This window comes from Dermacentor variabilis, chromosome 1 (genome assembly GCF_050947875.1).
Source record: "Dermacentor variabilis isolate Ectoservices chromosome 1, ASM5094787v1, whole genome shotgun sequence".
Classification (NCBI taxonomy): Eukaryota; Metazoa; Arthropoda; class Arachnida; order Ixodida; family Ixodidae; genus Dermacentor; species Dermacentor variabilis.
In genome coordinates, this window is record NC_134568.1 from 37,629,316 (window position 1) to 37,773,494 (window position 144,179).

General features: G+C 45.7%; 2 protein-coding genes across 2 annotated transcripts; both read right to left on the reverse strand.

Annotated features, from left to right (window-relative positions):
• Positions 1-7,320: 7,320 nt before the first annotated feature.
• On the reverse strand, positions 7,321-69,048 carry LOC142570897 (uncharacterized). The gene is made up of 5 exons (XM_075679202.1): positions 68,716-69,048; positions 54,438-54,499; positions 35,352-35,465; positions 13,919-14,026; positions 7,321-7,619 (listed from the first exon to the last, which is right to left on the reverse strand). The coding sequence occupies exons 1-5, from the start codon at positions 68,799-68,801 to the stop codon at positions 7,513-7,515; spliced, it is 477 nt and encodes a 158-aa protein (XP_075535317.1). The 5' UTR covers positions 68,802-69,048; the 3' UTR covers positions 7,321-7,512.
• Positions 69,049-113,828: 44,780 nt separating this feature from the next.
• Positions 113,829-138,038, reverse strand: LOC142570907 (uncharacterized). The gene is made up of 5 exons (XM_075679210.1): positions 137,695-138,038; positions 136,840-136,901; positions 122,594-122,701; positions 118,171-118,284; positions 113,829-114,078 (listed from the first exon to the last, which is right to left on the reverse strand). Exons 1-5 carry the CDS (start codon positions 137,778-137,780, stop codon positions 113,939-113,941), a joined length of 510 nt encoding a protein of 169 aa, XP_075535325.1. The 5' UTR covers positions 137,781-138,038; the 3' UTR covers positions 113,829-113,938.
• Between the last annotated feature and the right edge of the window lie 6,141 nt (positions 138,039-144,179).

Below are 144,179 nucleotides of genomic sequence, written 5' to 3' on the forward strand. Positions count from 1 at the left end.
TTGTAATGAAGAACAGATTATTATACTACGTAAAAATATAACAATTTGGGTTTCACGCATACCAATGAAATATAACTCGATCGCCTGCTCTCATTGGGAGTGGTGTACAAATTAAACACGGCCTTCTTTGATTATTCATAAAATAATGCTCTTTTTTAGTGGCCCGAGCCACAAGATCCATTCACGTGCTTCGGGCTGTTGTCGACAGCAATGGGATGTAGTTCTTGCGCTTTGGGGGGAATGCGCGCTCTTAAGGTTGGTTCTGCGACGACACGCGCCTTCCCATCTTTTGGCACTTGGCGCCCCCATATATCCTCCGACTCTTGGTAATGCGAAGTGTTGCGCTCTTTCTGGATGGGCTAAGGCCGGTTTCATCATAGGCCTACGTGTTAAGGGCAGGCGGCGGACGAAGGGCTTGTCGTCCCACAGAACGATGCGACCAGCGCTGCACATCGAATACTCCACCTCAGCGCGCATTATACTGGGCTTTGGAGCGTCAAATACGACCATGAGCAGACTCTGTCATGGCCAGTACCTTGTAGAAAGCGGACTTGCATTGAATGCACAAGCCGGCCGCAAACATATGTAGCGCAAATACCGTCGAAAAGAACGGAACTCCTTTTTTTTGAATAGATATGACATCACTGACGCTCAATTTTGGTTCCCCCGGAAGTGTCTCCTCGACGCACAAATAGCACTAAGCCCCATGAAGCGTTGATAGACCGATACGCATAGAACGTAGAAGTTTCTATGAAAGCTTCACTACACCGTATACCACTTATACTGGGACAATCATTATACTTGGTCCGTGAATCACAATTGGACATCGCGCATGCTTGTTTTTTCTATATCGGACACATGATAAGATTGTAACGCGGAAGACGGAAATTCTAAACGAATTATAAGCAATAAAACGAAAACGCCAACGACTACGCTCGAATGTAATCTGAACTGGTTGTTAAGAACCTGAAAACGGCAAAACATTGGGCTACAAGAATTATTTGGCCGCACGCTAAAAAAATTGTAAGCCGCTCAATAAACATTCTAGTTTTTATGTGTTGGTAAACACAGGATTATTGATACAACGCAAGCACAACTAGCAACCGCAAGGCAGCCGAAGTGTGCCTCGAAGCCTGCGTAACTTCCTGAACTAGTCATAGCCCCGTTTCTACTTTGATTGATTGACTGATCTTTTTTTACCACACACAAATTACAAAAGAAAATTGCACCTGAAATGTGGCTGGGAAAGTGGGAAAAAGGCTACATATATGTAGCTTGACTGGCCCCACCTCCCATACCCAGCAGCAGACACTTGAGCAGAAGTAAATAATACAAGTACACAGGAACTGCTAGGGTTTCGACACTTCTTTCTTAAAGAACAGCCGACATTTTAGCAGAACTAAATAAAACAGGCTAACAAATACTAACAGCAGCAATATTTGTTAAATAATACGTCTAGGATGGAAACTACTGCATTATGTAACCAAATGAACTAAAATACCAAATGATAACAAGCGTTATGCAAAAAGCGCGTACAAGTCACTTCTAGAAAGTACACGCAAGTTCTCTAACGTCAGATGGAATTTCTTTAAAACCTGTGGCACGCTAAACTGCATCATTCGAAAACCATAGATGTTGCGAGATCATGGTACATCCCAAAGTTCTCTGCGTCTCAAGGAGCGTAAAGAAGCCTTATATTGCAAGTTTGAAAGTGTTCTCAGATTGTGTATACTCTAACGTATTTCGCAGTTAAAGGCAGACAGTAGTTTAAATTTATAAAACTTGTCTAATTTACAAATTTTGAGTTCAGTAAACAACGGAGATGTATGCGCATCATATGGCTGCTTCGCAATCGTTCGTAAAGCATTCTGCTGCATTATAATAGGCTTATACAGAGCTTTCTCAGTGTTATTTCCCCATACGAGATGACAATAACGCAAATGCGATTCAAACAAGGCAGTGTATACTAATTGTTCCTGGCAGACTGGGAGAAAATACATACACATCCTTAGCCTGCCTAAAGCTTAAGAAACTCAAGTCCGACGGTAGTCAGTGTGGTGCTACCAAAGCATAAGTTCGTTCAAGATTACTCTCAGGGATTTAGCTACAGGAGAGATTTGAATGACAAAGCGATTTAAGTGTAGGACGTCAGTGAGTTTACACACTACGGAATTTTGACGGAATAAAACAGCTTTTGTATTAGAAGAGTTTATTAATAGTGAGTTTTCTACAAACAAAGCCTTTAGTTCATGCAGAACTTGATTACCACGTTCGACTAGGTCGTTAGCATCTGTTCCTGCTAGAAAGGTACTTGTGTCGTCTGCATACATTATATAATTAGATGAGGTTTCAATGTTTATCAGATCATTTATATAAATAACGAACCACAGTGGCCCCAGGATACTGCCTTGTGGAAGGCCAGATTTAATTTCATGGGCTGTTGATAATTCTAAGTTATAATTTACGTACTCACGCTCAGTTCTTAAGCTTCTGTTTCAGTGACTGAGTTGTGGTGGGCGTTAAGTGAATGGGAGCCTGAGTGGACGCGAGTGTAACGAAGCATACGTAGGTGTAATTGGATGGCGATGTGTGGCAGTTACAGGTGGAAGTGAATGTGATTGAAGAGAGAAGACTGGGAGTGGCGGCATATGCGATAAATCGTTATCGAGGAAAAGCTTTAGGATATAATAGCGCTTTCAATGCTTTCATCTTAATTATGTGAGGTGTAAGTTTGCTGTCTTTCTTAGTTGGCTTGTCATTTTTGGCCCGTGGAAACTTGGCAGCGGGGTTTGCTAGTGTGGTCCCGCACATCTAGACGTCTGCATAATCATCTCAGTTTCCAACGCATCTTCGGTCACACCAATGCATTCAACTGCTCAGCTTTGCCACGGGCGATTGCACAGCGGAATGGTCTTCATGATAACGTCGCTGACATTAACGACCCATTAACCTTCAGACAAAAAATCAGTGCATATTTGGCTAGTACTTAGCTAAAAACAAGTATCTGTTTAGTTTTGTTACTTTTAACTTCATTGTTATTTATTTATGTAAGCATTTGTTCTAAGGATGTTTGCTTTACTGTATACTGGAAAGCTAACTACTCTTCGTTTACCTTCCTTTCTTTTTACCTTTGTTTATTTCGCGTTCTTTGTTTATTATTTGGTTCTCGTTCTGTTCATATTTATGTAAGAAAAGCTATGTTTTTGCTTCAAAATTTTTATCTGTACCACCCCCCTCATGCAATACTCCTTCTGGAGCCAGTGAAGTATATGAAATAAATAAATAAACACAGCATTGAATCCTTTTATGCTGTCGAACCGTTCTCGAAATGAACACCATCCTAAAGTTCTTATGTAGCCCTGCAGGCTGAGCATTCAGCCATGCATTCACGACCTGCGAAGTGTAGCTTGGACACTGCCTTTCGCTAAACACACACACAAAAAAAGGGCTCGTCGTTGCCTTATGATCTTGGCCACACACATCCACGCATGGATACTAAAATGTAAGCAGTCACACGCACACACATGTACCTCTCGTTATCGGGACCTACCGAAGCATTTCTGGTCTTTTTTGCACCGCAGTATGGCTGTAGAAGTAGACATCTTGACAACTGTTTTTCGCGAACAGACGCTGCGGCTGGGCTGCGATTGATGTCCCGTGATTGTAGTTTGCCCCTGTGGGACTCGAACCTTTTCACCATGCGTCGTTTACGTTCGTTATCTCCGGACATACGGATGCACCCCCCGCCTGGGTTACCACGACTTGGACAGACCATGCTGTACCGTCTGTGGCTAGGTGTTGCCATTACGAACTCATATGCTTTCCTTATTGGAATGGCCAAGAGCCCCACGTGCGACACATGCAACAGCGAAGAGACGCTCACACACATTATCTGTGTCTGCCCGCGATATAGTGCCAAGAGACAATTGATGTGTAGACTACTGGACCAGTTGGACAATCGTCCACTATCAGAACTCAAAGCTTTAGGTCAGTACTCCCAAAGAACAACTGCGCTGAAGCCCTTACTCGCCTTATTAAGGTTTCTGTGGTCCACGGGCTTCACGATAGTCTTTAAGAATGGCGCCCCCTACCTCTCTGTAGCGTACGTGGTTTCTTCGTACTCGTCTCTCTTTCTCTCTATGTCCCTTCCACTCTCTTTCTCTTTTTATCCCCCTTAACCCTTCCCCCATACAGGGTAACCAACCAGAAGTATCTCTGGCTAACTACCCTGCCTTTCTATGCACCCTTCTCTTTGTCTTGACAACAGCGCGTGAATTCGGTTAGGCACTGGTGAAAATTGAAGAATGAGCTGTTGCCGGCTCAAGCAGGTCTAGCACCCACTTATTTCTACACCAAGAGAGATCAGCTTGTGGACAAAATTTGTTTCTGTCACCACTTTCAATAGCTAATTATTAATGGGAAAATGAGGTCCCTTCAGCAGCCATGCCTCGATAAAAAAATTTCGGAGTCTTCTGAATAGAGAAAAATGTTCGTTCTCGTGATAATGGCATGTCGAAGTGAAATTTGGAATCAATATATATGAAATATATATTTTTAAGAGATGAATTCGATCTTTCGACCCGCGTTTCCTTTTGAAAGTGCTATTAGTTCACGGCAGGCCTGAAAGAGTTGCGATTGCGTAGGCGGGCGTATAGCACTGCTTGTTTTGTGTTTCATTGTGTTTATTTTTATTTTTCTTGTTCTTGCATATTTCAGATTTTTTATTTCTAGCGTAAACGACCTAGTGACTAAAAAAAAATTTTGTGGTTTTGTGTGCCGAAACCACCGTGTGATTATGGGGCATGCCGTATGGGGGACTCCGTATCAACTTTGACCACCTGGGATTCTTTAACGGGCGGCCAATGCACGTTACACGCATGTTTCTGCATTTAATCGACATTGAAATATCACCGCAGTGCCCTGGACTTGATCCCGCGCTCTCGGGCTTTGCACCGAGTATGTCGGAAGATTAAAATGGCTGAATCAGGTCGCTACCTGGAACGCTGCTCAGTTTTCCGATTGCTGCAAGCTTGCCTTGATTTTAATACCCACGAAGTCGAATAATGAAGTGTGCTTGACTAAGTGGGCAGTAAGGTACAATACGAGAGGCGTTATGAGTTGTTCTACCGAGTTCCTGACCAACAATAAACTTTCAGTCGTACCTTCCCATTGCGCACCATCATATATCTTAAAACCAGGAATCAGGCTAGCTGAGGCAGCCTATAGAATATCTTCCTTGGGTAAATCACGGTGCTTTCGCCGCGAAGTTGGCGACGCGGGATGCTGTAGTGGACGGGTCCTAATTAATTTTCACAACCTAGAATTCTTTAGCAGGCTTCCCGCCCACCTGCCGCTGCTGCTCAACGACTGCGGAGTTCTTCTGCTGGGAATGACGTCGTGGGTTCGACTCCTGGCTGTGGCTACCACTTGGCGGACGCAAAGACTCTCGTGTACTTATAGTCTGGCTCGAAAGAAGCGGAAAAGCTAGACAAGCGTGTGAATGAGTGCACCAGACCAGGCTCATGAAGAGAAATGTTTAAGAGGAGTACGCGACAACGCTATTTACATTAAAGGGTTCCAATTTATCCAGTGCGGCTGAAATACCTTTACCGAGGGTATAGGCGGTGTCAATAATCTGACAAATTTGTTGTCAGCCTTTTTCTCGTTGCTATTATTATTACTAACACTCTTATTATTACTCGGGGACCCGTTAACCATGCATAACTTCAATGGAGTCACGGCTATGTCAGGGCAGCATTCTGAGGGCAGCGCATACGCTACATTTTAAATCTGCTTCGCTTGAACGACGAAATCAGCAGCTGTGCTGGTAGTTGAGGTCGAACCGTCGGTGCATACATGTGTATGTGGTCAGAATGTGCCTGGTGCAGTAATAGCAGTGTCATTCGCTTCAGAGCCGGGGACGAATGATTGACCTCATTTGTAATTCTGGCAATGGCAATGTTCACTTGAGGATGTAGCGGGTACTACATGAGAGATTAAGGCTCCGCCGCAAGTGTATAAGCTGACGGTATCCACTCTTGATGAGCGCTAATCACTCGTGAAAAGGCTGCTTGAGGTCGCTATGCTGGTAGGGAAACAGGGAACAAGGAGGATGTGCCTGCTGCGGCAAAGCTAGGGAAACGATGGAGCATGTTTTATTAGAATGTGAAGATATCTGCTCAGTGGTCGATTTAGGCACCTCTGGCCTCCTTCAAGCCCTTGGGTTCAACGAAAGCAGAGGGAAGTAAAAATGTCCGCTATAGAGATTAGTAAGAGGCGATTGGAAGATTGGTGGAATAAAAGTAGGGAAACGGCAAACAACGGATGCGTACAAAAACAAAGTTCACAATAGGGGTTCCGAAAGTTTTGCTGAAGGAATTCATCATGATTTTCTTTCTTTTTTTTTCCCTTTTCTTTTTTCTTTTTTAATATAGGTAGGACGTTAGGCAATATAATAACAATATTTTGGTGGCGTCACCCACCACCCGGTTCCAAAGGAGACGCTCATAGCATCAATCCATTCATTCAGCTAAGTGGTGGTCAGGAATCCTCCACAGATGGAGAATGTGCATTCTGAGAGAGTCGACAGCTACGTTTGTCTGGATCGTACGGTCTCTCGCTATGGCAGTTGTGCTCGTGTTTAAATGCGCCGAGGCAGCCTTAAACACGTGCCTAAGGCTTTACCTTCTATGTCCTCCAGAGCACTCAGCGCACGTGCACTCAGTGCCCACTGTCTTCCCCTTTTTCTCTTTCTATTCCCCCTTTCCGTTGCCCTCAGTGTCGGGTAGCAAACCACACACTCGCCTGATTGACTGCCCTGCCTCTCCTCTCCTTGCCTTTACCTCTCTCTCTCTGTTTCTCGCTCTACATTTTGAAGAAATGTTCATGTTGCACACGCACACTCTTTGCTAAACAATTTATCCAGCACTTCTATTAGGGCACAGGAAGGGTATTTATAAAGCAGTCTGTCCGTAGAAACATTGCTATCACGTTATTCATTATTACGATACCGTGATTCGTATCCCTAGGCGTCTTAATATCAGCTGCTTTGCTTAACAATTATTTCCTAACACCTAGAAGCAGCTTGCTTTCTTTTCTTCTTCATAGGTTTTAGTTAGGGTGCTCGGGGGTTGGGCAACAGAGTACGATATCAAAAATGTACTCGTGAAGGTTCCTTGTTGTGCTTTCTTTTTCTTTTTTAAGTACGCCGATATTTCATGACATTATAGAGCTGTGACACAGATAGCCTCATCATTTGTCATATTTAAATATGTATAACACGTGTCCGCTTGCTGCACTATCGTATTTCACCGCCACGGCAATGATTCCCGTCTGCGACGTTGTAGGGGGCCCTAACGATGCCGAAGTTTTATTGACGATGAAAGAGATTTGTTGTGATAAGCGTTCAAAGAAAAAGTATTTTCTTTTTTTTAACATTTTATGCACGCGGAAGCACTTTAACCCGCGCTGCCGCGAGCGTTGTGTACTTGGCTGCCAAGCCCCCGTGTGCTTTCAGGCCCATTTGCAGCTGCACCCGCTTCCGATGCAGACACCCTTGACACCATCGTCCTGCCGGCGCCTCCCTGGGCAACCTTCGACGCAGCTGCGCTTCTCGCATCCTGCGCAATACAAACAGCAGTACGTTTACTTGGGGTTGGTCTCAAGGTATCCTTGTTTCTTTGTACGATTCGATATCTTCAAACCTTTACTTTTACTCCGGGAAACAATATGGCATAAAGGAGAGCGAGACGGAGGCACGTACGCGTGCCCAATCTCCTGATCGCCGCCCCCTCCTCCATTTCACTACCAACTCCTTCATTTCAACACAATTTTACGCTCTATTCGGGTCTTGCACAAACTACCACTGAAAGTCAAAAGCCGCATGGAACTTATTCAAGTGTTCAGGGCAATCATGCAATGCGTGTAGAGCACGTGCCCGCAATTGTACAGCGAGCTACAGAAAAAGAAAATCAAAGTTTCCGCCTGCCCTCGATCCGCTCCGATTCCGCGCGTACCTTTTTAATGTCGTCTGCCCGCGGTACACTCGTCTACTTCTTCTTAACTCCAGAGTGTTTCTGTGACATAAGCAGTGCGACAATAGCGTAATTGAAATATACCACGCGAATATGAGCGATTCTTGGCAAGAGGGAGGCTTCGAGCTGAGTTACAGTAGGCGGTGGCACCCAGTGTAACCGTGCAAGCAAGAGAGGAAAATATCGAATTTTAAAACATGCAAGCACTTGAAGGTGATGATGATTTGTAGCGTTTAATGGCGCAAGGACTCCTTAAGGACTTCACTAGAGGGTTTCAGAAACAAAGGGCCCAAGGTTAGCGGACGCTATTGGCCAGGCGTACAAAAGAACACAAAGAGAGTATAGAAGTATGCAAAAGGCGTACAAAGGAGTTCTTTCTCTCTTTTTTTTGGGGGGGGGGGGCGCTAAAGCTGCTTATGGAAACGCTTGCTGAAACGTCATACGCTACCTCAGGCAAACCAGTAAAAGCGCTGGGCAACACAATAGGTGGCATAATTTAGTTAGTTACTTGACTAGATGGTTCAGTCATGCCTTTCTATACACGCTAAGCGGCATATACTGACTTCGATCAAGCCACTCATGTATACCTCAAGATCTTCAGTATAGCTTATCTGTAAAGCTTCATACATAGCATAGCATTCCTTACGTGGCGCAATCTTTTTCTGACCGCCTCATATAGAATAACGCCTTGTTATTATAATCCTCCTTAACTTGGACGACTCGAATTACGTAAAAATTTGGGCGGCGCCGATATTTTTCAATTAATTGCTACTTCGTCAATACAATAAACCTCGCTGCCTCGGCAACATACCTGCTCGAAAATCGCAAAGCCTGCAGTAGTCCATGTATTATTGCCTCTTTAATACGTACAGTGATGGTATTCACTCTCTGAATGAAATGCAGCCGAAGGCCTCATGAACACGGGCGGTCAAGCACGCATGTCGCGCCGGCGGTGGCAGTACCAACTAAAGACTCAAAACTACGTGCACTGGGCAGCGTACCCTCCACCGCGCCCATCGCGTGATGCCTTCCGTACTGACTTGCTTTCTGAACAGTGTTCGCGCTTTCTGGGACAAAGAGCAAACCTTCCAAGTCTTTACTTTCCTACTCACACCTTGCGCGCGCGGAAGTCAGTGGACATGGAGCAGCCGCGGTTTTCCCCTTCTTGTTTACTTCGGAGCAAGATGTAGCTCTCCGTGCTGCACTCCTCTTTTCCGTTAGATTCGCTTTCTCTGCGTGAAAGCTCCGTCATTGGGCAAATCATAACCTGCTTCAACGACACTGAGATAAATCATGACGTACAAAGTGGTGGGAGTGAGCGCCACCTCCATTCTCCGTGACAAACAATACATCGCGACCTACAACCTTGACATAAAATGCCGGCTCAGAGGCATCCCTAAAGCGCACATACCTCTTTATGGAATAGGGCATGGTGTTCAGCGGCTCTGAGATTTCGTTAGGTTTCTTATATTTGACCTACCACTTTCGCCTTCAACTATCTGTGTGCCCATTATTTACCAATAAGCCTGAAAGCGTGTGTTCTACTGTACGTATGCGCGTCTCCTCACCATTCATCCCTCAACATGGACCAAACGTGGCCATGGTCCTCGTCACATCGCTTCATCGACGTGTTACAGTGCGCGTTCGCATGAACTGCCGTTTGTGGCTGGGCATAGCTTGTGAACGGTGTGGCGCATAAACAAATACATTGCATGGTATTACGTGATGCATAGGAGGGCAACAAAAACAATTTTATGCATCGCATTTAGTTGTTTAGCACGTAATTGTTCGCTTCACATAGATTCGAACAAGTGGTGGGTTAGCTTTGTTGAGAACCGATTAGCGACAACGAGTCCCATTATTTCCCCTCTCATACCAAGAAAAGAAAAAAGAGAAAAGAATAAGCTATCGCCTGGACGCTCGCGATGCTAGACACCGGAAAAGCTGGAAAGGACTGACAAAAAAAAAGCTGTGTTCATATACATCGTTGCGGTAAACGTTAAACGTTAAGCAAAGTAACGAAGTCACCGCATTACGGCTTGAAATGCAGTTTTACGTTAACAACGTGCAATACATGTGTGCCGTTGTCAATGCAAAAGTGACAACATTGGTATAAGTGAATGGTGCAGCTACACTCTAAAAACAGTTGCACCCTCTCGGGTGCATATTTGCCACACAATAATCGTCACCTGCCTTGCTTGCGTTTCCTTTCTTGAAAACTCGGCGCTCGCAACTTTCCTGTCGAGAATGCTCAGTCATGCTGATAACGCACATGCCGTTCGTTCCTGGGAAGTACCGGGCTCGCAGCGTTAAAAAAATGAAATGCGGGCAATACCGACGACGTTTATCGTTGTGTGGCAAGATACAACCCAATTACAACCCAAAGGGCGTAATTTTGTTTTAGAGTGCACTCTACACTATAAAAAGAGTTGCACCCTTTGGGGTGTACAGGCCCCGACAAAAGGGGTATACTCCACGCAGCGGGAGCCGGAGCAGCGGCACACTGCATCGCGACGCCATCTACAGGCGGCATCTGGGATCGAGACAGCCCATGGGTGCCCTTTATTATCGGCAGACATGATCCCAGATGCTGCCTGTAGATGGCGATGCGATGCAGTTTGCCGTTGGTCCGGCTCCCACTGCGTGGAGTATATCACTTTTGACGGCGCCTGTACATTTGCCACACAACGATAATCGTCATCTGTCTTGTCCGCATCTCCTTTCTTTAACGCGGAGAGCCCGGTACTTTCCAGTAACGAACGGCCTGCGCGTTATCAGCATAACATAGCATTCCCGACAGGAAAGTAACGAGCGCAGCGTTTTCAAGAAAAGAAATGCGGGCAAGACAGATGACGATTATCGTTGTGTGGCAAATATACACTTCAAAGGGTGTAAACTTTTCTTAGAATGTACACTCTTAGAAAAATTTACACCCTTTGGGCCTTATCTTGTGCCACAACGATAATCATCATCTGTCTTGCCCGCATTTCCTTTATTTAACGCTGCGAGCCCGGTACTTCCCAGTCACGAAGAGCATGCGCGTTATCAGGGTAACGCGGCATTCTCGGAAGGAAATTATCGAGCGCCAAGTTTTCAGGAAAGGAAACGCAAGCAAGGCAGATGACGATTATTGTTGGGGGACAAATATACACCCAAAAGGGTGCAACCGTTTTAAGAGTGTAAGAAAAGTTTACACCCCTTGAGTCGTATCTTGCAGTAACGAACGGCATGCGCGTTATCAGCATGGCAGAGCATTGCCGACAGGAAAGTAGCACACTCTAAAAAAAGTTTGCACCCTTCGGAGTTTATATCTTTAATTATATCAACGATAATCATCATCTTCCTTGAAACGCCGCGCCCGCTACTTTCCCGTCAGGAATGCCATGTCATGCTGATAACGCGCATGCCGTTCGTTACTGGGGAGTACCGGGCTCGCAGCGTTAAAGAAAGGAAACGCAGCAATGCATATGACGATTGTCGTTGTGTGGCAGATATACACTCCAAAGAGTGCAAACTTTTCTTGGCGTGCGGGCGCGGCGTTTTCAAGAAAGGAAACGCAAGCAAGGCAGGTGACGTTTATTGCTGCGTGGCAGATATACACACTAAAGGGTGTAAAATATTTTAGAGTGTATTGTTGTGAGGCAAATATACACCTTAAAGGATGCAACTGTTTTTAGAGTGTATTTTATCATTGGCGGATATAGTTATGGGAGGTGTCCTGCGCAGTGAGGCTGCTATCGTGTAATAGAAGTATGTGCAAGAAGTTGGACGGTGTCAAGAGCCGCAGCTTCGAATATCGGTGTTTAAGCATGCTCGTTTCCCACTGATGATATCACGTTGTACCCTGACGTTCAACGAGCAGTCTGTTCCGAAGCTGTGAGTCAGGAGTCTAGCTCTTTATTGGGCGAACTTGTGGCGAGAAGTACAAGTAACACTCGGTGCGCAATAATTTCCCTGACCGACGACTGCGACGACCGACAACACTGACAACATTGTACGCCGTTATTATTTATTTATTTATTTTTATTATTTCACAATACTGCCGCTCTCAGCCGAGAGCCTAGCAGACGGGCGTGAACACTTTCTTTTCCCGACATAAATACACGTGTGATCTATACAAAGAATGAAAAAGCAACAATATTCAACAAAATACAAAGGATAAGGTAGATAAGCTATACAACAGAACACTAAACAAAGCAGAATAAAATGAACAACAACCGGGGCATATCATAGTCAAATAAAAAACGCGAAGTATTTGGAAACAAACGAGTGTATACATTGTTTTTCTAAGCACTGTTAGTTTAACATAAAGAGAACACGGAACAAACATGAGAAATCGTTAATAATCTCTTGTCATGAGCTCCAGTTGTGAAACGAACAGGGATAAAGAATTTGTCGCTGTTAATGACGAGTTAAGTTCATTCCATTCTCTGATTACTCGAGGAAAGAATGAGTACCTGAATGCGTCATTAGAAAAGGAATACTCGGTTAGCGTATGTTCGTGTTGATGCCGTGTTATTCTAGATTGCGAATATGAAATGTACCGGGTGATATCAATTTTATACTGACGGTGCAGCATTTGAAACAGAAATTTTAGTCGACCTTGTTTCGCTCTCATCGATAATGTGTTGAGGCCTGAGGAAGCTAAGAGACGTGAAGGTGATCTGTAATAGCACATGCAGTTTTCTAGAGAAGAAAACGTCTCCAACGCAAACAAATTGTTGCCGTAGCTAAGGAAGCGGCCGTCGTTAGTTGTCAGGCTGGAAACAAGACGAATCTTCCATCTTGGAAGAACTTGTACAGAGCTTCAAAACGCACTTCTCACTCGCCCGGTTTCTCGGTGCGCCGGCTTCTAGCTTATAAGAGACAGTGAACAGCAGCGATAAAAAAAATGATTTAGGCATTAATGCTCGCTCTAGCGAGGTTCCACAGACATGTTCCGAAAGAGAGCTGACACGGAGAAAACAGGTGCGTGTGACAAACACAGCGCACCTGCGTGCCCATGGTAAATGAAGGCGTGGCCTTTATTTATTATTTTTTAAGGACATCGCAACAATTGAGCGCGGCGCCGGCATGGGCTGCCACCGTGTTCGTCCCTTCTCGAACAAGTGTAGGCATGCACTTAATGGTGGCGTCATGCTGCATTTTATCGTCCCCGATAACATATTACCATCAGGCACATGCATCACTTCACCTGTATACGTCCCTTCAGTGTGCCTGGATGTTGCATCCTTGATGTAGTCGACAATATGCCACCTGAGTTCTGAGTTTGAATTCCGGCATGCTGTCTACATTTTTAACACGTTTCAGCTGAGTGCTTTGCAGAACATGAGATCGCACGTCATTACTTGCTTCATCGCGGGAATTGCATGTATTAAAGCTTAAGGAACGCCGCCTCATCACATTCGCCGCTCTTAAATATATCACGTTTGCATGAGCGCAAGTACTGGCGCTTCTTTGCTTCTTCCGTGAACAAGTAAATATCTGTACAGGGCTACATTTTCTCGCCATGCTCGGAAACTGTAAACTTAGGGGCAAACTTTGGCCGCTAGGAAACCAGCTGTGTCAATAAATGGGCCTGACCCACACACCGTAGATAGACATTTCTACTTGTCATCGATGCATTCTTGCATTTGGAGATCATTTCTTTTCCTTCTTTTTTTCTTGTTCTTCTGACCGCACGAAATTCCACGATGAAATTCCATGATTCCACGGTGTGGTGGTCATTTTCTTGGCTCTGCGACATAATTACCTACAACGGCTCTGAATGGTGGCTGTCATTAAGTCACTCCGAGTACTTAACGCCGCGACTGCTTTATAAAATTGTCCGACAAGTCTACATACATTCCCAATCGCAACTATAGTGCCAACATTTCTTAACTTACGGTCTTCGAAGAGGCAGAAGCATTCTCTCGTGAAGCAGGCGTTTTTCGTGGACAGTGTCACAAATTTCTCGCGCGCGCATTTTTGGTAGCAGTCCGACACATTGCACGCTGGAAGAAAGAATACGAAAAAAAAATTGTGATAGTCACGAAAAGAAGTCATTGCACTCTCGGTGCGCATGTAAACTACGCCATAAACAGTTTAACCCATGTTCGTTTGTTCAAAAATGTTGGTAATGCAGGTTTCTCTCGGTTGTAAATGCCATTTATACTTGTGCAATGGCCGCAAGTCTTTTTCTGAGATTTGGGGTGAAATTTGCGGTTGCGGCTATTACAGGAAGAGAAAGACATGAACATTTTCTTTCGCAATTATTTTCACTGGCACTTGCCTTTGTTGAACTAGAGTAATCGTTTGTACTTGCTCTCGTTATCCTTTGCTATTCCCGCAGTGCGGCATCTGCCAGCTGGAATAAATGGTGACTCTCCACAGACCAGCGACGGCAGCCTCTCGGAGGCAGCCGCTAAATCTCGGAGGCTGTACTTTTGCTACCTGGAGGCTCAGAAAACTCGGCACGGCTGCCACCGTGCCGAGTTTGCCACCGATAAAAAAAAAAGGAAAACAAACTTCGGCACTCTCGCAACACTCAACAGATAACACTGCCAACCTTCTCAAGAATCAAGGGTGCGGTCTATAAATATGGGTCATTTATAAATATAAATGTTCAAGGTTTCTTCCTGCAAAGTTCTGGTTGCGGCATTTACATGAGTGCCGCTATTACACGCGTATATACGGTGAATGATGTTTTTTTTTTACTTACGCCTGTCGTTCTCGAAACCTTCAGCAGCAACATAACACTTTGACGGCGAAGTATGACCGTGGACAGTGACACTGACGGCGAAGTATGACGTCATTGCAAGACGCTGACAATGTACGTATCAGTGCCTTTTACGGAGCATACATACTTGATCGCTGCGCAGCTACAAGAAAAAGTCACGTGTGTGGAAGGTACGTGAGAGATATCATAACCATAAAATTTCAAAACGTGATGTAGACCTCATCGTACAAATCACTATACTGCAGTATTTTAGCACTCAACGGAAGCATGAATTATGCATAAAATGAGACGGCACCCCATAGGTGCCTTCGTAGACTGTTACGCTAATTGGATTAAATAACAGGCGTTTAGATTGTTTGTAGCTTTATTCCATTGAAAATGACAAAATCGTTGCAGTATACTGCTGCATTGAATTTCGACAGAGGAACCACTTTGACGTTATACTCTAGTATGTGTTAGGCTTCGTAAGAGAGACAGCTTTATTCCATTGAATATGACAACATCCTTGCAGTATACTGCTGTATTTCATTTCTGCAGGGGAACCACTCTGTCGCTACGCTAATGTATGCGTTAGGCTTCGTAAAAGAAAGGCAACTCGTGGCACTAGCCATTTAGTAGTTTCGGATACCCCCTCTTTCTTTTGGACGGTTTTCATTTCGTGCGTGTTTTTAATGTTCAGCGGGAACGCGATCTTATGCTATGTCTATAACATTGATAAAATGATAGCACGATAATATCATATGTCGATAACATCACTAACCCCACCTCGTCTTTTAGGTACTTTTTCAAATGCGCATCTCTCGGTTCCATCTTGTCTCCTTACTGATTTATTTTGCGTGTGTTTGTCACGTCGAGTCGTAGCACTCCGGTCTTCATCAGTAAGGTGTTCCTGTTTGCTCACTAGAGGCATTGACGTACCTGGCTTCTGTGATGCAGTCAGCTACAGAAACATTCGCGGAAGGCTCTACATTTGCGACGAATCTGAGGACGTCTCTGTCCGTCATATATATAAAAGCCCGAGCCGGCGTACGCTCAGCATAGCTCGACGCTGTCACGGCAATTGATGTGCCTTACAGGTCTCCTCACGTGCGACAGTTTTCTGAGAGCGTTTCAGCTTTCTTAAACTACTTTGTGTCTTCTTGTGTCATGCCCCTTATGCCCGCCCACCAAAGGTCTCTTTGAATTTCTTCTCCTTTCGTTAGCACCTTCGTGAACTTCCCGCACCTGTTTTTTTTCTCTTCTATTATAGTTGCGCGGCCAGCGGCGGCTGCATACATGCACTGTGTGAATTAAATTGTCACACTCGACAATTTTCTTCGTGCAAGCTCTATGTCTCGCAACGGTTTAGCCAAGAACTGTCCTTGCTTTCATGTTACGTATGTACGAGAGAATTGTCGCTATGGGCATTTCTGTCAGTATTTTTTTTTTCCTTTATCGCCTATTATAGCGGCGCTCGTTTGAGCGCATAATCTTGTGCGCATGTGTTCGCCCTGAGCAGTGCTTTGTTTGGATCCGGCTCGCTGGTACGATCTGTTGGGAACTCGGCGCTGACGCCCGTGGTTGTACCTGGGTCGCAAGCCCCAAGGGTAGCGTTGGCCTGGCGGCCTGGGGTACAACTGGAAGCATCCGAAGGTCCCGGCAAAGCATGAGTCGACTGGTAACAACGAAACAACTTGTTTATTTTAACATCGCAAAGAGTTGGCGGTCAGGTTTGACCGAAGTAGAGAGACGGGAGAGCACTTCACTCAACTGAAGAAATCGGAGCCCTCCCTTTTGGCGTCCGGGGGCAGCTGTTTTTATACTCTCGCAGTTGAGGGCAAGAAGGAACCCCTCAAAAGACGAGCACGTGAATGTACAATGGGCTAATGGTGACGCACACTGTCGTGGCGCTGCGCACGATCTCGTAGCACCCTGTCGTGGCGCTGCGCACGATCTCGTAGCACCCCGTCGTGGCGCTGCGCACGATCTCGTAGCACCCTGTCGTGGCGCTGCCGGTCGGACACAATGACTGTAACGAGATCCCTGCTTTGGCATCGCCTGTTTCGGGCCCAATAACTGGAATGAGATCCCTGCTTTGGCATCGCCTGTTTCGGGCACAATGACTGGAACGAGATCCCTGCTTTGGCATCGCCTGTTTCGGGCCCAATAACTGGAATGAGATCCCTGCTTTGGCATCGCCTGTTTCGGGCACAATGACTGGAATGCGAGGAGGATCCCTAGGCGGTCGCATCGCCGCAGACGCGCCTGGAAACACCTGGCGATGAGTGTTGCGGCGACGACGATCGGGCCAAAATGTCTGCCGCCCCGCCGCAGTCGCGCCGGCAAAACCACGTGTCGCAGGCGAAGCGCAACAGACCGCCCCGCCGGGGGAAGGAGATCCCGATGGACAGGGGACTGCATCCGCTGTCCGGAGGGATGTCGCTCGATGATGCTCATAACCGAAGTCGGGCGTCCCTTGACGTTTCTTGAGCGCAGCGCACAGAGAAGGCCTCGTTCTCTCGTTCAGGTTCGCACGGGACACTGCAAAGTGACTTCGGGAGAGTTCACATTTTTGTTCTCGTTCCCGGCAAGCGTTAGAACTACGCTGAAAACTCAACCGCTCAGTCAGCAAGCACGGCACAACCCTCACTAAGCCCTGCCAGGCTCTTTCCCCTTTTTATACCACTGCCTAGTTCCTTACAGTAGTCTAGCATCACTCAGAACGCGTCCACAAATTGAAAAATTGCACTAGAAAGCATATCATCACTTTGAAACACTAAACAAAAGCAATATGTTAAAAAAAATCCTGCCTCAGGAAGAAAAACATCAGTAACAAACAATTTTGAGGCTGATTCCTACGTTAGGGGCTTCGACTTAAGCCATCGGCGTTACCGTTGAGACTCCCCTTTTTGTAACGCACCTCAAAGGAATATTGTTGTAAAGCGAGGCTCCAGCGCAGGAGGCGGCCATTTTTGGGAGAGATGGTCTGCAGCCATTGGAGAGGGCAGTGATCCGTCTCAATGATAAACCTCGAGCCGGCTAGATAGCATGACAATTTCTGAACGGCCCACACGAGACACGCACACTCTTTCTCGGTGGCGCTATACGCCTGCTCACGACTGGTCAGCTTACGACTAGCATACAGGACGGGGTGTTCTACTTCTCCATTTTCCCGTTGGCACAGTACAACGCCCATGCCTCGCTCACTAGCATCGCACTGAACAATGAACCCTTTTGTATAGTCTGGCGATCGTAGCACAGGCTGGCTTGTTAGGGCACTCTTTAGGGCGCTAAAAGCTCTTTCCTTTGTCTCGTCCCAGACGACTGTTTGAGGCTCTGTCTTTCTTAGAGCATCCGTCAGGGGAGCCGCGATATCAGAGTACCTAGGGATGTACCTCTGATAGTAGCCGGCGACACCCAAGAACGACCGAATATCGGTCTTGGTGCGCGGTTGCGGAAAGTCTCGCACAGCGGCCACTTTTATTTCAGAGGGGCGGCGACGACCCTGACCAATCATGTGACCGAGGTAGACAACCTCGGCCTGTGCTAACTGGCACTTAGGAGCCTTGACTGTCAAACCCGCTTCGCGCAGGCGGGTTAGCACTGCCCGCAAGTGTGTCATATGCTCAGACCAGGATGCGGAGAATATCGCTACGTCGTCTAGATACGGTAAAGCGAATTCTTGCTGTCCCCGCAACACTTTATCCATGAGGCTTGAAAAACAGTATGGCGCGTTCTTCAAACCAAAACTCAACACTTTAGGACGGAATGTTCCCATTGGTGAAATGAACGCCGCATACCTACTAGCCTCTTCTGTAAGTGGAACCTGCCAATAACCCCTGACAAGATCTAGGGTGGAAATAAACTGAGCGCCACTAACTTTCTCAAGGCGCTCCTCGATGTTAGGGATCGGATAAATTTGATCCTTAGTGATGGAATTAAGCCTGCGGTAGTCGACGCAAGGACGAGGTTCCTTGCCCGGTACCTCAACTAAAATCAAAGGGGAGGTATAATCACTCTCACCTGCCTCAATAACACCGAGCTGTAGCATTTTCTTTACCTCAGCCTCCATAATATCGCTCTGGCGGGGTGACACCCGATACGCCTTGGATCGTACTGGCCCTGTGGAGGTAAGTTCTATATCATGAGTAAGTACAGAAGTCCTACCAGGCCTCTCAGAGAACAGACCTTGAAACTCTCGTAATAGCTGGTGTAGTTCGGTTTTCTGCTCAGGCGACAGCGGTGTTTTACTGATAAGGTCACTAATGACTTGACCGGTGTCTTCCCTGTTCGTCACTGAGCCTAGTCCCGGAAGCTCGACTGGAAGCTCTTCAGGAACGTTTACCATCATGCACACCACTGCTTCCCTTTGTCTATAAGGTTTGAGCAGATTACAGTGGTAAACTTGCTGTGCTTTCCGCTTTCCTGGCAGACTTACCACGTAGCTAACGTCCGACAGTTTCTGAACAATTCGTGCTGGGCCCTCCCACTGCACGTCTAGTTTGTTGTTTAGCGATGTGCGCAATATCATGACCTCATCGCCAACCTCAAAACGACGGGCCCTGGCTGTCCGATCATAATAAACCTTGGCCCTCTGCTGGGCCGTTGTCATTGCTTCACCTGACAACTCCTGTGCCCTTCTTAAGCGTTCGAGGAGCTTAAGCACGTACTCCACCACGACTGGGTCGTCGCCCCTACCTTCCCATGATTCTCGAAGCATGCGAAGCGGAGATCGAAGCGAGCGACCGTACACCAGTTCAGCTGGCGAAAACCCCGTAGCCGCATGCGGCGCGGTCCTTAAAGCAAACATCACCCCAGGCAGACACCGCTCCCAGTCAGTTTGATGTTCAAAACACAAGGCTCTCAACACGCGCTTCATGACGGAGTGGAGCTTCTCAACGGAATTCGACTGTGGGTGGTACACTGAGCTGTGTAGCAGCTTTACCCCACACCTTTCGAGAAAAGTTGTCGTCAAAGCGCTAGTAAACACTGTGCCCTGATCTGATTGGATTTCCGCAGGAAAACCAACTCGCGCAAATATGGACAGTAGTGCATTGACTATCTCAACTGAGCTGAGTTCTTTAAGCGGCACTGCTTCAGGGAACTTTGTCGCTGGGCAGATCACAGTCAAAATGTGTCTGTACCCCGTGGCTGTTACCGGCAGAGGTCCCACAGTATCAATAACGAGCCGTCTAAAAGGCTCCGTAATGATAGGTACCAATTTCAACGGCGCCCTTGATTTGTCCCCTGGTTTGCCCACCCGCTGACAAGTGTCACATGTCCTCACGAAATGGTCTGCGTCCCGAAAACACCCTGGCCAATAGTACTCTTGCAAGAGACGGTCCTTAGTTTTCTTAACTCCTAGGTGTCCGGACCACGAACCCCCATGTGACAAGCGCAACAGATCCTGACGATAGCATTGAGGCACGACCAGCTGATCGAACTCCACTCCTCGGCGGTCTAGATACTTCCGGTACAGGACTCCACCTCTTTCCACAAAACGCGCAGTTTTCCTGGCGATACCTTCTTTGACATTGCAGCGCACGTTTTCCAGGCTGCCATCCTTCTTTTGCTCGGCTATCAAAGCCGACCGGCTGACTTTTAGCAACCTATCAAGTCCGTCTGACGTAGGCGCGATGAGCAAATCAGTAGATAGCTCTTCTAACTTTCCCGTGTCGGGCATTTCCTCTCCAGTATCTGGCGCCTTTAACGTTACAGACTCAAGTTTATTCAGTTCGGGCGTGCTCGGAATATCAGCTTGCTGCGCCTCTGACCCTTTTTCGTTGTTTGATAACGTCGGCCCCGCAACTACCGCCTTTGCAGCGAGCTCCCGAACCTTCGATCTGGTTAAGGCCTGAACACTAGCTTCACCAAACAAAAGCCCCTTCTCGCGCAGGAGGTGATCGGACCTGTTTGAAAATAAGTACGGGTACTGGGGTGGCAGCATAGATGACACTGCCGCCTCCGTCTCAAGCGCTCCGAAAGGTCCTTCAATAAGCACTTTTGCTACCGGCAGACACACGCTATGAGCTTCCACGGCTTGCTTGATCCACGCGCACTCGCCCGTGAACATATGGGGTTCTACGTAGGAGGGGTGAACTACATCCATCGTAGCTGCGGAATCGCGAAGCACTCGGCACTCTTTCCCGTTCACGAGGAGGTCTCGCATGTAAGGCTCGAGAAGCTTCATGTTCTCGTCAGTGCTGCCTAATGAAAAAAACACAACTTTTGGTGTTGTTTCCGGACACTGCGCCGAAAAGTGACCCGGCTTCTGGCACGTATAACAAACGCCCGCTCGCCTCATCTCGAACCGCTTTCTGCGTTCGGCTTCGGCTGCCGTCTCTTTACGTTTGGTCGGATTGCTTTCACTCGCATCCTCACTACGCGTGTCCCCCTTAAATCTCATGGGCGTGAACCTTGGCCTCTCAGACTTGGAGCCAAATTCACCCTTTTGACCGTCCTTAGCTCCGCGAGCTCGACGCGTCACAAACTCCTCGGCTAGCTCAGCGGCTCTAGCCACCGTACTCACGTCTGGCCTATCCAAGACCCAGTATCGCACGTTCTCCGGTAACCGACTATAAAACTGTTCTAGCCCGAAACACTGCAGAACTTTATCGTGGTCACCAAACGCTTTCTCTTCTTTGAGCCACTCCTGCATGTTCGACATAAGCCTATACGCAAACTCTGTATATGACTCACTTCTGCCTTTCTCATTTTCCCGAAACTTCCGACGGAACGCCTCCGCAGACAGCCGGTACTTTTTTAGCAGACTCGATTTTACTTTGTCGAAATCCTCTGCCTCCTCTCTATCCAAGCGAGCGACTACGTCGGCCGCCTCGCCGGGTAACAAAGTGAGCAAGCGCTGTGGCCATGTTTCCCGAGAGAACCCCTGCTTCTCGCACGTTCGCTCAAAGTTAACCAGGAACAAACCAATGTCCTCTCCAAGCTTAAACGGCCGCATCAGGTCAGTCATTTTGAACAATAGTCGTTCTCCTGCACCGTGTGCCTGACTTCCATTACGAGCGCGTTCCATCTCTATCTCGAGACGCTTCATTTCCAAAGCGTGTTCGTGCTCTTCTTTTTCTTTCTGCTCTTTAAGTTCGCGCTCCTGTTTCTCTTTTTGCTCTTTAAGTTCGCGCTCATATTTCTCTTTTTGCTCTTTAAGTTCGCGCTCATGTTTCTCTTTTTGCTCTTTAAGTTCGCGCTCCTGTCTTTTTGACCTCTCCTCAATAGTCTCAAGGCATTCCGACAGCTCGTCATCCTCAGCCTCTAACTCAAGAATAGCCTTTAGCAGTTCAGGTTTTCTTAGTTTGTCTGAGACATCCAGACCCAACTCTCTTGCAAGCTCCAACAATTTCGGTTTGCGCAACGACTTCAAATCCATGGCTGCTCTGAATGCTGCTTTCTCTACTGCTTACTATTGTCTTGCCGCAAACTAACCCGGCAGCAACGACAACCACAATTACCAGCTCTGTTTCTGACACTAACAAAAGCCTGGCAAAGCTCAGAAGAAGAAAGTCCCGCACTCACCTAACCTCGCAGGCAGGAATTCCGCGCAGTCGTTCCGCTGCAGGCAACCAGTCGTCACACAGGGCTCGTTGCACTGCTCCCGGATCGTCGTTGAGCTGCTCAGCATACTGTCAACTGCATCTCTTTGCTGCTGGCCTCCGTTGTCGCGATCTCGCCGCTGGCAGACAGTTGTTTGAAGTCGTAGGCGATCTCACCGCTGCCAACCAGATGTTTGGATCCGGCTCGCTGGTACGATCTGTTGGGAACTCGGCGCTGACGCCCGTGGTTGTACCTGGGTCGCAAGCCCCAAGGGTAGCGTTGGCCTGGCGGCCTGGGGTACAACTGGAAGCATCCGAAGGTCCCGGCAAAGCATGAGTCGACTGGTAACAACGAAACAACTTGTTTATTTTAACATCGCAAAGAGTTGGCGGTCAGGTTTGACCGAAGTAGAGAGACGGGAGAGCACTTCACTCAACTGAAGAAATCGGAGCCCTCCCTTTTGGCGTCCGGGGGCAGCTGTTTTTATACTCTCGCAGTTGAGGGCAAGAAGGAACCCCTCAAAAGACGAGCACGTGAATGTACAATGGGCTAATGGTGACGCACACTGTCGTGGCGCTGCGCACGATCTCGTAGCACCCTGTCGTGGCGCTGCGCACGATCTCGTAGCACCCCGTCGTGGCGCTGCGCACGATCTCGTAGCACCCTGTCGTGGCGCTGCCGGTCGGACACAATGACTGTAACGAGATCCCTGCTTTGGCATCGCCTGTTTCGGGCCCAATAACTGGAATGAGATCCCTGCTTTGGCATCGCCTGTTTCGGGCACAATGACTGGAACGAGATCCCTGCTTTGGCATCGCCTGTTTCGGGCCCAATAACTGGAATGAGATCCCTGCTTTGGCATCGCCTGTTTCGGGCACAATGACTGGAATGCGAGGAGGATCCCTAGGCGGTCGCATCGCCGCAGACGCGCCTGGAAACACCTGGCGATGAGTGTTGCGGCGACGACGATCGGGCCAAAATGTCTGCCGCCCCGCCGCAGTCGCGCCGGCAAAACCACGTGTCGCAGGCGAAGCGCAACAGCTTGCTGCGTGGTAGACAAAAAGAAGGCATGACATATGCCGAGGCAGATGTGCATGTATATATATATATATATATATATAAAGAACTTGAGTGGTGCTACAAGGTAAGCAGACCAAGTATTTAATTTCAACAGTTTCGATCGGTGGACCGATCTTCATCAGGGTTTACAAAAGAATGGCAGTTTAGCCCTGGTTGTGAAGACACCAGACCGGGTGCCCGGTTGTTCTCAAGTCCATCAAACCGAGAGGGATAGTTGTGACAGTGATTGACTTTCGGCGCCTTGGCAGATTTGCAGCTGCCTTTGGCAACTATGCAGGGCAAGAGGAAGGCGGAGTCCCACGTATGTAGAGCAAGGAGGTCAGTAAGAAGAAAAAGAAAGAAAACAAAAGAAAAGGAAAAGAAAAAAGCACACAGGAGCAGGGAGACGTAAGTCGGAGAGTGAAGGGGGAGGGAAGTAGCGGCAGCTAGGTTCCCGTTGGCCCGAGGCAAGGAGGGAGAAAACGGTCGCTGCGCAGCGCCAGCGTGCGTGCTGCCGTTATAACGGGCACGCCACAAATACTTGGACATGTTTCTTTGTGCGGTTCAAAAAGACGTTTTGAAAGAGTACGAGTGGCATCGTCCCATCCGCAGTAATCTCTCAAAAGAGGAAGAGCAGGCGCTGCGAACGCTACGTGATGTTCAAATAATTGTCATTAAGACAGCGGACAAGGGTGGTGCAGTGGTGGTACTTGACCGGAGTGTTTACATAGCCGAAGGTTTCCGTCAACTGGGCAACTCTAACTTTTACACAGAATTCCCAAGCAATCCTACCGAGAAATTTGAAAGCGAAATAAAGGACGCCCTAACCACTCTGCGCAAGGCAGGGCAGGTAACCGATAGGACGTTCATAGCCTTGATACCAAGAAACTCTGGCCCCGGTCGTTTCTACCTACTACCCAAAATTCACAATGTAAACAATCCCGGTCGGTCTATCGTTTCCAGTAATGGAACAGTGACTGAGAAAATATCCAGCTTTATTGACAGTCTCATTAAGGACATCCCATCTTCATTCCCCTCGTACATTAAAGACGCAAATCACTTCCTTCGGGAGGTGTCAAACCTGACGGTACCGGCGGGGGGTTACCTGGTTACTATGGATGACGCATCTTTTTACACCAAGATACCTGACGCCGAGGGCATAGCTTCCGCAGTTTCAGCTTACGCTGGCTCCAGCGAACCTAGGCAATTGGATAAAGATACAGTTGAGACCCTTCTAAACCTAGTACTGAAATATAATCACTTTGAGTTCGAGGACACGCATTATCTGCCAATCAGCGGAACCACCATGGGAACGAAGATGGCGCCAAATTATGCAAATATCTTTATGGCATCTTTAGAAATACCCTTCCTCGCAAACTTGGCCCTAAAGCCAATATTTTATAAGCGATTCCTGGATGACATTTTCTTTGTGTGAGCCGACAATGAACAAATCCTCTTGGACTTCATTTCCAATTTCAATTCTCTGCACCCGTCAATCTGCTTTTTGCACAACTTCTCCCAAGATAGTATTCACTTCCTCGACGTCACTCTGTCACTGAGTGGCGGTCGCATTTCCATGTCCCTGTACAAAAAGCCGACAGATCGTCAGCAATATCTCCATTTCTATAGTAGCCACCCTCATCACTGCAAAACAGGTATTCCCTACTCCCAGGCCCACAGATACAGAAGAATCTGTTCCGAATCTGCGTATGTTTGAGCGACACGCGGAGGAACTGAAATCTGCTCTCATACGCCAAAAATATCCTCCAAAAATAGTAGACGATGCCATTGAACGCGCCCGCAGCTTAGATCAAGCGCATATAATGGGAGAAAGAGTAAGCAATACCAATACACAATCAGATCTGAACTTGGTCCTCACATACACTACCAGTGCTCCGCGGGTCAATGCCATTCTCAACCGCCATTTCAATATCATGAAACAGAGCATCCGACTCGCTACTATCTTCAAGCTGCCGCCTCGTATTGTGTATAGAAGAAACAAAAATTTAAGGGATTTGTTAGTTAGGGCGAGGACACAGAAGTCAAACACGCCCATGGGCTGTCGACCGTGTGGGAAACCTCGTTGGAAGGTGTGCCGTCATATGACAACAACAGACGCAGCTGAGGCATCGAACTCGTCCTTCGTATATAAAATTAACGCAAATCTTGACTATGATTCCAGTAACGTCGTGTACAAAATTCGATGCGAGGTGTGTAAGCAGGAATATATCGGACAAACAGAGACCCCTTTGCGCCTGCGGTTCAACAATCACCACGCGCATGTGAAAAGTCTCCCGAATTTACCGTTCTCCAGGCACTTTCGGCTGCCAGATCACTCCTTTGAACGCGTGAGCGTTGTGCTCTTGCATTCTGGTTTCCAACACACCCGCGCACGCGAGCAGAGAGAATCTTTTTTCATCCATAGATTTGGAACGTACGCTAAAGGAATTAATGAGAGTGCGGGGCGGCTGACGTGCCTCCGGGATATGCCGTGAGAGTGCATGGGAAGCGCGAATACATGTTCTGTACTATAAAATTGAGACGCTGGTCACTGCTTGCGCATCCCTCCGCATGCGCCTCAAGGGGGCGAGCGGAAAACCAATAAATTCAGTTTCCTGCACCCTGCCCCTCAAGTAGTCATTCTGAGTGACCTATTACCCCTTCTTGGAATCCGCACGAGCTGACTTGGTGTCAGTTGCCGGTTAAACGTTCAAAAACTGGACCACCAGGAGGCTATTTAACTCGGCTCCCTAAACCTAAGCCCAGGGGCGCAATTGCTTTGCGAATCCCACGCATATATTCTTTTTGGAACTATATATTTTTTTCGCACCGTAGCTGGACCACAGAGGTGCCAGAACGGGCCGTGCCTTGTATATGTGTACTGTGACACTGTGTTTCTTTCCACAAGTTGCCGCTCCTCCGTCTTCCTTCTGGGCCCCTTCTCTATTGTGCCCCGCGCCGCCCGATTAAACTTGCCCTCTCTCCAGCTACAACGGCAGCACGCGCACTGGTGCTGCGCAGCGGCCGTTTCTCCCTCCTTGCCTCGGGCCATCGGGAACCTAGCTGCCGCTACTTCCCGCCCCCTTCACTCTCAGACTTACGTCTCCCTCCTCCTGTGTGCTTTTTTCTTTTTCTTTTCTTTTTTTCTTTTTTTTTCTTCTTACTGACCTACTTGCTCTACATACATGGGACTCCACCTTCCTCCTGCCCTGCACATTTCCCAAAGGCAGCTGTAAATCTGCCAAAGTGCCGAAAGTCAATCACTGTCACAACTGTCCCTCTCGGTTTGATGTATTTGAGAACGACCGGGCACCCGGTCTGGTGTCTTCAGAACCAGGGCTGAACTGCCATTTTTTTGTAAACCATGATGAAGATCGGTCCACCGATCGAAACTGTTGAAATTAAATACCTGTTCTGTTTACCTTGTAGCACCACTCAAGTTATTTACGTTTGAAAGGTAGCCTGAAGAATTCCTCTTTGCCTACTAGCCTACTATAATTATATATATATATATATATCCTATCCACTTATATTTCCCATTAAAGGCTCTTACAAATATTTTATTTAGTGAATTCGATTACCCTTATTGTCTTCGTCAGTGCTGTTCCTACAGCTTTAATGGTTGCTATAAATCAACCAATGAAGCCGCTCATTATCCTGTATTCTGCCAGCAAACCCACTTATTCACAGTTGCTAGCCTACAATACACTCGACGGTCCCAACATCACATCCCTTCAATTAAAGACCCCTTGACAGCGGTATTAGATAAGGGGTGGTAATGCATCAGTGCGTAATTTGCAGAATACATAGCTGAACAAAATTGCTAAACACATGCACACACCTTGATAATTCAAGTCTAATATTCGAACCTTACCACTAAAATTTAAAAAAAAACAGCCAAATGAGTACAGAACCGAACTGCTAGACTCGAATATGTCCCACCTGATTATTGTTGTATCCCTGCACTCTCGTATCCCGGCACTAAACTATCAACTTGATCGTCCCACTCTAGCGATCGTCGCAGTATATCTCGACTACATCTTTATCACAGGGTTTTCTTTTCTTTCTTTCTTAATTTATTTTTATGTCTTCATTCGCTACCACCTAATGACTCGTGTCCAGTGATACCACCACCGAATACCACGATCGAAAGATACCTCCTGATAGATCATGTCCTTCCATCGCGTGTCCCGCACCACCCACCCGAATGCCGTCGTCTCTGCACCATGCTCATACCGCGACGTTCCAGCTGCCCTTTTATTGAGTGTACTGCCTAAAATTGCCTTCCCAACTATGATGCCGTAATGAGTGATATTTCTGGTTTGAAATTCGCCGTCAGAAATTGTGCCTACATGCGATAACGTACTGTGCTCATCGTCAAGTAATGTCCGCGTTTTGATTTCACCCGCCCCTTATGTAATTTGCGCACGGGACCCCTTCAGGCATTATAAGTAAAAAAGTTAATAATTAACCTAAATAATTACTTAATTAATTATCCATTCGCTACTAAGGTGTTATCGTGTTATTTTATCGCAGTTATACGCACTCTACATGATGTCGCACAAATTGAGCGACACTGCTGCTTTTAAGCGAGAGAGCACTTAATTGATACCCGCGTAGCAACATTTCATGCTCGCCTTTTGGCGAGGATCGTTAACGGTTCTGCATTGAAACAGCAACAGATGACGCCACCGGTACTGCGAAAACGTACAGGGTTTCTTTAAAAGTTCAGCAGTGTTAAAATTTCGAACCGGATATAGAAGTCAACCTGATCAAGTCAGGGAAGGTTATGGCTTGTTTGACTAACATAATCTATGCCGTACTAGCGTATACTCCTAGAAAAGACCCATTATTTGGGCATGTTTTTAAAGGAAAATGCTTCTATACTGCTAGAATGACGGAGACTTTTGCATGGCTTCTAAACATCCATATTATAAAGATAGGTTATGAAGATGCTATTATTTTACGCTTGCTTACATTTACACTTTCCAACCCAACGTAGAAAAAACAGAAAGGCTATGAAAACGCTTTCATTTTACACTTGCAGAACTTAGTTCGTGAACACCACCAGTAGCAAGTAGCGCGCTTCTCTTACGGTAATTCTTTTATAGGGACAGGTGGACATAATTCACACAAGAATCTCGATCCCACACGTTCGAAGCCTGACGTCCTCTGAGGCTGTTCACGTCTGGAAAAGAAGTCTACTGGACGGAATATTGTAACCGATAGACATCTGCTGCCACAATTACAATTCAAATCGACCATTTAATCCACGTGAACGGTAGAAACGCGTTCGAATGCTCCTTGTGCATTTTATTAAGGTCTGCACCAGCCACGATTTTGTTCGTGGCCAGCCAGCTCTGTCCAAGCTCTGACGCGCGTCACTACATAGGAAAAGCGCGAAGGTATTAGTGTATCGTGTACCTCACGCCTTGGAAAAGAACGTGTGACACGTCATTTTTAGATGTGTGGCAGACGAACTATACTTTTTTGAACAACCATGTAAGAAAAGGTCGCACGAAATTAATTTTGAAAAAAATTGAGTGGAGTTGAAGGATGGCGGACTTCTGCGAAATGAATACACCCTTTAAACATAAACGACAAGTTTTTTTGCCAATAGTTTCTTTAATGCGGGACTCATTAACCTGGACTGTCTGCATGTTATCCCCACCCACACATTTAACCACGTAAAGATGATGATGATGATGATGATTAGAATTTATTGGCGCAAGGGCCAGATGCAGATAAAAAGCAACCCGTAACGTTGCTGGGCTAGATAAAATACGCCATTTTTTTAAAAGCTTTCGTTACAGGCTAACGAGATACACTGAATTTATGAATTGTTCCCAGATGGTCTTAGGATCACTGAGATTAGGAGCCAATAATCTAATTGTTTTGAGAGGGCCTTCTGCCAGTACATTCCTGTAGGTTTTGAACTTTGAGGCCAGCAAACAATCTTGAAGCATAGCCAGGCAGTACGCAACTATAGCGAAAAAAGAATGAAAATGGTATGTGCAACATTTAAAATAAAAAAGAAATGCGGATCCCACGCCCTGTCGCAATCAATGTAAACGAAGCTTCCTGAGCTATTTGCGTGAAATGACGATACCTGTTGGTGATATACACCGGAGAATGCTTAATATCTTCGCCATTTAGTCCAATACGTTACCTTTGCGGGCAGCACTTGCGTTTGTCTACATAGTACACAGATCACACAGCGAGATCTCTTATCTTTAGCCGTTGTTGTGCGCCATTGCGCATAGCTTGCGTGAAGATTAGCACTGTCATTGCCTCACACGGCGGATCGCATCGTGGCAGAAGTGTTAAACTCTAACTAAACAGTGGGGACTTACACGCCAAACCCATGGTCTGATTATGAGGCACGTGGTAGGGGGGGGGGGGGACTCCGGAATAATTTGACCACGTTGTATTCTTTATCGTGCGCCTAAATCGATGTGCACGAGTGTATTTGAAATTAGCCCCCGTCTAAATGCAGCTGACGGGATCGGGATCGGACACGCGACCTCTAGCATTGCCATAGCCACGAAGCTGCTGCGGCGGGTGCAGAAGTGTTGATTTAATGGGGCGACCCCTTCCGTAATGTCGTCTAGACGCCGCGGTGCTTTAATGTGTAGCAGAGCCGTACCATACCGTACCTTGGGCTTAAATTTTTCCAGTTTGTCCACAGTTGTGGCCGTGTCGAGTAGTAGTGTTTCGTCGCTTTCTTACATCACCTTATCTACCTCCTCTCTGGACTGCTGAGCGTTAGTACAAAGGTAGGTGCGGCAGCTTCTGCGGTGCTTTTGCGGTGAGCTCGCGGATAATTGCAGCAATCGAGATGGCATTATGGCGACGCCCGTGCAGGGAGCTCCAGGGGGCATAGCGGCGGTGCAGTGGAAAAGTACGAACGAGTTTCTCGTAGCACAAACGGTTTCCAGCAGAACGTGCCGCTGGAAATCATTGCTGGCGTTTCCTTGGACACCTTCCACGAACTTCAATCCGCCTATCTCAATAAAACTCTGATTAGTGTTGGAGAACAACCCTACATTCAGGGAAGCGGAGTGTGCATCAGCTCACGAGTCGTCGCACCGTACTTGTGTGGCCTTTTCCTCGCAGCAGTTGGCATAAGAATTGAGGATACCTTAAAAGACAACCGCGTTCTGGCAATATTTCGCTCCGTGCATCATTTTCTCGCGTTATGCAATACAGCAGATGAGCTAAAGCTAACCAAATGCCGGCAAGGTGTCCTGACCACTTTCCGTGATATGCATGCCATGATTAAACTTCCCCTTTAAATGCCAAAAAAAAAAAGTTAGGTGTCTTGTTTTGACCATCAGCTTCAAAAAGCAGCACATGTGCTGGAAGTACGAAACCCGCTCTTGCAGCTGGTTCCTGCCATACGTTTCCGACCTTTCCAGCAAAGTAAAAGGAGCCATCATGACCACGGGGCAACAGGCCGCCGTAATGAAGTCGCGTCATCCCGCAATGGAAGAGAGCTTCATGCACCAGGTAACCAGGCTCAACAACGCTGGCTATCCCAAAGGTATGCTTACAGCAGGTCGCCGAAGATTTGCTAAAGGACACGAGACTCCTGGGCAGCAAGGTTCGACCAGAAGAAAACATTCTACAGAAAAGGAAGGAGGTCGCCATTGTGCCTTGCTTACATGGCCTAACCAACAAGCTAAGGAAGATAGCCGGAAAGGAAGGCATCACGGTTGTAATTTCAGCACCAAACAAGGTACATTCATTGAGTGCACGAGCCAATAATGGCCAGAAAACTAAGCAATGCACAATAAAACACAAGAAGAAGCACACTACCTGCCAGACAGGGATGATAAATGATATATCCTAATCATGTAGCCGACGATACATAGGACAAACAGGCAGGTGTATAAATGACAAGCCAAGAGACCATGCAGTATCTTTGGAAGGAATCTTTGCTGGGCACCTCACTTTTTATCATCTCCAGCACCAGTGCACCGCTCAATTTCACGACATCAAGGTTTGAAAAAACAGAAAATACAAGCTGGTGCGCGAAGTTTTAGAAGTCATGGCCATTGCCAGAAGCAGGCAATGATGCATCAGTACACAATCGATACTACTAACAGAAAAAGAAAATGAACAGTTGCGCAAAGACGATATTTTATCCTAAGAGACGGACAATCGGCAAAAAAAAAAGAAAAAAGATGCATTGGCTATCTTCGGCTGTGAAATTGTGGGAAATCAATAATAAACATACAGTTGCTAGTCCGGCGTGTGTCGTCGTCCCTTTCTGTCCGTGTCTGTACCTTCTGGTGGAAACCAATTGTGATATCTGCAACGAACGAGCTCAGGCAAAGACTATTCTGGGTTTCTCGTGTTGACTTTCCTCTCTGCCGCGCTCCAGCCATGTATATACACGCTCTGGACCAACCCTGACGCGGTATGCCAGACACAGCAGCAGTAGTGTACTAACTTTTCCTAAACATATGATAAAGTTCTCCTTTTGATTGATTGATCGATCAATTGATTGATTGATTGATTGATTGATTGATTGATTGATTGATTGATTGATTGATTGATTGATTGATTGATTGATTGAGAAGTCAAGTGAAGAGGCAAAGAAAGCTTTGCTAGAAAATATTGTCAAGCCTTTAAGCACGTGCATGGAATATTCTATGTTTGCGATTACGATGAATAAATCTAGCTTGATAGGACATGAATCCATTGAATAAGTAACCAGTTGTCCGTATTACAGGACAGAATTACTGTCAAGGGGAGAGGAATGCAGGTGGTGCTGACATGAAAGAAAAGTAAAATGATGAGACGGGGAAATCTGTGGGCGTAGGTTGGGCATCATTGACACAGTGCGGAGGTTAAAGGGTAGCTGAAAGCTTTTCCAGAAAAAATGAGTGAAGAGCAGTATGGGGGGGGGGGGGTCATGGTTTTCAACCCTCTGAATTTGAATATCGCATCGAAGTTGAGCGAAAGACAGCGCAAACAGACTTCATTTCGACTAAAAGTGCAGCAGCAGAGTCAGGGCAGCTCGCGCGCCTCGTTTCCACCTGTGATTGGTCGGGCGCCTCATGACGTCAACAATGGCGTTCGTCCGGACCGACTGCTGCCGCTACGCATGAAACACGGTGCAAGGTAGTTTGGGGCTATTTTGCTAAGACGGTCATGGAAAATTTCGAGAGCTTGCGTTTCTCTGAGGACTTCGGCGTTAAGTCGAAACCCCACGAGAGCGATTTTGCGCGCGACGGGCGACGGCTTCGAGCGACAAAACAGGCCGTCGCTTGAACAGATCGCTCAGTGTTGTCGCTCGATCGCTCGTTTCTAAATATCTAGAACTCGTCGCTCGTCGCCCGGAAGTGCTATGAGCGACTAGCCAATAGTGCGAAGCCGGAACTCGATGTACATAACTCAAATACTACTGTTTGTCGCACGGAACGAGCAAACCATTGAATTTTACACGTGCAAGAATAAGAACCTAGTGCAAGACCTTGAGAAATATTTTATGCCCCTTTTTGCAGTAACGTACATCAACTTAAATTGATAAAGCACGCGTCACGCTAGTTTCGGCGCGTATATTGCTGCCCTCATACCGGGAAGTCGTCGCTCAAAGCCGTCGCTCGCGTGGAGTTCGGCTCGCAGACGACGAGTGAACGCGACAGCCATCGCCTCGCTTGTCGCTGTCACTTGCAAGATCACTTGTATGGGGTTTTTACTTTAGTCCCTACATGTACGTGTCGATTGCGATGAGCCGGCCTCTCCAAGATGCAAAAAATACTGGTACAAGCAGTGCTTTCCACGCGAACGAAGGCGAAGTGTTAGCATCTCCTTGTGTTGGAAATGTTCTTTGGCGAGTATGTTTTTTGCTAAGCTGCACTCAGCGATCCAGTGAGTACGTTTCCGGGCAAACAACTGTAGTGTTATGTTCCTGCAGGCCTCCTAGTAGAACGTAAGCGGTGATGCGATCTTAGGCGTTTGTGCGCTGTCCCAAAGCTGTCGGCAATCTGCACAGACGGTTTACACGCGGGAAACGTTTACCGGCTGTTGTAGCACGTATAGTATAGAACCTTCATCAGCGCTCCATCCGCACGCTACTCGTAACCGGCGAATTCCGCCGGCTATGTGAGATTGTCGGTTTCTCTATGTACGCGAGAGAAGGGGGAGTGCAGCGTCCTGTCGTGAGCCGGCTTTCCAACACATGCAAACTTTACACTTGTACTGCGTTATGGTAGCTGCATGCAGGCTGTTTCACAATATACGTGCGAACAGAAAATTCGCGGCGCTTGGCGATGAAATCTGCGTCAAGGGTGGGACATAAACACACCTTCCGTTCAGCGTGCTAACACGAAGGAGAACCCAAAACACGCATTATTGATAAACTCTGGTTCTAATTGTCGTCACGGAAGTGGTTAGAGCACAGCACTATTGTTCTTGAATGCTTGAAGTTCTTTCGCTTCACAGCAGCCTCCCACTTAGCTGAAAGCTTCTTGTCTTGCGGGAACTAATGGAACATCGGAACATCATCGTGGCCGCTGGTGTTCGTGCAACCGTAGGCTGCACAGAACGCCGGCATGATCGGCCTACAAGTTCAATTGATGCTGCGCACGTCAACTACCACTCCTATATACACACAAACAAGGGAATGTAGGGTTGAGCCAAGCAGATTAGGACGGCACGCACGCAGAAATAAGCACGGTCAGGCGCGGTCGCGGAGACTGCGAAGGAACGGAACACCAGTGCTGACGTCACTACGCCGCTGTTTCCGGTCTCCGCTCGCATCGTCAGCGTCAGCAGCAGCGCGCGGCGCTCGAAGGGGGGCGGGGCGGAGCTACAGCGCAATTTTAAGCGACGATTACGTCGCAAAAATCCCCTCCCCCAAAATTTTACCTGCATGGTTTATAAGGTTCCCGCTTCCGTATATGAGCGTCTTATTGAATTTGACAGACTCTTCAGCTTCCCTTTAATGGAGATTTCAGGGAAATACATTTACCCTGCAAATACCACAAGCCTGACGATGATGAGCACCGCAGTGTTACATCCTAGTATAGCAATGCTATATGTATTCGTTAAAAAAAGGTCAGCTGTTCATGCACTGGTAAGAAGAATAAAAAGAAATAAGGTGAGACATGATATGCTATACAGAACCACACGTTACCCAGGCTTTTATCATGGAAAGTCGCCTAATCATTGCCCAACAGAAGCAAGCTTTCATCTATATTTAAAGAATTTAGAAATACGAAGAACACTCTATGAAACCTTTAACCGGCCAGTTTCATCATAAAGTGGTTATTAAATATGCGCTAGAAAGCTTTGCTGGCACCCAGCAATGCGCTCCTAATACCCAAGTAGAATCAAGACGGCAGACACTCCTTTAGAAAAAATGCCTTTGTTTCTGCTTAGTACGAGCTCACTAAAAGCCTGACATGTTCTTCTGATTTGTAGAGAAATCACCCTTGCAACATAGGCCAGATCGCCACAACCATTCATGCACGAGTGTTCATTTCTTTCTTCGCCAGTCCCACTAAATAATTCTTTGAGCCATAATATCTATTAGCCTCTGAGTGGCATAAACCAGATAGCCACTGAGGCCCATTGTTTGATGTCGCCGCCTTTCCTTGACAAAACCTGTGCCGGTCAAGGAACGACACATCGCTATTAATATCTCTTTGCTGTTGTGCCGCTACATTCTTGGTACACTGGTCGAATGCATCCAGAAACTTCCGCGCTTTCTGTATGCCAGGGAAATTATATTTAGCTCGCTCTGCTAAGTACACACTTGTTACTTAGAATCCATTCTTATCCACCTCCTAACTCATGCTACAGCTCCTGCTTATAAAATTTCGAATGGAACTGCCAGATTGTGCATGAGGAACGCCAAGCTCTTATTTCTTCTGTTTTTTGTTGTTGTTATTAATATGACTTTGAAACACTGACGCATATATTTCCCGACGCAACGGCCATTTGCAAAGCTTAAGTCTGCTTATTTTTTATTGTCTTCTCGAACAAAAAGATGACAGTCTTACCTTTTTTGTACTGGCAAAGACACTGGGTACCTTTGCAGTGCGCATCTTTAACGCCTTCCTCATCGAAATTTTTGATCTTGGCGCAGATGTATCGGCAGCGTTCAGGATTGCAGGCTGCAGAGGAAAGAAAAAAATAGTTGCACATAAGGTTCACAGCTGCCTGTGAACGTGAAGTGAAACTAAGAACCAGGAAAAACACAAATCAAGAGGATTTTAGACCCCGCCATAGCAATGGCTTTCAACAAACTCGCGTCTAGTGATCACCTGAATGGTAAGCCTTCTGAGTCACTGACACCAGTAATGAATCTGTCATCTTGGAGAAACGTATAAGATGAAATGTGCAAATTGAGGCACTAGTTTTGCCTTTACACTCGACATTCAGAAATATACGCGATTTATTTTTCTGCGAGGCAGTTAAATTAACATTTTATTCCATTTCACGCACACACACCCACCCACCCACCCACCCACCCACCCACCCACCCACACACACACACACACACACACACACACACACACACACACACACACACACACACACACACACACACACACACACACACACACACACACACACACACACACACACACACACACACAAAAACACATAAACAAACAAAATCTGCGTTCTACAGTGGTTTTGTCTACACGGGAAACATTCCACTTTCTCCTCTATTTACATGGAACCTTCCGGCTGCTTCTGCGAGACCTTGTTCTGTTCCCATAAAACGCAGTTGTGATTTTCGCTGGTCCAGTTGACAGCCGGCTCCTACCATTTTTTTTTCTTGCTTTCAGATCTGGAAAGCGAAATGGGAACACTGTGGTCTGCTTGATGTGATACTCGTGCATCTTTGTCTGTGTAATCATTTCCACTGATGCCGAAATGATCAGATAGCCACTGGAAAGAGACGCTGCCAGGTAGCTTCGCCACCGGGCACGACCACACTCGTTAGCAGAGTAAAACACTGCAAACATAAGGCGCACCAGACTGCAAGAACTTAGCCCTTCGTTCCAGCTCCGACCTCTACCCGAACTTCATCGACGTGAGGCATCGCTTCTTTGCCGGCTGTTGTTAAGAGTAGCTTTCACGAAGGCTTACACCGAACTGATGGGAATGACTGACAGTGCTGCGTGCGATGTCAGTGACGGCGAAGAGAACGTGGAGCATTTATTGTTCTACTGTCCCCGATTTCAACCACAAACACCGCCCAATGCATTGTGACAATTGGATGATCGGCCCCTATCCGCGCAGGCGCCGTTTGAGCATCCTTCCCATCGCTCGTCACCCCCCAAGGCTGTAAAGTCACTAATGTGTTTCCTGAGGTGCGAATGGCATGTGCGATTGCCTTTTACTCAGTGGTGCTCTCTGCGCGCGTGCGAGATTTCACGAGGTCTTTCTTGCTTCTTTCTCTCTCTCTCTGTCATCTTTCTATTCCTCCTGACTCCTTCCCCAGCTCAGGGTAGCCAACCAGACGCTTTTCTGGTTAACATCCCTGCTTTCTTCCTTTCCTTTCTCCTCTCTCTCAATTTGAACGTTCTTGATTCTTCTTCTTCTCGTAATAATAATAATAATAATAATAATAATAATAATAATAATAACGTACGGTGCATAGGCGAACCCAAGGCATATGCCTTTTTGTCTCACCCCTTGAAAATTATTTTGAATATTTATGCGTCCACTGGCAACTGTGACACGATCCATTAACTAATCAGCCAGAAATTTGCAGAAATAAGAACTCGGGTTGTGCGAATACCACGTAGGACGAATGATGGCAAAACGTGCGTTTTTGTAAGCGCCGCCTCTTCGTCATTGCGTCATTGCCAGTATTGAAAGTACAGTTTGTGCGGCACAGCTGGGAGGCATGTAGTTTTGCCGTTCTAGTTCTCTTCCTGTGGCGCTTTTTGTACACCTCTTAGTTGAGGGCTGCACCTGCAGAACAACGAGACACCGGCGCTGCGCATTAAAGCAGCGCTGCTACTAGCGCTGGAGTAGGTCGCATAAGTAGGTCTTAACTTTAGGGCACCGCTCTAGCTAAGGGTATCTTCCAATTCTAGCCACCACTGGAGGCAATCAGCGTTGAAAGGTTAGCAACCTTGGAGCCCAAGTAAAGGAAAGCATCTGAAACACCGTGTCTGTGACTAGACGCCACCTCGAACCGAGTAAAAATAGCTAGGAAAAGCAAATATTACCACGCCATTTTAACTTTTATCGTGTGCGAACCTATTAAAAACACAACATAGCGTGCATTTAGCGCATAAGAATGAGTTCGTACGTTTTCTTGCGTGCAAATGACCTTCTGGTCAAGTTCCCAAGTAGGCTGAACAGAAGCTAAGTAGCCATCTTGTTTGGACTGCGCCGTAGCCTGCATTGTTTAATACTTCGGTGATGTCTTCGTGAAGCCCTCTTTTTGCCGGATTTGTCAGAATTTCAACGATACTTAAGACGGCCGCTGTACGCTTAGCAGTCTATTTAGCCATCTACGGCGAGTACTGGAACGTTACCTAAAAGGCGCCATTGATAACATCGTCGTAGAGATTGTACTAACTTATCGGCGGGTGCCTCTACTCATTGTAATATCAGGGTGAGAGCAGATTCGGTGCAACCTGTGCGTGTGTGTGATATGACCGAATCATTTGTCAGTCGCAAAAAGAATTTTATTTTGCCACTCATTTGCACGCCGTAATCGATAAATCACGCGCAGGTGCACTCTGCACTCGCTCGGTTCCGCGGATCAACTCTGAGTGACACCGCCAGTGTCATGATGTAAGGGCTGTTTTGTTTCGCTCGTAAATGCTCTTTGCCATAGGTCATCCACCTTTCCTAATCACATGTCCAGTATCAGGATTGGCTAGAAATTTATCTTAAGAACATTAAGAACCAGTGGGCTTCTGTGAGCGCCACCCCGATACATGCGTGCGACTCCCGTGGAACTGAAGAAACTACTGAACAGGTTCTGCGCTTTTGTTCTCGTTATGACGTTTAGCGCCGCCCTCTATGGGCCGCGTTGAACCTGTTGGACCATGACCACCTTCATGGCCATGCGCGTCGCTGGCGCAGAAAGCAACGGCGGCGTGGCTACAGTACTTGAAGTCGACAGGTCTCTGCCACTGCTTGTAGACTTGGCGTGCACCTTCAAGTGTTATTCCCTTCGCCCCGTGCAGTGTAGCCAGCCTGACGTGGGCCCTGATAATCTGCCTGCCTTTCCTTGTACACAGCTTTCCCCATCTTTCTCTCTTTCACCCTTACGAACAATCACGCGCTGTTGAACATGAAGGCTCCCCCAAACACGTTTCTCCATCTGGTAACGAACTAAAGAACACACAACAATGCTGGATAGCCAGCTGCCTACAAAAGTCTTCGTATGACATCGATTTCCATAGTGCATGGGCTCTGCATAAATTTTTATTCTGGGCTGTCGGTAATTCTCGCGTAAGAGTTTTTGTGAAGGCGGGCCAGTTCTTTTTTTCAGCATACGTACTGCTTATTACAGTGTCCAAGATGTACCGTTAAATTAGCCCTCGTGCGCTCGCTTTTTTATATACGATACGTATGCCATGCTCGATGCAAGATAGATAGAAGGAGAGAGAGAGAGAAAAGAAAGAAGAGAGAAGGCAGGGATGTTAACAAGAAAAGCCTATGGTTCGCTACTATGCGCAGGGCGAAGGGAACAGGACCGGTATTCACGAAAGGTTCTTACGCTAGAATTGTTCGTAAGAGCAAATACTAGCCACTGCAGATGCTGGACATATTATAAAAGGCAGATGGCCAATGACAAAGATCACTTGCGAACGAAAAGCTTTTTCAGTATGGACCCAGCTGAATAGAAAGAATGAGAAAGAGGAAGAGATTGAATGTGAACACGTGTGCGGACCGCACCACGCAGTGAAAGGCGCTCGCACAAGCCAATCGTCTTAAAAAAAGCGCAAAAAGTGCTTTTACTGCCTCCTAGGCCGATGATCGGTGGGGTCGGTGCTCGAGTAGTGTCTGTACGCTCAGTGCACCGTCATCTAGTAGTCTCAATGCATTGGACATTAATTGTCTTAGTCGAATTGAGGACAGTGGCGCAATAGGTGGTCTGTGTTCTCCTCACAGGCCACAACCATCACATCCAGGACTGTCGGCCATTCGAACTGATGTTGAAGAAGCTCTCATGAAAGTAAATTCCAAACACAACATATACCTACAGAGAAGTTTTACCCAAATGTCCTGGAAACCATCGAAAAGAAACCTCGTGGCCTTCTTTCTTTCTTTTTTTTAATCGTGGTCAAATTTCATATGTGCCAACGTCAGTTGGTACTGAGTTCCATGCCGGAAGACCGATACATTCTATAGCTGGCTTTCAGTTGCAGAAGTTGGTACTCAAGTGAACGCATAAATCAAATGTTCACTTGCGCACAGTAGTTTGAATGTATACCCAGAAGGCGGAGTGTTGCTAGCTGCAGGCGGACCTAGCCTTGCAAAAGTTTGCTGCAATCGGTCCGCCCGACTGTCACTCATCAAATGGGCCTTGGTGTGAAGTCCTTCACAGATCATCAGGTAACATAGCAGCACGCGGTAACATAGTGAACTTGACACGGAGCGCCACAGGCTGTGCGGCATCCATTCCATGCCTTAAAGCTCGCTGATGCTTTCTTTGTGTGTCTTCAAATTTATTTATTTATTTATTTATTTATTTATTTATTTATTTATTTATTTATTTATTTATTTCCTAATACTGTAGGCCAGTAGGCCCATGGGGAAGGAATGGGGAAGGAAAAGCAGGGGGTGCAACCAGACGCACATTCGGTTTGCTAGCCTTCGCAGGGCCAAGGTTAAGAAATGAAAAGAAAGAACAACGATCACTGTGCAGCTGCGGATGAAGTGGCGCGCTTCGTGTATCTAAAAGCATACAAAAAGTATCCAAAGGAACTCGACTCTAAGCCTTGCGAGAACCTTCGAGTTCAGCAAGCTTTAGCAGCAAAGTAGGTAGAAGTTGCCATCGCGATATCAATAAAAGCAAAATAAAAACTGCATCACGATGAAATATGGTGCGCGGAACATTGAGGGCTACGGTCCGCCCGGCACTCTAAACCGCCAGAGTGCTGCACGAAGAACCAATGCGAATGCCACGGAGAAGTTTAGGCATTCGACAATTTGCCACAAAATGCGCTCGTAGACACGCTACGTATTCCATCGAATACGCTTTCCTCAATACTCGGAAAGTGACGCTTTCTGATACCAAATGCGTTCCGTGTTTAAAAAGAAGAGCGTTGGAGGGCTCCTCTAAAATATTTAAGACCAACGATGCATATGCTGGTACAGGTTATGAGACCTCAAACGACATTCTGAATTCGCGATATATCGTGGCAAATAATGTGACTCTGAACGACAGGGTGCTCTCGGCGGCGCCGCTGAGCCGCTGCTCTGGCAACTCGTTTAGCAGGAGCCGCAGACGAAGCATTTCCACCGGTTGCGTCGCGCATTGTTCCCAAAGAAAGCGTGAACATGGGAACGCGTGGCTCGCGCGGAACACATTATCTAGAGGGGGCGGCGCCACAGGCGATTTAGCGCATGCGCAGTGGGTCCGAAGCCCGCGCCAGCGCTGTTTCCGCGCTGGCCGCATGCGTGGTCGCTGCCGAGCCGCAGTGTCACTCCGCTTTCGCCCTCCCCCTTTCGCCATACCCTCCTCCGCTTTCCGCCTCATCATCTCGCTGCACCCTCCTCTCCGCTATTCTCCTCACGCCTCTTCGCTCTCGCCGCTTTTTTGCATTCCCCACTACGCACTACGTTCGCTTTCATCTTTCGTTGTGCTCGTTCGCTCGGTTACGCTGACGCTCGCCGCTGGAACGGGCGCCTAAAGGCCCAACCACACGCAGCCCGGGATACGCGTCTCGCTACGCGTACACGTAAGCGTACGCGTCTGCATGCGCGTACGCGGGTGATGAAGGGAAGGGCGTCCAGCCACACGATACGCGCACACGTGCGCGCTTCGCTGCGCGTAGCACAGGGCTGACAGACCAGCGGCCCAGCGATGGCGGAAACGGTCGTCTTTGGCTTTGAGAAAAGTTTATCTTTAATTTTATTATGGCTAGCCATGTTTATTTAGTTTATCAATGTTAGAGCTAGTACATTGTTTTTAAGTTGAGAAATGCACGCTGTTCGTATCTATACATCCTTATGGCAAGAAAAGCTACATCAATTATAGCGTCTGCTTGCTCACAACTGCAGCTGACATCTGCGCGCGACCACGCACGACGTTGCTGCCGAGCTCTTGCTTAGCCGCTTGCTTCGCCGGCATCAGCGTTCTCTCCCCGCAATGTACCACATGAGAAAGAAGCTTTTGCTGCTGCTGCTCTTGCAAAGGCGGCGGGAGCGCAGAAAGCGTCTGCGGCCTCTGCGGCTACGTTGGTAGGTCCGGCCAGTCTTTCAACTGCGTGAAGAAGAAGGACCTTACGGCTGTGAGTAACTTCTTTCCTTTCGATGATCTACAGTGGTAGAACTAGGATCCAGTGTTTGGACATGGGGACTTATCTTCGTTAGGACAGCAATTACTTATCAGCGTTTTTAAGTGCGCGCATAAGTGAAAGGGTTAAAGTAGTAATGCGGGGATCGTACTCGCAGCGCGAGAACGCCCAATTCGCAGAACAGCATCGCGTCGTCGGTGCAAGGTTCGTCCAGGTTGACAGCACCGATCGAAACGATAACGTGACGTACGCGAACAGGGGGAACGACAAGAGCAGGGTGTAGTTCGGAAAGCGCTAAAGCATAGGCGAAGATCGGGCTGATTAGCCGCCGGAAGCATACAGATAGTATATTGGATACGTGGTGACGACACCTCACGACGTTTCAACCGCCGTCTGTCTAACCCGTGTATGCCGTACGACATACGGTCATTAACTTTTCAGCTTCAGAGGGGAAGAAGCGCTTGATTCTATTTAACAGACAATCTGTAATACTAATTTGGAGCTCCCTTCATTATTAACAGTAGACCATACTGTTTACACAGAGCTTGTGTAGCACCCTCTTGCACAAAATTTGTAAGGATTAAGTTTTGTAATACATCTTCTGCTATTCGATATTTTATTTGATGTCCAGATTTTTTTCTCTTCATTTGATTCGATTCTAAATCTACTTTTCGGTATTAGCACACACCCTACAAAAAGCTAAGGACTGCTAGTTATATTTGTGCCATTAGTATAGCACATAGATTCAAGAACACTTTTTTACACATGCTGATTGTCTTATATGAAGCTTGTGGACGAGATACGATTTCCTATATTTTCTGTCTCTCAGAAGTGTGACTGTAGAATATGAAGTGTAATGTAATTAAATTGTGACCTGGGGGCAGGTTAAAATTCTGTGCGACTAATTTCGGAAGTTTCTTGGCAGTGGCCGCACGATTTTAATGTACCGTTGACTGGCTCTCCTGTTTTGCCGAACCACTGTTTGTATTCAAGCACATAAACAAAGCAGGGGGTAAAATTAATGATGGCAAGTGGCTATACGTGTGTGTCAGTGAAAAGTGTACAGCTCCTGATACCTGCGCGTGTATGTGGGCAGGGCATGGTCTTGCTGCCAGGCAATGCACCATTTTTTACAGATGCAACGGATACGTCAGGATGACCACGGATTTTTCTACAAGTTCTTTCGCAAGGCGCCGCAGCTCTTGGACAAGCTATTGAGCTTTTTAGCAGAGGACCTCACCCGGCAGCACCACATTCGAGAAACCCCTGGAGCCTGGAGAACGACTTGCTGTAGCATTGAGGTTGGTAAAGGACAGTTGCCCCTAGAGTAATAATGTGCGATTGGAGGAATACAGAACACCGTTTCTTTGTCATTTAATGTATCATTTATTTTATTTTATTTACATATTACTGCCCGTCGCCTTTTGGAAGCCAAATCAGGAAGGAGTCACAAAACATTGAAGCAAAACAAAAGAAAGAAGGAAACGACTGACAATGAGCGTGCATAAAAAATACTAATACATAATAATAATATATTAATAATCAACCTTATTTCTCTCTTTCCACAGAATACAGAATTATACACAACTAACTATTTATTAACTCATAAACAAATAAAAAAAATGGGACACGAAATGCTGATACAAAACGAGAAATAGTAATGATGGTAGTGACAATGCGCGTGAAAAGAAATACAAGAAAAAAATGATCACAGAGACTGAAAGTTTCCACTTACTGCATCACCAGTGTAACAGTTACGGCTAACTCTAAAAAAAACTGCCATCGACTGGCATCGCACAAAAGCTACCTCAGTGCTTTTGACCTTGCGCAACCTGTAAAACATGCACTGAGGTATGCTTGCACATGTGGTATTAAACAAAGGTGGTAGCTAACCTACACAAATGAATTTTGATCGTATGTCACCCGAAAAGGGCCCCCACAGCCATGTAAATCATTGTAAAGAAAAATCATGTCATCATAATTAGTATTCAAACAATTGAGACATGCGTACTAATTTTTTTTCAACTTGCATTCAAGCTACTTGGCATCCCGGTACGACATAAAAGACGTTGCCTTGACTTACTGTGTGGGGATTGAGGCGGCTAGACTCTGCAGTGGTGTGTAAGTCATATAGTGGCGATCGTGCCGGCAAAGTATTAAACAACTGCAGAACAGCACGACAGCCGCAGAAATTTCTTACATTTTTTTCAGCTTAAGAAATTTTTTAAAGCTCACATGCTGTTCCCGGCTCCCGTCAGGTAGCCAGCCCTGCTTCCTGCCAGTGAAGCAGGGTCATACGTATAAATGTCTCATTTACACACTGCCTTCAATGTAACTGATTACGTACAAAGACTTTGGCCAAACATCCAATGCAGAACATGCAAAACCAACTCTGGAACTGAGCCACGGAACACAAAGAAAAAAAAATGCAAGGAATGTGGCTTGTGGATGGTAGTTGTGGTAGACTTAGAGGTTGTCTATGTTGGCAGTGAACCTCGCCTCCTGGCTATGTGGTGGCAAGACTTTTCCTTTTCTGCTACCTCTTCTAATAATAATAAAACAATTTGAAAAATGCTTGCGCTGCTAGAACGCCCCGACAGGCTTTACAACTTGCAGCATATAACTGAAATTTTCAATGGGGTCTGGTTGAAGGTTCATTACATTTCTTTTTATTTACAGGCATGTACAGGCATCTCTACATGCATGCATGAACTCTACATGCACAGGTGGTGAACTCAAAAAGGTTCATTGCTGCAAGACAGGCTGAATGAGTAAACACAGATGAAAGCGATAAACATCTGTCTTGCAACAACAAACCTTTAGTTGCAAGTCAGTGCTTCTTTATCGTAGGTGTGTTGCTAAAACATGTTCAAACATCTCTACAGCAGCAATGGCCAGCCAACCCGGCCCACAGATATGAACTTTATGAAATTCTTGAATACCGCACAAAAATATGGATACAACACAATGTAAAATGAACAAAAAAGAAGAGCTGAGGGGCTTTGACATGACAACAACAGACAACGAAACGTATATAAAGCATAAAGGAAAATAACTCATTTTATTTGTAATGTCAACATCACAAGGAGAAGGGAAATGAAAGTGGACAAAATATAACTTGCCACTTGTGGGAGCTAAAACCAAAACCAATTGAGCTGGAGGCTATACCACCATCAATTTCATAGAATGTTTATGTGTACTAGATTAGGCTCTTGGAGTGTTCTTGCACGAGTAGCGTTGGATAACACTACCAGGGTGAGATCTAGTACATGCACATTCAGGCCCAAGAAAGTTTTCAGAGGGATAGCCATTGCTGCAGCTCTACTGGCAAAGAAATGCAAACATAATTCAAAGGTTGTGGGTTAGTCTCCCATTAGTGGGAAGCTACCTTTTCATATACTTTCATTTTCCTCCTTATTTTTCCATTTCGATATAACGTAATTAAATTCATCAATGATTTCCTTTGTTTCATTGTCTCTTGGCTTTATTATACAAAAAGTATACATTAAAAAACATTAATCTTTGAATTACTCTCCTACTTGCATCAATTTAATTTTCAAGTCGAGATGCCTATCCTCACTGACCTCTCTAATGTGTTTGAGCAGAGAGAGGGGAAAAGTTCGAGGTCGTCCTGTGGTTTGCATCTTTTGATTGCACTTGAAACATTGCCTAATTCCTCCAATATTAACTGACTCTAATCTTTCTTTTTCCTTTTCCTCCCCCTTGACTTTGCTTCAGAAGCAATGCTTCCTAACGTATCCAGCCTACGACTGCCTGCTGAAGCCAGCGATGCTTCTGACTGCGGACTGCTGTGGTGTGCCTCAGAATCCTCAGGAACCAGAACTTCTTGAAACATCGGTGATTCAAGAGATTCCAAAATGCCCTGAGACTCCACAGACTCATGCGACACCGAAGACAGAGTCGATGCTGGCGCTTGTGACTCTTCACTTGACGGTGATGGCACTTCAAGTGTTGCCAGATCGGAAAACTGGCACATTTTTTGTTAAGATGTCTGCAGCACTTCCCTCCTCACTCGATGGGGGCACTGGTCGAAGGTTGGCGGACATCCTGCATGTGAGCGTAATAAGGGTTGCACATACTGTCAATGTGTAAATAATGTGCCAGTCTGGATGCAAAAATATATGAAGGCTCACATCCGTCCACATTTGTTTTAGTGTGTGATTTTATTAGAGTACACTGAAGCTCTGAATCAGTTTTGTAGGGACAAAAGTGGCTTGCCTACACAACCAGAATGAACAGTTTCTGCATGCGCGTAAGTGTAGCTTTTGTATCTTTTTCTGTTTTTGCTTGTGATGCATTTAAGCAGTTCTTACGAGATCTGCATGCCTAAAGCTTAGTGATTACTTCTACTCAAAACAGTGCATGATATTTGGAATGTTTCAGTTTTGAAATAATTAGTAGGAAGCATTCCACTACATTTACCCAGTAAAACCACTTAATAAATTTCATGTTGAAAGACCTATGCTTGCACTCTCTAAACATAGAGTAGTAGTACTGTTAGGTCTTGCTTTAGTATAAGGCTCTCTCCTGTTCTAGTTTTCCTACTTGAAACGTTCTTAGCTTGTAACTTTGTTTTCCTTTCACTTGTTTGTAAACTTCATCTCATTCTAAACTGTTTTTCTTAACTGAATGTACGTCTACACACAGTGTGAAGCTGTGTACGTAGTAGTCAGGGCATTTGTTGTTTGTATTTAGGAAGTTACGTCTAATAATGTTTGTCTTCTTGCCATCTGCCTTGTAAAGGGTGTTTTGGCCCAGCAAAGCTTACCTTAGCGAGCAAACCCTTCCAGAAGGTTTCTTACAGCCAAGCTTTTTTTGCCTCTTCTCTGGACTTTCCTACCGCTGCTCCTACTGTCTTGCCAAATAGCTCGCCTCATACTGATATTAACCATTGTCATCCCAGCTGACTACTGGCTACTATATTGCACGAGTGACCAGTACTGGACATAATGCAAATACCAATTAGAATAATGTAACTAGATCGTGGTTTTAGCATGTAAAATTTCAATAATCATTTTTTGCACAGTGCGAATGTGTTAAACTGAATGATCTAGTCCTTTCTTGAAAATTTTGCTAAGCAGGAACAGCGTTCTCCACAAACATCGTGAAAGCTTCGCTTAAACCAGTAACCAAAGCACCTGGGATCTGCAGAATAACCGCAGGCTGATAATTAGGTAAGGACACTGCTGAGCAGACACAAAAAGAATTATCAGTTACACAGCTGACAATGTCGTCAGTACTATGGCGCATTTATTCCTACAGCATGATGACACTGAATGAATCCCTAAGCAAGCTAGGTAATATTTGAGGGTCTGTGATGAAGCACCAATTTGCACACTGCTGGCAAGCAACAAAATGCAAAATTAAAACTGTGCATTGAAGTGCCCAAGGTACACATGAATATTGCAACATTCAATACTCAGTTAAATACTGGCCATTGACTTGCACGCTGCCTTCTAGGATCAGTGCACAGAATAAAAAAAAAAAACTACTTGCATGTTTTGTGTTTTGTTTTTGTGTGTGCATCATGCAAGCCCTTTTCTTTTTATTCATCCTGCTAATTTGTATGTGATATTCTCTGTACTTCTGTCTTATGCTTTATTGTTAGGTTTTTAAGTGCTATTTTACTTGTTATTTTGTACCTGTATTTCTGCTTTCTCTGCTCCCCACTGCAAAGCCAAACTGGCTTTGTGGGTACCTAAATAAATATACAAAGCTATTCTTGTACTGCTTGTATGTCCCCTTACCGGATCACATTTAACGAAATATGCGATAATCGGAGCGGCGATGCAGCACAAATATTTTATCGCCAATTAGACAAAGCTGAATATAATGCATACTGTGCGTCGACTTGCTTGTGTAAGCACAATTTTGAGTCGATTCCCATAAGTGCGGTGCATTGCCAGCTATAATACAAACATACGGCATCGCCGGTCAACTTGGTAAAGGGAAAGCACTAAAATCCCGTGTTTCATTTTTAACACGCCGGCGAAGGTGGAAACTTCAAGATCACTTACGGTCTACACTCCATTGTGTAGCGCAGAAACATCATCTGGTCGAAAAACAGCCAGATGACGTCGTCGTGAACGTCGACTGGCACGGCGCGGCTCTTTTCTTTCTGAAACGTCTTCCCAGGCGCCGAACTTTATTCCCCAGGGACTTCCATCACTTCTGCAGCGCTGTGATAACGTCATCTGCACAGATGAAACGCGTTTTCGACATCTGCGAGTCGGCTGATGAGAGAGGCAGCTTATACCAGTGCCACACAGCTAGGCTTTCGATGGCGATCGAGCGCGATCAGATTTCTCGATCACGATCGGTTCTACGCAGATTGCGCGGTACAGGCAATCGTGATCACAAAATCCGACCCCGATCGGGCTCGATCGCGATTGAAACTGCTCCGCTATGACGCCCGTACAAAATTCCGAGCACTCACCTGTTCGGCAGCGTTGGGCATGACGATCCACGACCACCTCGTCAAGTGCTTGTTCTAGTGGCGCTTGTGTTTCGCCTGCTACCAAAGCGCCGGTCGAGCCTCAACGCAGGCGATCAGCGCTTCGTTGTTGATCGCCTCCATAGCCTCTGTGCTCTAACGACACGAAACCAGCAGCGACTCCCGGCATCTCCGCACGATTCTGAAACTTCAACAACCTTTCCGAACCGCCGGAAGTGTACATGCGGCCCACGTGACGTCGGTGCACAAGCTGCCATTTCCGTCGCGTACGCTCAAAAAGACGCCCAAGATCAAGACCTCCTTGACGCGCGCGTTTCCTGCGCGTCTGCCCTCTCTAGACGCGTAGGACAGGCGCGTACGGCCTCGCAGACGAGTGACGCGCAGCCAGGCGCGCACGATTCACCGCGTGTGGTTGGGCCTTAAGAGCTGCGCTCTTAAACATTGTTGTTGTTTTAAAGTGAGAGTATCTGGGTATTAGCTGAAGGGAGCCAATGTGGGGTACAATCAATAAGCGAATAAACAGTTGTCAGGAATGTGAGAGGGAACACCGAATTCCTTTTTGCGCCAGGATTTACAAGTGACGTTCGCATTCGAATCCGACCATGTTAACACGCAAGCTGCCGTTTTTCCTTTGAACGTTTAGTTTCATTGATCGTTTCTACGACGGGGACATGTGTGTTTAGTTACTACAGTATCTTGACAAACATTTGATGCTCTGGTTCTTTGTGCTCGAGGGGGTGCAAAGCCATCCATAATATGGGGAAACGTTCAGTAGTTTTCACGTCTTCGTGTCATAATACCTATATGTGGTGCCCCAGCAAACTTTGCGCCAATGTTTAGAAATATTTGAGTCCACTGTAGCTGGACGCGGTGAAGATAAGGCTTTCGGCCACTCTATGGAACAAATCACGCTTTTTTGCATACTCTTCATTTACGTAATTGGTCAAGAATAAATAACCAACTGCGCAGTGTAAATTTACAAAAAAAAATTCCAATGAGGAAATTGTATAGCGATCTAGGGAGCGTCCAGGCCAGCAGCATTTAAAATCGCGCCTCTATGGCAAATATTTTTTTTATCATAAAAACGAGATACATGAAAATTTCTACGTGACTACGTGTTTGCACAGTGCAATCGCAGTTCTTTCAATTATACTATGCACAAATGAACAGCGCTTATAAGAAAGTGAGGCGCCACAGAAAACTTGACAAGGCGGTGAAGCTTTCAGGTTCGTCACTTTGTTTTCCCGTTACCATCAACGGCCGCGTATATTGTTTTCGTTACTGGAACCTGTGCCAATCGCTGGCGTGAATTTCAAAGCCAATGCCTGCGTCACTACCATGTTATTTTTTCAGCGGCACGGCGCTAGAGGCTTCGCTGCCGCTTAAATAATGATCAGACACACCAACACATCAAGCAGTCTTGCAGATTAGCTTCATCAAAAGCAGCAGTTTATACTCCCCTGCATAAACAGTGCATCAGTCGTCCTTGTTTGTTTTGTTTTTGTTTTTTGCACCGAAGTTGTATGTTGCTAGGATCTGAAAAGTCTTGCGTCCGTCTGTCGAGCCACGTCGACAGAGAAATTTTCCCCGTACGAATAGGCAGTTTTAGTTGGCCGTCCGCAACCACTCACGTACAGTCGCGATCAATTCGAAGGTGATCGCGCGAGCACCGACCGGCGGGCCTTCCAAACAGCATAGCGGCCGATTTCGGAACTGCGAAGATAAAAATTCGCTGCCTTCTTACCCTTTTATGCTCTTCCAGGCTGCTACCGTCACCCCCAAGACTAACTTGCCATTTTTTGTTTTCCCTTTCATGGCAGTGATGTGTGTGCGTCGATGTCGCATGCATATCTTGGCTAACAATGACACCTCTGTGCAAAAGCTGATAAAGTAATCGAAATGAATTCGCAGGTTGTTTCGTGAAGGGTGACGGGAGTGACATCTGCTCAGGGAACAGCAAAAGAAAGAGAAGGGAGCTATCTGATGCTTCCCTCTCGACTGACGGCGATGACGTAATGTGGCGCTGCTCCTAGTTTTGGTCGCCGCTCGAGCGATCACCTTCAAATTGATCGCGACTGTACGCAGCGCTCGAGGTTGCGTGTGCGTAGCCGAGCGTGCGCGCACGCGACGGCAATAGTTGGCCGGACGCAAAAGTGGAGAAGGGGATTGCTGACTTGCACGCGCAGGAACCAGTAGTGTGCTATTCAGCGCCGCCATATGGCACCTTCTGAAACTGTGTACCCAGTATCAGCCGCCACGAAGTCAAAACCACAAGCCGGAGTCGTATCTTCGGCAAGAGCGATATCGAAAAATGCGCTCGGACACGCGAGACCATTCGAGAACGTCCCGCGAAGCCCACTGAGCCTGCAGCGGACGTAACGCAGCTTTTCAAAAGCTGCGGGTGCACGCAAGATATCGTGCGTGCTCCTGCGTGGTGCGCATGCGCACTGACGCCTCCGCGGATTTGCCGCGTACGCAGAGCTGCTGCGGACGCCCAACTAAAGCTGCCTAATGTCGTTGTGTCTCGTTTTCTTCTGACGTAGCCATCGCCCTAGCGACGTTATCAGCAGTGCGGCCCAGCACACACGTCTGCACACTCGGCGTGCCCTGCGATGGGTAACGTGTAGGTCGAGGCGCCCATGTTATCAGCTGCTCTCTTATGTACGAAGTACAGAAACGCCGTCTGGAGCGTCGGCGGTAGCAGCAGCGGCCATCGGAGGCATGCATTATCAAGATCAGCGTAAATGTGCGGCGGTGGCGTTGCGGCAGTATGTGCAATCGGAGTGTGTGCAGCAAGTGCACGTGTGCGGAATGATTTAGACAAATAATGGCTACGTGGGCGTCTCGCCCTACACGTTACCCATCGCAGAGCACGCCAAATGTGCAAACGCGTGTGCCGTGCAGACGGAAGATGGGACCGTCGTGGCGACAGTATACATCCCTACGGCTACGTCCAAAGAACACATCGTGACCTTCTTAGTAGACGCCTTTGGTTGGATCTCATCTGTCGAAGACAAGTCGATCGTCATAGTGGGGGACTTCAACGTCGCCATTGTGCGCCCCAACGGCAAGTGGATCGTCTCTTACTTGTTGGAACGGTTTGGAATTGAGTGCAAGGTGGACGTCAACGTGCCGACCATGCGCCACTGGTCGTGTATAGATTTAACCCACGGCAAGAACATGCCTAGCATCACAGTACAACCGATCGCGGTGCACAACGAATGATAGAAAATAAACGACGATAACAACCACGAACTTACGTGTATTTATTCAATCAAATATCAAAAATTATAGAAATCAATGTAGTTATCACACTAGTCATTCCTATCCAACTTCGCTTGTTATCCTTCTTCACAGAGTGGAAGGGCACTAAGTATATATATATATTTTTTTTTACTTTCTGAGCATGCCAGAAAGAAATCCTGTCAGATAGCTTTTACAGATACCGGAAATTTAGACCTTTTAATCGGGCGAGGAAAGAACGGCGCGCGGCGAGGCTTTCCTCCTCTCTGGCTTGTGCGAGCTGGAGCGGCGCTGCTTGAATGCGTTGCGTTCGCGTGCCGTGGAAGGATTTCAAGTTGTTTGATCTTGTTGTCTGCGAAATTTACTACACCAGTTCATACAAGGTCATCGGAGAACTATTGTGTGTCCTTTCGGTGCAGCGGTAACTACAGTGAGCGTAAATTTCTCTTGGCTGCGCAAATATGCGCCGTGCATTATCAGCCGCGGTGTGTGTACGTGTTATGCACTATTTTGCATTATGTGATTTTCACATGACGAAGGGAAATGGTGCTTAGGAATTGCCAGCGCGAACTGGAAATCCTTCACACTATCTAATAGCTTGGGGCGAGCACCGAAAAATAAGAGTGCTCGTGCATATGGCCAAACCAATGCAACCCCTCAACATCTAAACACCAATTGTTATAAGACATTTGCGTCAGCCACCGGCACCATTCCCACGAGTTTCAAGTCTAGTAAACTTGAAATCACTGTGCTGTTTGTACGTTAACCTCCTGTATGAGGCCGATGACGTTGCTCAACACAGCAATCACTGCAGTTGGTGAAATAGCATGATACATATAAGCTTTGTGCTCCGGCATTGCCTCTCTGCCCAATAAAGCAGTGATTCCGAAATGGGGTAGCTTAAGGACACTGCGAGTGCCTCGTAGATGACGGGCCAAACAAGACCAAACAAAAAGAAATGAGGTTTTCATCATCTTCTTTTGCGTAAAAAGAAGAAGAAGCAGGGCGAACGCCGCAAGAAGACCTGGAATCGTCATGCTGCATGCTTAGTTCATGCACTATATAAAACAAATTTCTTTGACCCAGCATCTACCACTGCTTCGGACGCCCGCGCAGTCCACAATCAGTCGCCTGACCACTCGACAAGTGTGATTCACACCACACAATATGCTGTCATTCTAAACCTAAACAATTTTATTCGTAGGTGAAAATCTTGTCTAACAAACGAGGTAGTGGCGCAATGTCTCTACCGGTAGCAATTCGAACGCTTCTGAAAGTCAAAAGCACATGTACTGCGTGGCAGAACGGTAATTACACTGTTGGAATGGTCATATATATATATTAGCGAAGCTAATTTTAAGGAACACAAAACTGATCTCCGAGACTGATTGTAGGTTCAAACACGTACGCACACATCACGCTCGGTGCTCCCTTCGCCTCAACGCCATAGGAACTCCGGCCAGGCTGACTTACATTACTTCAGTGCGTCTCATAGAACTATTCCCCATGTAGAAGACGCCATATCATACTAAATATATATAGACCGCGCCACCAGAGACAGCTACGAGAAACTGTCACATAGGGTACACCTGGCATCCAACACGGAACGCTTGCCCAATCCAGAATGCCGATTGCCCAAGGAACGCGCCACTGTCTTCGCAATATGGCAGCGTCCATGAAAAAAAAAGGTCTATATGGCTGTGAAATAATGGAGGATCATTGAGCACAACTCATATACTTCTATAGCGAGTGGTGAAAAAGCAAGTGCTAAACCACGGCGTGATTACACGTGGAGCGTAGAAGAGGACCACAATGAAGCGTCCATCGCGATCGGACCACGTGTGCGCATACGTGGCACAATCAGGGACGCGCAGACGAAGACTGCGAAATACAGCAACGGATGCCACCGTCACTGGGCCACGTGTGCAGGTGCACATGAGTGCAATGGTCCGATCAGGGATGACTTGGGGGTGCTTCGACGGCGCGTTGTGCTATGATTGGGCAACGTGTGCGGAAGGTGCGCTCGAAAAGAATCAGTGGCGAGAGAAGAGGCCGGCGAAGACGTAAGCTGGAAAATGAGACAGTGGCTATTAGCCAGGGACATCGGACGTGGCGGACGCCCCTGGAGATTCGACGGGCCGCAGTCGGCGACCAAGGCAGCCAGCCGGGCGCCACTGAACACGAGTTGGGTCCGAGGACGCATGGCTTCCCGGTGTTACCAGGAGCCCGCTGACAAGATTGAGTGCGGCTGCGCGAGCGACGAGCGATGTGCACCCTGCCCGGGTCTGCGTGGCTGTCTGGTACAGCCGCTAGGCAATCCTAAACCGCGGCCCAGGTACTCGAAGTCCCCGCCCACGTCTCCGCCACCCGCTACTGGTACAACCTCGAGCCATCGCAAGCCATTAACAGCTAGACCCTGCTCCAACAGCATTATAAACGCCGCACTTAGTGAGTCGACGCGACGGACTTGGCGTGAGAGCGTCGAACTTTTTGTGGACTAGTAGGTCGCGCGAGCTTCAGTACAGGTTAGTGCTTGAAATAGGAGTGCGTTGAACTTTTTAGCGTGTAGAGACCGCGCGAAGGCTTTACTAGTAGCCGTGAGCTCTGTTTACACCAAATGTGTTGTGTCGGCATGTCTGCGTCAATTCCTTTTCTGTCTAGTTAATGTATATGCACTTCTTTATGTGTTTTGTCATGACTTGTCTGACTCCTGTGTCTCCTTCTCTACGCACCGCACGTGGGCAAGTGGGACGAACGTCCGCTGATTTTTCACATCTCCATTTTACAAGTTCTTTTTTTATTTCTTGGTTGGCGCATCATAGCTGCAGTTGCTTTCGCGCCGTCAAACCCTACATAACTAACTAATCATGTAGTTCTAGACCAGGTCTTAACATTTGAAGCGGCGTGAGATATAAACTTCTTACATTTTACTTTTATGATGTCCCATTGATCCGGGCGTTGTGCTCTAGCGTGTTGCCTCTGTTTTCTGAAAAAGACAAAACAAGCCCGATATAGATAAATGCAAAGAGAAAATTAGGAAACAACTTTCTAAGACTATGTCTGGCCAAACAGCTTAGAGTGCAATGGCCGTTTCCACGGTTTTAGGAAACTTACACTATTAGTTATTGCTCCTAAACCAACCAGCTGTAGTTACCTTCACACTAACTACATCTCTTGCGTTGTATATCGCGCGGCGCCTTGGCACCTCAGCATCTACTGTATGCGCTGGACAGGGAATTGATTTGTCTATACATGCAAAGTATATTGGCAAATTACGTGAAGAAACAGAAAGAAACACAATTAAAGTCGTCAATTGGGATGAAGTTGACCGGGACGAGCGAGCATCTAGAATAGACCCATCGTGACTGGACCGTCATCTCAACAGTAGATATTAACGGCAAGTACCATCGCTACAACTATAAATGAAGAACGGTCAGCGCCTGATGTACGCCTCCTAAAGCTCTGGGCCTAGCCCCACCAAGCCGAGCGGTACGCTAATCGCATGCTGATACAATAGCATGCACATACTTTGGAAAATCGTATCAAAGCACAAAAGCAATTGGTTTGTCTGCTGTGGTGATAATGATGTGAGATCTTCAGCTATGACACCAAGAACAACTTATCACGCACTTTTGGGTCGATGAAGCAACGTAATCAGATTTTATGCATGTGTAAGGGCACTGTTAACATATGCGGCGATATTGATGCACATAACGTTAGGTGGGGAAGCAATCACTCGGACCACCGCGAAAACATGCAGCGCAATTCTGTCGAGAGGAGTGGTCTATGTCTGTTAAACGACGACTCCGAAACATTCTTACTTGGGCACAACTACTCTAGTGGTCTCGACCTTGCGTAATATTCAGGTTATCTCGCAAGTGCCATAGAGTGGAGAACAGATGGGTAAACAAGAGGAAGTGGCCAGTTGTAATGCAAAAGGATAGAAATTTGGGCGAGTTGGTAGAGTAACATGATTATGTAATGTAGCGCGAAGTGACACAGCCAGAGACTAGAAGCAGACAGGACGAGCGCTCGTCCTGTCTGCTTCTAGTCTCTGTGTCACTTCGCGGTACAGTTGAAGAAGTGGCCACTTCCCAATACTTATCCGACATTCTTGATTACGCAGTGCGCCGCCGTGGCGAAGTACTAAAATAACAAACTCGCAAGCATTCAGATTCCATGCGACTCGGCAAGCAGACACATTAGGCGATGTCGAAATCCTTGTTTCGCTTATACAAAATAGCGTAGACCTCACACCCAGTATTCTTCCTATTTCAAACGCTTCTGCAGGCGTAGATTCAGCATATTAAAACTCAGATGTTCGACGGAGGCGGAGCGAAAGTACCGGCAGACGGACCGCCTCCACGTGTGCACACACACTCAAAATACCTACTCCACGAGGCGCCGTGAACTTCAGAAGCTTATCAGAAAGCGGTGGAGAAAACTCTGCTCCTAATTATCTCCTTTGAATCCACAGCCGAAGTTGTGGAACGTTATAATGTACTTTAATGGACCGGCGACACAGCAATAGTCATTTAGAGCTCTAGCCTTAGTAAATAACGTTTCAGAAACAATTACTAATACTTTTTGCCAGATTATAGCGCGTCCAGGGAGCGCTTTGAACACACCAGTGTTTCAGAACTGAGCCGCAGTAGTCGAAGCACGGTAGTCACCTACCACTACAATGAACACAACTCGGAAGACACGTCAGTCATTTTCTATCGAGGAACTGAAATGTGCGCTTGACGCTTCTCGTAAGAAGACTGCCACACGCCCAGACCTACGGTGCTTTAAGAAATCTTGGTCCCACCGGAACATGCATCCAGTTGAATGTGCTCAATAATATTTGGATCTCAGAAAGCCTCCCAGCTTCCGAGGAGACCGCGAGAGTAGTTCCAGTTTTGAAGCCTGGCATGTGCATGTCACCGTTGTCTTTGAATTAATTTCGTTCAGTAAGCCTTACACGCTACCTCTGTAAAATAATAGAGAAAATGAGTGATGCCAGGCTTCAGGGGTGGGTCCAAAATACAAAGAAGCAGTCCAATAACATGGTGGAGTTCCGCAGATGGCGTTGAAGTACGGACGCAATATTGGATCCGGTCACGGATGCAGAGCACGAATGTCAATGTGGAAAAAACTGTTGCTGTATTTCTCGACATTAAACGGGCTTTTGATACAGTAAGTCACACCCATATTTTATACCGAGTCCTTCTGTTAGGCATATATGGCCTGTCTCCGCGTTGGATCACAGATTTTTTAAAGGAAAGGACATTCATCAGTGCACCTGACGGAAAGAGCAATGAGTAGAAAGTGACATACGCTGTCCCGAAAGGAAGCGTGCTAGGTCATTTTTTCTTTAATTGTAATATGTCTCAGCTGCCTAGTGCATTTCCTGCCTCCCTCAGCTACTCATTTACTCATTTATCCAGACAATCTATGCATATGGATTTCGAGTTCGAACACACAATTCATACAGCAGAGTCTGCAACAAAGTCCAGATGCCATCAGTGAATTTTTAATTAGCCTAGGCCTGGCTCTCTCACTTGAAAAGGCCGCTGTTCTCATATTCACAAGAAAACTCAAGAAAAAGCTCAGTCTATTGCTAGATAAAGAACCTCCAAGTCATATTCGGCAACGGAGGTTCTTAGGTGCTGTCCATGACAGAAAACTAACATGGACAGCGCAAATAAAATAACTGGAACGGTACATTATCACCGACGATCTACGACGCATTGCCGAAAGGAAAGTGGGCCATTCAACATCATCACTACTTGGAGCGCACAGTGCGCTTATAAGACAAAGTAGAGCCTATTACAACGAAAGCTGTAATGACAACATTCCCTAGTTTTTTTCAGCGTCCGGCAAAAAAAAAACAGACTTTGCGATTTTTAACAAACCCATACGGATGCAGTGCGGCGGCGCAGATGTTAAAATACGGGACAGATTAGAACTCTCGCCTTGAAAAATAGCGTGACGTCGAGGTTATCGCAGTATATAAGCTGCAGATGTATCGGCACTAAAAACAGCAGAGTTATCGATGGGGCGGACACTTGTAACTCGTACACCTGAAGAACAAGATGCGTACGAGGAGCGCCAGAAGGAACAGCAACGAGAATGTAAACGGCGCCGGCTCGAAACGACCACCGTCGAAGAACGTTCCCGCGATGCTGAGCGAAAATGACAATCGCGAGCCCGGGCACCTTTGAACAAGCAACGACGCCAGACTCGCAACGCGAAAAATGACAACCATTCCACTCTGTGAAGATGGGATGGCAGCGAAAGCACTTTGCTTTTCGTTTGAGAGCTTTGACTGTCGTCAGCTTTCGCTGCCATTCCATCTTCAGAGAGCAGAGTGGTTGTCATTTATTTTTGTCCCGGCCCTTTGCAATCTCTCCTGTCCTTCGCAGGATGCTCTTGACCGCCTTCTAGCTTGAAGTCAGCATATGTGTCTTGGACTACAAATTTTACCGGAAGTTTGACAACGCATATCTCGAAACCTGTGCCATTTTAAGAATTCGTTCTAAGTCAATATGTCATTCAAACTCCCAAGCTACACTTTGTAGATTAAAATATGTGCCTTAATGTGAATAATTAGAAGGATAAATAGTGGAATTAGGCTAATTCTTCAATTAAGCATTCTGATTTCTTTAAAATGTAATGGTTGCCTCATTGAATAATTTAGCTCAAGGGTAAGCACTGTGCTCTCTGCTACAGGCAATTTTAAAAAATTGGTGCACCTGAAAAAAAAAACAAGAACTCCATATATGCCCTGATTTAGGGAGGATCGAAAAAACAGACAAATGGCATGTCTGTGTCGAATTGAACCGGCAGCCGGCATCATGAGGAAAAAAACCTGGCCAGGTGGCCAACTCTTAGCAGAACAGTACCATGTAAATTTTGAAGACCGTACATGTACTGTACAGTTCCTTATGAACAGTTGTTGCTTCACGATGAATTCTAATCTGGCTAGCTCTTACTTATTTTACACAATGAGTAAAATAAAAGCTCATCAAACAGGGCTAAATAATCACGACATCTTAGCGAATGCAGCTGGCTAGTGACAAATAATTATTAGGAAGAAAATTCTTTGTGAACTGGGCCCAAACAATTTAAGTGGGTAGCAAACGACGTCAAATTAAAGTGTGCATTTACCCTAGTGCGCACTGCTGGACGAAAGAAGGCTATCCCACGAGAGGCTCGGAAATCTATACCGACTACTTGGAGATGTGGTGCTTTAAAAACATTTAGTGTAGCATACGGATCATCTCGAGACAAGTGATCATTCAGACCGTCGGTGAGCCGGGAAGATGCATTAGCTCGACCACTAGAGTACATGTGCCACACTTACTAAATCCTTGCCTTCCTCTTCCGATTCACCTAATCAGGTGAATAGTAGACTGATCGCAGTAAAATATGGGATCTTCTTTTCGAGGTAAAGGGCTGAGAAAACTACGATTCCTTGCACGTATCGCAAACGTTCGTTGTTCTTCTAATGGTGAAGCACCACATGAGCGGTGTGGCCAGCGGGAGAAAACATTCTGTAACTGCAACGGATTGAAGGTGACTCGCTTCTCCGCAAACTCCCAATCGTGTTTGAGCGTTTTGTTCGATTGCACACTAGCCAGGCCAGAGAGCTGCAAGGAATTTTCCAATGCAGTACACAAGCGTATGACATGCCATTACCGATCGCTTGTGTTCTACAAAAGCAGCAGGTTCGCCAGACCAACGCCGCGACAAGAGCAGCTCTTGTGGATAGTTCTGTGTAAGGAAAAAGCGCCTTCAGTGCAACTGAAGCCTTCTTGGGCTCAAGTGACAGCTGCACTTTGGCAACAAACCACTTAAATTGTCGCGCGCAAGCTTGCGAAATGTGGTGTCCGCGCATGACAATATCACGTCGAATTGGCGGGCGCAGGTGAACACTGATGCAGAAGCGAACTTCAAAGATGGAAGATGGAAGGTGCTTATCGGGCGAGCTTGTGCCTTTGCTCTCGCAAAGGAAACAGTCTAGAGCATACAGCATCGCGGTGATATTCAAAGCGCTCCTGCCGTGGTGATTTAGTGGCTTTGGCGTTGCGCTATAGTTGCGCTGTTATACGCCCGATTACGCGGGATCAGCCTCCGGCTACGGCCGCCACAATTCCGTGGGGGCGAAATGTAAGAACGCCGTGTACCACGCATTGGGTGCATGTTAAAGAGCCCGAGCTCTTCAAGCTTACTCTAGAGTCCCCACTACGGCTTTTCTCCCAATCATATGGTAGTTTTGACATATAACCCTAGAATTTATTTAAATACAGAAAGCTCCGTTGGCGGTCTCCACGTCCAACGAGGCCTCTGTCCGCTACATCTCTGTCCTATATCCAATTTTTTTCTTTCCGCGTATTCCGCAGCATCCAATAACCAATTAAATATTGCTGTGTGGCTAGCGATAGATGACCAATGTGGTCGATGTACTGCGTTACTGGATGTTAGTTACTAGGCCTGTTTAATTTACAATGCTCTGTAGGGCCGTTTTCGGTTTCATGAAGATGACCCATCGTTCTGGTCCTGATGGTTACGATGGTCCACAGTAATGTATGACGAACGCGTGGAGTCTGTCGCTTAATAAACGCCACGTTTTTCCACTAAGTTGATGCCTCGTAATATCAAGACTTACACAGCAGCTTCACCATCACCTTGGGACAGTGTATCCTCAGTCCCGTCTGAACGCCGCATTCATCAATAGGTAGCTGTGCTGACTTGGACTAACCACCCGCTTATTCTGATAAGAGGGACGCGTTAGAAAACATGGGAACTCTAGGAAGCATAGCAGTAGTAGCAATGTGTCGTTGTCGCAACAGAACGTGTACCAAAGCAACACAAAGCGTAGTTCAATATGTTGCCATTTGAAGATTAACTAAAACAACAAGCAGCGGTGGCGTAGAGGTTGAGTATCCGCCTGGCGTGTGAGAGGATCGTGGGTCAAATCCCGGTGCCGGGCAATTTTCCACCGGATTAAAAAAAATCCGTGCGTTAATAAAATTGCATAGACAGGCCAGGAATGCGGCCTGATCCCGGTGACCAGAACCGGTAACGCACTCCCTCACCACAGCACGATTGGCCACACTCGGGCAGTACTTGGCCACAACCTCCTAAATACAACAATCAAACCCCGGTCCTCAGTCCCCAGCGGCTGCGAAGCAACTGACCACGGCGGCGGTCAGGCCTGTGATGCAGCAGAGAGCTTTAAGAATCTCTGGATCCGGACAGGCTGCCATTGGAATCTGAATCTGGCAACGTTTAACGCTAGAACGTTATCTAGTGAGGCGAGTCTAGCAGTGCTGTTGGAGGAAGTAGCGGGTATTAAATGGGATATAATAGGGCTCAGTGAGGTCAGGAGGACAAATGAAGCATAACAGTGGTTTACTTGAAATAAAATAGACCTTATACTCTGCGCTAACCCTGGCACCATACAAGATGTGGACGTGCACGGCAAGGTGCGCTGCAGTGACCATAGGATGGTGAGAGCTCGAATAAGCCTAGACTTGAGGAGGGAAAGGAAGAAACTGGTACAGAAGAAGCCGATCAATGAGTTAGCGGTAAGAGGAAAAATAGAGGAATTCGGGATCGAGCTACAGAACATGTATTCGGCTTTAACTCCGGAAGAGGACCTCAGTGTTAAAGCAATGCACGTCAATCTTATGGGCATCAATAACGAGTGTGACTTCGTTATCAGTAAGCTATCGCAGGAGACGAAAGGTCTGACTAAGAAATCCCACTTTATTAAGAAACGTCAACTGGCCGAACTGTCGAAGTTCATCGACAAGCGTAAGGCAGCTGACATTGAAATGTTGATTACCCATGGCAGCAGAGTACGCTTCGTGAGCATAGACCAGAAGCCAAGAAAATATTTAGCGGCGGTGTAATGTGACACAGCGCCACCACTGATCACAGCATGTAAAGGTTCGGTCGCCACAAAACTCTTGTTCGGTGGCGAACGTGCCCGTTCGTGTACGAGAAAGGTCAAGGAAAACCAAAGATACGTATTCGTTTCAAAATGGCCGAAACAGAAAAATATCTTATACGAGTTTATTAAAGAAGTCATGCACTTCAACCAATTATTTGCTGCATCAAGCATAGATATACTAGCATTTGTTGTCTCTTTGCGGAATTCTAGAGAACAAAGCCGACAACCGGCACAACTGCAGTGGTTAATAGTATAATAGTGGTTATAGTATAATATGGACAGAATTGAACATGCTCTCAGGAACGGAGGAAGCCTAAAAGCAGTCAAGAAGAAACTAGGCATAAGCAAGAATCAGATGTATGCGTTAAGACACAAAGCTGGCAATATCATTACTAATATGGATGCGATAGTTCAAGTCGCTGAGGAGCTCTATAGAGATTTACACAGTACCAGTGGCACCCACGCCGAGAATGGAAGAAAGAATAGTCTAGAAGAATTAGAAATCCCACAAGTAACGCCGGAAGAAGTAAAGAAAGCCTTGGGAGCTATGCAAAGGAGGAAGACAGCTGGGGAGGATAATGTAACAGCAGATTTGTTGAAGGATTGCCTGCACAGTATTTACTAAGGTAATCGCAAATCGAATGAGGCACACCTTAGACTTCTGTCAACGAAAGGACCAGGCAGGATTCCGTAAAGGCTACTCAACAAAAGACCATATTGACAGTATCAATGAGGTTATAGAGAAATGTGCGGAATATAACCAACCCTTATATATAGCTTTCATTGATTACGAGAAAGCGCTTGATTCAGTAGAAACCTCAGCAATCATGGAGGCATTACGGAATCAGGGTGTAGACGAGCCGTATGTAAAAATACTCAAAGATATCTATAGCGGCTCCACAGCCACCGTAGTCCTCCATAAAGAACGCAACAAAATACCAATAAAGAAAGGCGTCAGGTAGGGAGACACAATCTCTCCAATGCTATTCGCAGCTTGTTTACACGAGGTATTGAGAGGCCTAGCTTGGGAAGAATTGGGGATAAGAGGTAATAGAGAATACCTTAGTTTTTTGCAATTCACTGATGATATTGCCTTGCTTAGTAACTCAGGGGACCAATTGCAATGCTTGCTCACTGTCCTGGAGAAGCAAAGCAGAAGGGTGGGTCTAAAAATTAATCTACAGAAAACTAAAGTAATGTTTAACAGTCTGCGGAAGACAACGGGAGTTTATAATAGGTAGGGAGGCACTGCAAGTGGTAAGGGAATACATCTACTTAGGACAGGTAGTGACCGCTGATCCGGATCATGAGACTGAAATAATCAGAAGAATAAGAATGGGCTGGGGTGTGTTCGGCAGGCATTCTCAGACCATGAACATCAGGTTGCCATTATCCCTCAAAAGGAAAGTGTATAACAGCTGTGTCTTACCAGTACTCACGTACGGGGCAGAAACCTGGAGGCTTACGAAAAGGGTTCTACTTAAATTGAGGACGACGCAACGAGCTATGGAAAGAAGAATGATAGGTGTAACGTTAAGGGATAAGAAAAGAGCAGATTGGGGGAGGGAACAAACGGGAGTTAATGATATCTTAGTTGAAATCAAGAAAAAGAAATGGGGGGCATGGGCAGGACACGTAATGAGGAGGGAAGATAACCGATGGTCATTAAGGGTTACGGACTGGATTCCAAGGGAAGGGAAGCGTAGCAGGATGCGGCAGGAAGTTAGGTGGGCGATTGAGATTAAGAAGTTTGCAGGGACAACATGGCCACAATTAGTACATGACCGGGGTAGTTGGAGAAGTATGGGAGAGGCCTTTGACCTGCAGTGGGCGCAACCAGACTGGTGATGATGATGATGATGATGATGATGATGATGATGATGATGATGATGATGATGATGATGATGATGATGCACACGTTTCGCGCACGAATGTTTGTTTTCCCGAATGCAGTAACGGCGCCTGTTTCATGTTGCGTCTCGCGGTAGTTTGGGCAAACAAAAATCAGCAACAAACTAAGAGGGAAACTGATGCGATCGCACTTCCGGTTTTTTTTTTTTGCGATGTGTCCATGTTATGTGTGAGCTATTTTTCTGTGCCGGGGTTTTACTTTAGCGCACTCCTTTTCATATTTCTATCCCACCTCTTTATCTCTTCCCTAGTGCCGGGTAGGAAATCGGATTGTTTTCTTCTTATTAGTTTCCCTGTTCTTATTATTTTATTTCCCCCTTCCTTAGTAAACTAATACCATGAACAGCGCTGCGTCAGAATTTTCTTTGCGGCCCAATCTTTTGCGGTAGCGGTTTCACGCTCTTTGGTTTTCTTCGCTGCTTCCATATCTCCCTGCCAGTGTAGCCACCGTAGCCAGGGCATAGAATTTCCTACAATTACTGGCACATCCATGTACTACCCATAATTCCCATGCTAGTTGAACTTCCCTTCTTGCAGCTGCCATAGTCACTAGCGCCGGGGTTCTCTCTAGTAAGCTCTATGGTACCGGGTCCTAGTTGCAGTCTCTTAAACGCTGCCACTCGTTTTCACTCCTCAGGCGATGGAGTTATTCGTGAAGCTCGATCAGCGACAGCTTTTTCTTGGCGTTGCGGCCTCCTGGCCTGACGAACTTATTCAGTTTCATGGTAAGAAATAGACTGTGTTTCGCCCGATTTCTTTTTTGTACTGACGTGCCGTGTCCACGCCACAGCTCCCCCCACTGTTCGCACCGCTACCATTGGGGCTTCAAGTTTGAGGTTGTTACCGCCTACCAGTGCGTGTGGTGGCTCCTACGCATTCTCCTAGACCATCCTGCCCTTGAATGGCACCTCCTCTCCCTACCTTGGTACCCTAACACATACCACTATTGTTTACTAGAAGCCGCAGTGTGAATTTCTTCGACCCAACGCTCTGGGGAAATGTGGCGCAAACTAAATACGATATCTGGCAATAGTATTGAACCTATTGCAATGATACTGAAGGACAACGTGGAAATTTCTGGAGGAGAACTAGTAAACGCATTCATTGATTCCTTTCTTTCTAATCTCCCATCATGATCTGGAGGTGACAGCCTGTCTTAAATGTATCCGCGCTGCTAGCATACAATATTTCTGCGGCCAATATCTGAATTGGAAGTTATTACAGCGCACACAAGTTTTAAAAGAACAGCACAACCATAGATATGATGGATCTGCAGATACTACCGGTAAAATTCGTTATTTACCTAATCGCACATTGCTTAACGCATATAATTAACAATTGTCTTTCATCTGCAATATTTCCTCGTAAAATTCAATGCGCAAAATTACAGCAATTTACAAAAAAAGGTGATATGAATGACCCCACAAACTACCGTTCAATCTCCATTCTACCAGTCTTTTCAAAAGGTCGTGAAAAAAATTGGGAGGACGCTTAAGCTTCGCCTTCAAGAGTGGAACGCGATAGCGTTATCGCGCCCCGTTCGCACCACCTACTCAAACGATCTACGCGAGCGAAACGTCGCGATCGGCAAGCGACGGGCCGGGCCGCGACGCGCCATGAAGGCGGACGCGATCATGAGGCTAGTGGCGCGCCACGTCTCGGGGCAGCGCCGTACATTGCGAGGAGGGGGTCTTCTGTGCATGCGGCAAGATGGCTCTGCGTGTGCGCAGAGCGCAGAAGAAATGTAGCGGAAACGTACTTCGCTACTCGTGAAACTGCGACTTCTGTAATTTACACGGTCATAATTACCGATATACACCGCAGTATAACGTTCTACAGCACGTTTCTAAGGCAACACCGCATTCACTAGAGGCGATTTTGTCCAGTTTTGAACGATCGAACTCGTGGCTGAGTAAACAGTTGACGCTCCAAGGCACGGAAAGTCCTGCCGGAAACCCGAAACAGTAGAACACATTTTTCTTAACTGCTGGGATGCTGTGTTCCATTGGGACATCTTACAGAGGACGCTAAAGAAGGACTTGCCGATTACACCATATGGGATTCGTTTCTTGCCTACTCTAAATGAAGACAAAGTACCCTATGACAATTTTGATGCTGGTGTCCTTACATTGTTTATGGAAAACTGTAATGGCCGTGAGACATGCCGAAATAAACGCCCTGCCTGTCAGAGAATACTTCATTGAAAGCATTTGCCATATTAAGGAAATGTATAATTTGCAAAAAGAAAAACCAACATGGCTCAGTGTGATTGAGCTAGCGAATTTCAAGCGTTTTTAGCCCTGTCACCGCCAGCCAAAGGCAGAGATTTTGTCATAACTGTTGTGTATTGTTAAAATATCTTGTTTTGTATGTTGCCATGTCGGTAATAAAGAAAAAGTAACTCGTGGCTGATTGGTAGCGTCTCCGTATCCCACTCCGGAGACTCTGGTTCGATTCCCACCAGCCGATCTTGCAAGATGTTTTTATTTATGAAGTGCCTTCTGGGATTTATCGCTCACGGCCAACGCCACTGACGCCGACGCCGACACCGCCTTTTCTGCGACACGAGCTCCTTGACGCTGTCGCGTTATAATTTTAACCCGTTTGATTTCATCTACTGATCGCTGCATGTTAACTGACTCGCAGTGCGGCTTCAGAAAAGATGAATCTTCCGAGCTGGCATTGCTCATGCAAAAAGAAATAATATTTGAAACTTGGTTCTTCGAATCTTTCTGGATTTCACAAAAGGATGCGATCACATTAATCACAACATATTTGTGAAAAAATTGGAGCACTATGGCATTCGAGGGAAAGCTCTGTCACTTATTTCATCGTACCTACAGCATCGGTCGCAGTTTGTCATGATTAATGGTCACTCTTCTTTACTCAAACCAGTTAATTTAGGTATTCCACGGGGAAGCATTTTAGGTCCTTTTCTCTTTGTTCTTTACATTAACGATATTGTTAACATTGATCATACCGCCAAGTATATATTATATGCTGACGATACTGGCCTATTTTTTACCGGCTGGGATGTCGCGTGCCTATCTTTTCTCGCAAATGAAACAGTTCATCGCATTCACTTATGGGCTAGAAATCATGAATTAAAGCTAAACATTGGCAAAAGTGACGCAGTTTTATTTCTCCCACGAAACAAACTCTGCGAAATCCCCCGACTATTGCTAAACGATTTCGAAATAGAAGTTGTAGAATGTTTTAAAACTCTTGGCGTGATTTTTACCAATAATCTGTCCTGTGATGCTCACATCAATTACCTCACGAAAAAACTGTCCAAAGTAATTGGTCTCATGCGTCGACATTGGTTTACATTTCCTCTTTCTATTAACAAGATTTTGTGCAATGTTCTATTTTCTTCTACGCTAAACTATGGTACACTAGTTTGGGGAACAACAACTAAAGAAAATATGAAGAAACGTCTTCCACTGCAGCAGCCTGCAATACGCCTTGTTTTTAAAGCTCCTTACCTAAGTCACACAAAACATGTTAAACAAAGTTAAGCTTGTTAACGTACAATGTATGTACAATTTCAGACTACTTCGACAACATAAGCTGGAAACAAACAAGAAAAATTACCTTCTGAAATCACTGGCGAAGTTCTCCTTCAAAATTCCCCTACATATGACACACGCTTACCCCAAACATCGACAGTTGATAGATGCTACACGACCTACGGTAAGCAAATGCTAAGGTACACATTACCAACCTTGTTAAATGAGTTGGCCAAAAACGGCACAGATATAGATTGATCTCTCTGAATCAGCTACGCAACATATATCAATAACTCTCCATTGTTGTATTTATTTGTAGAAACACTGCTTGTATTTTCTGTATTTTTCCTTGTTTCCGATCCAATGAATTTCCCACAATGTTTTTGTATATTTATGGATTTTCTTTACGCACGTATTTGTCTGTTCTTTGCGTTGTTTTTGTATTTTTATTAAGTTTTTGCATTTCCTGCAAATTGATTTTCTCCTCTACATGTATGGAATTGATGCCACTGTATGCCATGCTATGTGCACGAACCCAGTCAAGCCTTTTCAGGCTTTTTGTCCGTGCTCCAAACATCTGACAGATGTTGAATAAAGCTGAATTGAAAAAAAAAGATTGAATAATAAAAGTACCTTGAGTATGTAGAAGGACTCGTTTTTCTATTCGAAGCTTCACAATTTATTAGTTATCCGAGTCCAGTCGTTTAAATGTGTGAACTGTTTTTGCAGGCTACAGAGTTTGTGTATTAAAGGAAAGGCAAAATTGCTTTGAATCCTTCTAGCGATACGACTACCCATGAGCATCTGAAAAAAACTGCACAATCTCGCTTCGATGTTTTGTGCTCTATCTTTTTCTTTACAAGTGTTGGTTAAGCAAGGCACAAGTTTCCCAGGAGCCGCGACCGGCACTTAGACAGTTTCGTCGACCTGTAGTAACTACTAACGACTTTGAAAAAAGAAAACGAGGAATTGTTTATGAGATGTATTGTATTCTGTATGAATTCGTTGAAAAGCACACAATTTTCACCTCCACGCAGTGTTTTTTTTTCTTCGGTTATGGATTCAAAAGAGCTCCAACTACGACTCTCAATTCTCTGGTCCTATGGCGGCATATCCATGTGGCATTCTGCACTGATTCTGAGAGCTGGCTCGAAGCTTTCTTCCTATACACCTTTGGCCTCCTACACACCTTACCTAATACCTCTGGTTTCTATATTGTTCATTGTTCTGCGCAGTCGGTGAAATTTGCTGCAACCGTGGTGAGGCCCGTTCATCCCATTCCCTAGCGTCATATTGGTTTGTCACAGCAAAAGGCGCGCGACGAGTAGTGGTTGGAGTGCTCCGCTTTAAGTCGTTTGAGCGCAAGTTCGGCTTCCCCACAAAACCAGCGCGTAGTTTTCGATGAGAATTATTCAGAATTCCTACGAACGGATGTGCACGTTCAATGCATTCCCTACCGCCCAACGGCTGTTCGCAATAAAACAGAAAGCCCAGCGGGCAAGAAGCAGGTAAAAAAATTCTGCCCGTCGAGTAGCTCATGTCAACCCTTTCACGCTTCAGTGAACCCCTATTCCTTCTCCGCCACTTACAGTAGTATACAATGAAACACAATGTTGCCTGGTTGAAATATATTTGCCCTGGTCAGACGGGCAGCGACCAACGTGTCTGCTGAAGCAACTTCTGGAAAAAAACGCACTTCATATACGAGTGAAAAGCACAATTCCGCCTTCTACGGAGGGACCGAGCAAACTATGGACGTTTGATTCGAGTGAAATCGCCTCCAATGAGCCCTTCCGAGCCGCCTCGTTTTCTCCTACAGCCGGGACGCAGTGAACTCACCTATCACCTTGAACAGTCGTCGGCGCCGATAACAGAAAGATGAGCACGCCGGCTGTTTGGAGCGCTCCGTTGAAGCATGTACGCATTGCAATCGATGTGCGCTTGGCGGTCGCAGCGCAAACTGTACCTTGGCGCGCTCACGTGCTCCGAAGCCCGGCGCGTGCGCAAAGAAAACACCCAAAACGGGCCCCCAAGATTGTACCGCAGTTGGCTTTGTACACTGCCTGCCAAGCGGCTTTTCAGGATCGGGACACGGATCCGCCACCGGCGTCGCGTAGCAGGTACGTGCGCGCGAGAAATCGCACAAAGGCGATGCCGTGGAGGAGCACGCCGCTGCTGTCTCCCGCGAACGATGCGCCACCGTCGAAGGTGCGCCGTTACATTTTGAAGGCGGTGTTCACTGCTTGTATGGCTCGCGGCGAAAATTATTGCGACAGGCCACCTGTGCGATTCAATTGTGCTCGAATTTCGTGCTGGGATACGCTTCGGCAGTTACGATACGAGGTGACGCGGATGTAGGGTACGTATTCATTAAGACGCTTTCAGCGAATACCTCGTATCGCTGCCGCGCAGGTGTCTACGACGTGCGCTGAGCAAGGCGAAAGGGACACTCGCGGTGTGTCGTGTTGCTTAGTAGCTTAACGAGGCGGCGTGCGACTAGGCTTTGTACGCCGGGTGGCATTGTCCACGTTGACGCGCACCGTGCCGGCGGAGGGTTGCAGGAAGTCTTGGGTTCGTAGCCGACTGAAAATTTAAAAATGATCACCCCGTATAGTGCGAACTAGGCGTAGGCGCGGAACACAGAAAGAGAAAGCGCGCTACTTTTAATTTGTTTATATGTGACTCTTAAATTATGACGATTTCTATTGTTAGCTGCACCACCCGCCTGGCGACAAGTACACGTCCGCGCAATTATTCAAGAACAATAAACGTTAACATGAACAAGAAATATCGCAGGTCCAACTGTGTTAGCAAATATGTATTATCACCCCAGCAGCAACTGCAGCATTTCACATTGCTTATCTTCACCACATGGGCTAAGATTGCTGGGCATTGCATAAAGTTTCATTGGATACCTGGTCATGCCGGCATTTCGGGAAATGAAAGAGCGGATGAGCTCCCAGAAATGGGCTCCAATAGCGCAAGTTCAAAAGAACATTTTTTAGCAAAGCCGATGCTTCAAACAAGGCAAAAAATATGCCTATAAAGAAAAAGACCGCATCTGGAATCTGCCGCTTTACCAAGACACCTTCCTGCGTTACATTGACCCAGAAATGAGGCCGAAAATTCCACGACCACTTCCTCGACACTTAGAGACATCGTACCATCGTCTTCGACTGAACGTGGCATACGCGAACAATTATCTGTACCGCGTAGGGCTTGCCACTAACCAACACTGTGATAACTGTCGCAACTTAGAGACAATGGAGCACATATTACTAGAATGCCCCGCATACCACCACGAGAGACAATTTTTTGAGCAACAAATGGACATGATTTACCACGAACCGTTAACGTTACCAAGCATCTTAGGTCCAATGCCCGGCCCTTCAAAACAGCGACGGGTTTTGGATTTATTGTTCAAATACCGGTCAGAAATTGGTCTAATAGGAAAGCTTTAAAGATTGCACCCTTCATATACAAAAGCCTAAATTTACCTGCCATGCCACCCGTAAATATTAGTATCAGGTCCACTCGGACATTTCATATTTATTTTTATTCTTTTTTTCTCCCACTCACCTCTGGAATCTTTTAATCCCATTCCCCATCCCTATAGAAAGTAGCATGCCAGCGGTTATATACGCGCCGGCAAAATTCTCTGTTTATCTAATAAATCTCTCTCTCTACGAACAAGCTCTGTAGGTAGCAGTGGGCGTCCTTCTGCGCTACCTTGACTATTTTCTCACGAATGACGAGAATTTGGCGAGTCATTGGCAGCCTTGCTGGTGATTCTCGTCCTTGTAAGCCTTTCGAAGCGCTTGCACTGCGCAAGCAGAAACCTCGCGCGTGCTTGGCAGAGGAATTTGCAGATGCATTTGTACGTGCTAGTTCAGGAATACATTCATGTTCTCTGCCTACAACATCTACGTTTGCGATGGACGCCCCGTTCACACTTCGAGAGCTACAGACAGCACTCAGCAGCCTGCGGCGTCGATGTGCCTCAGGTCCTGACGGCATTACCAACCAGATGATGCAGAACCTACCTCCGGAACACCGGAAGATGCTCGTAAGCTATGTCAATCGAGTGTGGCAGACTGGCGACGTTCCTCCTTCATGGAAGGTGGCTTGTGTTCTCTCAGTGCTGAAGCCCTGCAAAGAAATGACAGACTTGGCCTCGTATCATCCAGTATCACTGACGTCGTGTGTGGCTAAGTTCATGGAGAAGCTAGCAAGGAAGCGTTTATCTTGATGGCTCGAAGATAGAAGGACTCTGCCAACATGCATAACTGGATTCCGCACAGGTTTAAGCGAGCAAGATAGCGTCTTGGACTTGATAAGCCACATTGAACATCAAAGAGCTTTCGGCCTCTCAACACTAGCTATTTTCCTAGACGTATCAAAGACTTATGATAATGCCCTTCAGAGCTTCGATTCATCCACTCATTTATCAGTGATCGTAAAATTCAAGTGCGGTTAGGAAGTACCATAAGCACCGAAAGAGCGGTATCGCGAGCTGTACCTCAGGGAAGTGTTCTTTCCCCAACGCTGTTTAATGTTGTAATGACTGGTCTTCCCGCTGAAGTGCAAAAACATTGCAGGCATAGCCAAATGTCGATATACGCGGAGGACATTTGTATTTGGGTAACCGGATATCAACACAAGCGTTTAGCTCTGATAGATCGACAGGCATTACTTTCAGTTCAAAATTACCTTCAAGGTGTCGGGTCGACTCTCTCGGTGGGGAAATCTGGCTTCATCATGTTTCCAGGTAGAGGAAGACGGTATGCGCGGCTGAAGATAGACCTTGATCAATCTTGCCTTCGTCAATTGAAGCACAAGCGCTTTTTGGGCGTCATTATTGACTGCCGTCTACAGTGACGACGAGCTGTGGACTCGATAGTGACATCAATATCTCCGCGTCTCAATGTGATCAGTAGAGTTGCGAGTGAGCAATGGGGAAATCACCCTTCTTCAATGATCAGGCTGCACGATGCACTAGTGACGAGTCGAATAATGAACCAGCTGCCTTTAATTTTCCCCTCGCTATCACAGCTAGAACGACTTGAGGTTTTGCACAGAAAGGGCCTAAGGAGGGCTCTTGGCATCCCGCAGACTGCTCCTGACAATGCAATACTTTATGTGTCTCTATCGATAGCTCTTAGCCTAGTCGCTTCACAAAGGTTATTGATGCAAATTGACCGCCTTAAACAGATGATAGCCGGGCGAGTCCTTCTACAGCGTCTTCGAAAGAGATCTGAATCCGGAGCATACTTGGCCCTTAACACTCTTAGTTACCTGGGTCTTGACGTTAGAGGTCGAACTAAGAGGTTAAAACCACCTTCATCATTCGCGAGCCTCGATTGTTCGTTGACAATTCCTCACGTTCGCGCTAAGCGGAGTTCTCCTTTGGCGGCAACACATTGCACTGAATATGCACGTCATCTTCAAATTTTTACTAATGGCTCTGTGGACAAGGTCAAAGGATCTAGTGCAGCTGCTTTTCACATTCCCTCTTTTAAGTATGATTGGTCTGTTCGCTTCACTGCAGTCGTGTCCTCCACAACGGCCGAAAGCGTCGTCATTGAGGCAGCTTTAAAGAAGCTACGGTTTTGTACGCCTCAACCTGTTGTCATTTTTATAGATTCAAAATGCGCCCTTCAAAGGTTAGAGCCCAGGTTCCCTACTGATACCTTATGTCTTAGCTCCCTACGCTTGGTGCACAATCTCCATATCAAGGGCTTCTCCATACGCTTCCAATGGGTGCCCTCGCACATAGGTCTCATAGGCAACGAGATGGCGGACAGCCTCGCAAATAAAGCGCTGTCGTGGAATCCATTGAGAAAAGTGCCTCAAGAGGACAAGAGACTCTTCAGAGAAGCGGTGTTGTGCTACTTCAGTTCTTTGTGGAGCTCACCTCGCAAGCCATGTGTGACCAAGGGTCTCAAAAGAAGCCAAACCGCTTTACTGCTCCACATTCGCACGGGCTCTCTTCGTGCCCCTGCGTGGATGTATAAGACTGGCCTGGTGTTGTCTCCATTGTGTTCAACGTGTGGTGTGTGCGGTGACATAGAACATTACCGTATGTGCTGTTCTCTGTATAACGCGGAAAGGAGTGTGCTATTCGAGTCCCTCAAGAAGACAGGAATTCCTTACATTTCTCTTCAAGACATTGTCTTCCCGCGCGGGAACCGGTTCTGTAGGAAGGAGGTTTCTCGCCTTCTTTTAAATTACCTGCAGGACACGGATTTGTCCTCCACATGGTGACCTTAGGAGTGACTATTTGTAGTTGTGAGGTGTGTGTCTCATCTATGTGATTTTTTTTAAATTTTAAGTGTCGCTACGGTGGAGCAATTGCCGGCAGCAGCTGTAAGGCTAATCCCACCAGTAGCCTACTACCATTCAACTCCACTCAACTCAACTCAATTTCCTAATTTCATCGCTCCACCTAGTCTTCTGCCATCGACTGCATTTCTCATCTCTTACTACACATTCTGTGACCGTAATGGTCCAACGGTTATCTAACAGGCGCATTACATCACCTGCCCAGCTCCATTTTTTTCTCTTGATGTCAATTAGAATATCGTCTATACCCGTTCGCTCTCTTATCGAAACCGCTCTCTTTCTGTCTCTTAACGTTACGCCTAGCAGTCTTCGTTCCATCGCTCTTTGCGCGGTCCTTAACTTGTTTTCAAGCTTCTTTTTCAGTCTTCAACCCATATATCAGCACAGGTAACATACACTAATTGTACATCTTCCTTTTCAATGATAATGGTAAGCTTCCAGTCAGGAGCTGAATATATCTGCCGTGTGCGATCCAACCCAGTTTTATTATTCAATGAATTTCTTTCTCATCATCAGGGTTCTCTGTGATTAATTGACATAAGTAAGCCTACTCCTTCATAGACTCTAGAGGCTGACTGGCGATCGTAAACTCTTGTTTCCTTGCCCAGCTAATCATAATTATCTTTGTCTTCTGCATGTTTACGTTCAACCCCACTCTTACACTCTCTCATGTAAGTTCTTCAATCATTTGTTGTAACTCGTCTGCATTGTTGCTGAATAGAACTATGTTTTCGGCAAACCGAAGGTTCCTGAGATATTTGCCGTTGATCCTTACTCCTAAGCCTCCCGAGTCCAGTGTTGTCCTTATTCTATTGGAGATTATTTTGGTAAAAATTTTATGTATTATTGGGAGTAAGCTAATGGACCTATAATTTTTCAATTCTTTGACGTCTCTCTTTTTGTGGATTAGTATAATGTTTGCATTCTTCCAGTTTTCTGGGACCCTTGCAGTCGATAGGCACTTCGTATAAACACTCTAAAAAAGTTTACACTCCTTGGATTGTATTTCTGCCACACAAAAATAACCGTCATCTGCCTTGCTTGTGTTCCCTTTCTTGAAAACGCCGCGTCCGCTGCTTTCCTGTCGGCAATGCTATGTCATGCTGATAACGTACATGCCGTTCGTTACTGGAAAGTACCGGACTCGCGGCGTTAAAGAAAGGAAATGCGGACAAGACAGATTACGTTTATTGTTGTGCGGCAAGGTACGACTGAAAGGGTCTAAAGTTTTTTTTTTAGAGCGAAGAGCCGCCAGTTTTTCGAGCATTATGTCTCCTCCACCTTTGATTAAATCGACTGTTATTCCATCTTCTTTTGCTGCTTTTCCTCGTTCCATGTCTTGTAAGGCCCTTCTGACTTCACCGCTAGCTATAGGAGGAGTTTATGTATCCTGTTCACTATTGTTTCGAATGTAGTACTCCCGAGTCTTCTGGGTACTGTACAGGTCAGTATAGAATTCTTCCGCTTCTTTTACTATACTTTTGAGATTGCTGATGATATTACCCTGCTTATCTTTCAGTACATACATCTTAGTTTGTCCTATGCAAAGTTTCTTTCTCACTGATTTCAGGCTCCGTCCATTTTTTACGGCTTCTGCAGTCTTTCTCACGTTATAGTTTTTAATATCACTTATTTGCACCTTCTTGATCAGTTTCGACAATTCCGCGAATTCTATCTTACCTCTTGAGTAGGACGCTTCCATTCTTTGTCGTTTATTTATTAGATCCTTCGTTACTCAGAAGAGCTTGCCTAGTGGTTGCCTTGGTGTCTTGCCTCCCACTTCAATTGCTGCCTCTGAAGCCACCCTAGTCAAGGTGTCGGTTTCATTCATTACCACTACGTCATCTTCATCTCTCTGTTCTAAGGCTGCGTATTTGTTTACAAGTACCAGGCTGAATTTGTCTGCTTTTATCCTTACTGCCTCTAGGTTGACTTGTTTCTTCTTGACCAATTTTATACTTTCTCTATTCAAATTGAGGTGAATCCTAGCCCTCACTAACCTATGATCACTGCACTTTACCCTACCTATTACTTCTACATCTTGCACTGTGCTGGGATCAGCAGAAAGTAGGGAGTCAATTTCATTTTTTGTTTCGCCATTAGGGCTTTTCCAGGTCCGCTTTCTGTTGCTACGCTTCCTGAAAAAGGTGTTCATTATTCGAAGCTCCTTCCTTTCTGCGCATTCTGCCAGCATCTCTCCTCTATCATTCCTAGAATCGACACCGTAGTTGCCAATTGCTTGTTCACCAGCCTGCTTTTTCTCCACTTTTGCATTGAAGTCACCCATTACTACAGTATACTTAGTTTGCACTTTTCTCATCGCTTATTCAAGATCTTCATAAAACTGATCTACTTCCTCATCATCGTGACTGTATTTTGGAGCGTATGCTTGTACTACCTTTAATCTATACCTCTTATTAAGTTTGATTAACTCTAGCCTCTCATTAATGCTGTATAATTCGTCAATGTTGCCCGCTATATCCCTAAGGATTAGGAATCCTACCCGGTATTGCTTCTGATCCGGGAGACCTCTATAGCAGAGCACATGGCTGTTATTTAGCAATGTATAAGCCTGACCAGTTCTTGTAACCTCAATAAGGCCGATGATATCCCAAACAATGTCTGATAGTTCATGATTATATTGTGCTTAGTGTTCCTCATATGATATGATTTGATAGTTCCTCAAAGAGTCCTGCTAAGCTAGCCTCACTCGACAGAGTTCGGCAATTAAAGGCTGACAGGGTCAGTTTCCATTGGCGTCTGTCCGGACCCACAGATTCTCAGTGTATCGCTTGGACGGAATCCAAGAATGAAAAGAACGTTTATTCAGGAAACACCCAGGGTATATATAGTCGTCGGCATTCACAGGCACGTGTTGCCGTAATCTTCGTGTTGTCACTCAGTTCAGGCCGATACGTGCGACGCATGCGTAGTCTGCACGATACACCTTTCTTTGTTTAATAGTTGAATAAAGCCGAGATACACAATGCACTTGATTGAAACTGTGGTCGCACTGCAGCCGTCTTGGCTGACGAGCTATCCGCCTAGACCGTCTTTGGATCGGTGTTGAAAGCTGAGTCGGGTTTGCGTGCACTCCAGTTAGGGATGTTACCGGCTGGTCGTCCTCGCTTTCCGGCTCATCGCTGTCGAGGTCATCGTGTCGAAATGGCTCACGCGTTGGAATCAGGTGTCTCCGATTCCGACGAAGTACTTGGTCATCTTCAGTAACAATGCGATAGGACCTCGGCGCTGCCGGTCCCACGACCTGCGCTTTGTGGGTCCATGCTTTATCTCGGATCCTCACCACCTCCCCTTTTCGGAGTACTGGTAGGTCCTTTTTGTGGGCGCCAAGTTTTCTATGCTTAGACACAAAATTTTTAGGTTGCGAGCTGAAGTCTGGAAGCCTGGTTCGTAGTCTCCTCTCTTGCAACAGCTCACCCGGGGAACGACCGTGCTCCAGTGGTGTAGATCGGTAGCTGAGCAGGCCCAGCCAGAAGTTGTCGTGATTTTCTTGTGTTTTTTTCATGATCCGTTTTACTATCTGGACGCCTTTCTCCGCTAGTCCATTGGACTGTGGAAAGCCAGCACTAGATGTCACGTGCTTGAAATCGTACCTGGACGCAAAGGTGGCAAACTCGTGAGACGCGAACTAGGGGCCGTTGTCACTGCATACTTAGACTGGGATTCCATATCGCGCAAAAATGCAGCTCAGCTTGGCAATGATCATGCTCGACGTGGTGTCGCCCAGTTTTTCCACTTCTGGGAAGTTTGAATGCGCATCGAACACGCACAAGTACGAGCTTCCCCCATGTTGAAAGATATCAGCGCCGACTCTGTACCAAGCGCGACCGGGCGTTGGTCTGAGCATAAAAGGCTCGCTTGGTTGCCTGTATGCGTACTTTCGGCAGACGGTGAGCTTTTCAACATAGTTTCAATATCTGCGTTAATTCCGGGCCAAAACACTCCTGAATCGTCGGGCTCGTGCTTTGCATTTGTTTATGCCAAAGTGCCCTTCGTGTATATGTTGAAGTATTTCGTCCCTCATCGACTTTGGAACAACTACTTTGGTTCCTTTTAGTACCACTCCCTCTATTAGTGTCAGCTCAGTAGCAAAAGGTTTCATGCAGCCATCAAGATTGCCGCTGCCGCTGATGTAGCACATCACTTTTTGTAACTCCGGGTCACTTGCAGTTGCGGCAATGAAGCGGTCAAGAGTTTTTCTGCTTACCAGGTCCGAGATTTCACCAGTTGCGTGAACCTCTATTTCTTCTGTCGAGCCACTCTTGTCCCCTGGGTGGTTGATGGGGGTCGACCTTGAGGGCATGTCGGCCAGCAGCAGTTGCTTCCCTGGTACAAATTTAAGCACATAGTCGTAGTTCAGTAAGCGCACGAAGAACCGCTGAAGACGCGGCGGCATGTCACCGATTCCTTTGGATGCAATGGCTAGCAGTGGTCGGTCTCTATGATTATCTTACGCCCGTATGCGAAGTGGTGAAATTTTTCGCAACCGAACGTTATGCCCATAGCCTCTTTGTCGATTTGCGAATACCGTTGCTCAGTCTCATTCATAACGCGTGATGCATACGCAACAGGCCGCCAGCTGTCACCGTGAAGCTGTAGAAGTGCAGCGCGTAGTCCACTTTTAGAAGCGTCAGAAGAAATTTTAGTTTCCCTGGCAGCATCGAAAACAGCCAACACAGGTGCGCTGCTGAGCCATGTGCAGATGGCTGTCCATTCATTTGCGTGGTTGGCCGACCATTCAAACTTGGTGTCCTTTTTGATGAGACTGCGCAAAAGTTGCGTCTTTTCTGCCAGATTCGGAATGTATTTCCCAACGTAATTGGCAACACCTAACATTCTCTGCACTGCAGCTTTGTCCGTTGGTTGCGACATTTCTTTAAGGGACATGCTCAGTGTGGCATTTGGCCTTATTCCGTCTCGGCTGATGACATCACTCAAAAAGTCAACTTCAGTAAGCCCGAACTTGCACTTGCTTGCGTTAAAAGTTAAGCCAGCGTTTTTTTTTTTGCCAGTTGCAATACATTCCGAAGGCGTGTGTCATGTTCTTTAGTGACGCCCCAGACAAGAACGTCATCTACATATACACGCACCCCCGGAGCCCTGCCAAAAATTTCGCTCAAAGTTTTTTGAAAGATTTCAGGAGCCGAGGCGATACCGAAGGGCAGCCTCAGAAAGCGGTAGCGACCGAAGGGCGTGCCGAATGTGCATATTTTTGATGTGGCGTCATCCAAAGGAATTTGGTGGAAACCTTAATTCGCATCGAGGCGGGAAAAATATTGAGCGCCGGCGCGCTCAGCCTCAATGTCTTCACGTTTAGGCTCACGTTTAGGCTTATAGTGCTCACGTTTCAGGCATTCATTGCTATGCCTAGGATCAATGCATACACGTAGTGTGCCGTCCTTTTTACGCACAATAACAAGCGGGCTCGCCCAGTCCGTTGGTTCTGTCACTTTCGTGATGATGGCGCCCCGTTCCATGCGGTCCAGCTCCTCCCGCAGGGGTTCTTGTAATGACAACGGTACGCGCCGCGCTGGCTGGACTACAGGTATCGAGCCAGTGCGTAATACCATCCGATACTGGCGGGCAACACAGCCTGTTCCTTGAAAGAGTTGAGGAAATTCCTGCAGTATTTCGTCGGCAGCGCTAGCGTTGACTGCATCCACCGACCTCGTGACCAGTCCGAGCGCCTCACTTGCAGATAGTCCGAGTATTGCCTGGTTGCCTTTTTTTTTACTATGAAGAAGTCGAAACTGCCAGCCTGATCTTTTATGGAGACTGGTAACGACGCAACACCGAAGTGTCTGATGGCGTTCCCGCTATATGACCGCAGAATGGAACTGCTCGGCTTCAAACTTATATCCCTTTGCACTTCCGATAGACCGAGTAAGGCAGCAAGTTAGCTTGGGAGCCTGTGTCTACTTTCAAGGAGGTATCCTGGCCGGCCACTTTAGCGTTTACGATCCAGTCCGTCGAGTTTCTCACACTGCAACTTTTTACACTAAGGATGTCGAAAGTGTCCTGCACGTTGACCACTTCGCCTACTGTAGACCCTTTCTTGCAACACGCTGCAAAATGAGTGGCATCACCACATACAAAACACGTCTTCCCGAACGCCGGACACCTACTACGTTCGTGTGAGCGGTTGCATTTCATGCATTTAAACGGACGCTTCTTTACCGACGCGACCTGCTTTTCCGCCTGAGCCCATGCCTCGTTCTGCTGGCTGGACAGTTCAGCAGCCTTGCAGATTTGTTCTGCCTTGGCTAGCGTCAGGTCTTTTACTTTGATGAGCTTCTACCGCAACTTGGGGTTATGTACACCGAATTCAACCTGGTCGCGGATCATTGACGCGGTTAATTCAGCGAAGTTGCAGCTTCGGGACAGCTTTCGCAAGTCGCGCAGGAAATGCTCAAAGGACTCCGCTTCGTCCTGGGTTCTTGACCGGAAAGTGTACCTCTCATAGACTTCGTTTTGCTGTTCTTCACAGTACTCTTTAAGCTTCCGCACGACCGTCGTGTAATCATCCTTGCGTTCCGCCTCCAGAAAGGGGAAGTTGTTAAAAACCTCAAGTGCATCGTCGCCAGCAACACTCAGCAGCAGCGCAGCCTTGACAGTTTCTGACCTTGGTTCTTTCGTAGATGCTGTCCCTTTTAGGAACAGTTCAAACGTCTGGATGAACAGGTTCCAATTCTTCGCGATGTTGTCGGATGATCCGGAAAGTCGCAGATACTCCGGTGGCTTGACTAGCTCCATTGCTCTAAATGATTACGTTCATCCAGCGGCCCCACTTCTGACACCATGTATCGTTTGGACGGAATCCACGAATGAAAAGAACGTTTATTCAGGAAACACCCAGGGTATATATAGTCGTCGGCATTCACAGACACGTGTTGCCGTAATCTTCGTGCTGTCCCTCGGTTCAGGCCGATACGTGCGACGCATGCGTATTCTGCACGATACACTTAGCACCTTCTACTGAGTTACAAGTCTGACCGCCGCCTTGGTCAGGTGCTCCGCAGCTGCTTAGGACTGAGGGCCATGGGTTTATTGAAGGAATCCATTGGGAGGTAGTCGCCGAATACTGCACCAGGGAGGCCAATTCCTGTTCTGGAGAGGGAGTGTTTTGTTGAAGCTTAGTGGGCCTTCCTAATTTGGTTGTACCTGGATTACTATAGCCCCACTCGCTCTCGGAATCTTTGGCCGGTTACTCCAAGCCTGCAGATGTAGTGGACTGGAGGAGGTGACTTTCAAGCTCACCATCGTCAAATTAAAACGACAAGAAAAAACCTTACAGAAGGATTCGAGCTTCCGACTATGGCAATCCAGCATTCCACATAGCTCAGTCAGATAATACCGTAGACGGCGAGACTACCTTAGCGCCTACAAGTACAGCCCACAGGGCCCTGCGTGCCTAAAAACTCATTTGTTTTGTCCGCGATAAATGCGTTTTCCTGATCGCGATGGGTAACTCAATGTAGAAGGAGTTCTAAACGGTTCTGGCCTAGTTGTTCCGGAATCGCACGTGCGTAGACTGCCGTGAGCTCGGCTGAGCAAACCTTACAGGCGTACCAACGACCTTTCGCGGTTGCGAATACATGCTCATGAGTGCAGGAGTACAAGCGGAAACAGCGAAAACGAATATAAGGGCGAATGTAGGAGAAATAGCTGGACGCAAACTACTTCTTTCTTTTTACTTCATGAAAATCTATGTGAACTTTGGGACTGTTATCGTAAGTTACTTTTTCAACGCGACAGCGTTAAGGAGCTCGTGTCGCAGAAAAGTCGGTGTCGTCGGCGTCAGCGGCGTTGCCCGTGAGCGATAAATCCCAGAAGGCACTTTATAAATAAAAGAACATCTTGCAAGATAGATGGACTGGTGGGAATCGAACCAGGATCTCCGGAGTGTGAGACGATACCACTCAGCCACGTGTTCGTTCCTTGAAAACGGGACAAATTCGCCTCTAGTGAATGCGGTGTTGCCTTAGAAACGTGCCGTAGAAAGTTATACTGCGGTGTATATCGGTAATTATGACCATGTAACTTACAGAAGTCGCAGTTTCACGAGTAGCGAAGTACATTTCCGCTAAATTTCTTCTGCGCTCTGCGCACACGCAGAGCCATCTTGCGGCAAACACAGAAGACCCCCTCCTCGCAATGTGCGGCGCTGCCCCGAGAAGTGGCGCGCCACTCGCCCCATGACCGCGTCCGCCTTCATGGCGCGTCCGGGCCCGGCTATCTCTGCCGATCGCGACGTTTGGCTGACGTAGCGCGTTTGAGTAGGCGGTGCGAACGGAATGCGATAACGCTATCGCGTTCCACTCTTGAAGGCGAAGCTTAAGTGTCCTCCAATTTTTTTTCTTATTGTTTGCGCACTACTGCAAACCTTCACATGACTTTTTCTCGTCCTTTAGCTTTTCTCTTCGTTTTTCTCTTCTTCTTCTATTTTACAGGGGGGGGGGGGGTGCGGGGGGGAGCTCTGACTAGAGAGTCAGCACGAGGCATGTCGGTAGAGTCAGTTTAACTCCATTTAGTATATCTCAAATGCCTGACAACATGCTTGAATTATCCGCAGTATACGGGTTTTGATGATCGGGGCAGTATTTCTCAATGGTTCTAATATCGTGGTTTCGGAGTCTCCCCTGCGCTAGCAGCTATGGACGCGGCTAGATACAGGATATATTTTCGGCGGAATTGAACAGCACATAAAAGTAGTTTGGAAAAAAAAGAAAATAAGAAAATGAAAAAGAACTTTCAACGCTTACCGCGAATTCAGTCTGGATGGAGGTACAACAAACAGTTCATGGTCCCGGCTGCTTGTCTCATGCATCGGAGAAGTCTTTCCGAACGAGGCGGTGGTGGTTCGTTAAACGAGCAGCTGCGCGCCTGGCTGCGCCAGTGTTTGCATAGAAAATCGACGAGCATTGAAGCACTGCAGAGTAGCGTAGTAGTCTAAACCACAATACTATAAAACATGATTTGCGCTCACTTGCCATGAAGGAAGGGGAATTTTCACACCCTCAAGCGATTCGACGAGCTCGAGATCGGGAGAGAAAACCTCTGGCCAGTGCCAACGCTAGTGCCTTAACATTTCTGTTATACACCTGCAACCGTCGTGGGAGTATTTATGACTTTCTTCCCGGCCACGATGTATGAAAGAATTGGGATTGACAACCGCACAGATATTCAAAACATGCGTTTCAACACGTAGTGTACTCTTGCGCATTAAGCCATATTGTTTCCAATCGGCAAAGCTCTTGCTTGCATATGGAGGCTAAGTTGCTGGTTTTATCATCCTTCTTGTTTATCTCGTGGGCGATATTCTCGGTGTGACACGACCGCCTTTTGAATATGGGAGTTTAATCACGCTTGTGAGAAGAGTTCGATAATATACCTTGACGGATGGGATATATATATATATATATATATATATATATATATATATATATATATATATATATCAATTATACCAGAATGGGTGGTATAATCGAAAAAAATATATGGTATTGTTTGCGCTGATAATTTACCCTTGCTCCTGATTATAACAGATTTTTCTTGTTTGACAGTTCTAGCACTTCTTGTTTCCAACGGTGTCATCTTCCTCTTCTTTACTGCGGGGCATACCGCGCATGTGTCTTGTGCTGGTGAAGAGACTTGCTTCTCAACTGCGCGTGATATTGCCGGTCCCGAAGCTGTGGTTCACTTTTCTGCAATTACGTTGACGCAATTATCGCAGCGAGAAGCGCACCATACTTATATGGGCACTACTGCCTCGCCACATGACACCAAGGAAACACGCGCAAGCGCAATGTTGCCAACGTCGCGGTCAGAATCTTTATATTTAGCAAGTGCACTTTACTTTTTAGAGAAATATGGAATTTTCGCGCACGAAATTTGTGTAATACTTTGATTTGTACTAACGACCACAGTGAAATAGATTAATTGCTTGATAAATTTAATAGCGGATTCATTGATCTGAATGAAATTTGAAATGCTGGCAATTATATTGTACCGCCGGCTTTGCCACAGACATTTCCGCGATCAAATGAACATAACTTCAGTAAATTCAAAAGTATATTTCGAAGAAAAGGACATTTCACAAAAGTGCCTAAGCTTTCAGTATAAAAAACTACAAGCACTCATATAGACTTAAAAGGAGGCGAAATTTTTCTCCGCTCACATGAAAAGCACAGAACCTGAAGAGTCATTGGCGGCATATGTTAAAATATTGCTTGTGGCCGTGTGACATAACTTTGCAACGATGAGGCCTTGAAAATGTAACAAACGTTGGGGTTGGGTTCGTTGCCTTACACAATAGCTAGATTATTCACGCGGAAATTACAGCATGATGCTGTTCTGTCAGAACTGGCCCGTGCGCCAAGAAGAAATCACTAATCATCTGAAGTCAGAGAAAGACTAGATTGCCTGCGCGCGAGCATGGAATCTATCACGCTAACAACGGTATACCTGGCATTACATCGGGTAGAAACACAGCTTTGCTGGTGCAAAGGCTTCTTTCCATTTTGATATTGTAACGCCGCGCCGGAGGAGCGTGGAAGAGAAAGAAGAAGCGGCGCGAAGTTTTTGGGTGATCGGCTGTTTCGGACCGTCCCATATCTTCTCTACCCTTTTCACAGTCAATAAATCCTTCTACATCTGTAACAAGCGCTGGAGGGGCTGGATAGTACTTCTTAGCTTTACTACGGACTGGCGAACACTGGCGGTGACTGAGATTCGCCGAGAGAGACCGAAAGCTCGTGCTATTAAGTGTGGTTCTTCAGAAGGTGATCGGCAGTCGATGGGATGTTCTTGCGACCAGAATGGTGGTTCGGGAATGTACTCGTCAAACTCGCACTGATAACTAGCGTCTACTCCTTGAACTCGTGCTAGATCTTCTTGAACTTCATTAAAACTTCTTTCTGGGCGAGTTGGTGCATACTTGACATAAAAATTGTAACAGCGCGAACACATGCATCCACAAACTTACACGGACGAGACACAAGCGCTTGTGCCTCGTCCTTGTTACTTTGTGTATGCATGTGTTCGCCCTGTTACAATTTTTATGTCTTCTTGCACTATTCGACGCACGATCGTGGCAATGTCATCACAGGCAGCGACATCCATATTTGCAACTATAGTGACGTTGTCCAAGGGTCCGAACTTCGGCAAGATCCTTCGGGTCTTCAGAGCTTCGAACGCGCGACATTGCTGCCTGAAATCGGAAGGAGTGTTCAGGCTTTCTTTCATTATTAAAAAAATGTAGACGTCTTCAGCGATGCCTTTTAACGGATGACCTACGTTGTCTTCATCCGACATATTCGCGTTTACAATTTCGCTTGGCTTCAATATTTCTTCAATATACGTTGTACACGTTTCACCACGCTATTCGGCTCTGCGCGCAAGCGTATGTTCCGCTTTCTTCTTTTTGGAATTGGAGTCGCCAGAGCAGACTTTTACTACCTGGACAAAAGTTTCTCAAGTGGTCAGCAAACGTTTACTATTGTCAAACCAAAGTAGAGCAGTACCGGCGAGAAAAAATGCAACGTTCACAAGCTGCGCTGACGTACTCCACCCGTTATGCCGGCTTACTCTTTCCTAGTGTCTCAGCCAGTCATCCACGTCTCCATCTCTTTAACCTGAGAATATGCGTGGTTCGGGCGTCCAGTAGCTAGGTTGCCTTGGTCTTTGGCTGGCTTGAACGATGCCTTCTTTGATGGTGTTTGTTGACCCGCCTGCTGGAGCGTCGGCCACGCTTGTTTGCTCTGGTGGTAGTCCAGCCAAGCGTCTGCTTCGTCGAAGATCTGGTAAAACTGGGTTGTCCAGGACGTCCGGTACCCAGCACTTTCACCACTACAATATTTTTACATCTACAATATTTTTTGAGCATTTATGAACTTTTGCTATTATGTGTCGTCTCTCGTGGCGCTTTTACTTTTTTTAGTAACTGTACTTAAGGAAACGTTCGTCCCAAAATGTGGCGCCGACTACTCGTCTTAGATCTCTGGCATGTAAGTTGAACTCATAATGTTCATAACAAAAAATATGCTCCAATCCGCGCTGTGAAAATGGTTGCCCAGCGAAGCTGTGGCATCACCTGATCCGATAGCCCAACGTGACGTAACCTTGAACTGGATCCTCCCGAGCCTGAGCATGACGTCATTGGGCATATTGACGTTTCTCTTCTTTTCATCACTGATCGTATTCGCGCTGCTATTCAGGCGGCCTAACTGTGGGTGGCTTACTTTGGGCCGGAACCGCTGTGTCCTGCCTGGCCTGAGCAAGACGCCGTTGTGCACAGTGACAATGCAGTCCTCGTCGCCGCTCATCGTGTTCACGGGGGTCTTCGGGAGTTCTAACTATGCGTGGTCTTTCCATAGCGCTATTGCATCACAAATGAAGCCAATTCCTAAGCGGGTTCTCACTTTACATATGAAAGTGTACTCATGTCACCCCCTGTTCCATATGTTACAGTGCGGCTAACCAGCACCTGCAGCTCCTGCAACCGCAATCTTTACCGGGAAACGCTTGCGCGAATACTATGTGTGAAGGTGAGCTTTCTGGTCATTGTTTTTTTCTCCCGTACGGATGGCGCCGTCGCTGCCGCTGGATGGATGGACGGATGATTGAGGCTCAACCCTTTGAATCGGGCGGCGGCGACGCGTGCCACCTAGCCTTGAATGGTACTATATGCATGCATACCTATATATTTACTCGTTTACTTTTGCGTTCATATTATCCACCAGTCAGATAGCCTCCGTCTAGTTATTTCTATCTGTTCAAAGTCTATTTTACTTTGACTGTCTTTAAAACCCAAAGCTTTGAATAGTTCCCCGTTACATTCAACTGCAGGGTGAAATTGTTTACAAGCAAGTATCAGGTGTTCAGCTGTTTCCTCCTCCTCTCCACATGACTCGCGCAACAAATCTAGCTCCTGGTATCTGGCTCAGTACGTTTTAGTCCGCAGTACACCTTTCCTGGCCTCAAACAACAATGATCTTCCCTTAGAGTCATCATAAATATTTTCTTTGGCTATTTCTTGCTTAAACGTCCTGTATGTCTCTAATGCTGATTTGGTTTGCATCTCTTTTCCACATACCCCTCTCGGTCTCCTTAACCTTTTTCTTGACGGATGATTCCTTACCTGTCCCCCCACTGCTGCCCAAGTATTTGCTTGTCAATTTTCTAGTTCGCTTCCTCCACCTTGTGTCAACATTTGTCGTGTATAAGTAAATGAAAACCTTCTTAGCCCACCGCATTTCCCCCCTTTTTCTCAATCACTCCTCAAATGCTACCTTGCTACTAGCCTCTCTGCCCTCGAAAGAAGACCATCCCAGATCCCCCTGCACCCCAAAATTTGGTGTCTTGCCATGTGCTCCCAGAGCGAGCCTACCCACACCACGTTGCCTAGTTTCCAACTGTTGCCGAGTCTCTGCTCTCATACATAGAACTGCATTGGCAAAAGTCAGGCCTGGAGCCATTACCCCCTTCCATATCACTCGTACTACCTCGTACCTATTGTAGTTGCAGTTCCACAGTGCCCTACTCTTCCTAATCGCTGCACTTCTGTTACCTTTACTCGTTATATATTTTTCGTACTCTGTCAGACACTCAATGCCATTATTTATCCACACCCCAAGATACTTGTATTTATCAACTATCTCCAGCGTGGCCTCCTGTATCTTATGCTCGCCGCAAATGTTATCATTAAAAATCATGACTGCTGATTCTTCTTTGCTAAACTTCAAGCCTAATCTGCCTCCTTCTGTACCACATATGTCCATAAATCCCTGCAGATCTTCTGTATTGTCAGCCATTAATACAATATCATCCGAGTACATCCGTCCTGGTAACGACTGTTCAATCAATTTTCCTTGTTTGAAAACTGATAAGTTGAAGCCGAGTCCGCTGTGTTGTATTTTGGTCTCTAAACCTTGTAGATACAGCATAAACATCAGAGGTGACAATGGGCACCCCTACCTTAGCCCCCGCCGAATCATTACAGGCTCCGAAACCTGCTTTTTCCATGGTATAATCACCCGGTTACATTTATAGATATCTGTTAAGAAACTAATTACTCCCTCTTGCACTCCTAAAGTTTCCAGAATGCCCCACAAGCCCTCTTGAAGTACACTCTCATAGGCTCCCTGATGCTAGGAGGTGAGCGCCATCTGGTGGCGATGCTACGAACATGGCGCACGTGACACGCGCCTTGAATAGTAGAGTTTTCTGCCGACGGAGATGAAGAAATCCCGGGATCCTAGTCATATGCAACTTAACGGTAAAACAATTATGTACCAAACACATAAGGACTTTTGCGCACACAGAACTCGCGTACAAAAATGTAAATGTTCCCACAATATAAGCACTCACACAACGTTAATGCTCACGAAATATCAGTGTTATTGAGCAGTTTCAAATTCAGTCTCTTTTGAGTGCCGCATTCCAAGCACGACGCTCTTGTACTTGGACACAGTAGCCACAGAAACACAAGGAAAAACGTAGACTAAATATCGGTCGTTTAAGAAAAACAAGAACAGCGATGCCAGCAAGAATAAGAACAAGATTACCAGTTTCTTTGGTGCTTCTTCAAGATTTCAGACTCCTCCAACAATTTAGCTATGATGCGTGCAGCTACGTGTTGCTTTTTTTCCAGTGGCCATATGCCAAAAATCTCCCCTAATGATAGTGGTTATCTAGCCAAAGAACGAAGGTTTGCCGAAAGCCTGTTACGGCGCCTCATATATATATATATATTTTTTTCATTTCACAAGAAGGTTCTGTATACCTTCTTCAGCATCTTCATAGGAGCATGTAGCGTTGTCACTTTTTCGCGCCTTATACAAAAAGCTTTAAGTGTATACTGTGCCGAGCCGTAGTGAATTAATTGTTATTTCCACAGAGCGGCTGGCTTTAAACGGAATGTTGGATTGTACCAGTAGTCTAAGTCCTTTGACCAGATGTTTCCTGCCGCGTCTACGAACCAAGTTTTCCTGGACGACCAACCGCATAATTTGTTACTACTGCCTCGCCGCCAGACGTAGTAGTGACGAGTCCTCTTTTTGGTGGGCGGCGCCTCTCAACTGATCATCACGTGCCCTATAATTTCGCAGTGACCTGGTATACATCGGAATATTATATCATGATGAAGATTCTTCGCCATAGTACGCCTTGTGAATTTCATGTACTAACGTGCTGCTTAGTTTTCCTAAGGCGATTTTTTAATCCACATTAATTATGCTTGCGAATAACTCAAGAGAACCCAGCAAAGTGGTTCTGACTGTTCAGATATAAAGCGTTTATTAACTTTTTTAATAAGTGATGGGTTCTCTCTCGTGGCTTCGTCACCACCTTATCATAAAAAGAAGCAATCTTAGAGTCCCCCATAACCATTGGGAAACCAGTGAAACTAACTCTGTTAGTAGCAACCCACAAAAGCGTATAATATTTTATGCACTCCCTACATAAATAATTAGTAATTATAAGCTAATTATCCATCTTACGGCCAGTGTGTTGATCCGAACCTTTAGAGCGCAGTTGAAAACAGACGTATCAGCTGTTTCTTTTGCGCTATATTTATGGCATCTATTTTCCATGCTATTAAAAGAAGTTCTGCGAAAAGTTAAATAGTATCTTGCTGGCACGCCGGGGCAGTGCTGCTCACAAACAGGTAACAAACGAATTATTTCTGCCCGTGTAATGGCCGAATGTAGCCTTTCCGTCGCTATTTTAATTGGCCTAGTTCGGCAAATTAACAGCCTTCGCGGTGATAGGTTCTCGCCCACTAGTTATCGCCATCACAAAGTATTCAGCGTTTAAGCCTATAGTACATTCAGCTAACTGTATATCGGCGTCCACGCAACGATGTTCGTCCGGCATGATCGCCAGGTGCCTAGCGTCAGGACAGCTTGCGCCTGACACCAACCTGGTCTAGTCAAATGCTTTTTTCGAGTTACCGCCGCCACTGGAAGGGTTATAGTTTAGTTTTAAATGTTTTTGAAACAGCTAAGAAAAGGAAAGTATCTCGTGCAGTACGTTGTCGCTAACCTCCGTCGTTTAAGTGCAGACTGAGAACAGTAACTGAGCGAATACAAGTTCTTTATTTTTGCAAACATGTTTGCAATGGTTTCCAGGGCTAAAATCTGCGGTCAGCAGCCTCACAGAGGCCCAGAAACCGAATACAAGGCAGGGGTTGATTTCATGCGCACGTGGTGGCCCCGGGACCTTGCTCACCATCAACAGATACATATAAGTAGGTAACAGACCATTAAAAACTCAAAAATTATCAGAAATTATAATAGCGTAATACGTCGTCGGACATGGTAAAAAATAATAACACAAGCAGCAAACGTGTTACAGTACTTAGGTATACAACACTAGATATCTACGTAAGCGTATTGTAAAAAAATGCTAGCATAAATGCTGACACAAAGAACACAACAAACGTATGAGTAGTTAACAGAGCATCAAAATAGCAGATCAACAGAGATATATTAGATAAACATTAAACATTAAACAACTTAACGTGAAATTATTCACTGCATAATACACAACAACGTCAACTCCAAATAATAGCAGCATAAAGTTGCCCTTGTCCGAAGAACATAACTGAATAAGCATTTAAATGTCCGTACGCTAAAATAATTTGAGTAAAATTACTTGACGTTAATGCGGGCGTTGCTATATCTTCGTAGATGATCATCATCATCATCATCATCATCATCATCATTAGCCTGATTTCGGCCACTGCAGGGCAAAGGCCTCTCCCATACTTCTGTAACTACCCCGATCATGTACTAATTGTGGCCATGTTGTCCCTGCAAACTTCTTAATCTCGTTTGCCCACCTAACTTTCTGCCACCCCCGCTACGCTTCCCTTCCCTTGGAATCCATTCTGTAACCCTCAATGACCATCGGATATCTTCCCTTCTCATTACATGCCCTGCCTATGCCCATTTCTTTTTCTTGATTTCAACTATAATGTCATTTACTCGCGTTTGTTCCCTCACCCAATCTGCTCTTTTCTTATCCCCTAACGTTACACCTATAACTCTTCTTTCCATAGCCCATCGCGTCGTCCTCAGTTTAAGTAGAACCCTTTTCGTAAGCCTCCAGGTTTCCGCCCCGTACGTGAGTATTGGTAAGACGCAGCTGTTATACACTTTTCTCCTGCGGGATAATGGCAACCTGCTGTTCATGATCTGAGAATGCCTGTCAAAAGCACCCCAGCGCATTCCTATTCTTATTATTTCAGTCCCATGATCCGGATCCGCGGTCACTACCTGCCCTAAGTAGATGTATTCCATTACCACTTCCAGTGCCTCGCTACCTATCGTAAACTGCTGTTCTCCTCCGAGACTGTTAAACATTACTTTAGTTTTCTGCAGATTAATTTTTTGACCCACCCTGCTGCTTTGCCTCTCCAGATCAGTGAGCATGCATTGGAATTGGTCCCCTGAGTTACTAAGCAAGGCAATATCATCAGCGAATCGCAAGTTATTAAGGTATTCTCCATTAACACTTATCCCCAATTCTTCACACTCCAGGTCTCTGAATACCTCCTGTAAACACGCTGTGAATAGCATTGGAGAGATTGTATCTCCCTGCCTGACGCCTTTCTTTATTGGAATTTTGTTGCTTTCTTTATGGAGGACTACGGTGGCTGTGGAGCCGCTATAGATATCTTTCAGTATATTTACATATGGCTCGTCTACACCCTGATTCCGTAATGCCTTTATGACTGCTGAGGCTTCGACTGAATCAAATGCTTTTTCGTAATGAATGAAAGCTATTATAAGGGTTGGTTATATTCCGCACGTTTCTCTATCACCTTATTGATATTGTGAATATGGTCTATTGTTGAGCAGCCTTTACTGAATCCTGCCTGGTCCTTTGGTTGAGAGAAGTCTAAGGTGTTCCTGATTTTATTTGCGATTACCTTAGTAAATACTTTGTAGGCAACGGACAATAAGCCGATCGGTCTATAATTTTTCAAATCTTTGGCATCCCCTTTCTTATGAATTAGGATTATGTTAGCCTTCTTCCAAGATTCCGGTCCGCTCTAAGTCACGAGGCATTGCGTATACAGGGTGGCCAGTTTTTCTAGAACAATCTGCCCACCATCCTTCAACAAATCTGCTGTTACCTGATCCTCCCCAGCTGCCTTCCCCCTTTGCATAGCTCCCAAGTCTCTGTTTACTTCTTCCGGCGTTACTTGTGGGATGTCAATTCCTCTAGACTATTCTCTCTCACATTCTCTTCGTGGGTGCCACTGGTACTGTATAAATCTCTATAGAACTCCTGAGCCACTTGAGCTATCTCATCCATATTACTAATGGTATTGCCGGCTTTGCCTCTTAACGCATGCATCTGATTCTTGCCAATTCCTAGTTTCTTCTTCACTGCTTTTAGGCTTCCACCGTTCCTGAGAGCATATTCAATTCTGTCCATATTATACTTCCTTATGTCATCTGTCTTACGCTTGTTGATTAACTTCGAAAGTTCGGCCAGTTCTATTCTTGCTGCAGGGTTAGAGGCTTTCATACATTGGCGTTTCTTGATCAGGTCTTTCATCTCCTGCGATAGCTTACTGGTATCCTGTCTAACGGAGTTACCACCGACTTCTACTGCACACTCCTTAATGATGCCCATAACATTGTCGTTCATTGCTTCAACACTAAGGTCCTCGCCCTGAGTTAAAGCCGAATACCTGTTCTGTAGCTTGACCCGGAATTCCTCTAGTTTCCCTCTTACCGCTAGCTCATTTATTGACTTCTTATGTACCAGTTTCTTCCGTTCCCTCCTCAAGTCTAGGCTAATTCGAGTTCTTACCATCCTATGGTCACTGCAGCGCACCTTGCCGAGCACGTACACATCTTGTATGATGCCAGGGTTAGCGCAGAGTATGAAGGCTATTTCATTTCTAGTCTCGCCATTCGGGCTCCTCCACGTCCATTTTCGGCTATCCCGCTTGCGGAAGAAGGTATTCATTATCCGCATATTATTCTGTTTTGCAAACTCTACCAGTATTTCTCCCCTGCTATTCCTAGAGCCTACGTCATATTCCCCCACTGACTTGTCTCCAGCTTGCTCTTGCCTACCTTGGCATTGAAGTCGCCGATCAGTATAGTGTATTTTGTTTTGACTTAACCCATCGCCGATTCCACGTCTTCATGGAAGCTTTCGACTTCCTGGTCATCATGACTGGATGTAGGGGCATAGAGCTGTACGACCTTCAATTTGTACCTCTTATTAAGTTTCACAATGAGACCTGCCACCCTCTCGTTAATGCTATAGGATTCCTGTATGTTACCAGCTATATCCTTATTAATCAGGAATCCGACTCCTAGTTCTCGTCTCTCTGCTAAGCCCCGGTAGCACAGGATGTGCTCGCTTTTTAGCACTGTATATGCTTCTTTTGTCCTCCTAACCTCACTGAGCCCTATTATATCGCATTTACTACCCTTTAATTCCTCCAATAACACTGCTAGACGCGCCTCACTAGATAGCGTTCTAACGTTAAACGTTGGCAGGTTCAGATTCCAATGGTCAGATTCCAAAGAAGGTCACCTTTCAGGATCTGCAATTTATAAAAGTACAGAAACATGGCATTAGCCATAGGTCAGTGCTACGGGTTCGATTATCACAATGGTGTTGAAGCAGTGCAATTGAAGTAATGAAATTCTTTAAAGTGGGAAGAAGTGGGATACATATAATGAGCGGGAAACATGAAGTTTATACGTATGCTGTATTTTTATGTTGTTGTATGACTGGAAATAATGTTCAGTCGAAGATATATGATCAATATTTGCGATATTGCGAATAACTTTCTTTTTTAATAAATAAATCTTTGTAATATTTCTTTGTGTAGTAGTCAACCATATCCTATTGTAATGATTAATGTGTGAAGCAAATAGTGCATTGCACTGGAAGAATGGCACAACGCGACAGCGCTCCTGCACTCATTGAAAGTTTTTTACTCAAGTTGTCAATGTGAGAATCCCAAGTGAGATACGAGCTAAATGTAACGCCAAGAATTTTATATTCATTGGGAACTTCAATTCTGTGTCTGTCACAGTATATATCCTGTTCCACGTTAATTACTTTATTTTGAGCACGCAAAGAAAGAACCTTAGCTTTAGTTGGGCTAACTTTAAGAAAGTTAGAATGGGACCAAAATACTAGTTTTTGAAGTACGTAATTACATCTTGACGCCAGATAGCCTTGATGAGGGGCAGAAAGCAAGATAGTGCTGTCATCCGCGTGTACTCGTATAATAAATTTTGAGCTTCTATGAACACTGACAATATCGTTTGTGTATGCATTACGCAAAAGAGGACCTAAAATATTGACTTAAGGCACGCCATATTATATGAGGGAATATGAATGGTAATTGCCGATGCACATATTCTAAGTAGTGTTGGTTAAATATGAACGGAATAACTCGATCTGCCTACCACGAACCCCGTAATCTGGGAGTTTTTGTATAAATGTATAATGGTGGAGTGAATCGAAGACCTTTCTATAATCGCTGAAAAGACCTGTAGTCGGGTACAGCTTTAGAAAAAAGGGCGCGTTTACTCCTCCGAGGCGGATGCACTCGAGCATCCACCAATGGGCGCGCACTCTGGACTGACGTCATGAGCAGGACAGCCGGTCACCCCGCCGACGGAGAAGATGGTCGCCCGCGCTTCAAACTGGGCCAAGTGGCGTCAGCTCTGTGCGTCAGCCGCTCGTCAGAGTGAATTCCTGAACTGTTTGTGATGGTCTATGATGCCGGAAATATCACTGCAAGCTTACGATGCACCATTTGTGCCGCGTGCGTTTATTCTGAGCCGTGATCCGGCGAAAAAATATTGCAGCGATAATCGCTGACGCTGCGCTACGCTTTGCCTGAAAACAGGATCTCGCGGCGACACACCGCTACAAACACACATCCTGCGTGTTTGTTCCATGTTGTTTTATTTCGCTCCCAAGTGAAGTTAAGACGAGGAAAGTTTGCCAAAGTCTGGTGCCTACTGTTAGCGGCGGGTGTGTTCGTGCACTGTGCGGCTGCGTTTCTCGTCGGACAGGGTGAAGTGATGGAGCAAAACCATTCTCGGGAGACACGAGGAAAGCGTGCGCGCATGAAACAAACCTACGAGTGTCTCAACAGAAAATATTTGTAAAAGAAGCCTCCAACGCAAAGATTTCTTGCCCTCAGCTTAGCGTGAACGATCGTTGTCAGCACTAAGATAGTCGAGCGTTTAGCGGCGGTGTTCGAGCGTTGTGTAGCACCGTCGGTTGATTGCTGTCCACCAGTGCTCACTGCACGCGCAAGCTGTAGAATGCGAGCTGTGCCACAATCACGCATAAGGCTAGGTGTGCTGCGAGCACTCAATATGCTTTGCCACAACACGGCTCCGCAAGTGACTTTTGTCACTTGCAATGAAGCTAAAGAGCAGACGACGGGCAGCGCTGTAGAAGGCACGGGGTTACTTTTCTCTCGCAGTCCGGCATGTGCTGTAGCACATCGGAGCTCTACTAAACCAGTCATCAAAATATAAAAGCCTTTATTGATACCGAGAATTGTTCGTTTCAGAAGCGTGACTTCTTGAGCGGAACTACTTTAGTTGGGGAGGCATTCGGCTGTCGCGCTTCGGTTATCTGGGCGGGGCCTCCCCTTTTTTCTAAAGTTGTACTCGACTATATAGTTACATGTTTATTTTCAATGTTCCGTAGCACGGCCTCTCTTAAACTTAACAAAACTGTTTCAGTAGAACATACTTTCCTAACACCAAAATGGACGTCGGAAAATCGAATCATTTTATTACAGAAGCTGGTTAATCGAGAAAAAAGTATCTTTTCTGAGCCTTTCGGTAAAGTTGGTACCACAGGTGTGGACCTATAATTGTTTGCCTCGTTCTTATTGCCACCTTTGAAAATAAAAGATACCTTGGACCTTTTCATTGCACCAGGATATTGACCGAATTGGACAATAATATTAAATATTTAGGCGAGCACAGGCATAATGTTTTCAATAACACTTTATAGGTTTTAACTGCGGTTAATTTTCTATATCTAAAGCCTTGCTGTTCTTTAGACCTGTAAATATTCGACAGATTTCAGCTTGACTTATATCATGTAAAGCAAAGCTTTCAGCCTGGAGCTTGAGTGACGGTCTGATAACCCCTACGTTGCTATCTGCCAAAGCATGTTCAAGGAAGACTCGGATGAAATAATCAACAACAATGTCCGACGATTTCGCGGTTATCGGACCTTGGCTTTACGGGCGTTTCCTATTTGTTTTCTTGACAAAGAACCCTGCTGAACACTTTCCACACAACTTCAGCTTGTTCTTTTTTAATGTCAGAAAACAGTCGTTGATAATATGTTGTCTTGGAAGATATAAGCTGCGCATACTATATAATCATCGATTCCCAAACGGCAGTACGCCACTTCGCGAACAGCCGGATCCCACTTGAGGCACTAAACATATGCAGAAAAGGCAAAACAACAAGGGAAGACAGATGCGTGCAAATCCTGTGGATACCAGCCTAAACCTCCGATTCAACGGCAGACGACAACCCTAACGCGGCGGCATACAACGTAGCTCGAGGATTCACTTTTCAAGTTGCGACGAACGTAGACCCCTCGACAGAGCCCTCTGAATAATGGGAAGACAGAATGACCAGGTTCAACGACATCACCAACCATTACAAGATGCAAAGATGCACTTATCCACCACCCCATCCACAACTGAGTCGATTGCAAGCTGTCCAGTGGCGACAACTACAAACCAAATGATTCAAGAGTCCTAGACTAATGCACGCTATTTATTCCGAAATATGCATAACAGATAGAGGCAAAGTGTGTGGTAGCAGAGCCAGACTAGAAAACATTCTGTGGGAGTGCCCGGGATTAGTAGACGAGAACGAGAGCGAGACCGCCACCATCAGCCTCCGCGCGCGATGGCAGGCCGCGCTGCTCAACTCGAACCTGGAAAAACAACTCTGCCCTAGAAAATCCCAACATTGCCCATCATGAATTTTATTCTGGGCATCTTGTAAAATGTGCTGGGCATAGCGGAAAACATAGTGGGTATGATGAAAGTCATCGTGGGTATATTGGGTGGATTAGCAGCAACAATTTGGAATGGCGCCCTCTCGCGAGTGACGTCACGGCCAGGACTCCGCTTGCTCCGGCTCGCTTGGCTGCCGCGCGTGCTCGTTCCTTACGTGCATGCTTGGGGTATTGGCGGCTCTAACCGTACTTACTTAAGAATATTTTGGATTATTTCTGCTACCACGCCTGAACGGCAGTTTCTTCTTCAAAACCGCGTGAGTCATGAAAATTTGCGACTTGGATATCGTAAACTATGTAGCACTGAAGGGGTCTACTGGTCCTTCAATGCATATATGTGTCTGTCCATTAATTTTGCTTAAAGTGAATGTCTGCAAGTTCAACACGCGAAGTTATATATGATGCTCCTCTAAACACTCAACATTCTCTTGGTACTTAGCTATTACAGACATCGTATTTACATGGAAGAAAAACCTTGATATTTGGTGTCGACATTATAGATCCGTGTCAGAAGGACACTGCCCAGGGAAGCTTTCATCATGATTCTTATTACTCTGGGGAGTTGATTTAGTCAAATGTGGCAATTGTAGTAAGGCCTAAAAGGAAGAGTTAGGCGCGCATTTTGTGTGAAAAGGTTTGGTACTTCTTTCACCGTTCTCTGAAACAGGCACCCAGAAACGCATTGTCTGTTAAGCTCCACGACAGTGCATCATGTAGAGTACATATATACTTCACGAATACCATGACAGCAATCACGTTAAAGAAAATTTCGTGGTTAAGATCGAGAACCAATCAACTGCAAGCGATGAAATGTGTCATAGTGGCCCTCACTAGCTTTTATCGACGTTATGGCACACCCCTCCCGCAACGGAACCGACCAACTGTCGTTATGGCGAGGCACGCATTGTTCGCGAAACCCAGCAGTTCACTACAACTTCGAATTGAAAACAGGGAGTAGCCCTTTACAGCGCCAATTAAAATGCCTATAGCACGCTCGACGCACTACAGCGCAGCTTAGGCTGCATTGAAATGGAAAATTCAAACATATTCTGCCTCACCATGTCTCGACCCTGCGTCGTTAAATTATACAGACTGAAAACTATTCGCTTCATCAGTACATAAAAGAGGACCTCGCATACCCGCCTCATAAAGAAGACAGCACAAGCGTCACACGAATTCACTTCACTTTTGACCTCCACTGGGGAACAATATCTTCAATATGTGACACACTACTAATAAATGAGGCTTCGGTTTCTTGCTGGCTGCAGCGAAACTGCCCAAAAGGCATATTTCACAAAAAAATTGGGTCCGAGCAGCCTATGTCACTTCTCCAAACAGATTCATCATGTCTGTTTCTCAAGCAAGAAGCACCAGTAAATTGCTCAAATAGTTGAACATGTAGCACGAAAAGGGAATAAATATTGGTAAATTCCTTTCCGTGTGCTGCAAATAGCTGTGAGCCTCAATCAGCCTTTCTTCAAATTACCGCCACCGAAACTTAACCGTAGATAGACGGCCTAATTTTGAGATGAAGTTAAAAACGCAAGTGGTGCTGGCAGAATCTTAACTGCAGTGTTAAGTCCTCGTGTTACTGCCGAGCGTTTCTGTGAAGAAATAGAAAAATTGGATATTATACCATGAACTACTCGTCACGAGCAAACATGTTTGAGCGGGTTAAAATCATAATAAATGCTGTAGAAGTCATATATAGCCAGCGTTTAATTGGGACAGGCATGTTGTACCATGGTGGGTATGAAATGTGCTTTGCTTTCGCGTCTATACTGTTATTATCCACGTTAGCTACTGCTGCAAAGTGTAGATACGCGCATGAAAAACCCGTAAAGGGATTGTCTGAGCTCCCTCGGGTGGCACTATAGCGCTGCCTTTGAAAAATATGTCGTCGTCTAGTAAATAAGCTGCTTGATTATATCTTCGCGTACGAAGACGTCGTAAAACAAACATTCAAGAGGACCGTCATAAGTATTCAAGCATGAGGAACGAATGCGAACAAATCGAAACACTACAGAAGCCGCCAGGACAGTGCCCGGACACCGCCCGAACTGTAGCAGACAGGCGCGAGTCCGTGCACTGACGTCCCACGAGCGGCGCTCGCAGCGCCTCTCTAGGTCGTTCTCGGGGCTAATGGTGGGTGCAGTGGTAGATGGTGGGATGTATTGGTGGGATACATACTGGGTGACTTGCCTCAATGGTGTGCGTGCTGGGTGAATGGCGGGCTTACCCGGTGGATCGTGGGACACATAGTGGAAGGAAAATGAGCAAATATATGTGACAGCGAGAACATAAAAGGTACTTCAATGGCAATGACACGTGCAGTGATGATGGCGGGTGCCTCATGTGTACATGGCTGTTTGATTTGCCAAATGGTACCACTGCATGTAGTCCTTTTTTTTTTACTTATACAAACATCCTTTCACATGTACTTTTCTATTATAAGATTTATTCTTATATTTCAGCACATTATTTTATTTTGCATCCCGAATCATTAACTATTGTACCCTGCTAAATTTGTGTCTAGTATTTATCATGCTGCTTTTATTCTAACGATCTCAGTTTAAAGTGATATTGAGTTGAACTCAACTTGAACATTGATGGTGATGGTAAACCATGATAGATATGTCTGTGCTACTATACTGTACTGGCAATGGTAAACTGCATATACCGGTCAGCATAGTGGGAAGCACTTTCGCTCAGCGAGTGTTGGGAGACCAATAGCGAGCCCGGAATCCTCGCGGCAAACTGAAATTTTATTCTTATATAATCTATGTGTTATAGATACTAATGACAATAATACATATGTGGTACATGCGCTTTCGAAGTTTCCAGAGTGGTAACACATATAATGCCAAACTAAAATTCTAAAAGAGCTGAAGGACAATGTTCTTTAAGGCAGCCATTATTGTAGAAAGTGTGTTGTCAAGTCGTTCTTGTGGCTGTAGATCAGCAAAATTACATAAATTAGGTTTTTTTACAAGACGCTTTCTTTCAATGCACTGTCTGAGCCTCTACATGTGTGTAGCTTCAAGGTGCCAAAAGAATGAAGTGCTAGCAGGGCTGCTTATCTTCAGACATATAATGTCAAGTATTGAAGCTCTTAAGCGCTTTATTTTGTACAGTAATGATACAGAATTCAAGTGTGCTACATTTTAAATGAATTAATCTTGCTCTGTTCTATGCAATGGAGGATAGCCCAGATATTGCAGTACATTTTCCTATGTTGATGAAATGTAACTGTCAATCAGCAAGCTATACAACATACATTATAGAAGACAAAGCATTACGCTCCAAGTTGTATAAATTAAGGCATTGCTTTGAGAGATTAGGTGTATGCTATTTCACTAAGCACTACATTGCAATGTAGTTGTAGTGGATTTCTATAATGAAGAAAGAAAAATAGAACCCACCAGAAAAAATATATCTTTATGAAAGTACACATTAAAACTAATCCAGAACTTTACTTTGTGCAGTATGCTAAATATGTAACCAGACTTTATGAATGAACATTTAATGATAAATAGGCCTTCTAGAGGGAGCTTAGCACATATCCTATGATATATATTTAAATGTACGCCATTTAATTATAAGTGAAGATGAGTAGAAGTACTTTTAAATTAAAATCTATAGTTCTCGCAATGTCTAATTGGCAATAACAATAGCTGTATATGCAATGCAGCATATTAATTATTCTTCAAGTGCGACACATTTAGGGAATATAGAATTACTTTTAGAAGATATTTTTTTTGTGGTCTATAGAATATTTGTATTTGTTTTCTTGCTTCCTTTTCGGTTATTAAAATTGCTAGACATACCATTATGTATTTTCCAACAAAGCACCAATTAGTCTATGCATTTTTGTTAACATTGTTTTATACATCTTGATTAGGCAGAGTCAACAATAGTGCATCTAATTACTTTCTTGCATATACCAAACCTAAACAATGGCCACTAATTTTCTTATATCACAATCTCATAACACCATTCTGTGCAATCCTGTCACCTCTGACGGCATTTCCATCTTTTTGAAAACCAAATTCTGTTATTGCAACAGACCACAAATAGTCTGTCCTACATAGTGTATGACATGCCCATTTGCTATACTGCAATAGGTCACCAGTTGTCCTACACATCGAATGATGTGTCCCGCTGTCAAGCTAATTCTGCAGGGCTGTACTATCGCAAAAATGCACTTTTGAAAGGCAAAGTACCTGCTGAAAGGCAAACCTTGCTATTGATGGCCAAGACTCTAGCACTGTACACACCTGTCAAGCGACATTCTAATGTGAATTCTGTAATCATTGAATGGGGGCAAGAGTTATAAAGAATTACACTCGGTGCATTTGTTCGAAGGTTACTTTCCAATGTTAACTTCCACCTAAACACTGAGCAACTGCAGAGATGTGCAAATGATGTGTTACAGTTTCTGTAGCAGAAATTGTAGATTCATTTTGTAGTATAACATACTTCATTGCGATTAGATCAGATGTTTCATAAAGGATAAGAAGTCTTATCAACATGAAGCAGCCATGATGAAAACACCGATAAAGGAAAATGAAGCACCTGTTCTACTACAATAAAGTGGTAGAAAGTGACTTGTTTGTATTACATTCCACAATTCAAAACAGGGGATTTTTAAGTTACTCGTAACAAGCCAGTCACTCAAAAACAAAAACAAGGGAACGCACAAATATAGGCACCATATTTTTTCTTACGTTGCCTTACAAAACATGTGAAAAAGCGGACCAATAGAATACTAAACACAATATATTGCTGAAACATCCTGCAATGATATACAAAGTGGTGGAAATGACCAAAAGTATCTTGGAGAAAATATTGAAGCAGGTGACAGAGAATGAATATGACTCAGTAAAGTATTCCAAACTTCTATAGTATGGACAAAGACGATATTTAGATGTCTTCGTGCAGTGATGAGAAGGAGACATATTCAGACAACATGGTGTTACCTGGATGTAGGTCTAGGAGCTGTGATGAAGCTGCTGTGATGAAGCTACACGGCATGGAAGAACTTCAATGATTCAATGTGGCGACAGGAAGAGAGAGTGGCAAGCTGAATATTTCAAAGGAAGGAGATATTGCGAAGGGAAAGAACTGCATGAGAACTGTGCCTGTAACTTATGACAGAAAACATGAGTTGAATTATAACATCAGAATCTTCAACTGAGTGCATAAACTTTCTGGACACAACAATATACATTGACAATGGGACACTAAGGACAACGGAAGTTAGGACTAAATTCCTAAGGACTAAACTAAGGACAAAGACGAAGTGAGGAATCGGTCCCTGTGGCCACCCCAGGTGCTCTACATGCAAGCATATTCAATCTACTGCGACAGTAAAAAGTACAGCGTCAAATTACTCACGCAAGGTAACTTCGAGTTTCACCTGCACATCAAGTAACGTAGTCTACTGTCTAGAATGTGCCGCTTGTAGCAACAATACATAGGTGAGACTGGAAAACAAATTCGTACAAGTCTCAACGGTCACCGCGCAGATACAAAACACAGTTTACCTAAAGCAGTAGCCAGCCACTTCAATGAACCTGGTCATATATTCGATAAAGCAAGGCTCTATATACTACAAACAAATTACCGCTGACCTCGCGAGAGGAAATATACGGAATCATACCTCATTAAATGCCTTTACCCGACGGGAAATAATTGGGCACATGGAAACTTAGAAGGTTTAAAAGCTGCAACTTAAATCTGAAAATATCTTGTCACCAACCAAGGCACAAAACACATTGTGCCGCCAGCTATCCTTAATTCTTAACCTTGCCTATTTCTCCATTTCCAATTTTTCCCTGCCTACTACTCAATTTAATATATTCTTTCATGTTTTTATGTTTATGTCAACTGTGCGACCCCTTTTCCCATGTACACCCGCCTAAGCCCGCTTTTACTCATGTCACCCTCCTATTTGTTATTCCGGTTTCGGTCCCCCCCTTTTTTTCTCTGTTTTTTTTATTTTTTAAACACCCTCACCAACACATTCCAGTCCTATACGCCAGGATACCTTTTTCGGCGCCTCAGCCACACAGGGTACCGGCACTTCTGTATACAGGCGTGATGAAACTTACCTTGAGCTACTGGGGCTAACGTCCATAGAAAGACCATGCCGCTACCTTCTAGCTACCCCATGCATTGCATCCCAAACTCCTTGTCGCGATCTTAACTCCTTCAATATTACCCGACGCATTGCTGCTAGGCCACTGTAGTCATTCTTTCAACTGATGTCTTTTTGGGTGTTTTTTCTTACTCGCGCACTTACCGCCTGACCGGCTCTTCTAAAGCCACAAAAAAGCATCCCGCCAACGACACCCCTGAATGCTCCCTAACCTCTCGCTTCCCCAACAACTTCATATGCCCTTCTTTTTCTTTTCTTGTTCTTTCTTCCCTCTTGGTGCCTTCTTTTTTTCTTTTTTTCTTTCGTTTCTTTTCTCCCCGCGTTCCCACTCTCTCGCTCTTGTCCCTTCGTCTTAGGAACCACGCTTACAGGCGTCAGGCAAGAGCGCTCATTCTCTTTGAAACCTCATCCTTTACAACCAGCCACCACCGACAACAACCGCACGTGACGTCACTCTACTAACCCTTTAAAACTAATGACGAGGCCGCCTTTGACGGAGATAGTCCTGCTATTGAAACATTCGCCAGCCTTTCTGAGGCACCTTATCCCTGTTTATAACCTTTATACCACAGTGTGCTCTTCCATCTCTCAGACCCTTTGTTGATTTTGGATGTTCTGATTATTGAAGCTTGTGAGATATGGCCTACCAGCACTTTCGGCTTACTTTCAGTGGTCTAATTTTATTTAAGCATAAAATGAGCAAATAACTACTACACAAAGAAAGCACCTCATACATTAGTCGCATGTACGCTGTTACCTGGATAGCTGATCTTGTCTTACGCCAAACATCCCAAAATTTTTATGCCTGTCGTCGGTGCCAAAATAAAGCAAGGTGCTGGGCATCATGCAGAGTTCCAGCGCTTGCCGCTAGCCTGTATTAGAATGGACGACTATATAGTGTGGCAGTAACTGGCCTTCTTCTTCTGCTAAGATTCAATTGTTTTGGGGATTCAATTGTTTTATGTACCGGTAACTCTTGTCTGGCATCAACAGTCTGCCGCAAATTCTGTTTCCTACAAAAATGTTTTTTAGAAATAAGGGAGCGTAAAAGATTGCTTTGTAATATTTTAAGATGCTTCTTGAGGCTTTTTTTACATTGAAGATGTTGGTTAGCATAGCAAAGTAGCAATACGGAGACTAAAAAGTAGAACACAAGAACATGGCGGATCCCATGCACTATGGGAATCAATGTAAGCGAAGCTTTGTACGCCGTTTGCTTTGATTGACAATAATTAACGGTAATGTTGGTGGCAAATGTGTACTTTCTTCAGCATTTAGTCCAATACGAGAGTGGTGAATTGATGTAAAGCGTTACCTTGCATGCACCACTGCTGTTTGTCTGCATAGTGCCCAGAACACACAGGGGGACGTGTTTGCTTGAGGCGTTGTTGCGAGCCATTGTTCATAATCTCTGAGAGGGAATTGACCACTGTCATTGCATCACACGGTGCAGCGCATCATCACAGAAGTATTAAACTTTAATTGAATTATGAGGCTTTGCGTACTTCAATTAGTTATTATAAATGCACGTATACATTGTTTACATACGTTCGCTGTCTGCAGCACGCTTCGCTGCATAGTGAAGGCGCTCCTGTTGTGTGTGGCGCTTCTTTCGGGCCTTGGTGTCCTAGACGCCGCGTGAATGCCTTGGAGCCATCTTTCTGGCGCGTGTTTACGGGCTCTTTCTGCACACGGGGCCAACACACTGTTGAGACTCCAGTTCAAAGTGCCTCTTCTGGATAATGACGATTGTAATATTTACACTATCGCAGCCCAGCACCTGCATTTTTGTCGCATAGCAATTAAAACAAGCACAGCACGTGCAATACGCGCAAACAGTGAAATGCTGGCGCGGCAGTGCCGGTAGGGATGGATGAATGGATGGATGTTATGAGCGTCCCCTTTGCAACGGTGCGGTAGGTTGCGCCACCAAGCTCTTGCTATTATACAGCCTAATGTTCTACCTAGGTTAAACAATGAAAAAAAAACGCCAAAATTTACCACGCCCAAATTTTCTGATCCCCAATTACGCACTGTGCTTTTGTACGTTTCCGTCTTTCATCATTTCCCTACTTTTCTTCCACCAATCCTCCAATCGCCTCTTACTAATGCCTATTGCGGACATGTTTGCTTTACCACTGCACCCGCTGAACCCAAGGGCTTCAAGGAGGCCAGTGGTGCCTAAATCGACCGCTGGGTAGACGTCTTCACATTCTAATAAAACATGCTCCGTCGTTTCCCGAGCTTTACCGCAGCAAGCACATGCTTCTTCTTCCTTCTTATATCTCGCTTTATAGGTGCGTGTTCTAAGGCATCCCGATCACGCCTCGAAAAGTAAAGAGCTTCCCTTTGAGTTATCATATATGGTTTCTTTCCCGATTTCGTTTTTGCCTCTTAACTATTTACTCATGGCAGGTTTCTTTTCCATTGCCGCCACCCATGAAAATATTTCAGATTCCCTGACTATCCGCTTGAATTTGTTTGTTCCTGTGACAACCACCCTACAGGCCGCATACTTGCTGGTAAGCTTCCTAGTTCTTTTCCTCCACAGTGAATCAATGTTTTTCCTGTACCGATACCTGAACACTCTCCCAGCCCATTTACTTTCTTCCATATTCCTCAGCCGATCTTCATACACAATTTTACTGTGAGCTTCCCTCACTTCAAAACTAGTCCAGCCCATATCTCCCTGCACAGCTTCATTTGTAGTCTTCCCGAGAGCGCCCAATGCGAGGCGACCCACTGACCTTTGGTTCCCGTCGAGTCCTGATTGTACCCCTGATTTAAAACAAACACCTGCATTTGCAAAAGTAAGTCCTGGAAGCATTACACCTTTCCACATACCTCATACCCACAAGCCACCCAGCGCCTACCATGCCGCCCAGCTCCACCGGGCACCCAGCACCTACCAATCACCCGTCGCCCACCGTACCACCCAGCACCTATCCTGTCGCCGACCACTTAACGTGCCACGCAGCTACACCATGCCGCCCAGCACACACCATGACACCCAGCAACCCCCGTGCCACCCGTCCCCCACCGTGCCGCCCAGCAACCACCGTGTCAGCCATCCCTCACCATGCCGCACAGCACCCGCCGTACTGCCACCCAGCCCCAACCGTGCCGCCCATCACCCGCCGTGGCGCCTAGCTCCCACCAGGCCACCCAGCTACCGCCGTGCCGCTCAGCAATCACCATGCCAGCCCAAGCCCACCGTGCCACCCAGCACCCACCGTGCCGCCCAGCAACCACCATGTCACCCGTCCCCCCCCTTCCGCACAGCACCCACCGTTCTGCCACCCAGCCCCAACCGTGCCGCCCATCACCCGCCGTGGCGCCTAGCTCCCACCGGGCCACCCAGCTACCACCGTTTCGCCCAGCACTCACCATGCCAGCCGTCGTCTGTGTCGCCCATAAACCACCATGACATCCGTCGCCCAGCATGCCACCCGTCACCCACCATGCCACCCATCACCATACTCCACCATGATGGCTGGTGATGGATTACACTATGCCCAGCAAGGGGCAAATTTTCAATAGGGTGGGCAGTCCAGCGGGCCAAGGAAGCCGCCGGGATACAAGAACTCTTGGCCGTAACCTCGGCGGGTGCCCCAGCCCACTAACTCGCCGAACGGGACTGGTTCTTATTAGAAATAACGTTTTCTCACACATTCTGTTTATCTCTGCAAGATTTAAAATTTTTCAAGAGTGCCGATGCTTTGGTAGCGAAAAGGTGTGAAATAATCGATTTCTCTATTTGAACTATCGAGAACTGAACTACTGAGAATTATCGGGCTAATCTGCTCACGGCAAATGAAAGATTGCACTGAAAACCTGTATCAAAACAATACTGTGGGTAAAGACACGTCTTTACCTACTTTCGTTATTTATTTCCAACTTGCCTAAGTCAACTTTCTTAAGACGCGTAATGCGTAGTGGGGCCAACGCATGCATGCTTATAGTGTTCCCTTCATGTCGCCTGCAACACAAGCGTTGTCTCCTACTCTGAGGCTCAAATGTTACACGTGAATGAGCTTGCCAAAACATCATTTAAGTGTTATAATTATCGCTTCGAACAGCCAAGCTGGTTGTGACACCTTGTGGTATGAGTATTTTTGAAGCGTAGCCTGTCCCAACATAGGTGGAATGTTGCTCTACCAGGGCTGTATGAGGCTAAGTTCAGCCTTTTGTACACAAACTTCTTTTGGTAATATCGCGTGTGTCGCGAAAAACTTCGGTGTCTCGCAAGGCCAACTGGTCAATAACATCGCGCCATTGTTTTCATTGGTAGTTGGCGGGCCTAACCAGCCTGTGAGCTAAGCGAAGCGTACTCGTTACAGGTAGGCGCTAAGTAGCCTGAACCGTCCACAACCCGGCGCAAGGAGAAGTATTCGCAAAGGTAAATGGAAACTATAAAACTCTTGCTCATTTTCATGCGACTTCCAGTCTCTTCTTTGCCTTGTCACCTTATAGGCGTCCGACATCTCTGCGGCACAGCGCATACCTATTTATCGATTGGTTTCCTGTATGCTGTTCACGACTCCTTGTAAGTATGCCTTGTATGTGGCCCGGCGAGTAATTATGAGAAATGAGCTTACACCAGATAGGAATATTGTGATCATAGGTTGCCTATTTGATGTCTGAGATGTTCTGCCGTGTTGTACGGATATTGCTTATTGAAAAATTGCATAATGTAGGAAAGACGACAGAGCTTTTGAGAACGCCCTTTCAGGGTTTAGGATTTGTTTCAGATAGCATAACCAACGTGAGGATGCAAGTGCTGAGCCTCAAAAAGGTATCTGATGTAGTTGCAGAGCTTGGTGCCGCACTGGGTGGCTTTGAGCTCTTGTAGTATGGCGCCCACGCGCTACGTAATCAAACCTTTCTTGAGGTTGATGGGGAAAATTGCATTGAGTGGGGCTGTGCTCGGTTCCTTGATGACATACTACTAGACATGAAGCATTTCATCATAGGTAGAGATGTGTCGCGTGTGAGCGCTGACATTATGGGGTAAGGAGCGCACTAAGAGCAATGTGTTTAAGAAGAATGTGAGCCACGGGAGGGATATACAAGGTACCGTTAGGTTGCAGAAAGGTATAAATTGGCTCAACGAGCCCATCTCCGAATAACAGACATAGAACATCCATGTAGGCTTTGCGTGGCGGTAAACATTAACTCGTGCACACCAAGGAATGTGACTGTTGCCTATCATTTGAGAAAACTTCTGTAATTCGTCAGAGTCATTGGGGCAGTTTGAAAAAAAGAAATCTTAGAAGCTGCTCATATCAATCATTTTTCTGACTAGTGCATAAGTGTGCCTTCGAGGGCGTTGACGGACAGAGAACTACGTTTTCTTAACAGTTCAAAGGAACTTTGATGTTGCTCGCCTTCTTTGTGCTTTACATGATTACAGAATGGTTTATCACTCTTTATAACCCTAAATATAATCGCTGATATCATTGTAAGCGCTTTTCTTACTTTCTGTACTTGACAAATTCTCTGCTCGTCTTAGGCGCACGTGGGAATCTGCTGCTCGCGAGGAAGCGTTTAGTAAAACCACATTTGTGGGCGACCGTCTGTCCTGTCCGCCTTGTCTCTCTTCTTTTCCTTTGAATTTTCCCGCTCTGCGCGATGTTGCGTAGTGCTTTTATGTTTTTTGTTTCTTACAGCGAAGCTGTTTATGGGGCTAGGGTTCCGTGCATTTTTCTTCTGCGTCAACAAATACTCCCATCTCGCGTGAACGCGCTAGTCCCACTGCTCGCGCGTTCGTCATCCTTTTCTTCCAAAGCTCGCTCGGCGGCTTCCGTCGGATATGCAGTTTGAGTACATTAGTCATCAGTAGGCAGAGGACTCTCAGGTAGATAATAACGATTTGTCAAACGCTCGCACCACCCTCTCCTGCCTATCGAGTTTCCTTTCCATCCGCTGTCCCGTGGTGGCGCTGCCGCCGAAATGTCGCGCGTGTCTAGTTTCGTACGGCTCCTCGGGACGGCTGTGCCATCGTCCACGCGAATGTACATAAAAAAGCAGAAAGACGAGTTGCCGTTCTCCATTTTGAATTTCGCTTCTCTTCTGTCACCGTAATGGGCAGGCCACGTATATATTCCGGACTCCCAAGGAGCAAAGCGCCTACGTCCTAAATAGCGTCGCTGGTCATCTACCTTCACAGAGTGGAATGGCTCCTGACATTTCTTTCTTTGTCTCTTGCATCGTGTACCTGTAAAAATAGCAGTCTCTCAGTATAATTTCGTTCCTAAATAAAATGGTTCCTTTCATGACAGTTGCGTTTACCGGGCCACATTATATTTGTAGCGTTTTCTTTACCAATGGCGCACCTGAGGCGAGAGACAAAGGGTGTGATGGAAAATAAAGCGTATATATATATATATATATATATATATATATATATATATATATATATATATATATATATATATATATATACACCTTTCTTATTTCAATTTCCTTACTTGTGAAGGGTAGCAATCCAGATGCTCGTCGCCATTCCTACCCTTCCTTTTCTTGCATGCCTTCTCTCAGCACCCGCCGTGGTTGCTCAGTGGCTATGGTGTTGGGCTGCTGAGTACGAGGTCGCGGGATCGAATCCCGGCCGCGGCGGCCGCATTTCGATGGGGGCGAAATGCCAAAACACTCGTGTACTTAGATTTAGGTGCACGTTAAAGAACCCCAGGTGGTCGAAATTTCCGGAGTCCTCCACTACGGCGTGCCTCATAATCAGAAAGTGGTTTTGGCACGTTAAACCCCATAATTTAATTTTTTTTCTCTCAGTCTTTCTATCCATATTTATGGCCGTGTCGCATTTTATTTGCAGCATCTTTGTGAGTATAGACTAAAGCGAAATGTAAATGAAGTGCACAAGTCGGGAGGTAGTAAAGAGAGCTGAGGGCACGACAAGCATTACTTATCGCTGCTTAATAGATAGACAATATGGGCAATGGTAAAGGCATAATCGACGGCAATATTTTCCGTGGCAATGTTTTCCAAGGAAATACACTCTCGCAACCATGCTTAGCAAGGAAGCAGAGCATTACTCTTCGATAACCGCGAGGCATACAGGGCGTTTGTCAACGCCTGAAGCTGCGCTGGTAGAAGGGGGAGATAGTAGAGGGGTAGATATAGGGATATGGAGAGATAGAGATCGTGCATATATCCATAGCTTGTGCTAGCAATGAGATGACAGCCGCTGTACAGAAGGCGACACAATGACACTTTTTACTGTAGTGCTCCAGGAACGGAACTGCCGCGAGGTTTACCTTTTCTCTGGACGGAACCGTGTTTGTGACTGCAGTTCAATCTACAAGGATCACGGGGCACTCCGCATTAATAGATTTTTTTTTTTGCAAAAGAAGAAATAAAGGAAGATCGACCAAAGTCGACGCGAAAGAATACAAGGTGGACGTGCACGATGTGATTTTTCTGTATTTATGCATATTTATACCTTATATTGACTTTCGGTCATTAAAGATAGTGCTTTCCATTCCTGCTTTCCTTTACTTCAGTTTCAGATCCGTCGTTTTTCCAAGCCTTTGATTTTGTCATTCATGACAACTTTTCAATCGCGTTATTTTTTCTTTATTCCTGTTCTTTATTCGCATTATTTTACGCTCATGTACACCTTCCCTCCCCCCACCCACACAAACACACGCACAAACACACAAACACGCCCACACATACATAGGCACATATTTATTCGCAGCATTTCTACTCGTCAGTCATCTGCATGTCAACTTTATCTTTCACGCATCCGACACTGGGTCGACGCATGGAGTTGCCTGACGGATATGGTATTCATTTCGTGGATACACTTCTCACGTACGCACTATTCAAAGACGACCCAGTATGTGTCGTAGGAGCACGTAGAGGCACCAAGTCCAAATTCAAATATTGTTTCATAAACTCTGTCAACGACCCTATTTTCCGCCGGCATGGAAACGTTGACGTCAACGTCATCGAAGACCATGAGCGCCCCGGCACTCTCTTTGGTGCGGCGGACGCAGGCGGCGTCGGCACATTTGCGTTTCCCCTCTTCCACGTCGATGGCGTTGGCAGGTCGGTGCATCTTGCTTCGTCTACGCCCGTCCGCACACTAACAGCACGGCACGTTACGCGCACATGGTGCCGTTTCAAATGCACGCCCCTTACTGAAACCTGTTTCCTGCGGCCCGATATTGCCACCTGCCGCCTCCGAGATCTGAGCGCGCGTATTTGCGTCTTTTTGGGCTGTCATCGCAATTTACACTGATATTCCTTTTTTTTTTTCACGCTTTGTCGCCTTTCGCCTGACCGGGGCCTATTATTTGGCGCCTTTTTCAACTATCTGTGACGTTCTACAGCCGCAAAATGGCCGTTTGCGTGACAGGCAGGTTACATACATACCCAGATCCCTCTTACGCCAAACCCGTGCAAAGTCGTCAAAGAAGGCCATGTGTTCAAAATTGCCGATGACGTATTCACTGTCTGAATGCATTTTTGTGCGCTACTGCTTGTATCACTTGATGAGAAGAGCAGCAGCTTTTTATTGAAAAAGCGATTATATGTACACTCCAGGAGAATTTCTGAAGTTGTAGTGCCATCGACGTCGGTGGGGACATGAGGCTCCGTATAAAATCCAAGTGCGGTGAGATCGCGACCCGAATGCCGTTTCCTTTGGGTGCGAGGGCGAGCGTGCTAGGGTGTGCATGTAATGAAGCCGGCTTGATGCTCGCCGTCCTTCGCGGGGCCAATATGGGAGGTTGCGTGATCAAACGCGTGATGGAAGGGGGCAGCGGTGAGCGCACGTCTTTTTCTCTACGGCAGTCGTGGCTTCGCATGGCTGTCCGCGGCTGAGCGCGAAGCGGGCCACGAACCGTATCTTGGAGGTTATCTGCGGCAGGTGCACAAATTTGGGAGCCAAGGTGGCTGTTCCCCTTTCGTGCTGTCGTCCCGCGCGCCTGGTGTTGGAGGTCGCGTAGTTTCAAGTAGTGGACACGTGTTGTAGCGAGAGGCCGCCCGAAGCGTTCGTTCCCCGATGTCGGTGACCTACATGAAGCGCGTTGTGAGAGCGAGTATTCGCGGTCATCGATTGAGATCTGCTCATGTTTGCCTGTGCGTGCATGACACCATGCTCTTTAATTGAATTAGCAAGCGAATGTTTACTGTAATTTATTTGTTTGCCACTAACGAGCATGTCTTCCGCTATATGTTTACCGCTAATTGAACTGGCAACCTTGCTTCTTGTATTTGCCTAATACTTTTATATCGCTATCGATGCTTCGGCTTTTGGGTGAAACTTTGACTTGTTTTATTCAGTACGATACCGGCAACGAATCTATACATGGCACGTTACTTTGTTGTGACAATTCTGGCGCATTGAATGAAGGTGTGGGGCATCAGTGCAATGGTCGGTCATTTCTTTTGTTTCTCTATGCAACACTGCCTTTAAGAATAATAACCAACGCTTGGTTATAACACCGAGTACTGTAGCATAAGCAACCGCAAAAGTAAGGTCCGTGGAAAGGCAAGGCATGCTGTGTTGTCTTGCGAACCTGGGGCCGAATTCACAAAGCTTTTCTTTCGTAAGTGCTCTTTGCCATTGGTCTACGGCCTTCGCTTTTGATATGTCCAGCAAGGGACAATGCCTGGGACGCATGGCTCATACTGTCACTTCGGAAAAAAAGTAACTATAACGAACATTGTAGGCTGCGAAGTCCAACACTGCTGTACTCGCATCGGGGAATCACAACTCGCAAACGATATCAGTCCATAATATCATTCTTGCCTGCACCTTTATAAAAAAGTAAAATTGAGAGCTCTTCTCTTTTTTTTTTTTTTTTTTGCTCAGAAGCTACCAGTGACATTGTTGACGTTCTCCATGATCTACTATGCCTACGTAGAATATGGGGAACATCCCTGCGTGGTAGATGGGGAATGTCTTTTTTGAATTTCTCACAAGAATAAAATCTATGTTCCATATCATGGCTCTTCGAATCTGTTTCCTGTAGCCCCTCCTCTTCCACAGGACATTTTTTCTCACTTTCTTTGTGCTGCCGGTATTTTCCTTCATGTTTGTTGGTGCTTCTCCTTACTTCTTAGAGCAGCTTCCTTTTTGATCCCTTAGATTGTTTCTCAGATCTCTGCCTTGCTTCAGCTAGCCTCTTCAGTTTTCCAGGAAGTCTCTTCCTCGCGGTCTAAGCATATTCTTGCTGAATTACTCATTTCTCTGACGTGTCGCTTAGGAGTTTGGTGCTCCCTTTTTTTTCGCCTTTTACGAACTGATTTTCGTGGCGCCTCTGTTGCCTAAGGACGGATGTCACGTAGGAACATTGCTGCTGCAAAATCTCCCTGGAAAATGCAGTATTTCATTCAGTTCACTTCACTAGGGCTTCAAGAGGGCTGCCCTTTTGTGTTGTTTCGACGGCTTCTTCAGTGAAATGTATTTCTCTAGAGGGACACGTGAGCCACTGGCCACACTGGGTACTGTGGCTGTCTCCTACGCCCTTTGTTGGCTCTAGTCGATCGGTTACAGAAGACATCATGCAATCTTCATCTCTGAAAGGCTCACTGTTGAATAGGCGACCGTTACGGGGTCATAGTATTTCCGAGATTACGTAGAAATATGGTGCCCGGAATACGAGAGTGGGACCGTGTCCCTTTCGTCTCACCACCAGTATTTCACTCCTCCCAGGCTGCTTTATATGCATAAAGCGATTTGTTTTCGGACTGAGACTTCAGTTAGGCCTATAGTCTTTGTGTAATCAAACGTTTATGCAGTGAGGCATATTTTTATAAGGCTAGTGCGGCTTTGGGCTGCATGAAGCAGTAACCGTTCAGCCCGTACGAGTGCAAAGCAAGTCGGCTTTGTTTATTTTGGGTGGCCGAAAACACTATTTCTTGTAGAGCATGGCCACCATTAGACTGAAGCAGTGACCCAGACTCTCGCCATCTGTTTAGAGGTCAGTCAACCTTGTATGTCTCTATTAGAAGGAGTAGCCACAAATATCCCAGTACTTCCATGCCTGCTTTCTCTTCCCTACAGTTCCCTTTATTTTATTTTAGACCCATAGTTTAACGCTTTGTTTACCTCCTCCCTGAAGACAACGTTCCTTTGAGCACTAAGCCTCCTTAGGTATAGCGCTTTGCGAACGTTTAAGGCCTACGGCACTTTTGGAGAACCAGTGGTGCGCACTTAAAACAGACATGCAATTGATGTGATTGCGTGCATTAGTGTTAAGGGCTAAATTCACAAACATCGCTGTTTACTGAGTATGTTCTGAGTGATACCTGTAACCATTATAAATTCCCGTATTTTTTTATTATTACGTTATCTTCCTTTGATTCAGAGAGCTTTGTGAAAACTTTGCGGAGCCAATCTCAACACACCTGTCACACGATATTTTTAGTTTTAGCCCAGTGCCTCACAGGCGCTTTATTTGTCAGACAAATAAGGGAGCTATATCTACTTGGTGCTGTTACTCAGTCGCAACGTTAACCGTGGCGATTCCTCCGGGGTGAAGTGTTGCAGATGCACACCTCGTTGACGCATCTTGGGTGGACAGTAAAATTAGAATAGGGACTCCACCTGAATTGCCTTATGCAGGATTGACGGCACTCCCTTCTTTCGCATTCTGAAAAGAAGAAAAGGCGACATCACGCACTTTCTGGTAGGCAGTGGGTAAAATACTCCCTCATCGAGTCGCAGTAAATTTTTCTGAGGATGTTTTCTCATATAATAAAAAAATACGGCTGGCAATAATAGTTTTCAGCACGTAATAGATATCTCCGTCTTCAAAACTAGTGGTTGTAAGCTCAAATATGCGCCCTATACCGTTCGCTTGAGCGTCGATTTATCTGTAGTATATCCTCAAGCTGCGATTATGGTTTCGAGCGGTTCTGCTCGCTTTGGCTAATTGAAATTCTCAGCCAAGCCAAGTACGAACAAGCGAAGCAAGCAGTTTTGCGTTTCGAATATGTTTCGAAGGTGTTTCTTGCCACGTTGACGTCATGGAACATTGTTATGGGAGATGACTTACAGCTGTCAACGACATTGCGTTTCTTCCCCTACGTTATTTTTTTTTTGTCACTGCTATGCAGAGAAATAAATAACCACGTGTTTATATTACGCTACTTCGTCGAATGCGTCGTCATTAAGGACAATATGTGGTGCCCACGGCTACCTTTGTTGCGAGAGAGCCGTTTACTAGCACACAACACGAAAAACCGCAGAACTGCTTCTTCGTTGCATGACACAGTCTTACTTTTGTACTATTATTTGCAGTTTCCTTTAATATGTAACTTCGCTGGCCCTTCCCACAGACTTTAGTTCCGTTTATTCGCTGCTATATGGCTACCGAATGCATACTTAAATTCTTGCTCATGGAACAAATGCGCGAATACACTCGTCCGGCGAAGTTACCACAGCAGCGAAAGCATGTAACAGTTTGGAGACTATGCGTAACTAACGAATAGAAGACAACTATACGTAATCATTGCTTACAATGCGTAGAATCAAAGTGGCGTCCTCGCTTGTCCTTGGGATTGCTCAATAATTTCCGTTGACAAGCTCAACAAGATTCGTTAACAAAAAGAAGGAAGGAAAGCCTCACGGTAACACAGTATTCCCTGAGCAAAAGCTGGTGGCTTCGCAGCCTGCGATGCTAAATCCGGTAGCAGGCTCGCACTTCCACTGTCTTTACGTGGCCTTACATACAATATGTAGAACCGGTGCGATTACCGGCGGTGTTGGCTCAACTACTATGCACTCTAAACGAAAATAATCTTGAAGCGGAGTAAATTGCCTGTCCTTCAACGCATTCCAACTTCGGTGGTATTTACGCTCTCAAAATGTGGGAGTAAAAAAATTACATACGGGTGAGCGCTTCTCCGGAGTACAAAAAATATGACTACCATTCTACTCTGCGAAGATTGAATGGCAGCGAAAGCTGGCGACAGCCAAAGCTCTCAAACGAAATGCAAAGTACATTCGCTGCCATTCAATCTTCGCAGAGTGGAATGGTTGTCATTTTTTGCGTTGCGAGTCTGGCGTTGTTGATCGTTTGGAGGCGCCCGGGCTCGCGATTGTCGCTTCGGTTGAGCATCGCGAAAACCTTCTTTGTCGGTGGTCGTTTCGCGCCGGCACGGTTTACATTCTCGTTGCTGTTCCCTCCGGCGCTCCTCGTAGGCATGTTGGTATTCGGGTGTACTAACTGTACGTGTCCTCCCCATCTATAAGGCAGCTGTTCTTAGCGCCGATACCTCTCCTGCTTATATACTGCGATGATCTTGACGTCACGATACTGTTCACGGCGAGCGTTTTAATTTGTTCCCCATTATGACATCTGAGCCGCAGCACTGCACCCCTATGTATTTGTTAGAAATCATCAAGTACGTTTTTGTTTCCCGACACCGAAAAAACTACGGAAGGTTTGTCATATACAGCTTTCGCTGTAAAAACTATAATTTTACTCCCTCATCAAAGGCGGTGAGGGCTGGGGGATAGTCGATTTGTGGACACTTTGTCCACAACAGCTCCGTCGCACGACAATTTTCTGCACAGCGCTCAGCAATTACGATAAACGCCTGCCTTTTCTGTGAAAAAAAAGTACAAAAATATCCGGTGCGGCATTTAGTCACGGCTTCGGCATATCTATTTGCGAAGATCCTCTGGTCACAGCGATGCTGTGAATACGAATTCAATAGAACACGCTTCAGCGGCCGTGGTTTTCGCGAAGAGCGCAAAATTATGACGCTGCTGCGAATTCGTTGGCAGCAAAGGCGAAAAGTTTGATGTCACATTTTCACATCATGTGGTGCATGACGCCGAGCTACGGCGAGCACCCTTGCAGAACCCACCAGGCAGTATCCGTGTACTCACCACACCAGCCGTTTAATCCAGCGCGAAAAGAAGGGAGCCATTTGAGGAGACAGACACGTGCCTGCGCTAGCCATTGTTGACGCATACAGCCGCGCTGTACAAAAGATATACGGTCATCGTTCACGCTGAAGCAAGACACCTGCGCCTCGATCAGCTATCAAAGGCGGCGTCTGAAAGCTTCGACGCTCACGTCTAAAAGCGGCTCTGCCTGCTCGCTGTACCCTGCGTGTTACGGTGTTGCTGCGAGTTCGGGCTATATATATTTTAGCGCTTCTTCTGCCCACCTGCTTCATGGGGAGGCGGGCAAAATGTACCTATAGCTTCAGACTTTTCTACAGTGATCACTAGACGGAACTCTGGCGCTGCGATCGTTCAGCCACCATGGAAATGATGACTGGTACATGCATTCGTTTGATCTTCGTGCTCGTGGCTTCAGTCGTTCTTGTGGCGTTGTGTAATACGCTTTATCCTCCTCCATTGCCCTAAATCTCAGACCAATACAGAGTTCTCTAAAGGTAGAAGGCAATGAGACTATGCGAACACACATCGCAGTTGTTACAGCGGTCGAAGTAGCGAAATCGAAACGCGCCAAGCAACTCGACGCGCCGAGTTTCCTGCGAGAAATTCTTAAGGGTGTTCATGCCGCTTGTCGACGCATCCCTTTTTGGCATAATGGTTTCGATATGGGAATTCTGTGCTTTAATAGTCCTGTGTTCGAATGCTCCGGCCGGACAATTTTATAATGTTTGTTTATTTATTTATAACGCGGTATTTTGTTGATAATGATGAGTTTGCCAAATCGCGAAGCCGTTCGAATCTTGAAGGACGATGTTTTAGGCAGATGCATCTACTGTCATTCCCATGCAGGCTGAGCGATCCTGTTTGCAGCTCGCGTATAGACTAGCAGCAAGGATTTCCTCTAGCAATTATTGTATTACACTCTTTGTCTATAGCAGCCCGATTGTAAGCCAAGCAGTGAGCCTCCAAATTGATTAAGTCATAGGCGCCAAAACTAGGGGGAATATTCATTCTTTTTATTGGTCGAATATTCTAGGAAAACATTTTCTCCAGTTGTGAATTATAATTCCCTCTTTAACCTGAGACAGCTGTAACAACAAACAAATAATAATAATGGATATCCCTACTCTATAGTTCAAAGAAAGATGAACTCTAAGACCTCAGTCTACCTTCGCAATCAAAATACTTTTATAAAACTCTGACCTGCAGATTAGTTAACGCACCTGTCACTGGCAGGTCTCTAAGGGTATTGCAAGTAAGTATGCTCTCTAAGTATGCTCCTGAACAACACTTTGCTATGTGGTGAAGACGTTTTAACTCATTTGTTTATCCAACACATCGATAAACTGCGACGTAGTGCTGACGCATTGCTCTCACATTTACCGCTAAATCGCCACTGAGTTTCTTTTTTAGAAATTACCCCTCAGAAAAGCGGACGACTCGGTTTGGGACGTTGAATAACGCAGGAGAAAGGGACTGCGTGCGAATGTTAAAAAAATAAACTCAGGAACCTTGGGCGCTCCCGCGGCACTCGCGTCTCAACCGTTTTTTCGGAGCCGGTGCGCTGAGCCCTCAGCGACGCCGTTAGAGTGAGTATATACTACTGAAATTATTAGGTCCTTCTTTGGGACGCCGAGCATGCAGAATTAAAACCACCGTTACGTAAAATCCCAACGCGGGCTGCAACATAAATCTTCAACGAAATCGGCATCAAATCAACGTTGGTTGCAAAGTCACATGGATAGAGTGCTGTCACAGTACTCCAACTATTTATAAACGGAACGCAAGAACGCACAATGATGCGAACACAACCTATCCGACTACTTACTGTTGTCCCAGTCGCAGTTGCAGTCCGATCTAACGCATACCGCCCGGAGGCCAAGCCGGTCCCTGCCTGCTTGGGCGCTCTTGCACAAACGGTAGCACGCCTTCAGAGTGCACGCTGTCAGGTGTTTGTGGAGAAAACAAACAGGTAAAACAAACCGCATTTAGGCGTGAAATACTTATGTCCCCGCGATTAATCGGATTTCGAGCGAAACAGAGCGAGAAATTCTCCTCTCTTACTCGTTTTTCAACTTTGAGAAAAACGCATGAAGCCCAGACGTTATCTTTATTGTTTTTTTTTTTTACAACAGCCCATCGAAGCTTGTGCAGTGGAACGCAGGCACGGCATAGGCATTTCAGTGCGGCAGAGAAATGAGCATCTCTTGTATTTTATTACGAGGAAAGCGCTAAGCAAGGCGCGTTAACTAACGATCATGACGGAAAGTGCGGCGTGCCTAAATATTACTGCAAATAGAAAAATGGCGTCAATAACAGTGCTCTACAGGGAGCAGCTTCCTGTAATTTTTCCAACCTTCCCACCTTATCCTCACACGTCATACAACCGGCACTACTAACACCGTTCATGCTTGGAAGCGCATGAGGAGGAATTGGATTTTCGGGTGTATTGCCGTGCGAACTATATTAAGGTACGGTAACTTTTAATAACGTAATGTCTCTTAGTATACGATAGAAATTACCAAATAATCTTGATGTCTTATGAATGTTCTTTTTCGTAAGAAACTTGTGGAAGACGACAATTTACCAAACGCGCAAAGTCAGCTTCTCTCATCCGCGGCTAAGCACCTCCGCTCCAGACGCGGAAAATTACGCACTACGTCCCAGCTACCAAGCATCGCGTTCTTTTTTTCAAAAAGACGGGCTATTACACGCAAAGATAACCCAGTGCACATTGCTCAGAGTTGAGTATATCAGGCACCGCTTATTTTTTTTTTGTTGATGCTATTTAATGTATTTATTAGTTGCAATTAGCCATTATTTGAATTACTGCTCTGAATGCCGCGTGGTCAATGAAAAATTGGTGGAAAATTGAAAGGAACTTAAAAGTTGCAGGTCTATTATAAGCCAGGTACTTTTTGTCCGTTTATTTTTTCCGGCTGACAATGAAAGTCCACCTCAAATGAATAATATCACCCGACTAGCGGCCTCAACACACGCTACCGGAGTTAGTGGGCGATCTGTCACGCCGCGCTGTCGCTATGAAAGGGGGGGGGGGGGGGGGGGGGGCAGGTAAAGGGCCAGCTCTTCCTTCAACTGCAGTGGAGCTTGTTTGATCAAGGTACCGGTATTTTCCTCATGTTTGGGCAGATTGTTATTGAGCGATGTAATTCCAAAGTTAGCAAAGTGGTTGACTGGGGTAGTTGGTAATCAGTACGAAACGTGAAGAGCGCTAAGGCAACGCCTGAACGAAAAAGAGGTGGGACAGGTGCTTGTCCCACCGTGTTTTCGTCCATGTGTTGCCTTCAAGTTGCGTTGTTCACGTTCCCCTATTCTAAAGCGGCGTTCTTTTTTTCCGATTCACGAGGGATTTGAGGTGTTTGGCAAACCAGGTTTTCTTAGAATCACACGTAACGATCATCTTTTAAAAGCATTTGTGCTAGAATATAAGTACATATGGATGGCACAATCGCTTTGAGGAGCTACCAGCAACATTTCGTTGACGACAGTTAATTAGTTAACTATCACAAACGACCTGCTCGTTCAATCACTGTCCTAATTCTCAAATTGTCAAGTAAGCAGCTGCAAACGATTATATAAAAAAAACTACAACACACTACTTTCCTGTTCATCTTTCTCTTTAGCTGGCTGAAGAAATAGGAAATTTCATGATACATGAAGAATATAACGCGTCTGCGCAGCCGCTCACACTAAACTCACACCAGAATGAAGCAACGTCCCGAAGCAGACTCACTGGAAGGCAAAAAAAGAAATCTTTGAGGGAGCTACCTCTTTATCTCTCGGGCCCAACCCGAGACAACGCGTCCGATTGGTAACGTAACGCGCGCCTATACCGGTTGGTGCGTCGTGGAATGAGTGCGGGTGCACTTACATCTCGCGGGACAAGAACATTTTCCAGCTCTTGTGAGCACCGCGGAGTAAGCCTGCTTGAGGGGCAATGTGATTGTCTCGTTGTAACAATGATACTGTGCGCAAAATATTAAACACATCAGGCTACACTCTAGAACTTCACACGAATGAAGTTTTTTTTTTTTTCCACACGCGGTTCAAAAGTATAGGTGCCACTGCAATCTTCAACAGACTATACGCACGAACAAGTGCGCGTGGAATCGTGAATACGTAAGCATTGTTCGATATTGCGCTTCTGGTAATCAAGGACAGGAGAGGTGACGTATGCCATGGATATTGAAGTGACCAATTGAGAACGGGAAAATAAGGTCGAGTGTAGCCACATTTTGGCGCTGGGAAAGTGCAGGTAATTAAAGGTAACGACTCATTTGAGAAATACAGTCAGTACGAATATACGGGCATCGAATAAACGTTACAGATTCCCTTTATATTTTCGCAATTTGATCAATTATTCTACTTTGCAACGAAGCCAATAGTACACCACCATACCTCTATTCTAGCAGTGGTGTCACGTTAGTTGAGCACTCACATAGCTCAACAGCTTGGGATGCTTGCTTTATTTTCGGTGAAAGAGCCACAACTTCTTTTTTTTTTTGCAAACGCGCACTTTCTGTTCACATGGGGTCTTAAAGCCTAATGGATTCGAGATGGTGACAAATTAATCACCGAGTCGTTATGCAAAAAAGAGGTGAGGCGTGCAGACAGGACACAAGATTAGAGAAGTGGACAACACGAACGCCGACTATCAACTTAAGTGGGGCACTGAGGCGAAACAAGAAAGAAGACACAAAACTCATCTGCGCAAGCTCAGGAATGGTATCACCACGTGTAAGTCGAGTACATGTGCCCGTCTACGTGAGAGATAACTGCTAGGGCACTTAATCTCTTCCTTATGTAAAGTAATCGAAGACTAACTAACGCACGCACTTCCACCATTATACATATGCCATGCCGCTACCATATGACAGGTATCTTCATTCTTATGCCTGTACAATATCGCGCATTCATCTAACTCCTGCGTGCAGTTACAATCTTGGCAATGCAGGGAAAGATTAGAAGCTCATCCACCGGTTAACGACCGTTTAAGTTCCACTAGCCTCTCATTGATACACCGTCCCGTTTGCCCTACGTAGAACTGGCCATGGCTAAGAGGAATTTTATAAGCCACACCCATACGACAGTCAGCAAAATTCCCCTTAGCTGTGGCCAGTTCTACATAGGGTAAACGGGACGGTGTATCAATGAGAGGCTAGTGGAACTTAAACGGTCGTTAACCGGTGGATGAGCTTCTAATCTTTCCCTGCATTGCCAAGATTGTAACTGCACGCAGGAGTTAGATGAATGCGCGATATTGTACGGGCATAAGAATGAAGATACGCGTCTTATGGTAGAGGCATGACATATCTATAATGGTGGAATTGCGTGCGTTAGTCAGCCTTCGATTACGTTACATAAAGAAGAGATTAAGCGTGCGATCTTTTACGCGTTCCAAAATCGAACGGAGGCGGTCCGTTCTTTACTTCGCGAAAGAGGCGGTCAATTCCGTAGCGTTCGTCCGATAGCAGACGACACGGACTGATTGACAGCAGATATCACGTCACAATTGACGTCATGGCCTTCGTCATGGTTCAAATTGACCAATCGTGTGCGGCTCGGTGGAACGGACCGCCTACATTCTATTTTGGAACGCGTACAAGATCGCACCCTAAGTGACTTAACAGTTATCTCTCACGTAGACGGGCACATGTAACCGACTGACACGTGGTGATACCATTCCTGAGCTTGCGCAGCTGAGTTTTGTGTCTTCTTTCTTTTTTCGCCTCAGTGCCCCCCTTCAGTTGATAGTCGGCGTTCGTGTTGTCCACTTCTCTACCCTTGTGTCCTGTCTGCACGCCTCACCTCTTTTTTGCATAATGAATCCTTACCAACTAGCTCAGCTTTCTGTCGTTCTAATCATCGAGTTACAGCCAAACGTGTTTTATTCCTTTTGTAACTCGCCGCATGATAGGTCTTTCATTTTCTACTTAACAGCCCTTTCTTCTACAGCTTTAAAGGTTTTCTTTTTTTGTTTTTGTTATTCAAAAGCAGTGCTTGATCATGTGGACCATTAATTTCATAATAAGTTAAGCAGTCATCCATGAACGCTCGAGTAGCTATGTATATGTATGCTCATACTTTGCGAGAGCGTCCAAGCAAGGAATGATCACCAAGGGATCGTAATGTTCCGAGAACCCTCCTTATCGTCATTTTTCTTGCATCTCTCCAACTGCACAACGGATGCACGCCACTACAGTAATAAGAATGTATCAGGTATATCTTACGCGGTTTGTGCTGGCATATACATGACAAATTGTAGCAGTTCCCTCTAACGTCATATGCGTCTTTCCATCTGTCTTGGCAGTCTTGCATGCATCTTTCGTGCCTGCAATCTGTGGGGAAAGAAGACAAATCCCTATTAATTGAGATCGTGCCACACCCGAATCTGACCTCATCAATTTCATGCACATTTTTCGTGAGAATAAGTGCGAAACAGGAGTCTGCACTCAAAAATTCCCTTACGTACGAGGCTTTCTTCGTTGGGCGACATCCAGGCGCCCGACACTCATGCTAGCGACGGGGATGTGAATGATATAATCGCCACGCTGATGCCCTATCACGGCCAGCAAATACGTAAAAAATAATTGTTTGTACAAGCGCCCTTACTCCAGATAGGACACTGCAATCTAAACGATATAACGCCCAATATTGTTTTTTTTTTTACAAAATGTTGTATAACGCACAATCTCGGCAATTTCTTATTTCATGCCAACTTTCACAACCTTGGCACTCGACGAGCTCCGATTTCTTGAAAATAAGTTTGAGGCCTTTCATGATATCAGAAAAACCCTTCTTGCAAAGTATTTCTTACCCAAACGTTTTGATCCCCACAATAACGGCGTGAAATTTCTGTTAACACTTTTGTTACGACGGCCATCGAACGTGTTTCACGGGCACCCACTGACGTCACGCTTAATTCCAAGGCTCGCTGTGCAATTATGGATTTTCAACAGGTCTTGGCGGCCGTTTGTACATTTGGTGCGCACCTTCAAATGTGCGCGAAACTGTCCTCTCTCTCCTCTCTCTCCCTTGTCTTGTCTGCATTCCTTTTCCCAGTACAAGTTAGCAAGTCAGACGTGCGTCTGGTTAACCTCCCTGCCTTTCCTCTTTCTTTATTGAAAGAATATTAGAAGAGGTTGGCGCCTTCATGGCGCCATCGGCTACTCCTTGTCACTTAGCAAAGGAAACAAATATGCGCAAAAAGGGAGAATATCTCACAAAATATAACACTCACTAGAACACCAGATGAATAAAAACTATAGAACTCAACAGTAGAAGAATCGGAAAGTTTTTTGCATGAGTTCAGTACACATACGCATATATATGGTCAGGTATTTAGAATAGCCACACACACAACACATGTAATTACACTGCAAGAACAGAGCACAATTACAAATTGCGTAAAACTTACGATCACTAGATAAATCAATTTTGAACCCAGAAAAAACATTTGTATCACTCATTTATGTTATTAAGATCAACTGAAACTTAATATTTTCCCAGAAGGTTCGTTCTTCGAAAAACTTCTTCAAAGCATGAAGTGCTCTTTTCTGGAGGCCCGCAGTTGGCCATGCACCAAGTTTTTTTATGTTTTAGAGTGAATTGTACTCTGTCTAAAAGAAACAAATTTGCTTGCAATACCCTTCGTCGAGGATCGTATTTAGCGCGCTCGAAGAGGAGATGATGCACATCTTCTTCTGGATGGCCACAAGAACACTGCGGACTAGAGGCACGTTTTATCCTGTATAAGAATTGTCCCGTAAATGCAGTACCAAGCCGCAGGCGGTGCAGAAATGTTTCAAATTTACTGTTTTCTCTGAGATTTGCCGGAAGTCATAGATTTATGCATGGGTCTGTAAAGTATAACTCCAAGTTCTTAGACTGCTGATCAAACAAGGTATTTTTGCTGAGACGACCGGATATCTGCCTCAGGAGCAGACGGACTTCAGTGCCCAAAAAGGGGCAGGTTAATTGTGTCTTCATTATTGTGTGCCCGATTCGCAGCTGCGTCCACCACAATATTACAAGAAATTTTGCAGTGCCTTTCCTCTCTTCTATTTATCTCTATCTAGAGTGCCTCAATGCCCGCGCTATCGCATCTAGCCACCCTATCTCTATCTCTCTTGCGGCGCTATCTAGAGCTTAAACTTTCGTTGTACGAGGAATTTATTTGTTTGCCGTATGGAGGCCATTTTTAACAAGCGCGCAGAAATGGACAACCAGTGACCGCGAAGATGGCATTCGGGATCCGTTAGGTGAACTCTCGTTCGAACGAAGACGCTCTCGTGACTGTGCCCCTCCCTCAGATGATAACGCAGCAGTGAGTCTGAAGACGATGTCTGAATCATTAGATTTTACTTTAAAAGATGACGCCCCCAAATTTAGTGCGGACCTTCATAAACGGTTTCGTGGCGAGTATTGTTTTCTGCCAAATGAAGTCACTGACTTTTTTGTGCCGATTCAGATGTCGCAGAGATATTGGCAAATGCACCTTAGTTTAAGTGCTTGACAGCATAGAGTGAAACTTTGCTGCTACCGTCGCCGCAAAATGTGGCGTTTCGTCCAATATCTGCGACATCTACCAGAAAAAGGCAATTTTTCACTTGGCAGAAGTCTCTTCCTTCTAGCTCACAGCCCTGGTCGGATAAAAAAAAAATTTAACTTTCATGCACTGTGAGCAAATAAGAAACCGCCATTTTGTATATTTAAGAATATAGTTTGTCATTGTTAATGTAATCCGCGTTACATTGTAAACATTTCTGCAGTTTTCAGTAAACTCTGTTCTGTAGCGATACGGGCATATTCATTGAAAGAATCATTACGAAAGGCTTCAAAAAGGACCATTTCTTTTCGTGGTGAGGAAGTAGATAAAGGATGAAACTGTGTGTGGAAATAAGATCGGGGATAGGTAGAGAGGGCATAAAGACTGCGTTCGCTGTCATAAAAAAGTACTTAAGCTAGAAATGGTTCCAACAGCATACGCCTGCGCATCGTAAATGTGGCCAAAAGAGAGGACTACCGGTCAATGGCAAACAGCACTTACCGACGAAAAGCTTTATAATATGGCCTCTCTCCCTTAGTTAGGAAATAAATGCAATTTTTTTACCAAAAATGGACCGAGACGCTCACCTAAAATCATCATCATCATCACCACCCCCACCATAATCATCATCATCAGAACAATCTTTATTTATTTATTTTATTTAGAGAATACTGCAGGCCATCAGGAGGCCCTAGCAGGAGTAGATATAAATACATTCAACTAATACAAGAACACATGCAATTCAGATGGATCTCCGCTACAAGACGAAGGCCTCTTTCAGTGATCTCCAATTGCTCCTCTCCTGTCTTGCGCTAGCTGATTTCAACTTGCATACATTAACTAAACTAACGGACTTCTTTAAGGACGACATGTGGAACCCTGGTACAGTGCCACTGGAATGGAAGAAAGCTAAGTCTCATACGTAAACCAGGAAAACTCAAAAACATCAAAAATATATGACCTGTATCACACACGTCGTCCATAGGAAGCCTTATCGAGGAGGCAGTCCAAACGCGGCTCAGCAGGCGTGTCAAAGATTCGGGACTTTTTCCGCATTCGATGTTCGGCTTTAGACCACACCTTTCAGCACAAGACATCTTCCTACTCCTAAAAGAGAAGGCACTCAACCCACCAAACAGAGGGGAGGTTAGTATAATCGTAGCACTAGACATAAAAAAGCAGTTGATACCATCTCTTATCTCACTATCCTAGAGGATGTGGCGGAAACTGGATGTGGGAAACGAACATACAGTTACATAAGATCTTTCTTATCGAACAGAACAGCAACGATCGGCATAGAGTCAACGAGATCTGCACACATCCCACTAAGCAACCAAGGAACTCCACAAGGCACCATCCTATCCCCACTCCTCTTCAATATAAGAATGCTAAAATTAGCACTAGTTCTCGGGGAGGATCAAGACCTGGCGCTCGCCATATATGCAGATGGCATCACGCTATGGGCAGACAAAATATCACATGGGGAAAAAGGGGACGCACTGAAGAAGGCGATTGAGAAAGTGAAACACTCTTCTCGAGAGGCAAGCATGAAATGCACACTGGCAACATTGGAATGTATACGAGCGAAAACCGAATAGTCGAGTAAAAGTAAGTACCCGGATATAAGCTTAATATTGTAAGGGCAGGCAGTTGGAGAGGTACAAAAACTCATAACACTAGGCATGTGGATACAAGACAATGGCAGGGTATCACACACGCTACACACATTAAACCAAACAACAACGACTGTGGCCCGAATGATCCCCAGAGTCACAAAAGAACGAACAGGCTTAAAAGAAGCGGAGACGGTCAGACTTGTGCAATCATTTCTGCATAGCCTCCCCTTTCTGAAAACTAAAGTACGCCGAAACGATCAAAGTGAACTCCATCATCTAGGCAGCGTATAAGGCTGCCCTGGGGTTACCAAAAACACGAACATCAAGTGATTGGAGGCTCTTGGTATTTACAACACATAAGAAGAACACACCTTGGCTGTGGCAGTGGCACAGAGAGAACGTCAATTCAATAGAACAAGTCTCTAACGCAAAAGTTGGGATATCCCCTGAGAGCGCAGTACGGCGGAGAAGAAACAGTTTTTCTACCCAGACAAACAAGCGAGAAAATTCTTGTTTCACTAATCGCAAAGAATATGAGTACGGAATACCACCAAATTAGAAGAAAAGCGCGATCAAAAGCTTTACAAAACAAATATGAAAGAGATCCAGCGACATACTCCCCCCACACGTGTAGAATGGCAACAGAAAAGTTCACAATACTGACTCTCAATCAGTACACAGCGATAACCGCCTCCATCCGGACCACTTCGACGTGGACGGCGTAGGCAGCAGCCATAGCACTGCCTACGCTGTCATTCCTTCGAGATGCAGAGGTAAAAGAACGATCTACATTGGTCATGACGGACTCCCAGGCAGCATGCCGTTAGTTCATGACAGGTACCATTCCACACAATATTCACAGAGTCCTAGGCACCACCCTAGAATGGCACCACGAAGTAATGTGGTGGTCGGCGCACTCAGGACTCGAGGGACACGAGAGGGCGCAACGAATTGCTCGAGGCATAAGCATCCGAGCATCGGTCGGGCCTTCGGAGGAGCCCCCGATCCACGCGCACGACATCCTCGAAAAACAAAGAAAAGAGAGACAGGAATACAGCAGCCCACACCCAGACCTAAGGGGAGAACAGGCCAGGGACTGGCGCCGCATGCAGAAAAACACATATCCACACCTCCACATACTTAGTAAGACGCACCCTGCACTCTATGCGGATACCTGTCCTTTGAGTTGGGAGTGACCAACGCTTGCCCACGTGACGTGGAAGTTTTGCGTGCTAGCGAAGATCTAGAGAGCCAGAGAGCTCGATCAAGCCCAGCGAACCGCAGAAACCTGTGTAGCTCTAGATTGAGGGACCCACCCAGCGCCCAAAACCCCTGATATAAAGTTTATACTACTAATTACAAAGTTCTACTCTCAACTTAGTGGTATACTTCAAAGAGGTATATCCTGCATAAATTTTGTCAGCTTTAGGTGTATTATTAAGTTCTGTTCACAGAATTGGCACCGCTTTTTTCATTCCTGAGATACAGAGTTGTAAACTTGATACTCGAGAGTTTTAGAATTTAAACCTTTGTGCGAATTTTTAAGAACCTTACGGCCTAAATAGAATATGGCTTCCTTAAGTTAGAAAGCTTGAACTTATTTTTTAATTGCATCGAAGCACATCAAAATCAGTGCAGAGTGGTTATCAAAAAAGCTAGGGTCAACGATTTGTCGATGCTAAGAGGACAAGGTCCGCATACATGGTATTCAAATGATTCGATGCTAGAACCTTGATTATATCCCCCGATATTCTCTCTTTCTTTTTTTCACGTTCATTATTCACTCACTTCGTTTCTTATTCGCATTGTATTTTACGCAAATTAGGTAGGCCTTGCCTTCTTTATGGTCGACAGTCGGTTGGCCCTTTCTTTTTTGTCAGGTGGCCAGGTGGCCCTATCACATAGAGTTGTGTAGCCTGTGGTGCAATGTGGTTAATTTTCGATTACCTAAATGCTTGCCCCTAGCGGCTGCACCGAGAACCAGCTGATCTAGGTTCAGTCTCAGATTCCTACATTACAGCGGCCGCTGCAACGTTGCCCCGTAGTTCTAAAATCGTTGCGATGCCGCCGCGCACTAGCCCCCCCCCCCCCCCCCCAAAAAAAAAACGTATGTTGAAAGAATTTTAGTGCGTACCATTGTGCGTGTCCTCGTGGTGGAAAGACATCAATGTATAACTTCACCATTTTCCTAAAGAAGCGGACGACACACGTCGGATGCCTACATGGATAAGAATCTTCCACATTGAGAAAAAGGCGACTGATACTAAATTGGTATGTACGAAACACTCCACTGCGGGCGACTTCTTTATTATCGTCGAGTATTTCATTGCGCTCTATTTATACTGTATATTTTAAATATGTTGCCGGCATTTCAAATCGTGGAGTGTACTTTGTTTAGGCAGGTGCTTTAGTTAATTCGAGATGTACGCTTAAGCTTCATTTGGTTCAGTTAGTTTAGTTTTCTTCCCCTGCATTAGTCTTACTAATGCCTTAGGCAGCAGCAATATTCTCACTAATATACTTTTTGTGTGCAAGCACGGTTCCAAGAATTATTACTAGCTCGGAAGGTCTGAAATGAACCATGACAAATATTACGCCGCGAGGCGACATATACTTCTGATAGCATACTTTACAGTGTAAAAATTTTTACATCCTTCACGGTGTTTTCTTGTCAGACTGGTAACACCCTTACCGTTAGGGCCATAAAAAACTTTATAGAGGACGACAACGGAGCTCTAACTAGACGTGCAATGACAAAAGACGTAGTTGAAAACTATATAATAATTCTGACAGGCTTGGACACGCAGAAATATCCGACAGGAGAGTTGTATATCTCTACCTGTGAAATTCTTTTGTCGGATATTTCTATGCGCCCAAGGCTCTGAGAATGATTCCGTAGTTTTCAACTACATCTTTTGTCATCGCACGTCTCGTTAGAGCTCCGCTGTCGGCCTCTATAAATTTTTGTAAGGCCCTAATGGTAAGGGTGTTACCAATATTACAAGAAAATATCATTAAGGGTGTAAGAATTTTTACAGTGTAGTTTAGCGGTGTAAGCAGAAGGTGCTGTTTTCTCATTCAGAATGGTGACTTGAAAGTTTATTTGCCCTTGAGAAATATGGAAGCAACTGCAGACAGCGCTCGTTCCAGTTTTCTTCGACCTGGTGACAGCGCCGTAAGATTGCTTTCCGACTCTGCGCACACAGCTAAATTCCATTACAACGGATTCGACTCGTTTCCAAGGCATGCACTTACACTAGTAAAAGTGACATTGCTCAAAATAAAACCCTCGCTAAATTTCGGAAAACTGTTGGAGGATGCACAACTTAGTCCGATTGTTTGCTGTTATTTACTTTTCACGTGTCACGTCTGCTGTGTTCCCAAGCCTGGAACCTACCTCGAACGCTGCGTAACCTGAGCATCAGATCCAGAGTACCTTATCACACGGATCAGCTAACTATATAGAGGAAGGTGATCCCCGACTGGCAAACAGAATCTCCATTTGTTTTTACCCCAAGACACACTGGCCAGGTAACCTAACTGTTCTGATACAAAAGCGTCGAATTTCCCATTTACTGAAAAAGACGGCGTGTGTAGCAGCGAAACGGCATCTAAGTTCCCATTGGCTACGACGCCACTTCATGAGCGCCTCGACGGAGCAGAGCGGCCGAAAGGGAACACCTGCTGCTGCGATTGAATCGAATTTAATTCTGGGGTTTTACGCGCCAGAACCACGATTTGATTATGAGGCACGCCGTGTTAATTTTGACAACCAGGGAATCTCTGACGTGCCCCCAATGCTAGGGACAAGGACGTTTTCGCATTTCGCCCCCATCGAAATGCGGCCGCCGCCGTCGGGATTCGATCCCGCCACCTAGCCGCTAAGCCGCACCATAGCGGCTAAACCACAGGGGTGGACGACTGTTGCTGCGATAACGCGCCACGTGTTGCGTGAGGGGAGAGGGTGCCGCCGCGACGCCACGTCACCCTCCCTGTCGCTCTCGGAAGTCGGCGCGTGATCCGTATCTCCCTGTCTCCCACCGCCTTGGTGGCCGCTGCTCTTCCTCAATGTCTCGTCGCGCAGCACGTCGGTGGCATGCGGCGTTGGCACCGCAGGCTGCTGCTGCTTGCTGCTTCGGGCAGCACGTGCCGCTTTGGAGTCTGAAGCATCTACATCGTCGCCGGCCGCCACCTCGGAATACTCTAAACACAGTTGCACCTTTTGGGGTGTATATTTATTACACAACAATACACTCTAAAAAAAGTTTACGCCCTTTGGGCTTTATATTTGCCACACAACAATAATCGTCATCTGTCTTGCTCGCATTTGCTTTCTTGAAAATCCTGCGCTCGTTATTTTCCTGTCGAGAATGCTCTGCCATGCAGATAACGCGCGTGCCGTTCGTGACTTGGAAATACCGGGCTCGCAGCGTTAAAGAAAGGAAATGCGGACAAGACACATGATAATTATTGTTGTGTGGCAAATAAACACCCGAAAGGGTGTAGCGGTTTTTAGTGTGCAGCAGCGAAACGTGACAGTACACGCCTGCACACCGCAGAAGAAGTAAGGGAGCAGAAGAACGCAGTAAAACGAGCAAAGAAGCAGGTAGCGGACCAGCTGAGTGGGACTGAAGACATCGTGGCCGCCGAAGAAGACATCGTCAGCTTGACTATCCCCCTAGACAGTAGCGAACACAATGCGCGAAAATAAATGAACTTGATTTCGCCGCAATAACGTCCAAGTGATTCTGGTCTACAGCCAACATGCTAACGCAGAAAATGTAAAAAAAAAACTGCCCCAATTTAATCGCAAAACTCAATCAGATAGCCCGCAGCAAATTCGAAAACATAACTCGCCGCGGAAAACTCGAAGGACAGCTCAGTGGCGTTCAATTGGACAATAATGCTTTCTCTTTAAAAGCTCATAAGAAGTGGTTAGATGTCCTCGGAATTTTAGCCACGTTTGATCAGAGCACAATATCCGCATTTAGCTTCTGAAGGTAGAACGGTTGTTACGGCCTATAAATTTTGGGATGCTGTGTGATATTCTGCATCAGGAGTTCAGTGTGGAGTTGCTTATATGAAGGTCGAAAACAGCCAAGCATCGCACTTGCAGCGGCCTAGAAATGCAGCGAAAAAGTGATTTAATCTTTCTGAGGCTCGCCACGCGTGGCCAATTCCATTTTTTACCCTGCAGCTCCCTTGAACGGTTGTTTGTATCTTGGTGTCGCCTACACAAGATCCTTCGCCTTCCGAGTCGGTATGGACGACAGCGCGGCTTGCAGACACTGCGGCGGCGAGGAGACCATCGAACACGTGCTCTGCCACTGTCCTCAATACAGCGCGCACCGGCTGTCACTAGCGACCACGTTGGCACGCGTTGACGACAGGCCACTTTCAGAACAGTAAGTTTTGGAATGCCGACGTGAACTGTCGTCGCAGCAAAAGTCGGTCAAGGCTTTGTTGACTTTTCTACGTGACAGTGGCCTATTAGAAAGACTATAAGGACCCCTTTTCATCTCTTTTCATATTTTTTTTTCTCACGCTTTTACTTTTGTCACGCTTTTCTTTCCGTCTTTACTTCCCCTTTCCCTTCCCCTAGTGCAGGGTAGCAAACCGGAGGTTTTAAGTCTGGTTAACCTCCCTGCCTTTCTCTCATTTGCATCTCTCTCTCTGTTTGTATCTACAAAAGACTAATGTGGTTGGCTAGGCAAGCGGGACGTTTGCACGAAAAGCGCTACCATTTCCGCGGTTTCATCGCTGAAATCTTTGAGACCGATCCAAATAAGGTAGCCGGAAGCACCCTTTAAGCTTCGAGCAAGCACTTCGATTCGGCACCACAAAAGAGAAATTTAAACACAGCACCAAGCGATAGAGCCGGCTTGAACCGGGGTGTCGTAGCCATCTTTTGTTTATTTGGACACCGTTGCCACCGCGAGTAACAGTTTCTGCAGTTACTAATTAATATTCCCGCTAATTACGCCCGCACCGTTACCTTTACCTACTCAGCGACTATTTCTCGCTACATGTACGCAACGCCGATGCCGTCTTACAGCCATCATTGCGTCGCACGCGCCCTCCTTAGTTCAGGCGAACTTCCAGCATTTCTCAAATATGCCACACGGCGGCTTTTCCTTGGCAATCCACACCTACAGTGGTGCACGCTTTACAGGGATAATGTACTATCATTTTTTTTTACTATATTGGCGCCATTTTTTTTCATTGTTAATGTTACTCTGCGACTAATCTCGCTCCTCGCTTTGTTGACACATTGTGACACTTATTGCCACTCGCTAAGGCGCTACGGAAGCGCGAAAAAGCTGTTTTCTTTTTCTGGAAATTGTTACAAGATAGCACCATTCCAGACACGCTGAGCCCGTGGGAAGTCAGCTAAGACATTGCCTTAAAAAATGGTTTCTGCGTTTCAATATCTTTAGATAGGATTTACTTATAGCTAAAGGTTACCGCAGTAGAAAGCTCTAACACTGAGCTATGAGGGATGAGCTATGAGCCGAGTGATGCGGCGATCGCGTAGAGGTAGAGCATCCGCCTCACGTGCAACGGGCCCGTGGTTCAAATACCGGTGCCGCGCAATTTTCCACCGGATTAAAAAAAAATAAAATGCGCCTGTTAATAAAATTACACAAACAGGCCTTGAGTATGGCCTGATCCCGGTGACCAGAACCTGTAACGCACTCCCTCACCAGAGCAGGATTGGCCACCCTGGTGCAGCACTTGGCCAGAGCCTCCTATACGAATACAACAATAAAATCCCGGCCCTCAGTCCCGAACATCTGCGAAGCAACTGACCACTGCGGCGGTCAGACCTGTGACGCAGCGGAGAGTGCTATGAATCTCTGGATCCGGATAGGCGGCCATTGGAATCTGAACCTAGCAACGTTTAACGCTAGAACGTTATCTAGTGAGGCGAGTCTAGCAGTGCTATTGGAGGAATTAGCGGGCAGCAAATACGATATAATAGGGCTCAGTGACGTTAGGACGACAAATGAAGCATGTTCAGTGCTAAAAAGCGGACACGTCCTGTGCTACCGGGGCTTAGCGGAGAGAATAGAACTAGGAGTCAGATTACTGATTAATAAGGGTATAGCTCGTAACATACGGGAATTCTATAGCATTAACGAGAGGGTGGCAGGTCTTGTTGTGAAACTTAATAAGAGGTACCAATTGAAGGTCGTACAGGCCTACGCGCCTAAATTCAATCATGATGACCAGCAAGTCGAAAGCTTCTATGAAGACGTGAAATCTGCCATGGGTAAAGTCAAAGCAAAATACACTATACTGATGGGCGACTTCAATGCCAGGGTAGGGAAGAAGCAGGCTGGAGACAAATCAGTGAGGGACTATGGCATCGGTTATAGGAATAGCAGAATATGGCATAGTTTATAGGAATAGCAGGGGAGAGTTATTAGTAGAGTTTGCAGAACGGAATAATTTGCGGATAATGAATACCTTCTTCCGCAAGTTGGATATCCGAAAGTGGACGTGGAGGAGAAGTGGTGGAGACGAGAAGTGAAATAGACTTGATACTCTGCACTAACCATGGCATCAACAAGATGTGGACGTGCTCGGTAATGTGCGTTGCAGTCACCATAGGCTGTTAAGATCTCGAATGAGGCTAGACTTGAGGAGGGAACGGAAGAAACTGGTACGTAAGAAGCCGATCAAAGAGCTAGCGGTAAGAGGAAAAACATAGGAATTCCGGATCAAGCTACAGAAAAGGTATTCGGCTTTAGCACAGGCAGAGGACCTTAGTGTTGAAGCAATGAACGACAATTTTATGGGCATCATTAAGGAGTGTGCAATAGAAGTGGGTGGTAACTTCGTTAGACAGGATACCGGTAAGCTATCGCAGGAGACGAAAGATCTGATTAAGAAACGCCAATGCATGAAAGCCTCTAACCCTACAGCAAGAGGAGAACTGCCAGAAATTTCCAAGTTAATCAGCAAGCGTAAGATAGGTGACATAAGGAAGTATAATATGGATAGAATTGAGCATGCTCTCAGGAACGGAGGAAGCCTAAAAGCAGTGAAGTAGAAAATAGAAATAGGCAAGAATCAGATGTATGCGTTAAGCGACGAAGCCGGCAGTATCATTACTAATATGGATAAGATATTTCAAGTGGCTGAAGAGTTCTATAGAAATTTATACAGTACCAATGGCACCCACGACGATAATGGCAGATGGAATAGTCTAGAGCAATTTGACATCCCACAAGTAACGCCGGAAGAAGTAAAGAAAGCCTTGGGAGCTATGCAAAGGAAGCAGGCAGCTGGGGAGGATCAGGTAACAGCAGATTTGTTGAAGGATGGTGGGGAGATTGTTCTAGAAAACTGACCCCCCTGTATACGCAATGCGTCATGACCTCGAGCGTACCGTAATCTTGGAAGAGCGCCAACATAATCCTAATACATAGGAAAAGGGACGTCAAATTTTTGAAAAATTACAGATCGATCAGGTTACTGTCCGCTGCCTACAAAGTGTTCTCTAAGATAATCACAAATAGAATCAGGAACGCCTTAGTCTTCTGTCAAACAAAGGACTAAGAAGAATTTCGTAAAGGCTACTCAACAATATACCATATTCACACTATCAATCAGGTGATAGAGAAATGTGCGGAATATAACCAACCCTTATATATAGCTTTCACTGATTACAAGAAAGTGTTTGATTCAGTGGAAACGTCATGAAATGCAGGCATAACGGAATCAGGGTGTAGACGAGCCGTATGTGAAATTACTGAAATATATCTATAGCGGCTCCACAGCCACCATAGTCCTCCATAAAGAAAGCAACAAAATCGCAATAAAGAAGCGCGTCAGGCAGGGAGATACGATCTCTCCAATGCTATTCACGGCGTGCTTACAGGAGGTATTCAGAGACCTGGATTGAGAATAATTGGAGATAAGTTTTAATGGAGAATACCTTAGTAACTTGCGATTCCCTGATGATATTGCCTTGCTTAGTAACTCAGGGGACCAATTGCAATGCATGCTCACTGATCTGCACAGGCAAAGCAGAAGGGTGGGTCTAAAAATTAATCTGCAGAAAACTAAAGTAATGTTTAACAGTCTCGGAAGAGAACCGCAGTATGCAATAGGTAGCGAGGCAGTGAAAGTGGCAAGGGAATACATCAACTTAGGTCAGGTAGTAACCGCGGATCCGGATCATGAGACTGAAATAATCAGAAGAATAAGAATGGGCTAAGGTGCGTTTGGCAGGCAATCTCAGATTCATAAACAACAGGTTGCCATTATCCCTCAAGAGAAAAGTGTATAACAGCTGTGTCTTACCAGTACTCATCTACGGGGCAGAAACCTGGAGGCTACGAAAAGTGTTCTACTTAAACTGAGGACGACGCAACGAGCTATGGAAAGAAGAATGATGGGTGTAACGTTAAGGGATAAAAAGAGCGCATATTGGGTGACGGAACAAACACGAGTTAATGATATATTAGTTGAAATCAAGAAAAAGAAATGGGCACATGGGCAGGGCATGTAAGGAGGAGAGAAGATAACCGATGGTCATTAAGGGTTACCGATTGTATTCCAAGAAAAGGGAAGCGTAGCATAGCAGGGGGCGGCAGTAAGTTAGGTGGGCGGATGAGATAAAGAGGCTTGCAGGGACAACACGGCCACAATTAGCACATGACCGGGATAGTTGGAGAAGTATGGGAGAGGCCTTTGCCCTGCAGTGGGCGCAGCCAGGCTGATGATGATGATGAAAGCTTACTCTTAAGAAGACGTGTGGGCTACTAGGTTTCAATTTCACAATTGCATCATGTCCTTTAAAGGGAATAACTATAACCTTAACCTTAGATAACCTTTTTTTTACCTACCTGAATAGTTTCAATTCTAATGAAAGTACTTTCCGCTTCTTCCATAAATCTAGCTAAAATGGTGGAACAGCGCACTTCCGTTATTATTATAATCACCATAATCATCATCAGCCTATATATATCCACTGCAGGACGAAAGGCCCTCCCAACGACCTACGATTACTGCTGTTTCTCGCAAGCCGCTCTCATTTAACACCTGAAAATGTTCTAATTTCATCAGGCCATCTAATTCGAAGACACTTATGAAAAACGTGATGGTATAGCTGCTTCTCATGCCTTGCCGCGGGTGAGAGACGGAAGTATCACGTTTCGTATATTCTTCAATATTCTGTAGAAAAAAAATATTTTTACAACTTCCTGCATCAGATCCGCGATTGAGGGTAAGAGCCATTTGATCGCTGATCGCCAGATAATAATAACGAACCATTTAGAAAGCTGTGGGACGATTTACTTACCGTCGACGTAGGTCCAGTTAATGTTTTCCGTTGGTATGGGTATCACCAATTTGGCGCGACCTCTGCGCATAAATGACCGAAATAAATTGTTAAGTAAGGTTAGGCAACTGCATGTGTATCGGAGTCCTTTGCGGCAGCACTCCACTTCCTCATCATGCTGCAACGCAGTGGGCATGGACAAAGTACAAAGTTAGAAAACGTGATTGATGCCCTGCTCTAGTTGAACGGACATAATATTCAAAAATTTCTGTAGAACACAACGCCTCTGAACGACGCGTTGTGAAAGCACATTGTACTGTATTCTTCCAGGCTATCATTAAAACCTGTTCGACCTGGGCCGATCATGGTGGTGGTACAGCGTCGTACACTTTCTATGTAGCGGTATTAGCTGCTACGAGGAGGGAGCTTCAACGGCGACTCTTACCCGTCGTCGTCCAAGCAATCTAGTTAATCCAGGCATCCCATGGTGGCTCCACGAATGGTATCAAAAACGACGCAGCACAAGCTTTGCGTTCAGCGCCAATCAAGCAATCAGTGAAGACTGAAGGTTCTAACTATGCATAATTTCTAAATACTCGACCACCGAGCACTCAAATTCTCCCGCACTTGTAGAGTGCCTGCCACTTAGTGGCTATGGCAGGGACCTGTTCATCCTAGTTTAGTTATCGTGATCAAAAATTAGAGAACGTCGTTTTTATATTTATTTTTTATGTATAACCGCACTCAACTGTCACGATACGCAAAAAGAGATGACTGAAATAAACGAAATGATGCGGAAATATGAGTGCAGAGAAATTTGTAAACATTCACCTTGTAAAAAAAATCGCTTTCTCAGATGAAGCCTTTCCTACTTACGAGCTTTTCTTCGCGTTGGATGAGCTGATCACGAAGGACAAGAACAACAGCAGGCCTGCCAGAACTCCTACCTTCACCCGATCCATGCTAACAGCGGAATTGGGAGGCAATTGCAAGTGCAAGACACTTAAGAATTTTACAATTGCTTCTATATATACATTTTTCAAGGGAGCTGTCTATCTTACGCAGACCGCACACTGGCCGCAGCAGAAGCAGAACAAGTTGCCGCCACGGTACCTCTGACGCAAATTTAGTGTCAAGTAGTAAGCGATCGAGCAGGTTAAATGGTGGGTTCAAGCAAAGGCAGCCGTAAACTGCGAGGTATATTGGGACGACCGACTGTCGCGTCCTGGCCCAGCGACAGCCGCTGTACCGTTGTGCGTTTAAATGCACGAGTGCTATTCAAGGTGCCCCGCTTTTCGACATAACACGATTTATGTGTTTAACCCCAGCGCCGGCTGCAACTTCGCTTCACATCATGACGTGCATCACGGTTCGCGTCTCAATGATGATTGTCGGGACGCGACGGGCCTGGAAAAGACAGCTCGTAAATTTTTTGCGGGCTGCAGAGCAGCCTCGTGCAAGCAGCTCTTCAAGCTGCACAAAGAAACCCTCAGCGCAGCTTTTCTCAATGACGCGGTGTTGCAGGCTCTTGATTAGAAAACTTCTGAATGGCGTCAATGTCGAAACCTCGTGTCGTGCAAATTTTTCCTTACTTACGCAAAGCGCGGCCTTGTCCAGCGCCTTGTGCCAAAAAAAAAAAAAAGAGAACATCCCTGATTTCTCTCGACAATACGTTTCACGAGTAGATACTGAGGGCTCTCATGCGCCCCTATTGTGAAAGTATTCAGTGGTTGAGGCCGACTAAGTACGGCCGTCTCGTGTGGAGTTCTGCTGAACCAAGCAGTATTGTATTTAACCACGGCCTGATAGCAGGTTAACTTGGGAAAGGACCCGATATCTGGACGAAAGCAACGTATGCTTGCCTAATAAAACGGAAGGCCAATGAAACAACGCAAGAAGGGACTCCACCAATGAATATTTGGTGTAAAGGGCTGCTCACTTTCACCAAAAGATGTCACTAGACGCCAGATGTTCGTCGGGTCCTGAAAACATTTACTGCGACAGCACCAGGCTGTCACTGCAGACACCGTTGTCTTCCTAAAAAGGAAAGGAAAAGACTTCCTTGGGATAACCACAAAGCAATATTCGTTCGCTGAGGTATTGCTTACTGTGGCATCCGATATAACCGCACAGATGCCGCTACTGTTAGAGCCTGCCTGACGCAGAAAACTCTACATAAATTGTGTTCACTTCCTTGGTAGTGGCGTACAAAGTTTTTTTTTTCGCCATATGGTGACAATGAAGCTTAGGATCAGAAGGTAGCCTAGGGAAGACGAAGACAACGATGATGACCCGCAAGACTAGTTTGTAGCTCATATCTAATGTTTGTGTGAGCTCCGTGTAATAAATATTTATTCAAAATTAAATTATGGGGTTTTACGTGCCAAAACCACTTTCTGATTATGAGGCACGCCGTAGTGGAGGACTCCGGAAATTTCGGCCACCTGGGGTTCTTTAACGTGCACCTAAATCAAAGTACACGGGTGTTTTCGCATTTCGCCCCCATCGAAATGCGGCCGCCGTGGCCGGGATTCGATTCTGCGACCTCCGTGCTCAGCAGCGCAACACCATAGCCACTGAGCAACCACGGCGGGTTTTATTATTTATTTGTTTATTTATTTAGGGCTGCCAGTCTGGGTATCAGGCCTTAAGTAGAAGTGGGCACTGAGAGCTGTAATTTGTCAAAGCAGAAAAAAAATATCGAGAAGCACAAGGGAATAGTGAACATAACATAACAGAATATAACTCCGCCTTATTTTCAAATATTTTAATTATAGCCGATATTCAAATGTTAGACTATATCTATATTTGGCGGTGCAGAAAGCCATCCGTCATCTTACTTACGGCGCGGCAAAACGAAACTACTCGCTGCACAGCATAGCTACACGTGTAGGAGCTGCCTTCGCATTTGTACAGTGGTGGCCTCCCACGGCTATTGTCCCTTCACAGAAGAAAAATTCTAGGACAATGGTCCAGACGGGTTTCGGCACTCAAGGCCTTAAGACCTCTGCTCAGGTTTTTCAAGGACTGTGAATAGTGCGACCGTCTTTGAATGTTGTAGCGCGTAGCAGCGCATTATTGTGTAGATTTTTCTCAATTTTTTCTCTTCTTTCTCCTGTTCTTCCCTTCAGTCCTTTCTCCAGCACAGGGTAACGAGCCGGTACTTAGACTGGCTAACCTACCTGTCTTTCCCCACCTTTTGTCTTATCTCTCTCTCTCTCCCACTGCAGTTCGGGGCTATAAGCTAAGCAAGGCATCCGTAGCAGGGTCGGCAAAAAGTTCAAGAGTTTTTTTGCGATGGGGCACAAGAAAAATGAGCCAGTAAAACTCGAATCCGCATGAAACTCAACGACGCAGTCGACGTTGCATATGGTGTACTGTTATTGGCACCTAAACTGACGATTAAAGCGTCTATATAGGCTGTTTCGCAGACAATCTCCAGATATGTTGTAGCGCAGGCACTACAGAGACCTGCAAAACACATAAGGAAACACATAGTGCCAGTCTGTCAATGAAACGCCTTTTCTTCGCTCAAAACTAGAGATGGCTTCATTAACCTTCTCTTTTTTTTACTTACAATACTGTTGGCAACAAGGCCATTACAGGGTGGGTTTAAAGCAACACAAATACAAACTGGCTGCTGTAACATTAATTTTACATCAATACACTTAAAGCCACAGAAAACAAGTACAAGCCTACAAATTTGACGGGAGTTTAATGCTTTGGGCATTCACAATTCGCACTTAACATTCGTGCAAAACACTTGAATTCGCATCAAAGTGCTCAGAGTGCTAAAAAATAAAAAGAAAATAAAAGAAGGCTGTGGAATACGTATATTAATGCAGGCAAAATATATGTTCAGGCTTGTAATGACGTCATTAGGGCGTTTTTCAAAGGTGTCAGGTGTGGTGCACTGCAGTAATGATAATACAAGGCATTCCAATCTTTTACAGTTCGAGGTCTAAATGAATTTGCACATGGCTCGCTATGTAGCTATGGCCCAAGGAACGTTGAGTAATGCTTTTTACTGCGATTTCAGATTTTTTGCTTGACTAGGTAAGATGCAGGTCGATGTTAAAGTGTAGTCTAGAAAACAAAAACATCAATTTTAGTCTTGTCACCCGGCGGCGCTGCGACAGGGTTGGTAGTTGCAGCTTTCTGCACATTTCTATTACCGAGATGGTGAAGGACTATCTGGCCAAAATAAGCAGTGCTGCCTTTCTGTGTACCATTTGAGGTTAATCTGTTAGACCACATGAAGGTCTCGTAAGAAAAAAAAACCGGCGACACGGATTGTCTTTTTATGTTGTAGCTCAGGAAGCGCATGGATTATCAATTGTTGCTCTTCTTGTTCGACGGGAAATTTTTTCCACAGTCCGTCCAGCGTTTCGAGGTGTTGGCACCTACAGTGTTGATTCTGGCAGCCTTGTCCAATGGATCATGCCAGGAGGCCTGACACACAAGTCATAGAAGCTTGTGATTGTCATCGGGATTTATTCAGACAACATGGGAAAAGTTGGCACTTGTTGAGTCACCGGCGTTTCCACAAACAATAAGTCATCCAGTGAGCAAAGGATCATAACGTGAGATGAGTTCAGGCTTCATTTTTGGGGAATTCTATACTAGGAACATAGGTCAGAGCAACTAAAATGTCATACGTTGCAGCAGGAAGGCACACTTCTTCCGGAGTATGAAGGTTGCAGGTAGTGCTCACTAGATCTTTTGTTGTGCTCTTTATCTACTTATGTGGAGCAACGCCCAGGTAGTGGCAGGTTGAGACTATTTAAGACTAATGGGTGTCGTATTAGCGCAATGTAGTGTAAATTATGCCACATCAACTCTCCCACAACTTTTCGTTGCTCATAATGACGACTATTCTAACTACGCTTACATCGCGCACGTTCAATCAGATTGCATGGAGGTGAAAGAAGAAGAGAAGAAAAGACAAGGAGGTGAGTTAGTACAAGTACCGTTTGACTGCTCTGCGCTGGGAAAAGGATTAAAGGGAATAAGCAAAGGGCATAACAAGCCTAATATATTTTTTGCATCTGTTTAAAAAATTTTACATGGCCAATTGGCTCCTAGCCAAGTGTGCATGAATGTCCTATGATATGATTCCACTGCAATGTTCAAGCTTAAAAATTAAAAATTACCATTGCACTTTTTTGTTGCTACCCTGGGATGCGTGGTTTCTGTATCATGTAAGTATGGTGTGCTCGCTCCCTTACATGGAACTGCGTACGCGCAGTTTATCTACATCTTGGCGATATCTACTTTGTGCTAAAAATCTTTAAGTGTTCACAGCTTGTGGCGAGAAATGTGTTCTGTATATTTGTACCTTGGGTCCCAAATGAGCCACAATGTGTGCGTGAACCCTAGCATCAACATGAGAATAAGTGAACAAAGGAGCAAAAGGTGTTCTAGCTGTCCTGACCACTCGACACAACAGAACACCAAATCTGTTACCAACAAGAACAACTAGAAATCAGTAAGAGGGCACAAAGACATGTGAAGCACGTACACACAGCTGCCTACAAGGGTCCATAGAATGAACGGCACAGGCAAACGCGGGACCTGATATGACAAAATCACGGAAACAATTCTACAAGGTGTACGCTTGTTTGTCGCACTACCCTTTGTATTTCTTTTGGCTCCATTCCCGCAAATTCCAACCAGCTCTGCTGCAAAAAACAGAAATTTAACGTGTACGCCGCTGCTATCCTCAAATTACTTTGCCATGACTAGCCAAAGGCCTAATTAGCGATGATAACAGAAAGGTATGTTCAATATAGAGTGTAAATAAGGACAACGAAAAAATCTTGAACGCGTAACATACAAACACGGGTGTTTTTGTGTGTCATCCTTGTAAATATATCTGAAATTGACAGCAAGTACACGAGACAAGTAAGACCTAGTATTCGTTCACTTCGAGGAACAGGTTGCAAAGACGGGAAGAGTGTCGCGAGATATGCTCCTCGAAATGTCTGTACAGCAGCTGGAGCGTGGCAGACATTCGTGGAAGCGTCTCCCTTGCACACAAGACAGCTGTTAATTACGGGCTCCGTGCCAAGGCTGTCGAGTTGTTCTTATCCTAAACCGTAAGCAACATGAAGTATTCATCATGTGTTCGATGGAGAAGCTCATTTATTTATTTGATGATGAAGCTCATCAGCTAACAACAAGCAATGGATGGCACGCCATTCTACGCTATGCTCACGAACTACTCAAAGACGAGATCCTTCTTCAGCCATCGTATGTGTTAATTTGGCCAGATTATCGCCTGAAGGTTAGAATTTTCTCATGGCATTTCACCGCTTACAGGTTCTCTCTCATCCCAAGAACCTCCTGGACTCGAACCACTTCCCTGTACTGGTCGCTGGTATTACTTGTTCAAGAAACCTTCGTGCCAGAAAACAATACAAGTATTTAATCTTGCCGCTCCTCTCTGTACAGCTTCGGGAGATGGCGAGCAGGAAATAAAATAAATGAACCAGTATGTCGATCTTCATCCAATAAGTTAAAGTGGAAGTGGTTTATAAAACACATTCAGTGAAACTGCAATCACTTGCAAGTAGCCGGAATTATGCCTGATGTACTGGTTCTACTTAGGTACTGCCTATATACTGGTCCTAGCTGTGGTTGCTCAACTGCCTCCAGTTGCAACGAACTAGCCGCAAGTAGTTTTCAAACAATCCGGTATTCTGCCACCGTACAAATTACGTTTCATTCGCCAGGGGCATGAAAGTGCACTTGCAAAAATTGTCACACAGCAGAGATTCAGCATGACACTACACGGCAAGACAACATAAAATTCTGACAGAACACTGCTGCAATTCGCGCACACTGTTTGCAACCTTGCTGAATCGCACCTAGCTTACTTGGACTTCAGCGACGCACTGAGAGGACGATTGCACACCGATGACACAACTGTGACGCAAGCACCGTTCAAACTAGGGGCAAAGAAGTTTGCGCAGTACACTAGAAGTGCTATAACGTAAATCTATTCCAAATATTTCTATTCTATTTCTGTATTCAGCCCTTCAAGGCTGGTCAAAACATTTTAGACCGACCTCCCTTCGCTTGTCAATCACGCGACATCCTGAAAACCACGAAAACATCACGTCATCTTATATGACGTGTACACACTCATTACGCCCAATTAGACAAAACAAATGAAAAAATATTATTTCCGCTTCTACGCCTTTTTCGTCATTATACCTCCCCAATTGAACAACAGTTTTCGGGCATCGCCTACTTCTGTCTGTCATGCGACGTGACAAAATTGCGAAAACTCACCAGGTACAAGTGACGTACACGCATAAAGGTGCATTAGTATGCCGAACCAAACTGAACATTTTTCG

Coding starts and splice junctions, on each gene's coding strand:
- LOC142570897 (XM_075679202.1), bottom strand. CDS start 68,801: ATGCGTACATGCTTCAACGGAGCGCTCCAAACAGCCGGCGTGCTCATC. Junction 14,027..35,351: donor TCTTTGCCAGTACAAAAAAG/GTAAGACTGTCA, acceptor TCTTTCTTCCAG/CGTGCAATGTGTCGGACTGC. Junction 7,620..13,918: donor CTTCTGCCTCTTCGAAGACC/GTAAGTTAAGAA, acceptor TGTATTGCGCAG/GATGCGAGAAGCGCAGCTGC.
- LOC142570907 (XM_075679210.1), bottom strand. CDS start 137,780: ATGGATCGGGTGAAGGTAGGAGTTCTGGCAGGCCTGCTGTTGTTCTTG. Junction 122,702..136,839: donor TAACTGGACCTACGTCGACG/GTAAGTAAATCG, acceptor CTTTCCCCACAG/ATTGCAGGCACGAAAGATGC. Junction 118,285..122,593: donor TATATGCCAGCACAAACCGC/GTAAGATATACC, acceptor AACACCTGACAG/CGTGCACTCTGAAGGCGTGC.